Raw genomic sequence first — 111984 nt, forward strand, 5'->3', positions numbered from 1 at the left:
TTCTGCCACTGTGTTGACCAGACTGCTTCGGTCCATCTGGGTTGGACAGAGGAAAGTGTGCGGGATTCTTGCAGAAATACAGTCTGTACTGACTCATCAGCTCTTTGCTGGAGGAATGGCTTTTGAGTTTTATAGAAGATGATTAGGAGCTCACCCTTTCCAGCAAGGTCTTGAAGTGCTGCAGGGGAGGGCTAGCGTCTGTATTCTCAGTGTGTGCTAGTAAACAACAACAGGTCCTCTGGCCTCAGGCAGCAGTGAGCTTTCCAGAAAAATGTGTGCTAGAAATTACACTTACAAGTTTATTATCATTATCTCTTTCCAGTGGGAAATTTACTTTTGCTCTTTGATTCATCTTTAAAACTAACAGAGAACTAACTAGCTGAGATATAGAAATAACCAATGGGTTTAATACTAAAACTGGGAATGCCTGGAGCCCACTCTCTCAAGGCAGATGAATCCTTAGTTCTGATTACCTCATTTGGCTAATGCAATTATCCAAAAACAGCTTAAAGAAAATATTATCATCTCTTATTACATGTGCAATTTGGCACCAGCACGTACAGCTGGTTGAGATTAGTAGCCAACTTGATTAAGTATCTTGCTCAAGTGTATAACTGCTGTGTCCACAGGGGCTTGAATCCACAAGGCCAGAGCTCCAGAAACCTCACCAGTACTCCATACTACCACCAGTATTTTAAGACTCTGCTCTTGATTGTGGTACATGTATTTTTGCAAGTATCCTGACTTGATTAAAGCCCTGCCTGGAAAATTAAGTTAAGAGAAAAATCCGGCTGTGTCACATTTAAAGCTTTTCCATACCCTGAGCAAGCAGAGGTGGGGAGAGAGCTGTGAACACCGACAACTTTATATTGTACTGTAGGTGTTAACAGCGGGTTTTTTACAAGATAATCATCTCTGACCCTTAACAGACACAGACTAATAAAAGCAAAGGTTCACAGAGCTTCCTGCTGCTCGGCTTTCTTTTGGCCCCAGATTAAACCCTCTGCCAGCAGCTGTCTCTGCCACACTCAAATGCCAGAGGTGCCTCCCGGACAGACGACAGAGTGAGTGACCCAGTGACGAACTGGCACACGGTCCAGCGGGTCACCCAGTTACAAGGACCACAGGAAAACTCCAAACCGCAAACTGCAGCTGAAACGAGATGTGCAGGGAACAGAAGCCCAAATGATAGTCACAGCTGCCATTCATGATAGAACCTGTAAAACATCGATATATTGAGATGATGATATCGATCTATATTGACACATTTCTGCTACACCCTGTGGGCAGGTATTATTAACACAATAGTGATGGGAAAAATGAAGCCTCCTGAGCCATTTGAATGAGCTGTTTTATAAAAGACTCACTGAGTGGAACTCGATCTTGAAACGTGTTGCTTCTTATCTGTAATCTGTTTCACTTAATTAACATCTAAATAAACAAGCCTCTGTATCCTGTTAAGAATGTGAATGAAGGTCTGTTATGTATTGCAGACTACACAGTACATCCTGTCAAAAACACATTTTTACTGTGCTGTTTTTGACCTAACTTGGTTATTTGGAATTTTAGTGGACAATTTTGTTGATTCTAATGAGCATTTCAGTGGCGTTCACATCAATAGAATTGGTCTGTTTCATTTGTTTTAAAATGCCTGTAGGTATTTTGGGAATCAACCAATCTCTCTTTAAAAAGCAATTTGAAATTATGGAGCACAGGGAAATAATGACTGTTTTGTTAGAAAAAAAGAGGCGTAATCTGATATATATATTGATACACATGGTTTAGAAGCTTAGGGTAGTTAGTAAGCTACTGTATTTTAAAGCCTACATGCTTAATCTGTTGGAATAGTCATTAAAATGTTATTAGTACCAGGTGCAAATGAGAGGAGGAATCAAATCCCAGCAGTTAAGCACTTTGTATTTGTTACATAGTCTATATTAAAACATAAATAATTAATGTCTTTAAAAATCTAATACCAGTGGAGCTCTGTCATAATTAGCTCAATTTGTACATAAGGCATGTTTGTGGTCAGCATTCAATTATTTTACCAAAACATTTTCTGAAATGTAAAAAATACTGTGTTTGAATTTGGATTAAAAGAATATTAAGCGGCACTTCACCTAATTTATGATTTTAATGCAAATTTGACTCGTAAATATTTTCATTAAAAGAGCCATTTGCTTTTTAGGGGTAAGAGTATTATATGTATCTGTTTCTTTAGAAAAAGGGACAACTCCTCTCCCCAGGTTTGCAGCCTAAGTGTTTCTGTTGCTACCGAAACAGGGTTTGTTGTGGTTCACTAATGAGAAATGCTCAAACGTGCAATCAGCGATGTCGCAATTTTTCATAATTGTGCATTTGTCTGTAAAATTAATTCTATTGACCTTTGTTTTTAACATCAAAGTCACAAACATTGCAACCAGTTTACTCTAATGGTGTAGGAAAACATTTTTACCACAACAATACAAAATGTATCTTGCCCAAATTCATTAATTCCCATTAGTTCAGTTTGCCCTTAGTACAAAACATCATGATGTCAGTAACATTATTTTTGCATAGTTTGGTATTTAATGTGTTAAACATAAACATGGAGATATAAAAGAGCCCTGATGTAATGGTAATATTGACATTTCAACTGATTGCTTCATTTCACCCTTTGTTACATAAAATGCTGCAGTGCATTCTGTGCTGTAATGAGCACTCACTGTTGCTGACATTTAAGAGATGAACAATAACTTTTAGCAAAACCTACTGTCAAACATCTGAAATAAGAATTTAAGATGTTCTCATGTAATTTAACTTCATCAGTCTTGCAAGGTACTGTACGTATTGGGTTGTACAAGGTAAAATACAGTATCCACTCACCTTTAAGAACAATGTTTCCTGACTTTTAAAATCAGATCTAAACTGCAGCATGTGACGCTTCTTGCGTCTTGCTTCAAAAACAACAAATACTGTAAAATGAAGGGAAATTCAATCATCAGCAGCCTCAAAGCACTTGTTTGACAAAAGTGAAGTAGTGTACTGAAGATTCAAGCAGACACCAAACCCAGTCGCTGTCCTAAAGCAGCATTGATATCCTGAGGCAGCGAATGTCCAGTAGACACAGTGAGGCCGATTCACTGGTGAAAAATCACTTCAGCATGTGTGTGGGGGAAATGGTGTATATGCCATTGTTACTGTTTAGCGGACGCCCTTTTCCAAAGCAACTTGTAGTACATTTATGAAATTTGCCGTAGGTTAATAACAAGCATGAGCAGAAAGTTAATAAAATAAAAAATGCAACTTGTATAAACATAGGTCTATGTGTGAGTGTGTTAGCTGTGAATTAATGGATACAGGAACACAGAGCTGCGATTGCTAAGTTCTCAGCAGTGCTTATCTCTGTGTATTCCCAAGCGGTATCAAAAGCATTAGACTGTACCACATCCATCATTTGAATCTTAGATACATTTTTTGTATATGAATATTCTATACTGAAAATGCTATTCTGGGTGACTGAAACTGTACACTATGGGGAAACTGTCTGTAAAGTACACAAACTTAAGCAAATCACTTTCTGTTTACTTTCTATTTCTATTCACGCAAGTAGTGTTCATATGTTCATAGAGCTTCGGGCAAAAAAACTGGACCTTTGATTTGAAACACTATTTGCTTTAATTGGTTCATAAAAAGTCAAATCAGCATCAGCTTAATTTCCATAACTAATTACAGATCCAGGGTACAGCTGTTCTTTTTTTTTTTGCATGATTTGAGAGGCTGTGTTCTTTATTAAAAAAATAAACTTTCAACATTGACGTCCGATAATGGGAAGTAGATGACATGACTGTAGTTAGTGCACTTGTACCGTGAAGACAATTACTAATAATGAACAGAAATTAGAAAGGCCAGGTTAATTCTGCAGAGCATTAAAAAATAAAAAGCAGAAAACTGGGTTAATGGATAGCACTTAAAAGGCTTACGTAGGTAGGGAAATGCAACAGAGCATTGCACAGTATATAAAACTTCATAGAACAGTAAAATGTACCATTGTCAATTTTCTGCTCACGTTCAAATATATTCATCACCTGCAGCCTGGGCAATTTTGTATAATGCATAACGTTCCTCTCCCAATAGTGAAACATTTTAATGCAGCCTCTTGATCAAACCCTATAATTAAGGCAGTTGGTGTAGCCACAGGAAATTACATGGTATCCACTTTTCCATCTTTGACTGACAGTAGAAATCAAACTGACAACCATTTAATGGCAGTCGTATTTATGGACCTGAATATTTATCAAAACTTGATAAACTTGAACTAACCTGATAAAGGCACAATGCCACGATTTTCAGAATATGAGGGGTTAGCTACAAAATTAATTAGAATTTTTCCAAAATAACATTATATCTCCCCTACTCCTGGGGAAGTAATAATGCACACTCGGAGACAATTTTACTCATGGTGCTTGTTTGGTTAGCTCAATTAATTAAGAATCACATCAAGCTGTTTCTGAAAGGATTCTGTAGTGTCAGCTTCCACAACACAGTTAGGGAGCTTGATACAGATTTACACGATTATCTGTGTAAAGGAGTGTCTCCTGTCTACTTGTATCCCCAGTCCTAATAATACACGTGATCTTGAAGAAATCTTGGATGCCTTGCAAGATGTTGAAAAACACAATCAAGATCCTTGAGCCTTGACCCCCTGGAGGTGGTGGCTGAGAGGAGAATGCTGACCAAGCTCATAGCCATCATGAACAACACCTCTCATCCGCTTCACTGTTATTAGGCAGCGGAGCACTTTTATCAACAGTCTGCTCCAGCTATGGTGTTCAAGGGAATGTTTCTGCAGGTCTCTCCTCCCGGCAACTGTCAGGGTGTATAACGATGCCCTAGGCTAGGACTGTTAGCCCTTCATCTGCTCGTCTATGGACAGTATGTTGCACCATTGTACTATTTTTGGACACTCAATCTGTATATACCTATGAACATTGTGCACATATTTTGTTGTTTTTACAGTAACTATGAGCATATTTTGCACACACCAATGTATTTATTTTATATTTATTTTGTATTACTGTACCTATTTTAATTTTCGTCTATTCTGACGTCTGTTTTTGCTTGTCTTGGGCTGGGCTGCTGTAACACATCAATTTCCCTTCTTTCTTTCCCTATCTTTGTCTGTCTGGAGACAGCTCCATTGCCTTTGGAGTCTTCTGGTCAGTTTGAAAGAATGGCAAAGCCTTGGATCACTGTTAGCAAGAGATTTGCTCCTCACCCATCTCAAGTTGAAAGATTTAAATATATACAATACAGTGCCCTCCAAATGTATTGATGCCCCTGAAGAAATAGGAACAATAAAGATCATCAGAGAAAAAATAACAGGAAGGAGCACAGATGAGATGATATTTCTTCCTTTAAAAATCTAAATTGCAAAGAAAAGTTATATTTATTGGAATTGTTGTGATGCTGAAAATACAAGAATGACTTCTAATCACACTCCTGTAGTTAATATTTTGTAAATCCTCCTCTGGCAGAGATTACACTGACTAGATGCCTTCTGAAATTCTGGGACTTCAGACTCGTGAACATTCCTCCATGTAGAATTTCTTTGAGTTCTTCAAACCTTTTGGGTTCTGTTAGTGAACTGCTATCTAATTTCAGATTTATTACTTTATATATTAGATTATTTACTTTGTGTTTATTTTATTTTGTGTGCAGTTTGCCATTCCTGTAGATTTGGATGTAGCTTTGGATCATTGTCCTGATGGACAATCCAAAGAAACATGAGCATCTTGGCAGAAAAACCTGGTATTTGGCCAAAATGTCCTGGTACGTTCATGATTTCCCCTAGCCTGACAAGACCTGTAGATGCAAAACAAACCCAAAACATAATAAGCATAATGATGTTTTGAAATTGTCTTGCATCTGTGTTTTGTGGGCATGAGCGTTCTCTCAACATTGATTTGATCTTTTATAACACCAAACATAACACCAATTACCATGTCCAAAAGCTCACTTTTCATTTCATTGAATCACAAGATATTGTTTCAGTTGTCATTCAAAAAAAATATGTTTGGCAAGTTTGAGTGACATATTTTCGTAGTTCACCCTCAGAAGAGGCTTCTTATATGCAACCTAGTTATGAATGATAAATTCATGAAGGCAATGGTGATTATGAACGATAGTTTATGGCACTTTGTATCCTGAAGATGCCAGCGGGCATCTCTAACTGTAGCCATTGAATTTAGGGTCGTCTTGTGTCCTATTTCTAGGTGAGGTGTCACTATACCAGTAGCCCTAAATTTCTTCAAATAGACATCATAGGAGAAAGTAGTGGATTCAGCTTTTTATGAATTCCTTTGCAGCCACCCCACAACCAGTGGAGTTCAGTGACCATTTGCCCACAGTCATAGAGAAGCTCTCTGACCTTAACTATAATGATACTCCTACTTCTGAATGTTATCAGTTTACCGTATAACCCCCTTCTATATCCCTGGGAAACACAAAACCTTTGGATTCCTCTATATAGTGCCAGAGGCTTCTATTGCTCTTCAAAAGCGCTGACTATTATTATAGATTTGTCTTTGTTCAATTTTATTTAAAGAAATGCTTAAAGGTGTGAATAAATATGACCCTCTCGTTTTCTGGACTTCAATTACTTATTTATAATAAATATGACGTTCCATGTAATGCCATAATGATAAGACATTATTGGAATTTTTATGTGAGACATACTGTACTATTCAGTCTATAACTCATTCTGGTATATGAAGTTTTGTGTTCCTATTTCATCAGGGGTATGAATAAATCTGCACACTGTAAAGTATTGATATATTCACAAAAGATGGAGCCATGTGGTGCCTATTTATCTGATATGTTGATGTGTTCCCTTCCATAAAGCTAAGAAATGTGAAAGTAAACTTTTCATTCAAGTTACACAAAAGCATTATTTAAGTCTCCCGAAAACACTGAAGTACCTTACAAGCAGTGTTATATAAAAACATCTTCAAGGTTACAGTTTTCCAGTTCAGTGTGCTCGGGCATTTCCAGGTTTAATCTCAAAAACATTGACTCCCATCTCTTCCCTGTCTGTCTGAACTTCAGACATCTTTCACTCTCACAGCAAGGGAGCAGGGAGCTCATCACTTCACTGAACTAGAAGGATGGATGGCCTCCTCTGAGCAATAACTTTTATTGAATCCTTTTGACCGAGTTCAGCACCGCACTGCCTGTGTTAAAACAGTTCTCACTCACAGCAGTGTTTTTTTGTTGTTGACTTTCTCATTCTGTTCATGGAAATGCATTCAACCTCATTTTAGCTGGGGTGACTCCAGACTGTACAGTGTGCAGCACAGATTCCATATGACAAAGTCCCCGAAAATATTCTGCTACCTTTGGTTTTACTTTTGGTGTGTGTTCTCACTCTTTAATGTTAATCGATAAATGTTGCTGGGCCAGTGAGCTCGGGAGGATAATCTTTCAGCCCTGCAGGACACCCTCTCACTCCCCTTGGTCTTTGGTCAATAGAGAGTGGACAAATGGATTCAGATCTTTCAACTTGATTCCTGCTGTTGGTTCACGACATGTACAGGCTAATCAGTAAGCTCCCTGTGAGCACAGAGCTCAAGGAAGAATTGACTCATCTTGTGTGCTAAACAGCAAGCAGCTACAGTATCTTCCACATTTCTGTATAAGAGATGAGTTTCTCAAGCTTCCTGAATGACAAGAAACATTTAAAAGAAAGTATTGCATAGAGGACAACCTTCCAGATGAAGGTTGAAATCAGAACAGGATTTTTAAATACATTTCAAAATAAAGAGTTTGCTAAACTATAGCTAGGCATTAAAGGGGCATTTCAAGACCCTTAAATGTCTTAAAAACATTTTACAAAAGTAAAATGTACACAGTAACTTGTAAAATCTCCAATTTACACCACAAAATAGAAAAATTGAAAAACAATCCAAGTATGCGGATTGCCTTATTCTGAGATTCAGAATAAGGCAACAAAACTTCAGATGACATGATGTGGCCCTATGATATTTTAAGCATGTAGGCTTGTGAATACACCACTTTTAAACCAGTAGAAATATTGGTCTTTACTTCATGACAATTTATCTGATAAATGGAACTTATTTGTTAGTTCTGTGTGCAGATCAGGTTGGAAACTTTCTATGGTGAAAAGTCTGCTGCACGAGCCAACCTGTAACAAAGCATTCTTTCAGGACCCTATGCAGACGACACAATCCGGGGATGAGTGAGGAAAACACGGGGAAAAAAGCACGCAGGAGTCGGGAATGAAAACAGGGGGCATGTCCATGGTGCGCTGGTGTTCGGCGGAGTGAGTCCAGGGCAAACAATCCAAAACAGAGTCCAAAGGGAAATCCAAGATGAAGGCAAAAAGTCCAAAGCCGGGCGGTCCATCCGAGACGAGGACAAACAGGATTAAAAACCGGAGCGGGATCCGGTGGAGGGTCGGGGTGGAAAGGGGGGAACGGGACCAGGCGCTCGGATCCCAGACTTGGTTGGTACGGGAACCAAAGCAGAGCCCGGAACAGAGTGGGCATCTGGCTTTTAAGGTGGGCTGGAAGGAGGCTGGAACAGGGGGCAGGTGCTCAAAAACAAGTCCGAAGTGAAAGAGCCAGAGCGCCATTAAGAGGGAGGGACTACAATCGTGACACCACCAAGTCCAGTAAAAAGCGATGTTTCTGGAGAGGACTAATACCTGTTGTGTGAGTGGCCGTTGCTCTCTTGCACAAATATATTTAGCATTCTGGGCAATAGGAGACCCCTCAATCACTTCCATCTGAAGAAAGTGAGAGTTCCCTTCATTATTGTAGGCCTTTCAGGGTGTCACATCGTGGTGAGCCAGGACTCTCAATCATCAACTGCCATGGCAATGAATCACATTCCCATGCGGAACACTAATCAGTCCAATACCAGCCGACCTTGAACCAGCTGTTGCCCTGGTTAATCATTCAATCAGGGTTATTCAAACCTTTTCTGGGTTTCATTCAGCGCTCAGACATTGAGTTTGAACTATTAGCTATAGAGAACTATTAGCTCCTCAGTCTGCCTGTTCAGCCTATTCTGTATTCCTGACTTTTTGTCTTTGGATCCCCCCTTTGGCCTGACTATCTGTTACCGAACATGGTCTGGACTCCTAATACAAGCCTGTTTAACTTTTAAACTTTTAAACTCTGCCCCAGCTGCGCAAAGTGAGCTCTGCCTGTCCCACCTGCTTCATCTACCGCTCGTTCCTCAGTTGGCTCTCGGTCAGGGGTGTCCTGGGCTGGCACAGCTACACTCGGTTATTGCCCTTGTCATTGATTTATAAACTCAAATTCTTGAAAGCTTTCAACCAGAAAGCTTCTGCCACATCACGGCGGCCTGCTCAGAATTGTGGTCTGGTAAGTCTACAGTAGCTCAGACTGAGTTTCAGAACTATGATAAGCTAAGGGAAATGTGGACACAGACGGTAGATGAATTGTACGCCTAGCTTCACAAAAGCTAAAAAGGGGAAGGAGGGCAGCTTTTTGATGTTCAGAAACGCACACAGAAGCCCACAATGAGCTCCCCAGACAGACTTAAACAAGACAATATCAGAGATGAAGAATGGCACAACAATACCCATTTTTATTTACTAACAGAAAACAGGAAAGAGCTCATTTCATCTTCCATGAACAGATCACTGCAGAGCAGGATACCTGCAAATGCCAAACGTCCCATCTAATCAGCTGCTGATACACAGATTTAACTTCAGCTGAGTTCATTGTCTCGGAGCTGTTTGCAATTCTCCTTCTATTCAGCGGTATTCATATTCAAATAAAGGGACTGACCTTCCTTATTGATGTGATTATAAAAAAGGCAGAGGCTTGCAGCTTACACACATTGAAGAATGTGTTTCCATGAAGCTGATTGGTTCTTTAGAATAGAAGCTTTCTCTGTTTTATCTTGTGGAAAAACCTACTTGAAAACAGAGGTTGTGTATGACAGGACAGTGTTCAAGGTTGAATGGAAGCATGCTTGGCCTGACTCATTACTGTGTCACAGTAATGTTAAAAGCCACATTTTCTATACCACGCCATGGCATTCTATCATTATAATAATGTTTATTTTATTCTCATATGGTTGAGGGAGAGCCGGAGTCTATCCTGGAAAGCAACAGGCGCAAGACAGGATACACCCTGGACAGGATGCCAGGCCATCGCAAGGCTTAAACGGACACAGACTGTTACGGGTGGGGTTACAGAGCAGATGGAGTAGGATCCTGTGCTGGTTCAGGAGGCGAGACGGCAGCCAAAACAAAGTAGCAATCCAAAGAGTTGTCGAAAACGAGAGCCAAAAAGTCCTTTACCTTGAGAGAAAGTCCAAACGTCAGGCCAGATCATGATCCAAGAGAACGCCAAAGCAGGTAGGAAGCTCAAAAGAAAGCACAATACTGAGCAGAGTGGAACAGTTGAGCTGTGCTTAAATACTTTAATAGGGAGAGGGTGTGTCGGTGATTCAGCAAGGTGGTAGGTTAAGTAATTACTGCCTCTGTCTTTGTCTTGTTCTGGATGTCTGGGTTGTAACATTACCTCCTCCTCTAGAGGCGGCTCCTGACGACCTCGAGGGTCGTTTTGGGAAATTGCAATGGAAGTTGCTCACGAGTTGGGTTCGGCATATCTTTTTCGGGTAGCCAACCATGTTTCTCTGGTCCGTAACCTTCCCAATCCACAAGGTACTGGAGTGATCAATGAGCTCATCGGGAGTCCAAGATCTTGTTTACCATATAAGCAGGGAGACCATCAATTAGGCGGGGTGGTGGGGGTCTGCGTTGGGGTCTGCACAAAGAGGATCTATGGTAGGGTTTAAGGAGGGACACATGAAAAGTGGTGGGAATTCTTAGGATGGGTAGGAGTGCTAACTGATAAGTAACTGGGGTGATTCATGCAAAGACACAAAAAGGACCAATGTACCTTGGGGCCAACTTGTGTGAAGGTTGTTTTAGGGGAATATTGCGCATGGAGAGCCAGATGAATTAACCACATCTTAATCAAGGTGCAATCCTACGATAGCGGTCTGCGGTTTTCTTTTGTCGATCTGTTGCACGGAGTAGGGAAACCTTTGCGTTCTTCCCGAGGTTCTGAAGGTTTGTGATATATTCTTGGGTCGGGTAATTGGGTATTCAGAGGGTTTTCTGAAATGACTGTAGGTAGATATCCTTGAGCACATTGAAAGGGTGACATTCCCGGTAAATAAAGAATTATGTGCGTATTCTGCCCAAGGAAGAAGAGATACCCAATTATCGTGAGTAGAAGATGTATAAGCTCGTAAATAGGACTATAGACTTTGATTGAAACACTCAGCCTGTCCATTGAATTGTGGATGGTATCCTAAAGTTAATGATAATGAAGCACTGAGTGCCGTACAGAAGGCCTTCCAAATTTTTTTAATGAACTGGGGACCTCTATCTGAAACTATGACTCTATGTATTCCATGAAGTTGAAAGATGTGTAACACAAACAGATGAGCTAATTCTTGGGCAGATGGCAGAAATGTTTATGGGATCAAATGAGCCGATTTTGAGAAACTGTGCACAACCACCATAATTGTAGTGTAACCCTTACTTACTGGAAGATGAAGTCCACAGAGAGATGGGACCAGGGGCGATTGGGGACAGCAAGCAATTGTAGTGGTCCTGTGCTATTCATTCCGGGGGACTTGACCCTAGCACAAATGGTATAATCTTTAACACAGTCTGTAACATCCTGCTGCATAGTAGGCCACCAAATATTTCTAGAGATAAATTCCATTATACATCGTATTCCAGGATGACCCGCAAACCGGGAGTCGTGCCCCCACTGAAGAACTGAAGATCTTATTGGATCTGAGACTAACAACTTATCAGTCGGGCATTGAGGTGGAACTGGGTAGTCTGCCAAAGCACGCTTAACTTATTGTTCTATACTCCACCGTATAGCTGCAAGGAACGTGCTAGTCAGAATGATGGGATAAGGGTCCTGATTTGTCTCTGGAGGGTTATGGATATGGGATAAGGCATCTGCTTTCATATTCTTAGATCGAATGTAGGTGATGTGAAAGCGAAAGCAAGAGAAGAACAGAGCCCATCTAGCCTGGCAAGGACATAGACGTTTGGAAGACTGCAGGTAGGTAAAATTCTTGTGATCGGTGTAAATCAAAAACAGATGTTGGGCCCCCTCCAGCCAGTGCCTCCATTCCTCCAGAGCCAATTTTATGGCCAGGAGTTCTCGGTTTCCAACGTTGTAGTTAACCTTGGCAGGAGATAGCTTCTTTGAATAAAAGGCACAGGAATGTAAAACTTGTTTTTCTCCTTGATGCTGCGACAGAACTGCTCCTACCCCATGACCTGATGCATCCACCTCCACCACAAAGGATAGGGAAGGATCTGGATGTTTAAGAATTGGCGCAGTGGAGAACAGGAGTTTTAAACGTTGGAAGGCTTCCTCTGCTTGCGGGGTCTATTGGCCTTGAAGCGGTCCCTTTCTTGTTAAGGAGGTTATGGGAGCGATTACTTAGCTAAAATTCCGAATGAATCTGCGATAAAAATTAGCGAAACCTAGCAATCTTTGCACTTGTTTTAAATTCCGGGGTGTAGGCCAATCTCTGATGGCAGCTACCCTACTCTCATCCATTTGGATTCCCTCAGGAGAGACAATGTATCCTAAAAATTGAACATTTGTTACATGAAAAGTTAACATTCTTTATGTCAGTTGAGAACTTCTCTTACATGCAAAATGTGATCCTGAAAGTTCCTGAAATTTCTCAGAAAAAATTGAAATGTCATCTTAGTACACCAGTACAAATTTTTGAATGAAGTTTCAATATCATTAAAAAAAGTTTGAAAGACTGCTGGTGCATTAACTAATCCAAAGGGCATCACCAAGTATTCATAATGGTCAGGAGTGGTCATGAAAGCCATATTCCACTCATCACCCTCACGAATACGAATCAGATTGTATGCCCCCCGTAGGTCTAATTTAGTAAAGATCTTGGCCCCGTGCAAAGATTCTAAGGCTGCAGGGATGAGTGGCAACGGATATCGATTCTTAATTGTTATTGCATTAAGCCCACGGTAGTCGATACAGGGTCGCAGACTGCCATCTTTCTTTCCCACAAAGAAAAACCCTGCACACGCGGGATTCTTGGATGTAGTCCTTAAGTGCCTTAGCTTCTGTGTTAGATAGAAATTAAACACGTCCCTTTGGTGGAATATAACCAGGGAGAAAATTGATGGCACAATCGTAAGGATTGTGAGGTGGAAGAGGAAGGGCCTTATTCTTATCAAATACCTCCTTAAGTTCAAGGTACTGATGAGTTATTTATGGGTATCCAATTGGGCATATCTGTGAGGGCTATTCTCAAGGGCAGACAAAGGCAGGCTTCATGACAGTAGGGTCCCCATTTAATGATTCCTTGCCAAGACCAACAAATATGGGGATTGTGTTTCTGTAACCAGGGAAAACCAAGTATAATAGGGTGTGTAGGGGTGTCCAACAGGTAAAGTTGAATGGTCTCCATATGTATAGCTCTAATCTGTAAGACAAGAGGAACTGTTCGCCATTTTATTAGATCTGGGGAAACGGGACCGTCATCTAAGGTCTGTAACCAGAGAAATAGATTTACCTGGAGAAGCGGTATTTTCGATGCGTGCGCAATGGAGGCGTCTAAAAAGTTCCCCGCTGCCTCTGAATCAATAAACACAAGGAGCGATGAGCGCTTGCTTTCCCAATGTAGCATGGCCAGAATATATAGTCCATTAGAGGGTCGAGGTGGAGAAGAATCATCACTCGCCTGGGATTCTCTTCTGGGTAGGGACGCCTTCTCAGTAGTTGTAAAGCCGGACAATTCAACCTAAAATGACCCAGTTCTCCACAGTATAAACAACAACCCTCTCTTCGGTGCCTTTCCTTTTCTTCAGGAATGAGGCGCGTGGGAACTATTTCCATTGGTTCCCCTAGACGGGAGGCACTGTGACGGTGTGGCAGACAGGTTCAAATCGCAAAGCTCTTGCCTTTTCATTCCTGCGTTGCCAGATCCGATCCTCTAATTCAGTTACCAAAGTTATTACCTCTTCTAAGGTTTTTTTTTCAACGAGACGTTAATTAAATGATCCTTTAATTCCTCGTGCAACCATCCGGAAAAGGGATGCGAGTACTTTGTCATCCTAGTTCTTTTCTGCAGTAGCTATCCGGACTTCTATAGCGTAATCTTCTATAGCGTCGTCTACTTTGCTGGAGAGAGGAGAGACGACTGGCAAGATCTTCTCCCCCGTGGAAAGATTCAATTTCATTTGAAAGAGCTCGAATCCTGTACCTTGGGTGCCTCTCATTCCAGTAAAGGTCAGCAGAGGGATCATGAAAGCCTCTTTCTCTTGTTTAAAACTTTGTGAGCACCGTGCTAGAAAAGCTCTGCACCTAGTTGGGTTGCCATCAAAGCGGTCACTTTGCGGTCAAAGCGGTCATTTAAGCAAATTTGTGCTTAAATACTTTAATGGGGAGAGGGTGTGTCGGTAATTGAGCAAGGCAGTAGGTTAAGTAATTAGCACCTGTCTTCGTCTTGTTCTGGACATCCAGGTTGTAACGCAGAGAGTCACACACTCATCCCAGGGCTAGTTTTCTCAGAAGACAGCTAACCTACCAGTATGTCCTTGGACTTCTGTGAAGAAACTGTGAAGAAACTGAAGCACCTGGAGGAAACCAAGTGTACATAAATAACTGTGCCAGCGGCTATATCACCCTGCAACTCACAACTGGCAACCCACTGAAGCTCAGGAGGTGTGAGCCTGGCCAGTACCTGGATGGGAGACCTCCTGGGAAAAACTAAGGTTGCTGCTGGAAGAGGTGTTAGTGGGGCCAGCAGGGGGTGCTCACCCTGTGGTTTATGTAGGTCCTAATACCCCAGTAAAGTGACTGGGACACTATACTGTAAAAAGGCGTCGTCCTTCGTATGAGACGTAAAACCGAGGTCCCAGGGTGTTTATTGAAAAGTGTAGGGGTGTAACCGAGGTGTCCTGGCCAAATTTCCCATTGGCCCTTACCAATCACAGCCTCCTAATAATTCCCATCTATGAATTGGCTTCATCACTCTGTTCTCCTCCCCACTGATAGCTGATGTGTGGTGAGCATTCTGGCACACTATGGCTGCTGTCGCATCATCCAGGTGGGGGCTGCACACTGTTGGTGGTGGAGGGGAGTCCTCATTATCTGTAAAGCGCTTGAGAACTATATAAGTTTTATTATTATAAACACAACATACAACTCCATGCTCATAGTGTCCCAGTAATTGAACCCAGGCTCCCAGCACTGTGAGGTAGCAATGCTGACTACTTTGCCACCATGATACCTACTTCTACTCTTAGGCCAGACTGATTTCAAATCCTATAAATGTGACTGTCATGCACTATGTGAATATAAAAGTGGCTAAATACATCTCAAGTGAATATAATATATATTTCAATTAAACAGAAGGCTCTACATAAACTGATGGTTGGCTTGTACACACTAGGAAGCACATAAAAATCTTTCATCAATCTAGAAATATAAACTGATTTCTAATTTTAGGTAAGCAGACTATGAAGGAACACGAGAAGCAGAATTGGATACAGTAGATGTAATCAGGAGAGAATAATATTCAATATTTCATAGATATTCCGCTTGTAAGCACAAAACTATTTCATCTCAAGAGCACGTAACTCAAAGGATTAGAAAAAACTGGCCAAAATATTTTAGGAAATCATTTAAGATTTATTTCATTTAATCCGTAATTAAATTAAATTCAGTTAATGACACAAAGTACAAAATAAATGCAAACACAGAGAAAAACATTTGACAGTGATTGACTATATTCTTGAATCCATATAAATGTTGACAAAACAAAACCAAGCAGAATATTTTTAAACACGTATCAAAAATGATAATTATCATGAAACCAGAAGTTCATCTGTGCGGAAGTGAGCTTCTAGATGGAAATAACCATATTTTGTGAAAGATGAGATTGCTTTACTGTTAGAGTTCTTTGAGTATGCAACAGTAATCATTAATACAAACAGAATATATGACATGGTATATTTAGATTTTCAGAAGGCCTCTAATAATTTTTTCATAACAGATCATTATATTTCAATTCTCAGATTAGAGGTCAGTAGACATTCAAAGAAATTTATGTTTTTCAATTCATTTTAATTGATCTGTTTACTTAATAGAAAAACAGAAATCTAATTAATGAATGAATAATCAGACTGGGACAACCTGGTTAGAGGAGTACCATTCAGTTTCATATTAGGATCACTACTCTGTTAAAATTACCTATAATCTCGATTCAGGTGCAGTTCATAAAATGGTCACATTTACTGATGACACCAGAAGATCAGTGTGGCAGGTCAGTAGAGACTGCAACAATGAGACCTCGGAGTACTGTAAATAGACACACCAGGTGGTGATTATGTAATATGATTGGATAAGTGGTGAAGGGTGTTTCTACACATTCTCACACTGGTTTAATTAGGATTGTTTGGTATATAAAGGGTGTGCTCTTTCTTTCATGCTGTGAAGTGTTTTGTAGTTTTGAAAATCTTACAGCTGGGTCTTCCAGACTTTGTGTCATTTGCAATTGTTAATTTCTATTCCTGAAATGTTGCACTGAGCAAACATTGGAGCCTGTTCTCAAAATTTAGAAAAACATAAACCAAATTCAAGAGTTGGCAAGTGTTATTTTATGTAGAGCATTAGGTATAGATGGTTGAAACAAACCATGTACATAAATAAAACTCAAGTTGAACCTTAAAACAGTCTGCAGATAAGAGTATTCATTCATTAAAAGACTAAGTGAGTCTGAAAAAGCAGGTTCTGGGTTTCAGCCACTTGATAAGGACATGTCTCCTACTTCCTTTTCTTTGAGTTAAGAAGTATTCCTTGTGCTGCTTTAAATCAGTTCCCCTTTGCTGAAGAATCTATTTGTGAAAACAACTGAGGTGTTTCTTTTGATAAATTGTTTATAGCATCCAGACAATGTCTGGAAGCACTATAAAAGGCAAGCAAGATGTTAGTGTATATACTGTAGTTGTGTAGTGTTTATGTTAAGGGATGTTTTTAAAATTATATAGTACAGGGCTTCCAGACTGTGAAAAGCAAGATCTTGTACAGAAAGGTTTGAGAGATTCTAGAATAAGCTACCCCTAGCTATGCTGAAGTTAATTTTATGGTGGATTTTATCTTTTAAGAAAATGGTGGATGAGATCCTTACGTTAATTAGCTTCTGGCAACCCATAAAGCCAGTTGGTAACCTCTAGAATTCTTACGTTCTAACATGTTCTCTCCCTACCATTTAACTTGCATAATGTTCATTTTTGGTGTCTTTTTCAATACCTTAGCTCTTTTTTAATATGTTTTGTAAACCAAATTACTTTTGTCTCATACAAAAAATTTCATTGCAGACCACCAATCTCTGTTATTCTTATGTGTCCAGAATCAAAAATAGGACAGACTGGGCATCATACCTTTCTTAACTGAACAGGAGTCTGAATTGGAAATGGATTTATCACTGTCACAATTATGTTGTTTGGAGAACTACACACCTGTCCTGTGACATATCAGTTAAGTGCTTGAGTACACTGTAGAAAATCACAAAATTCTGTAAGTAAGCAATGAGCAAAACAGTTTGATTTTGTAGTCAAAGGATTACAATAAAACTAATGCAGTTTCTTAAAGGCTCTTCAGAAAATGATGCACATTTCTATGACAATGCATGTATCTTGTACCTAAAATATGATATGTATTTGTCAGGTTTATAGGTATCAGTCTTACTCTAAATTAGTTCAGTAAGAAATATTCTACAGTCATACATATTTAGAGTCTGAACGTTCTTATCATTTGTTATCGGGTACTGATGACATTAGTGATGACTTGAAAGTACAAGTGTGTGAGAAATTTTGCCAATTAATCTCATGACCAAGGATGTGTTTGATAGCTACTGAATGAAGGCAGCAGATTTAAAAACACCCACATTGGGTCTCCAATGTAAAAGCAACTGACCTGGAAAAGTGTGAATTAAAAAAAGAAACTTGTTATAAAATAACATTTTCCTTCCATACAATTCTTTCTATATCTGTTTTTCTTGCAAATTCACAAGTGGACAATTAAGGGTCCCTTCACTTTGCTTTGCTTTTACCACAGCATAGTTCGGATGTGAAGCATTGAGGAATCGTGGTAATAATATGGTAACAGATCGTGATATTAGAAAACAACTATAATCCACAGTAAATGCAGAGTGTGAAAAACGTGATAAGACTTATGTTGCAAACAACCATAGTATACTGTCATAAGAGGAAAATTCATTTAATAAACCAATTCCAGTTTCACTAACATTTCAAGTAAGACCAGACATTTCTAACATGTCCCTCTTGTTTCCTCTTCAAGTTCATAATGTAAGAAAGGAAGGGCTGAATGTTGTTTGAAAATTTATAAAGGATGTGATTTACGGTAAAAATACAGAAATAGAAAAAAGAATAAGTAAAATTGGGAATTGTTTTGTTTTTTTTGTATATGCACAAACTGTCTGTTAAGTAGGTGACTTACTTTAATTTCCCCTTTTGATTAATTATACAGTGTGTTTAGAATACATCAAAGGCATTATTTTTCAAGAGTGAGATGGTTTTTTTTCCTATCGACTGCTTTAAAAAATTGACTGCATTCCATTAGGAAGAAAAAGAGCTGCAGGCTGGACTCATTTCACTGGAATTAATCTCACAATATTTCCAATTACAACAACAGTCGAAAAATCGTTTTACTGTTTGCCTTTCAAATAGCAAATGCCTCGGCCATCTCAAACAATGTGTTAGCCTTACTTTGAGGTCGAATGAGTAGGATGCAAACTTACTGTAATAACAAAAACGCATATATTTGTAAGCACACAAACAAGAGTTCCATGCACTTTCTAAAGGTCAGTTTACCTCCTGAAGAGATGTGCACTGACATTGCAAGGAAAGTGCTTATTGTCAAGAACAGTTTATGAAACCCAGCACAGATAGCAGCAGGGTTAAATCACTCCCCTTCTGAAGCCAGGACCTTTAGAGTGAATTTCTGTGCACGCACACACAGACACACATGCACAGAAGCTGCAGTTTCAGAGAAAATGAGGTCCCGATATAAGAATGTGATGTATTCAGACACAATGTATTCCTTAATGCAGCATTCACACCACTTATATTGACTCCAGCTGGTTTTCATAAGACGTGTCTTCTCCACTCTATAGCAGCGCTGATGTGCAAAACTAAGGCCAATCAATAGCATTATAGGTAGTGAATACAAGAAGAAAATGTTCTGAAAAACCAAAACTAAAAAAAAACTACAGAAAACACTTCTGTAAACACTTCAGTGTTCATCTTGGTCCTCAGAAAAAAAAGATTTTTTACCACCACCATTTGTGTTTTTTCCTCTCATTTCTGACTTGAAGAGTCAAATCCCACATTGTACATATGTTGTGTGCTCTACTAAGCATCACCGAGAGTAAATAAAATGCAATGGATCAACATTTATTTTCTTTCCTGCTTTATGCTTATTTATCTGTTGCAGAAATTAAATATTAGGTAGTATGTTATAAAACACTATCGTCAAAGAAGTATCAGATTGTTTAATGGTGTGTTAGAGCTGTTCGTGGATGAGGTCTGTGAGGCTTTGGTCATGGTTGTCATCAGGTTGTTTATTGTGTTATTTTAGATTTTTTTACACAACCTTTCAATGGAACTAGCAGCAAAATTGTTGGTAAAATATATATCAGCAATTTAGAATGTATTAATGATATAAGAATAGGTACTGTGATATGAAAATGAGAGATCATCGAAAATATGAAATGATTGCAAATAATATATTTATCATGCTTAATATAATATCAAATAATATGTTAGTTTAAAATTTAATGTTGACGATTATATCCTTGTAATACAGCTTAAAAATAAGACTATATAGTCAAATCTGCTTTAATCTTATTCATGATCTCAAACATATGTTCTTTAAAATATACTGGAACATCAAGTGAGATCTTCACGTATAAACACAGAATAATTAAGACTACGACCAAATAGGATTTGGGATGCAAGAGGAGTCATCATTGCCATGGAGTTCAAAAGTAAAAAGAATCGATTTTGACCCATTTCATTTTTTAGTCCTGAACTATTTGGGGACCTGATCCTCATATTTAACATCCTCAAAAACCTTGACAAAGTCAACCCAGTGGACTTCTTAAAAAACAACAGTGAGGCATGAATCAGAGGGCACCAGTGGAAACTACACAGAAGGGCCTTTAAAACCAAGAACAAGAAGGATGCATTTCTTTAGGGTTGGGGGAGTATGGAACCAGCTACCCAACCATGTTGTTGAAGTCAGTATCCTGGTTTCTCTGAAGAAGCAGCTGAATTCTTCCTTGGGCCAATTATCCACTACCTACTAAACAGGCTATCTAGTCTGAAGAAAGATACAAGATGTGAAGAAGGGGTTAACTGAGTCCTTTCTGCACAAGGACTGGGCTTCTAAGTAACAGGCTAGAAGTTATGGCAGGAAAGGGGGATAAGTGATAAGGATTCCAGATGCCAGCTAGGAAACCCCCCAGGGAGGGTAACCTAAACCCCTGACCATTTGGCCAAAAGGCTGGGAACTGTCCAAATACCGTGATCTCTCGCCCCATTACCATAATAATGAGCTACGTCAGAAGCGGCAAGGAAGGGCTATATAAACTAAAAGTTTGTACCGGCACTTTGAACAATACTTCGGTTTTGCTGTTCCTTGCAGGACCAGGACTTCGGTTTTATTGTTCCTTGCATGCAATAAACTCATCTGTTTAACTTCATCTCGGGATCCAGAACTTATTCTTTCTGTTACAACAAGTCCAAAAGGCCTCCTCCAGTATGTAATCTTTCTCATGTTCCTGTATTCTAGATCCATAGAGTCCGTACCTCAGCAATTCAATACAATGTGTCTGGTGGAAGACCAGTTAAACAATCCTAGAGCACAGACTTAAAAAATATTTCAAACATTGGTTTATTCTATTTATGCCATCCTTTTCACGTTTGTAAATAATTCAAAAAGAAACAAATACACACAATTTACACATATGCTGTACAGTACGCGCACATTTGGGGATATACTTGGCAAAAAGGTGTCCAGTCAAATGACCTTCTTCCTATAAAAAGTGACTACTCCAGAACGTCTGAGAGTATGTGCCTTACGTAACGTAGATATTGTGGATTCAAAATGTTGCATAAATGGAAGATAAATGTAACAGGTCTTATTTGAGCCTTCTCTGTGGATGTAATCCCCTTGGAATAGGTTTTCAGAGTCCCTGGAAAGCCCAAGATAACACCCCTGGATGACAGGAGCTGTGCATCAGAGAGTCAGAGTAGCTGTTCCAGTGACTCATCGCAGCACGGTACCAGTTCCATCTGCAAGATAAGAAGCTGCTTCCTAGGTTTTTTTACACGTGACTTGAAAGGGATGCCTAGCTCCATCGCCAACAAGTCTCACTTCTCAGGGTCGTGCATAAGGGAGGGGAGCCATGAAGACTTCCCTAACATGATGCGGCCCTGTGGAGACTGTGGGCGTCGAAATGTACCTTTCAGACAGTTTTTTCCAGGAGAACAGCTTAGAAATAAAAAAGACTTCTGGAACTAATTCAATCATGTACTGGTTTCATGATGGAGATCATAATGCATTCTTTTTGGGTTCCTGTGATGCTGATTTACACCTTTCACTTCTGGATTTCCTGGTAAATGGTTCTAAAGAGCACTTTCAGGTGTTTTTATTTCCATCACATAACAAGAAAAAGCAAATGATCCGCAAAGAAATGTTTCTTTAAGCAATCTTTCAAACAATGTGGCTCCTCTTTCCAAAAATGCTAATAACAGGCCAATAGCCTTCTGCTAAAATCTTCTAAAATGCTTACAATTGAGCTCCACAGGCATTGCCTGGAACATCTCTGTGGTTTTTTTTCCATTATGATTGCAATCTAGCATAAAAAAGCGATCTGTTGATCTCGTATTGTTATTTAACTGTTACACTTCCATGCCTTCATGTTAAGGCATACCTGCCTTTATTTTGATATTTCATACTTTTGTCCAGTAACTAAAAATTGTGTGTCAAAACAGGGCATTTCTTCTAGAGCAGTAATTTCATTTGTTTTAAGTTCTGTTTTGTCAAAAGAATATGGGACAGAAAGTCACTTATAGAAGCATGAAACGTCTCAGCTGGCTCGAGGAACAAGGGAACTTGGCAAAACCCTTATGTAAAACACTACCAGGCTTAATTATTTTGTTTGCATCTCATTTCATCGCCTTGGCAGGCTCAGCATCAAAGAACAGAATGTAAAAGCATTAGACCAAGAAACAAGTAAGACACAGCACAACAGGAAAAAGAAGGTACAACAGGAAAAATAATGCTTCTTCTACGAGAATTAGTGGCAACTGTTTGTCCCATAAGTAGAGTGAAGTATTTTCTTTTGATGTTTTGGAGTGCTTCCCCGAAACGTAAAGATATCACCATTTGGACAGACGACATTTAATGGGCCTGAGGTGGCCTTAATCTGTGATTAGCTACAGTTTATCGATATAGCTCTACTAGTTGGAGAATAAGCCCTCTCTGATGGGTGAGAATGGTAGAGTGAAGCTGTTATATTCCTTGTTATGTTACAGAAGGACTCTCACATTTTAGTGGGCTCACTATCACTCTTCACTGTAAATTTGCTGTGTTGCTTCATAACTTGTTTTTTATTTCAGAAAGGGACACTTATATGTTAACACCAATCACTTCTGTCGCTAAGCAGTTCATTATGGCTTCATCTGTGATACAGTGCTAAGGTACAGGTTGTTAACCTGTACGTAGGATTTGAACACTTTCATTATGTCATTTTTCTTGTCAGTCACTGCTTGCCTTGGATATCCCTGTTGTAACGCTATGCAGCTCTAAGCGGGAATTTAATCACATGTGTAAAAATCTTTACAATGTGTCATTTAAAGTGTCAGCTGTTTCTTTTTCGCACTTTACTTGGTGGTAATATTCCCCAGGAAAACTTCCCTCAAGTGACACAGAACATCAGCAATCTAATCTCCTGCCAACCAGCTGTAGATGAAAACCTGGTACTAGTGCACAAAGTATGTATGAGAATCAGTTTGACTCCACATAATGATTTTGCTTTGTTGTTTTTCAGATATTGTTTTATCTGCAGTGTCTGTGACAAGTGTCTTACTATATGCAACACAAACTTCATCTTGAGCTTTTTCTTCTTGCTCTTCAGCATTTCACAGACATCTCGCTATCTGTCTCAGCCCAATAATTCAAACAGATGCATTTGCTACGTAGCAGCAATTAAATTGTAGTTCTCTTCTAACAAAACTGTAGAACTTGCTAGAATTGTAGAACTATAATGATGTGGAGGATGATAAATGCAGTTTCAGTTTCTTTGTAACTTGATTTTTTAATTTCAAAACACACTTGTTTGTCAACATCAAGCATCCCTACCACAGTATGTTATAGATTTTTTCCCTCCTGTTAATGTATATTGTAGCATCTAAATTGAAAGCTTCTTCCATTGTATAATAAAAACCCCAGCTTCAGATGGAATGAGTAATAATAAACCTTCATGACTCTCACAATCACTTTAGGACAATTAAGTGACTAAATCTCTAGTGTGGCATAGAAAGAGAACAAATTGCTTATAATAAGAAATAAGATTATAACCCAATAAGATTATAACCCAATCAAGAGCAGTATTTAAAAAGGCTCATATAGTTGTAAATAGGTTATATCTAATTTTACTGTTATGGAAAATTTAAGTTCCAAAAACAGCACTCGCAAGCAACCTTTAGCAATCTAGCGCTATTCTCTATAATTGGAAAGCGAGACAGGTTAATAAAGGTTTTTAGGCCCCTCAAGACACAAGACCAGGGATATGCAAACACACGAGGAGGTGAACAGCAAATGAGTAAATCAGTTGCAAAAAACCAAACTTGTGACTGTTTTGCATGTTGAGCACCTTGTTTCACTAATGGCTGCTGTGGTCTACTGCACACATAATTACTTATTTAACCCATTGATGCTGTTATATTATATCCATCATCTATCACTGGAAAACTAATATATATTGTATTTATCAGTTTGGGGCACATTTTTAAGAACTCAAATGACACTTTGTGTTCTTTACTAATGATTTTATTAAACATATAATTACACGTGGGGAGATAAAATTAGCTAGTGCACTCTCCACATCTCTCAGTGCGTGATCTTTGATACTTTTTTAAAAAACCACCTTTTCTGAGAACATTTCTGTTCATTTTTATTTTACTCCCGTCTCCAGCTTTAGAGTTTAGGTGATAACTGACAAGTAATCAAATGAGGTAACCAATGCAATGCAAATGAGAGAAGGTCATAGAGCTCATCTTGCTTGACTTGGCCAGTTGTCCAGAGTTAATGGGAATCTTGATAGGATCCATCTTCGTTGCCTTCTTAAATCCTAATAGTAATATATTTCAAATAGTAATTTATTTTTTCCCTTCATTGTAATGTTTTCAGTATTTTCATAGAGTGTGTTAGCCTCAGCCCGCAGTTTACTTATTCCTTACTCAAGCTGACAAAGATGTTATCACAATATTGTGCATTTCTAAAATATTGTGCAAAATTAGGTCCTTTTTAATATAGAAAAGATCCTGGAAAAACTTTCTGATTTCTCTTAACAGGTTTGAAACCATAAAATACCCCCCACTTATGGCCTGGAATGCACAGAGACATGAAGATAAGAAAGAGGATAATGTTATGTCATTTACCAAACCGCTTTATACATTACAGTGTCGTGGGATGTCGGAGCCTACCAGGCAAGCAACGAGCGCAAGGCAGAGTACACCCTGGACGGGACGCCAGTCCATCGCAGGGCAAGTGCAAGCCAATCATACATGGGGACAATTTGGAGGCCATGGCAAAACCGAGGGGGGAAATTCTGGATAACTCCCCACTCTTATCGAGAAATGCCCAGGGATCTTTAATGACCATGGAAAGTCAGAACCTCTGTTTAACATCTCATCTGAAAGACAGTACCCACTACAGTACAGTGTCCCTGCCACTATACCGGGGCATTAGGACCCACACAGGCCGCAGGGTGAGTGCCACCCAATGGTCCCACTAACACCACTTCCAGCAGAAACCATAGCTTCCCAGGAGGTCTCTCATCCAGGTACTGACCAGGCTCAACCCTGCTGAGCTTCAGGGGGTAGCCAGTTGAGAGCTGCAGGGTTATATGGCTGCTGGCACAGAGGATAATGTGTTAAACACATTTCCTTCCAACCTATAGATACACAGACATCCCAGGGCAGGCAGACCAAAGAGTTAAACTAGCTTGCATGTCTTCAGGAGGTGGGAATAAATCCTTGTGGAGAAAAAAGCAAAATCCACATGCTTTAAAAAACTATATTGAAGTGAATTAAAAAAGGAGGTTCTTCATAACCGAAAGAGTTGTTTGGGTATGGAACAAGCTATCCAGCCATGTTGTTAAAACCTTCTTTATAGAATCAGATGGATTGTGATCCTTGGACCAATTAGCTACCAACTGCCAAGTGGACTCGATTCTCCAAATGCACTAAATGAAAAAGATTATTGACAGACACTGTAAAAATGTAAGATCTGTGTAAAACCGAGTCCTGCTTCTCCTGCTTTGGAAAATATTTCTAAAGCAACACATTTTCAGTACGTAAAGGTCAGATGTTTGGTTTAAAGCCTGCTCTCGTATCCCTGATTCTTGTGTGTCACTCTCGCATTTTATTATCGGTCCACTTCACATATTTTAAAAGGCTCTTTAACAGGCACGTCACATCCATGGCCTTTTGGTTTTTTAAATGCCAATAGTGCTTAGCTCTATTTTAGAGAGGTCTCTCATTTCCATGAGAAATTAAACCGAGAATGAAGGTTCACTTCATGAAACAAGCTTGACTTGCACTGAGAAAATGGAAAGTCCAGAGGCAGTGCTTTAGAAACGTCGAAACTCACACACCAGGGGGAGATCACAAGCTTGAGGTGCTTGCCTCCTGCTCAGGTTGAGCTCTCTGTGCCCGAAGTTGAAAGACTGGATGAAAGACACATGTTTTTTTCTTTTCCTGATATTTATGCGTGACCACTAAGACAAAGAACCAGCAGTACAAACCCTTGTAATCTTTGTCCACTCAAGTCCTTTAATTCAGAGGGCAAATTAAAACCCTGACACACACAGGACAATCCAACAACAACACACAAGTTCAGCCAACTCACCATTGCTATTATTTGCTTTGACAAAAGGCTACAATAGACAAATCCTTTTTGCCTATGAATTCCATGCAGTGTTATAAGCCTTCAAACTGTTAAACCACAGAACTGGCTCACACAGGTTACTGGCTCCTATACATTCAAAATCACAGCCTCCTAAAGCAGAGAGTTGCCTTGTGCTCATTAACAAGAATGTTTTAAAGATCCGGAGATTTGCCCTCAGGTGCTGTTTTGACAGCTGCAGAGTTACTCCGAGTCCTCTCAGATCGCAGATCTGGGAAAAGAAAATAAAAAAAATTACCCATCAATCACCTCCAAAGAAAGAAAGGAGGCCTTCTAAATTGGTAAAAATGATCTGTGAACTCAGTGATTGACTTGCTGCCAAAAGACATCAACAGATTGAATAATTCTCTGTTACGTTGGGATATAGAAACCGATTCTGTGTTAAAATCTCCTGAGGCATGCTGGGAGATTCAGGAATAGACACTGCCCAGAGGTGACGTACTGAGCACGCTGTTCAATACAGAAAAATACAGTCTTCAGCTAGGTTTAGTAGGCACTGACTTGTTCTGCATGTCTAAATATGTTTAAAGGTTTTTATATAATAAAGGAGGTTTTGGGGGGATTCATTTATAAATGTCATGTCAAAAATGACTTCTTTTTTTTAGCAACAGATCAGTACCTTAGAAAAAATATATATTTCTGATATCTGTGGAGAAAATAAACGATGTAGATTAGGGCAGGGAGTTATAGAATTCAATGACATCTTGGTAAGCCTGCATTTCCCCCCTCTCTGCACCGTTTTAAACAGAGGGGGACATTTAAAGAGCCTGAAGTAAAAGTATATTTGAAAAAGAAAGTTCAGCATACAGATACAAAAGTTTTGCATTTAAATAAACAACAGATAAGAAGAGGATCCAAATTCAAGAATTTTATTTAAGGAATAAATAAGAGGTGGAAAATAGGATGAATTCCCTAACAGATACAACAAATTGGTCTCAAGGTGCTTTGTTGGGTCTGCGAAAAAGTGAAGTATCCATCTGGAAGGCTAAAGGTATGAGGTTATTGACCTCTCATGGGTTGTCATCTTAAAAATAAAAAAGTCTGATTTATACAATATCTTTTATTTATAACCTTTTCTTTCTAAATAAAACCTAGTGGCTCGCATAAAAGCTGGGATTATCTTTGCATTAGCCATTCACTTTCCTGGAGTGCTGCACAAACTGTGACATTTCTCCCAAAGAACATAGTGATTGTGGCTCAGCTCTACAGCTCGCAATGAAGCTGTAATGAAAGGGTGTACTGCTGTGTTTTCCCTTTGTGAACAATTCTTCATACTTAAAAAAACAACCTTGAAACATCTTTGAGAATCACAATACCGGTAATTAAAAATGTACCGAGCACATATCAATAACCCCTATAGAATTTCGTAATATCAATAACTGAAAAGAACTACCATTATTGCTTAAATATATATTTTTTTAAATGAGCATTATGGTCTCACTAAATAAGTGAGTGAGTAAATAAAATATTACGGTTCATTCAGAGTGGTTTTGAACTTCTCAGAAGGTGGGGGCACATTTTTTGTGTACATGGGTTTGGTCTGTTCCTGCATGATTATGGACTATATTTGTTTTTTTATTGTCAAGGACAGTATTGCTTATACAGTATTATGTATTTCATCCTTGGAAAGAGTTTGAAAATATAGTATTACAGGAATTTTAAAAAGTAAAACACAATACTTTCTTAGTATAATAACACAATGGGCATTCAATTGGTCATTAACCCTCCTCTATCTCACAGATTGATATAACTGAAAGCCCATTCTGGTCTTGAATACATCCATTCTAGTTTAAGACAAGGTCCAGTTTATTGTGTTATTCCTTGGCAGAGTAAAATCTCCTTGGCGACAATAAAGCAGCTCAGCTGGATGACTTAACACTCTGCACCTAAAACAGCAATAAGCACAGCTGGACTGAACTGCAAACCCATCATACCGCCTGACAGTTTGATAGACGTAGTGGAGTCAAGAGAGATATTGATGGGTAGAGACAGCAGATAATTGTTTTTAAGAAATGAGTCTTGTGTAGCCGTATAAAAATCCATTGAGCTCTGCTCATCAGAATACATTTCCATTTCATTATGCTCACACCTTTTGTGTTCCCATCTTTCTGAGAACAACCATGTTATTAATTGCAACGCTAAAAATCAAACAAACTCCCAGTGGAGTGAAAACAGAGCCCAAGACAACCTTTGTAAGTTTGTTTCTATTAAAAAAATAATAATAATTTCCATTGTGGACACAACTCAGCATCATCTAATGGTCAGGTGTTGCTATCTGTGATTTAGTTGCCATGCTCTAAGGCAAAGGATGATCACTTTGTACTGGAAACAAACATGAACTGTAAAACAAGGTTCTATTTACGAAGTGCATTTACAAAACAAAACAACAGAAATTAGCCCAAAACTGAAACTATGCAGTAAACACGCCACTGACAGTTCTTTCAGAATCAGAATTTTAAGAAAGCCCAAACTCTGGAATAGCACACAAATAAGACTCAATTACAGGTGCAAGCAATGACTGAGAGCTGCACCATGAGTGTCAGGTTAAAATCCCAAAGCTCTGCCCCCAGTTTCTCTTGATTGACATGTGAGAGTCCATTTTAGCCAGGGTCTGCGACTCCCCCCCTCCCCCACACATACAAAATGGTGGAACAGACAGGAGACATCAAACACACAGCCATGAGAGTCATAATGGATCTACAAAAGGTCATCCCTAAGAAATAATGGACACAACATGCAGAAAAGACACATTCAATACACAATTAAGAAATATAGCAAGGTAAATGGGAAGATGGATGGTGATGAACCTGGATGTTGATGATAGTGAGTAAACAGTGTGTGTAATGTGAAAGACCTTTTAGTAGGATGTGTACTGAAGATAAGAAGCACCCCCTCATCACACTATCTTTGGGCAGAAGTTGTCTCACATTTTGTCCTGTTGTTGAAAGTAACTCACGATCCTGCACACTTAGGCAGCTCGAAGATATGGCTTCTATGAAGCAGGCAGGTCACACAGAGATGAGTCTGATATGAAAATCATTGGCAAAACCACGCAGACGGCTTGATGTTGCCGAACTGAATCGAACACAAAAACTCAAAAGGTATCAAAACAATAAAAGGTGTCTGTGCTTATGGATTCATAAAACTACATTTTATATAAGAGCTCATGGCAAAAGAATGGATTTTCCAGGGAAAGAGTTAGATGGAATTGTCACTCCCTGCAGTGCCTTTAAAAACATTTCGTATTCTGACCACTTCTGGTCAGAAGTTTTCCTTTCTCTTAGAGATCATTGCAATTCATTGAATAAAATAATTCAGGTTCAATAGTTTTGGAGCCTGTGATCATGCCAACACCAGCATAACAAGGGTGTATCTGTGTACACAAGTACACTACACGTGCTTGAATTCACTTATGGTAGATGATGCTCTTTAGCCTTAATTGTTCGTAACAGAAAAATGACTCATGATAATGTCACATATACTGTATGTGGTTGTTGTCAGTAGGTAGTGTTTACAGCCAGCTACAAATTGTTTCATATCCCCAGTGAAAAAGTAACAAAAAACATATACAGTTTTAGAACAAGTTTTTTTAAAATTCTAATCATAAGTGTTATATCTCATTCAATTCTGAGAACTATGTGGGCCACACCACCAACTTCCTTTTAATAAAATCTGACTAAATAAACCCACAATAACATTTTGTTCTTTGGAAGCCTCTGAAACTGTGTGATGTGAGAGAGAAGCAATTATTCTGTAAGAATTACTGTAAGAATATTCAGATGGTATAATATTTATTTACCTTATTTTTCAGGCTGAAGTGTTAATCAAATCTTCCCTTCTATAGTTGTTTTTCTAAAATGTCATATTCTTAAATGGTATCTATTCTGTAGTTTTCCCTCACAATTATTATTTCTGCTTCCCAATAAATCTTGCTGTGTTCATAATTATGTTGTCTGTAACCATACCATTTTGATTAAAACAGAAAATGTGTATTTTAAACATACGAAACCTTAATCTCAACCATGGCAACTTTGAACCTCAGAGCTGAGTTATTGCATGCTACTGTGATACACAACAGTCTCACATAGATAATGGAGCAGAAGGCAAATAACTTTACAACAAGTGTAGAAGGTCTTCAGAAAAACTAGAGAATTTTTATTTTAATGTAGCTCAACTCTGAATACCACAAAAGTAATTCAGTACACAGAAAAATATCATTCTGTATTAATGTCTTTGAATCTTTGAATTCAGGATCAAACCTAAAAAATACATTAAGAACCACATTTTATCTGGAATCTCTGCTGTAGCATCCACAGAACTAATCTTCTTTAAAGAATGTGGAGAGACCCAGGGCAAATATATGAGCTCTTAATGGAGAAAAGGCCAAAAGGCTGAAATTTATTAATTCAATACTTTAATAATGGCAGACCACAAGGTTTAATTAGAAATATTTGAGTAGGCTATTTGCCGAGTTAATGCAGTGCACTTACATGAATTGTTTGCTGGTTTCATTTAGAAATTCAACGTTCTTGTACCTGCCATATTAAAAGCTCAATAAATTATTTTATTTCAACAGCTCTTCAGCTTTAAAGAGCAAAGTGCAAACATTCATTTACTTAGAACATTTCCTCTCCCAACATTAGCCTCTTGCATAATACTTGCTGTAGAGGAGTTTTTTGACTCGGTGGGTGAAATATGTATAGATAGAAACTAACCCATTTGATTTGTATTGGGCAATGGTTAGCACTGTCGTTTTGTGGTTCTGGGTGTGAATCTGGCTCTGTCTGTGTGGAGTTTGGACGTTCTCCCTCTCACGTTCATATGTGCACCCGTGCAGAAGCAAAACCAGCTCACAGAAGGACCGCCTGATACAGTGCCGTTTCCCACCTGAGTTTGTTCATCACCAGCTGATCAGCTGTTATTCCTGTGTATTCAGAAATAACTGGCAGCAAACTGAGGGGAGGCTGTGTGAAGTACTGTAGGCTGAAAGTTTTGGAAATGGCACCCCACTTGAAGTCAAGTATTTTTGACACTCAGGGTTGATTTAAAAACAAGTTAAACGTCTAAAGAATCAGTTTTAGAGCTCAGCAAGAATGAAAACCAGCAGGTACCGTGGTCCTTCAGCACCAGGACCAGGAGTCACAGCCAGTCACAGTGAATGGATGGAAATTTGTTTTGTGGGAAACACTTAAACATTGACCAATTTTAGTTTTAAAAAGATGTAAGTGCTTGTTGTTTTAGGTGTTAATACGAGTTTCTCATTATCCATTTTTTTTGTCATCCAGACAAAAAATACAAATTTTCATCAAAGTGTTAGAATATATGATAAAAGTGAAGAATTTAATCCAAATTAAGTTGCTAGAATTCAATTATTCAGTGCAATTCAGATCCTTCAGAATTTGAGCAAAAAAAGTTTGGTCTCTTTAGAATCGGGAATCAGTTAAGAACACAAGGTCATTCCCAAAAGAATGTCTTACAAAAGCAGGTTAAAGGAACTGAACCCCTTTAGTCTTGAACTGAGGAGATAATGGAGTGACCTGACGTATTTCAAATCCTAAATATATCACGAAAGTCCAAGACCCAGGGTGCTGCTTCAGGAACGACATGAAACTGTAACCTGAGGGCATACTGTATAGGACTCTTAATCTGGAGTTGTGTCTTTACAAAGGCCAAGGAGCTCCGGAACAAACGCCTCAGGCTGTAGGTGAGTCAGAACAAGTGGGATCCATTAGGAATAGCTTGACTAGTAACGAATTAAGTGGAATCAATAGCCGGCTTTTTCCACTTTTAACTTTTCTTACGGTCTAATTTCTGTTTTACAGGTGAAACAAATTCACCGTTTTCTAACTGCGTCATCCAATTCAGTGTCAAGGAGGGAGCTGGAGGCAGGGTACCCCCTGCACGGGATACCAGTCCATCACAGGGCACACACAGAGACAGACAGGCTCACAGGAGGGTCAATTTTCCTAGAAGCCAATCCCCCTACCAGTATATTTTTGGACTGTGGGAGAAAACCAGAGCACCTGGAAGAAACCCACGCAAACCTGGCAGAAATGTACAAATTCCATGCAGATCGCACCCGAGGTCTGGAACTGAACCCAGCGCTGAGAGGCAGCTAAGCCAACCATTGAGCTACCATGGTGCCCAAAAATATATATTTTTAAATATATGATTTCCACTGTCTGTACATAGATGTGTTTGTACACCAGTGTGTGTATGTTTGTGTCAGCTTGTGCAGTCATGCATTTTTTTGTGCTTTTTGTACTTTGCTGTTTTGAAATATATGGTCTTTGGGGGGGAAAAAAGTGTTTACTACATAGCAAACATCCCGCATTGATTACCATTAAACGTCACATCGTTGCTCATATGTCTTTCCTATGTGCGAACCCTGTTCTCTATCAATTATCAATTTATTTCACTGCTGCTCAATGTCTACTTTCCTTTAATTGCCTCCCCATTGCATTTGACTAGCGGCTTCAATCATTATGGACCATTATTTCAATATGATTTCATTCCCATTCCCATCACATACACTTTAGAGTGAACTATTAAACTCAGCAGTGCGGTTGATATTATGTCTATAGCAGGCTTGTTAAGATTTTAAGGTTTTTCATAGTGTTATTACTGCCCAGGGAGACACCACGTGGCAGACCAGCACTCTTTGGCTTTGAACAACACACCTTGTTTTTTAAGACTTTTAAGGTTTTTGTTTCTGTCAACGTATCAGCGTGAGTGAGACAAATCTTGGGGAGGAAGCAAATTCATGTCGCACCCCACTTTCAAAACGGTGCAACCGAAAATATTTCCCCCTCATAATGGTTCCTCTTTTGGGACTTATCGCTGTTGTAAAAAGCACAGATAACATGGCCAACAGGTGCAGCAATCCTGAATGAGCAACACAACTGACATGGCTGTTGTTTCATATCAGGAACTTCTCTGCTTAATGCTAAACAAGGGCCAAACAAAAGATGACGGTTTTGCTGAGTTTTGGGACACGTCCTTGAAACAATTTCTGAAACCAAGATTTGGTCTGTGAGCTGACCTAAATGAGCGTCTTTTTTCTGTTCTGGGTTATGACCTGTTATATCACAGGTTATCTATTAGCTTTCCAGCCAAGTCAAGAAGAAACATCCATTTCCCTCTTTAGTCCAATTAAAACTCTTTACTTATTATGGGTTAACCAAAAGACTAAAGTTTCCCACTTCAAAAAATCCATTTTAAATGTAAGAAGTGCATCTCGCCTTGAGGTGTTATCGATTTGCTACCAGAGAGGATGATGCTGCTGAAACTTCAGCTCTTAATGTTTCAGTTTTTATTTAATTGCCCTACAATGAACAGTTCATGCATCTTTACAGAGTTCATCTACAGGATTCAGCAGTCGGTTTCTTAGCTAAAGGGCCTCTTTCAAGCCTCACATTCAGCTTTTTCCATCACCTACGTTGCAGAAACATGAAAAGATGATGACACACAACACACACAGTGTAGTTTTGACTTGATGAAAGGGATTTTGCTTCATTGCTTTCAGAAGGAAAACAATGGTTGTTACAGAATCCCAGGAGAAGAATCCAGCTCCCCACTTTGCGCATTCAGAGACAGGCTAAATGAAATATGTAGTGGGTATAAGAAACAAGAACACTGAGAAATACTGCACTCAAGAGAGACTGGAGATAGAGTGCAACATTTTTTTTTTGGCATTCTTGTTAAATCCTTAATTAGTCCAAACAAACAAACCAGGCTAATTCAGAGAGTCCCAAAGTAATTAACCTTTCAGATATCTGACTTGCTGCTCAATATTTATTCATCCTGAGTGCAAGTGCACTCAGAAAAGGTTCAATGCATAGGATAATTTGGACTGTTTTGGCTGCCTGGACCACATGTACAATGTAGTTTTGAAAATGCCTTATATCGAAGTAAAATGGCTTGGATGTTTTCTGGAAAGTGATGCCTGGTGCTCTAGTCCTTGAGCTACTGTAGTAAGAACACCTTTCACTAAGTGTAAGGAGGACGCAAGTGGTAACTAAGGAGTAGTGTATTTAGGACATATTAGCACAGGCATGTCTTTGCACAGAGCATCGTGGGTGTCTGGAACAAAGTTGTTCATGTTCTCTTACGTTCTCATGTTCTGTAGTCGTTTGTCCATTTTCAATCCACGTGTCCTGGAGAGTGTCACAGCTCTGTTCTAACACAAAGCAAAAATGTAAAACATGAAAGTTCAGGTATAAGCAAATCTGAAGGCATCCAAATCTCTTCCAAAGGTATTCACTCTGTAAAATGAACTGCCAGAAATCTATGGGACATCTTGAATGATAGTGACCCAATTTGGAGGTCACTTCAAAATAGCTCTGAGGAAGAGTAGATAACAGTGCAGGGTGCTGGTGAAGACCCTATCTGGGTGTCAAAAGAATCATTGCATCCAGTAAGATCTTCTCAATTTCCGTCAAATCTGTGTAGCAGTTCCAAGGATAGTTTGAATTGTGAGAACAAAATGTCAGGCATGTGGCTGTCTTCATGTACAAAGGGAGGAAAGATACACTCAGTAGAACAATACTATTAAATTTGAAGTTAATTGTCCGAAAGGTTTTTAAACATCAAGAGATAAGTGTTGCAAATCAATACTGACAACAGAGAGACACCCTGGATTATGCAACAACCACATTTCCACAAATATTCATGTTACACGACACTTGACACAAATTTAATCTGTCAAATGAAATCTGATCTAAATTGGTATCTGGCGTGGCGTGTATTGTGTACCTAGTATGATGCTATCACATTGCCCATTGTCATAAAATCCTTACATTTTCTATAAGCTAATGACTGGCAACAGTAAGCGTTTTTAGATTTATATTTGGGAAATGGAAAAGTGATTATTAATATGACAGATGTGGGTAAATACTACAGACAGACACACTTGAAAGAAGAATGTATCTTTTCCACAACAGTTTTACATAAGAAACGATACCAATAAGAGGAGCTAATTGATTCGTCTTCAAAGAAGCCAGGGTATCAGCTTCCACAACATGGCTGGGAAGCTTGCACCATATTCCAGCCACTCTCTGTGTAAAGAAGTACCTCCTGATCTTGCATTTAAATGCACTTCCATTTAGTTTCCACTTGTTCCCTCCAGTTTGTATTGCACTGTTCATTCTGAAGAATGTGCTGGATTGACTTGGTTTGTCTTCCATAACTTTGAATACTTGCATCAGGTCCCCTCATAATCTTTTCTGTTCAAGACTGAAAAGGTGCAGTTCCTTCAGCCTGTCAGTGTAGGATATTTGCTTTAGTCTCATAATGTATCTGGAAGAGAATGATCTCCAAAGTAATCTCTTTTCTTCAACGTGCTAGACGGAATTGCACCCAATATGCTAAATTAGGTCAGTAGTGTGTTATACAATTTTAAAATAACATCCTTTGGCTTTAATTCTACACTTTTAACTATATGTTTCCTGCTCCTGTAGTGTTTACTTAGTCTTCTATTTTGGCATAAGCTGCAAATTTGACTAGTCTACTTACTGTACTATAATCAAGTTCATTTATATAGACCATATACAGTATATTTATACTGTATATACTAACAGCCCTGGTCCTAGTACTTACCCCTGTGGTACAGTACTACACTAATAACATCACCCCAGTTTGAGTTGTGCTCTCAGATTTCTACTTGTTAACCAATTCTCCATCCAGTCATCACAGGCCTTATTACATTCAGCAATGATCTCTTGGTGTCATTAGTAAATGTGACTAATTGTCTAACCACTAACACCAGAATTGAGAGCATTGATAGAAATTCAGCATTGTGGCGGTCCTAATACAGGTGCAAATGGTACTCTGTGTCTTCTGAATTTCAGCATCCACCTTTTAATGCTATGTTTTTTTTATCCAGTAATCAGTTCAATTCAAGTAAATTCAAAGATACTGTATTTGAGAATTAATCTTTTATGAGGAACTTACTGTAATAAGTCAGTTAAATACTCAAATCCTTCTAAAAATCTAAATACACCATATCATATTTTCTGTGTGAGTCCAATAATGTTGTTGCTTGTTCAAAGAACTCTAACATATTGTTTAGCCAGCACCTGTCTTTTCTAAATCCATGGTGATTATTCTCTAGTATCTGATTTCCATTTAGGTGAACTTTCCGTTTTGCTCTAATAATTGTGTCCATAACTTTACAATAGAAGCGACACTTATTCGTCTGTATTGGTTCAGTTTCCTCACATTATGATGCATAATACCAATTATGCCCTTACCAATCATGGCCACCTAATAATCCCCCTCTATGAATTGGCTTCATTACTCTGCTCTCCTCCCCACTGATAGCTGATGTGTGGTAAGCGTTCTGGCGCACTATGGCTGCCGTCGCATCATCCAGGTGGAGCTGCACACTGGTGGTGGTGGAGGGGATCCCCATTACCTGTAAAGCGCTTTGAGTGGAGTGTCCAGAAAAGCACTATATAAGTGTAAGCAATTATTATTATTATTATTATTATTATTATTATTATTATTATTATTATTAATAATACACCAGCAGTTCTCCCGTACCTGGCTATGAGCCCTGTCTTGAAGGTTGCCTGGAAGAGTTGCATCAATGGCTTCTGAATAACACCACTTGTTTACTTGAGTAAAGTTGGTAGGATAACATCAGGCCCCTGAGATTTATTAATCTTGAGTGCTGCTGTACCTGAAACCCTTCTGTTTATTCTTGGCTGATACTATCTGATCCAGCATATTGTACTTCCTCTGCCTGAGGCATGTTGTTGAGTTCTTCCTTAGTGAGCACTTGAGTGAAAGACTTGTTTAGCACATCAGCTGTTATTTCCCTCACATTGTTAGCTTCACATTATTGTCCAGGGTACTGTAAACTTTATTTCATCCTGGACAGTTCTTTTGCTGTAGTAGTACTGAAAGAACTTTTTAATTTTTCTTTTTACCTCCATTGTAATATTCCTTTTAATTGCTCTCTTGGTATTTCTAATAACATTTCTACTTGTGCTTGTAATGTATTGTACTTTTTTTAACTAGATCCTTTATAATTTATGTCCACAAAAGACCACATCCATTTTCATACTTATCCTGTCCCATTTTAATTCTTTTAAATTGTGATGACACAATATGATCACATTTCTCTGATGGGTCTTTCATATCTGTTTACCTCAGTATGTCTCATTTGTTTAACAACACAAGAGGAATTTCCTTTTCTAGGTGCTCTGACAAACTATATAATAATACCATCATCATCATTTCACTTTCTGTTGATTATTTTCACTTTCCCAGTCTATGTGAGGAAAGTTGAAGTTTCTCATAACTAATTTATCTTTTGCACATGATTATGCAGAGCTGAGCTAAAATCAGCATCTTCATTATGTGGTCTATAGCATACTTATAACTTTACATTTGGAATGATTTTTAATACGTCTGCCCCACAGAGATTCAGAGTCTCTTAAATTGCTCTAGTTTTATTTCCTGAGTCTGAATACTCTTTTTGTACGTGGTGCTACGCCACCTCCTCTTCCGTATCTCCTGTCTCTCCGGAACAGTGTGAATCTACTAATATTTCATTAATCTCGATTATTGTTTTGGCTAATTGCCTGCTTCCATGCTTTAAAATGCAATCATTAGATTACCCTTTAATGATAATCACTGCCATTGGTTTTTTATTGAATATTAGAAATTTTCAATTCTACACACTGGATGAAGATGAGACACTAACAGCATGAGACAAAACGCTGCTTTTTTTAGGAAAGGAAAATAAATCCAGTTTTTAGCTTAACCACCTTGATGAATAAGAAACACAGGGAGAACCCCGTGAGACAGCAGTCACTTTAGAAACTAACTCCTGCTGCTGTCTTCTTCGAGTATTTACCATAAGCACTCAGCATGCTTGCCAAATTGTCCACTGCCCAAATGTTAGGAATGGCTGACAGGTGATATTAATGAGGGCAGCAGAAGACTCATGGAAAATAAGCTTTTGCATGCAGACATATTGATTTGGACTCCCTATGTCTTTTGTTTTGGCCTGTCTCTGGAAGGCAGTTAAACATGCTGGTGGATTTACATTTAAATACAATTCACAGCAGACATAGAGAAGGGGAGTGTGGAGACTCATTTACAGGCGCACAGAAAATGTTACTTGACATCCAGCAGCTACCACTGTGTTTTAGTCTGACCTGCAGAATGCTTTACACAGCACTTTGCACTCTTAAGTCCAGACACAATACTTAAGGGATTTTCTTAGATCCATGGTGGAACCCTGGTACCTCACTACATGTTTTAGCTATTTCCTCTATCAACACTGTACAGACAGGAGAAAACTTCACTCTTTCTCTATGTGCTACCTGCACCTTTACTGCTGCTCCCTGGTGAGTCAGCACATCGTTTCATATGTGCAGTGATGTGAGGTTTGCTAAGATAACGGAGACTAGCGGTAAAAAATGTGTCACTTCTTGCTGAGAACAGGGCAATCTTCTCTCTGCTTGTGTGCGACTTGGAGAGACCTTAGCGTGACACATTCCCTGTGGGAGGAAAAAACAGTCCAAAGAAACCAGACATATCTGAGAAGGCGAAGGCAAAGTGAAAACAACGACAAACCATCTGATTAAACTGAAGAGTAACGAAAAATATAAGCAGTTTAATTTGCAGACTCAGTGGTAGGATCGTCTTTGTTTTTTAGCTTCGCTGGAAAAACATTGCGATGAGCAGCTTTCTCAGTTCTTTGTTTTATTTAAGAACAACACTCGGATTTCATTTAAAAACACCATTCGCAAAGTACAAACATTGCACTTGATTGTCTTGTGTTGAACAGAACCAATATGTCTCTGTAGGAGGTGAAAAGCCTTCTTCAGTATGATTTCTGTTTCATGTTCTTAGTTTTAAATGCAGAGGACACTTGAACCTTCAGATCGCCTAATATTCTTGTGAATGTTTGAGGTAAACAAGCCTTTTTATTTTTTTATTCCTATGATGTGGCAGATGGCATTTTCATGTGGCCTTCACCACCCGAAGCTCTTAATACAGTGAAAGGGCATACCGGGTTAAAAGGCTTGTGAGATAATTGCATACTACTCTTTCTACTCTATTCTAAATAACGTTTCTAATGTGAAAATAACCAAAGAGACAGAGATCCTGACAAACATGAGGTCAATTAGTTATTAGCTGTCGAATGGACTAAGTGGGATGAATGTCATTTGAAACCTTTGTCTAATTTCTTATGTTCTTAACACTAAAACATCTTAATGTTCATATTTTTTTTCAGTTTTGCTCTATCTGCATGTCTTAAAATCATAAAAGATTACATTGAAGGAGATGGCACAAATTTAAAGCACATTATACAACACAGGAGAAATAGCCCCTAGACAGAACAGTTAAATGAGAGACAAATGCAAAGTGAAAAGTTAAAATATTTAAGGCCTTTTTTATTCTTTCTTGAGTGCCAACTTGTACTATTTTTGCTGTGTGCCAGCAATTATCCATCTAGCCTGTATAACTCCAAAACTACAGAGGTCTTAAACCTTTTTTGTCATTTTCATTGTACAGCCACCCAATTTGAAATCACTCTTTTTTGTGTCTCAGTTCACAGCAACAAGTCTAGGAGTGCATGTGGAGAATGAGGAGAGCCTGTCATGCCACTCTCACCCACTCTGAGCCTTCAGAGCCACTCGTCTTGGGACAAGCTGAAAGCCCCATTATAGCAGACAGGAGCTCGTGGCCCTGAATGGTGAGGTGGTTTGTTTCTCACTGACACTGCCAGAACCACACACCAGTGACACCTGAGTCACCGAGCACAGCAGGCTCTCAAAGTGAGCACCTTCACTGCTTCAGCCACTCAGCACACCCAGTTCTTGATTTCTTCAGGCAGTGTCTGGAGATCATTTTTAAATCTGGACTCCTTGAAACAGAAAATTGTTTTAATTTAAGTAACTGGGAGGTCACTTGTAATAGCAAAGTGAAAGATGCAGAGGAGCGCTGTCAGACTAGGGCTGGAGAGATCTGCTACAGACCATATAGTCAGATAATTTTCAGATCTCTGCTTATGGAGTCAGACCTTAGGCTGGTTTCCATCATTGTAAGCAAACTAATCCACCCTGGATGGGATCCCAGTCCACCGCCAAGCCTAAACTGAGCAAAAACTGGTCCCCGTTCACAAAGCTGGGTAGCCAGGTTTAACCAAAGTACTATACCTTGCTCAAGATACAGTACAACAGCAGTGTCTGCAGCAGGGTCTTGAACCTCCCAATTATCTATGCTGCTTCCATATAGATCATACAAAAATCAATCAGTAGCAAAAGACAAAAAAACAGAACATCAAAGGCACACAGCAAGCTTTTTTTAGCAAGAGGACAGTGTAATTTGCCAGACATCAGCCTAAAAACAGGGAAGAGATGGGAAAATAGCTATCTGAGCTAGTAATTCAGAGGCTAAAATGCAACCAAACTTCGATCCTTCCAGCTCTTCAAATCTGCCTCAATCCCACTCAACTCCCCCAGCCTTTCAAACAGAGTTTTTAATGAGAGTTCAGGAAAGAGGATGGCAATTATCTCCTTCACCTAACACTATTTGTCACGTAGACGTTCTTTCCAGGCCCTATGCAGATGACACGATCCGGTTGGTAAAGACACAGTAGGAATAAAATCATGCAGGAGAGGGAACCTCGGCTGACGTCTACGCCTGGCTTTTAAGTTGGAACTAAAGAGGGGCTGGAATAAGGGACAGGTGTGGGGAATGAGGTAGAACAAGGAAGGGCTGGAGCGCCCTTAAGAGGAGGCGTAGCGATTGTGACACTATTCTAATTTGTAAGGTCACTTCATCACCCATACCGCAATAAGCCTCTCTCTTGCTCACGTGTATCTTTCTGCACCCAGCCCATGTCCACCTGGCAGCTCTCGGTCACTTCTCTCTCTGTCTGGGGGTCCTGACTGTCTTGACCTTACATCCAGGCAGGTTAAATTTCTAACCCTTAACTCCTCAGCAAAATACCTGAATGTTCTCATTGGGTGATATTATTCCTCAGAAAGTCTTGATTACACGCTAGTACACAATGTTTTGCTTGCTGAGGGCTGTTTAACCTGTCTCACTTGTTACCTGAATAGAGCATTATCCTACAGTACCTGAAAAATAACTGCAAGTCTTCAGACAGATTGTTGTGCAACACATAAGGCACAAGCCACTTTTGGTATAGTTATAATATTATTATGCTGTATAAGATGCGCTACAGGTCTATCTGCTGTTATCTTTCTGTAGGTGGAAGAGGATTAGAATGCTTTTTGATCTACTAGTTTAGCCACGTTTTGCCGTTATTTGTTTTAGTTAAATATGAGTAAAACTTAGCCAAACAGAAAGATTGAAAAACTAATAAAAACCGACAGGTCTCAGCGGAAAATATGGAACAAATTGTAACAAAACCCAACCAAAATGTCGGTCCCCTCTGAGGGCAAACGGAGCTTTGCACAAGCTCTGTTATTTGTGGAGGAATAAAACCGCCTCCCTTCACAACAGAAGCTTGAACAAATTGGAACCTGGGAGGACAAACCTCTTCGCAATGTTTAAAGTCATCCATCAGGCAGAAAAACCCACACACCACACCAACCCTTCCATGTCGGTATGATTAGATGGCATTTTCCTTCCCCGGCGCTGGGCGAAGTGAAGTTGAGGTAATTCAATTTATGAACCAGGACTGCGGGGTGCCATTTGGTCCCGCGGACATAAGTGTATCATCTTTATGTAAAGAACCGTTTGTGGGTTTAAAAAATAAAAAAATCAATGCTTCAGCAGGAAGAAGGAATTGATTTCGACCAAGAAACGGAAGAAATCGCTTGTGCATATTCTCTAGGAATTAGTACAATATTACTAGACGGAGATCTTTTCTAAAAAAATGTAAATTTAATACTAATACTAATCGTCTCAGTGTAACCACCAATATTAATAAAATGTTTGCATCACAGAGGCGTACAGCAAAGACAAGCCATAAGGGCTGCAGAACACGTTTCGCACAGGCTCTCCTGAGACCCCCCTGTCGACTGTCTTCAAGGTACTCTCAAACTTTCCATGTCTTCAAACGAAACAAAAAAAAATCCTCGCAAGTACTGTGCAGTGTATTTCGATCACTTTACGATGCTTTGGATGAGGTTACCCCCCTCCCCAAATGAATTTATATGTGAAGGAATAAATGTGTACCGTTTATTCTCCAGTGAATGTTGCGCTTGTGTAAATCATTGCAGGGAGAAATGACGGGCGAACAAGAGGCAGGTGGCTCTGGCTGTCGGCTGACGGGGGCATTTTCGGTCGCAGTTCCACTTCTTCCGACTGCCTGATTATTGACGGAAAGTACGCTGTGAACTCAATTTCTTTTTCATCTCCTCCCACCCCCATTATAGCCGAGGCCTCTGCAAATTACAGATCTAAAAATCTGTAGGTCACGCTGCAAAACAGGCTGGAAAACATTTTCAATTTCTATTTTGACAAAAGGTTTGCCGTACAAAATAGAGAATGTGAAGATGGCGGCATAAAGAGATTACTACTGTCATTTGTGTAGTTTTGCGGCATTGTAGATCCCCCCCAAAAAGCAAAATAAAAACCTAATCAATTCCAATAAAAAAACAGTTTTTCTACGACGTTAGTTCAGAGACTGTAGAGTGACTGTAGATTGTAGATCATATTTCCCTAATATAAAGCGCTTTACTTGGGGTTGTTGGGGTGCCGTACTAATTTCACAGACTGGTCACAGACTTTTTCCTTAGTCTGTACACGAAGGACATCTTCTGGTCACACCTGGTTATGTCCAAACTAAAGAGCCGCTTCTCTAACTCGACGAGAAGCCTCGCATTGATGGGACCCCGTGCTTGGCCAGTAAGGATTGCGTTTCGACTGACAGTACGAACTACTTTACAGCTCCAGCCAAAAACCTGAAAGGTGACCATGACCATCTCCCATGGTTCATCTTACCTGGCCAGGCCATTTTAAAACACGCTCTACCATAGGAACCCCTTTCTGAAGACCACTTACTGAGTTTTTACACTTCAAGATGTTTTTAATGAGAAACTGCCTTGATATTGCTTCTTGACATTGTTGGATTCACTCCACCATTACAGCAATATGGAGTCTGGAATAAACCGATGCTTTCTTTCATGAGTTGATGCTCACACGGTTCTATGAAGACGGCCTTATTTTTCATCTAGACCTGGTGTTTGATACAAGTTTGGGATAGCCAGTTTAATTCCGGATACTGACGGAACACAAAGAGTTTCTTGATCGCCGGACGTTATCTGATGATAACAATTTTACCAGTTGTTTTAGCAAATTCACGTTAACGGCCCGTGATGTTCAGCCAAAGCATGTGCAATTATTGCTTCACAGTTTCGCAAAGGAAAATTCGGATTTGCTGATTTTTTCCCCCCAGTCTATCGACATGGAACTATGATTCTGTCCATAATACGATTTGTGAAAAAGTATTGGTAGAATTATTGTGCAAGAAGATTATTCTGAGTACATGTAGTAGACTGAGCTTTGCAGATCTCTTACAGAACGTGTACAGGTTGGAGCAGTTAGGGTGGCTTACAGTATGTTAATTAAGCATTTCTCTTCTTTCCAATTTAGAGCTATTGGTACATAGTGGCCACAGGTTGGCGCTGCAATTGGAGATAAACTGAGTGTTCCTATATACAGTACATGTATAACTGCACGGAACTGATTAGCCGGCAACTTCGTGTTCGTCTATAAAAAAATCAAAGCTATAAGTTATAGTATAACTTACCAATTAATCGTAAACTACCATTCGAAATCAATCAGTTCGAGTAGAATATTAATAGGAACAAGAACAATAGCGATTAGCAGGATAGGTCAAAGTTTTGATTTAATAGCCGTAGTACAGAAAATGAAATAAATCTGAAACTGTTTACGTCAGGTGACTAACAATTATATCTTTATAATATTAATAGCTATGTGTCGGAATAAATACGGTCTAGATCCTCCTTCATTTCTGCGTAAAAGTGTGGAGAATTGGTGCGTGGAGATATCTTTCCTACAGGGGGATTCGTGTTTCATAAGACTCTCCCATTCATTCGTGTTCTGTAAGAAGATTCTGCAGAAGAAAATAAGTTCCTAACAGTAATCCGAATACGTATCCATATGTGTCCTAAGAGCTTTTTTGAAAACGTCTTTATCTAAAGAGACTTAAACAATTACTGTTTGCACAGTTTAATGAGCAACTACATGTTATGCAATACAGTGTATATACAACATATACAGTTTATTTAGTATACACATTCTGAAAACAGTATTAAAAGTTACAGATGAGATTAAAAGAAACTAATAAATAGAATCCCAAAAGTTAAACCTTGGTAATATTTATTCAGACTTCAATGTAATAATGTTACTGTAATTAGTAATATAGTGATATTTACATTCCCACACAACCTACACAATATAATTTCAGACTACCATGACACTAATTTAGCTGCTAAGCACAGAAAAAAAGAATGCAATTGTTACACTCATCCTCTGTGAAAAAACAAAAGAACTGTATATCAATGATGTCCTGTCTTCGTGTTTAACTGAGAGTTTTGAGGAGGTTCTGTATTGTTTTGCCACACAGCCTACAATATTTTTAAAGTAACCAGCCTGTGGGAAGTTTTGCATAATATTCATGGAAATGTCTTAAATTTGCCAGGGGGGTCACCTGGATATGACTGTTTTAAGGTATTGAAAAAAAAAGAGGATGAGTTTCATCACTGTGTAGTAGACCACAGTCTCCCCTCTGCCTGTCCTGGCTTTTCATGTGTGTGTCAACTGTTCATCTCCTGTTTCACAGCTCATTGTCTTCCGAGGGCTTGACCATTCTGTTTGCTGTTGACTCCAGTGTCGGTGCTGGCTGTGACTGTGCTAGATGAGACTAGTGTCTACATTGTCCTGAGGCCATGCCCACTCTATCTCCAATATTGTCTTTCCATCCTCTTTTCTCGCTTCTCGCAGATCTTCAGAAATACCTGAGCGCAGCCAAAACAAAATAAAAAAATAGAGTCAGAATGTGAAGGGGGGACAAAGAATGCTCAGTGTTTGTCACTGCAAGTAGCCTTTTGAACCTGAATGACATGTCAACAAGAGCCAGAATTCGAGAACTTGTCCTTCCCATCAGACACCTCTCCAATAGTCACGGCCAATTATCAACATCATGTGAGAGGAGAGTAAAATGTCTTGGGAGCTCACACAGTGCAAATTACAAACCATTTCTGCCTTCCCAAACATCCACGGAACAATTCTGACGTAGAACGTAAAACCTTAAGCTGAAATAAACATGTTTTTAGAAACATCAACATTGCAGACATATGCTTTCTAGTTAAATTTATGATCCTGCGTTCTTCTGTACATTTAACATTCTGAACTTGGTTTTCACAGCATTTATAAATGTAAAAGTGGGTAATAGTATAAGTGAGTAATCTCTACATCTTCTAGGAGCATCACTTTATCAACACCTCCAGAATTTGAGTCTTTTTGCTTTGCCCGTTGCTTAAATCCTTTGCCCTGATTTAGACACAGAAGCTCGATTAAGAGTGAAGGAACACCAGACGCCATGACCAGGGTTAAGGAAGGAACAGCACATGTGACAATGGCAGGGGAGCAAAACTAAGAGGGTCATGTGACCCAGGGCGTTTGTACCTTGTTTCCTGCACAGTGAATGAGCTCTTGCTTTCTAAACTCCTCTACAGTATTCAATTTGTTCTAATCTAGACGTGTCTTTCCGTATTTCTAAACAGTCCAAAAAACACAGACCCAGAATGTGAAAAAATACAAATATACACACAATTTTAAAATCCCATGAGGCAGCTCTGATCTATGCAATTAATTCTTGGAATAACAAAAGGAGAATGTGTGAAAAAGTGATACAGTGCACTAATTCTGTAGTGCCTAATCCTGGTCCTGGAGACCCCCAGAGCTGTTGGCTTTCTTCCCAGCTGAGTTCTCAGTTACATTATTGAACCCATATTTGATCTTAAAAAAGGATTTAGAGATTGAACTTATAAATTGGTTTCAGTTCTTTGGTTTGCCTTGTAGCTATTGCTTTTCGTTAATAACTCATGATGTGTTGCTTGTGAGTAGAGAAAAAAAACTTACGGAAGCTCCGATCTGGTTAAAAGACCTGATGAATGGTTGAAAGATCCCATCAAAGCTTTAAAAAAGAAGGTCAAATTGAAGAATTGTGTTGCGACTACTGATCTGTCTGGGGTTAGAAATGCAGATGACTGCTGGCCTTAATATCTGCAATGAAATTCTAGGGACCCTCATAGTTCTCTGGACCCCTGATTGTAAATCAGCAGCAGCAGACATCTATTTCCTTTAAGACCTGACAAAGGAACTGACAAAGGACATGTCTTAAGTAGAACCTGAGCATCGCCTAGGCTGCACTTACCGCAACACAGGCAAAGGAAAGTGCTGTCTTCAGCAGGCCCACAGCTGTGAAACCAGAGACCACCACAAAGGATGGCAGCACTATCACCTGGTCACACAACTCAGTGGAGTTCTCTTCCCTAGTCAAGGAAGTTGTGATCCGCTGTTGAACAGGAACAGTGGTGGACATGATGGACGTCACACACTCTGAGGAGACACCCCCCCATCACAAACAGTAATTACTGGCCTGTTACTGTAAATAAATGTTTCTTATGCCAGGAACAGGGCAAATATTTGTACCACCATGTACAACTGCAACAGCGAGGCAGGTCAGTCTCACACTATACTGTCTTTCCTCCCTGAAAGCTCTGCAATCAGTTCTGATTCACTCCTAGCTCACAGTATGAGGTACAAAGTCATTGCTGTCTGTCTGGGTCTTTCTAAGATTCTGTAACAAAACAGTGGAGTCTTCACATCTTACCTCCCCAATATCTTTCAGACTGATTACAGCCAGCCTTCGGTAGGATTGTCCGTCATTCAAGATTTTGAAGCTTGAACTATGAAGCAGTGCCTCTTGTTATATCTGTACGAAAGACCCTCATACTGTTCTCTAATCACCATTGTGTATTTGCAAAGCAGTTCAAATAGATACTCGGTCCAAAGAAGTTTTTTCCCAATATAGGAGCTGCTCTGTGGTCTTATTATATGATATTACTTACAAACCTTCCACTTTCAAAGTGATGAGTGAGTCCTGATTTCGGTGCCCCAGTACTGCGTAGAGGGAACACTGATAGATCCCTGACTCCTCAGGTTTGACACTGGGAAGGACAAGAGCTTCTCCAGGACCAAGTTTGGCCTCCTTTGCCGAGGCGTAGAGACTCACTTTGTTATTCGTCTTCCTGAGAATCCCTGTCCGGTTGCCATCAACCTGCGCCAAAGCAAACCATAGCACATATGTGATTCCATTGTCTATGTGTGTGGAGACTCGAGCACCACCTTGTAGAAGCGGGAGAAGACTACCTTCAGATTGGTCGACCCAGCCCTCACCTGAACTACCAGTGGTCAGCTCATACCATCTTTAACGTGCAAGAGACTATTCCATTTTCTATGCTGCCAAGGGCCATGGTGACACCTAAGGCACGAACAGGAAGTTAGTCTGTACACAGTGAGTGGTGGGTATGTGGAACAAGCTTCCCATCACACCGGTGATGCTGACTTGGCACGATTGTTACTTGATCTGACCCACAGCCAAATAAATAAGACCTTTTTTTAATTCTGTGTTCTGGTCTTCTCAGCAAACTACTTTGAAAGTTTAATCATATAACACAAGTCTGAAGTCTAGGAATGGGTTATTTTGCTTCTGTGGTGGAATTAATTCTATGCTCTGTACATCCCCTGTTTTTCCATTTCTCTTTAGATTTTGCACACCATCAATTTATTCTGGAGGAGAAAGAACCTCTATACTTGCCTGGGAATAAGGAAAGAGCATTAAACCAATAGGCTTTAATATCAGTGACATTCTTATTAAGCAGATGATCGGCCAGTGTACGGTAAGCTACTATCTCAGACACTATCTTCCCATTCTATGAAATAGAAGGGTGCTTTTAAAACACAGGATGTTTTTACACTGATCAAATAGCATTGGAACTAGGTAGAAATCCAGTGCACAATAGCTGTTCACACCAGGAGGCTCTGCAGTACATTAGGTTAATATTACTAGAGATAGATAGATAATACTTTATTAATCCCGTAGGGAAATTGATGTTTTATTTTTGTTTTTTTTTAGATAGATAATACTACTAGCTGGTCCATAATGGTTTGCATGTATTAAAAGCCAAGCGCAATACACAGCTTCATTGAGCTTTTCATTAATAACTTCTAATGTGCTGCTCTTGTTTATACTAGTTTTCACATTAAGTAAAAGTTGAAGAGGCCCACTAACATTATAAGCACCCGATATACAGTATACCTCTGGTAACATAATTCCATGCTAGACCACACTGAAATGTATTGATATTCTTACATACCATTTTTGGATCTGCATTCATTTTCCATTGGACTTATGATTTTTACATATGCCAGGAAACAAATTAACAAAAATATCTTGAAAAATAACTATAGCTAAGATCAACTGTGCTGTGAAAAGATCTTAGACTTTTAAGACATAGTCAGGAATTATGATAAATGCACATTATGAGCTCCACTGGTACTTTATATTATGACAAGGAGCCAGGCTATTTTCCTAGTAATTATATTCCTATTGATTGGAATCTTCAAAAATACCATGGCTAAAACTTTAATGGAAAATCTCTACAGAATCATGGTACTGCATACAAAAACAGTAAAGCCATCTAAAAAGTTATTGCTACTCATATTTGGTTCAATATAAAATGCGTTTATCATTTAGAAACAAATTGTTTTACAACCTGTGAAGCCTGTGAAATTTCAAGTTTCAAGTACCTTATACCAGTGGACAGATCGGTACTGGGTGGCTCTCTGGACAGCAGTGCAAGGCAGAGTGGCCTCTGTATTGCAATCAGCCACAACCAGATCCTGGGCTTTGCCGAATGGTCTCTGGAGCACCACAGCCACACACAGAATCGCAGCTGAAGGACACAACAGTGGAAAAAGACTTTAGGGTATTGTCATGTTTGTCATCTTGGGAGCAATATAAACACAGTGGACTCTAATCATTGCTTTCAGGCTCAATGCAGAAAATCCAATGTAATAAAATTATCCATCTGATATCAGAAAATTCTCCTCTCATAGGGGTCACGGGGACCTAGAATCTATACCAGAAGCACAGGGTGTAAAGAGGAACTAAGTGATTGCTTAGACACACACAGGCCATACAGACACATCAAATAACTGATTTATAGGTAACTGAGGGGCACAATTTAGAGATACTGTGACAGCATGTCTTTTGGTGGTGGGAAGAAACAGGAGCACCCAAGGAAAATCCAAAACCTCAACAGACCTCAACAGCTATGAGGCAGAAGCACTCACTCTCAGTCACCACCCTGCACCCGCACCTATAAATCTGCAGGTTTTTCCTATAAGAATACTTAGAATGCTTTAAAATGTGATTGCTTTTAATACCAGCTAAAGGTAAAGACTGTATAACAAGAACATTAAACATCTTCTCAATAGATATTGCTACTGTATAGGCAGCAACCATTATACCTGTGCAATTGTTTATTGAATTAAAACACTCAAGCATTGTACTTTAAAATACTGTTATAAATAGGAGATAACAAAAGTAGTTAAATATCAGAAATAGGCTGATTGGATTGATCCGTTAGTAAATTCAATAATCATAACCCTTAAATGGAAAATTATTTAGCAAAGAATATGCTCAAGAGGTTGGTTTAATTAGAGGCACCTGAGTTCTTTGCTCCCTAGCATAAACATAAACATTCAACATACAAGTTCCTCTATTTTCAAACTTACCAACACGGCATCCCAGAGGCCTACGTCCTGACCACCCAGGAAAATCCGAGACTACTACCAAGTATTATACTCTTACGTAACACCTACACAGGCCTACAATCTGCCTTCTAAACTAAACAGCATACAACCTACAGTTAAATCTCTCTCTCTCTGTAAACCTGAACGCCACAAAATAATTGGGAACGTATCTCCCTATTCTAAAATGCATTCACTCACAAGGACAGTCTCGTTTAACTGAGGGATTCGCTATACAGGAAATCAGAGGTTCCTAATAACAACAGAATGTCTCTTAACAACTTGAGTCTGGTCTTTATAATTTACCTCTTAATAATTCTCTCTTAATAATTTACCAAGAATTTAATTAACTAAGGTAAACCAAGGTAAGCCTTAGGATTGCTTCGATCAGTAATTTCTCAAGACCCCTAAAGTACATCTCAGCAACTTCTTCTTACTTTGGAGCTCCTGTGAACTGGAACTGTTGACAATAGTCAGGTGCCAACCATTGTCCCTTAGATTCTGACACCTCAATAGCCAATTTCCAATCAATGAACATGACAGTATTATAATTCACCCACTTTTCAAATGTGCTACTTATTTTACTAATTTAATTCACCACAATTAGGTTTCTTTCTAATTAGATGTGTGATACAGTACTCCCATTGATTGACAGGTAGCAGGAATGACAAGAACGTCTTTCTGGTTGGGCGCAGTTCTGAAAATCTCTCTTGTTTTAACATGTCCTAGAATTGTGGTGCTGGGTGATGATCCAGTGTAGGTGAGGTTAGGCAACTAGATTTCTGCCCTGCTTTTGTAGTTAATCGAAAAGAACGCACTGTGGTTAGGCCTTCTTCAGCCTGCCATTTCCTCTCGTCCCTTTGTGTGTGGCATTCAGGAGGTTGTTTCACTTTGCTTTACAGACGTGTCGAGTAACTGCACTAACAGTAACCGCAATGGAACCCACTTTCAATACATTGTGTAATAGATTACACAGCTTGTAATGAAGTTAGGACCCAAAACTGTTGTGTTGTGATGTTGTTTTGATGTTTCCTCTAGAAAACAATTTGTCCTGATTTTGAAGGCGCTTACCTAAACAGTGGTATGTCTGTGGAAGAAATGTAAAAGCTAACTCACCTAGGATCTTTGAAGAAATCATATTTGAGTTCTTGATTTTTAAGTCTCTTCCATGTATGTGGTTGTTTGCACCTGTGTGTTTGTGGATTCAACCAAAACTAATTGGCTGCCATAAAATCTACTGCCAAACACAGCCTTGGACACTTCTGGAATGAGATGGGGACTAACTGGTTTCTAAGATTAGTGATCAGTGTCACTTCTAAACTCTGCTTGTCTATGTCAAGTGAAAAGCTTTTCTCCTTGCCTTATAATTGTGAGACATTAAGCAATTGTCCAAGGATATGTTAAAAGTGACACTGCACGATTAAAGAGAAGCACTACATGATAAGTCCAAATTATTCAGTACACGAACTGGCAGTTCCAGTTCTGCAGGTTTACTTTTTTCATTAAGTAACTGACTTTGCCTTTTGACTTTGTAGCCTAATAATTTGATCAATTAAGTACTTAAAGGGGACAAATCAGTCAACTCCATGTAGGGGATCCTGCTGGCAATAAAATAATATGCAAAAAAACGGATCATCATGCTTTTGCAAAACTTTTATTGGAACCTTGCATGAATCCAAAACATCTGGATTTGAATTAATACACAAATATTAATGCATGCAGTTCTCAACTCAGAACTCAATAAAAAACTGAAATAACCTCCCGTTCCTCCATGCCCCTGGCATAAATGCCATCCTTCTGCACAACAGTCTGTGTCAGACCCTGCAGGTTTGGAAAACTGTAGGCATCTGTCTGTCAAATCACATTTCCTTAGCACAGGTTCTTAATATAATTTTTTGAATCTCTTTATATAGTGAAAGTACTGTATATAATGAAATTATGTAATATATTCTGTATATAATGAAATAATATAACTGAATATTTCAAATCATAAATATTTTAGCACGTCAGAAAGAAAAATTAACGAAATAAGCAGAAATAACAGAAAACATGTTCTTAGAAGGCATTAAAATTAAAAATCTCCTTTGAGAATTCAATATAGACTCATGTACATTTTGGTCCTGAAAAGATTAATTTAGTTCTGTAACCTACCGTAACTCCCAATACAATTTATATGATTTCCTATTTTTGCAGGAGTAAAAGCATTTTAAAGATGTAAAATTATTCCTGCATTTTTAAATTAAAGAGGAAGCTTCAGACTTTACCTAAACAAAAAAAACACAGAAACTGCTTCAGCAAAATTAAACTGAACAGCTTTTGGGTTTCCCTGTTTTCAATGCCACTTCTACAAATCTCAGCAATGAAATGAAACCCCCTTTTAAAATGGAAACCAGACTTAGAGACACAACTCTTCCAAGAAATAGGTTCAATTCATCATCATTTCTGTCAAGCAGAGTTCCATCAGTGACACGTGTCAGATCTAAGGGCAGTGGTGAGGTACTGAGGTTAGAGTTCTAGAATAGAAGGTTGTAGGTTCACATCCCATGTGAGAAACTCTTGTTTATCTCTGAGCAAGGTACAGTACTCCAACTGAACTTCATCAAGTAAAATATGCAGCTGTAGAACTGGGGAGAAATTAAAGTTGGTGTTTTAACGAATGGCAAAATAAAAACAAAATTGGTTTTCTTCACTGATCTCATTCAATATAAAAACTTCAAATAAAGGTGATTATCATTCCTGGGGAGTTTTAATATCTTTTCATTTAAATTTGCACTTTTGTTTCTGCAATTGTTGCCTTAATTTGAAAATGTATTTAAGCTTGCCATGAAAATGGTCTGTATGGAATATCATCATAATCTCAAAGTAATTTGTTTTTGTTTTTTTTGTAGGCCTTCAGAATTTCTGAAAAATATTATGGTGTCTGTTTAATGTTTTTATAGTATTTAAAATCTCCTGCTAGTGTCTAGTAGAAACTAAATTCAGCCTCCCTGAAGAATAAATGCTCTTTCATTAGTACTCTTTTGGTATTAAGATGCAGTTAGTTTGAGCTTGGCAACAGGCTTTTAGAAGATTGCTTCACATCTGTTAAACCAGCCTGAAAACAGAGACAGTTGAGAAAAGTGAAACCTGGGAAGTTACCTAAAATTCCACTGTTCTCCTTTTGTTTTTTGTGAGATGATTTTTTTTCTTTAAATAATAGCAAGTCGTGTTACAAAAAGGGGTTACAAAACTTGAAAATTACCACAAGGAAACCAATCGGGATATTCAATAATAATACTCCCAGAATTGTAAAGATTTTCCCGAATATAACCATGTGGTTGGTATAATTAGAGGCGCCCAAACTTATTGCTCTCCTGCACAGCTTTGGTGAAAAGAGTAACAAATCAGGCATACTGATTAAACATTAATGACACAAACTATACAGCACACAACCTAAACATACACCATTTGTTACACCATTTGCAAACAATGAATGCCTACGTCCTGACCAACCAGAAAAATTGACTGCTACCCAGACTGCTACCAAGTATTTGAATCCTATATAAGGCTTAACAAGCCAAAAAAATAGAGATAAACCTGCCTTCTGTACCAAACAGCATACAACCTAGAGTTAAATCTCTCTCTACATATATTTGGATGCTACAAAGTGATCTCCCTATTCCAAAAAAAATACATCCACTAACCAGGAGAGGACATTTTTAACCTAGGGATTCCCTATGCAGGAAATCAGAAATTTCCTAAAAAACAACAGAATGGCTAGCTCTCTTAACATGGTTCAGATATTTCACTTGAATCTGGTCTTAAAGGCCGATCAGAACAAGGAGCCCTGACACTCTTCCCTTGTGTCTTTCTGTCCTTCCTCCTGCCTTCTTCCTCTCTGTCTACTTACCTGCCTTGTTTTATCCTCTGTTCCTCAGCTGTTGATGACTCTTAATCATTTACCCAGAACTTAATTAACCAAAGTAAACCAGGCAATTCCTTTGATCAATGTGCCTCGGACCCATGTAAACACTTCAGTTCCTTTCTTGCTTTGAAGGGTCCAATAACTACAGATGCTGACAACAGCTAGATGTTTGACTAATGTCCCTAGATAATAATAATAATAATAATAATAAACTTTATTTTATATAGCGCCTTTAAAGGTGGCTTCTCAAAGCGCTTTACAGGATGACAATAACAATAAATAAGAAGACTACAACAATAAATAAGAAAATTTCACAAGACAGGACACAATTATAATTACAACAATACAACAATAACAATAGAGGAGACCGTGGAAGATGGTATTAAGAAGAGCAGAGGGGTGAAGAATGGAACCAGTTAAGTAAAGGCTTTTCTGAAGAAGAAGGTTTTAAGTCTGGATTTGAAGGAGTTTAGTGAAGGTGACTCTCTAATATCCTTGGGCAAAGAGTTCCAGAGCTTGGGGGCATAGCAGGAGAAGGCCCTGTCGCCCATACAATGTAGACAGGCTTGGGGGACAGTAAGGAGGGCAGAATTTGAAGAGCGGAGGTTGCGAGGTGGGGAGTAGGGCGATAAAAGTTCAGACAGGTATTGAGGTGCCAAGCCATGTAAAGCCTTGTAGGTGAGCATGAGGATTTTAAAGTCTACGCGGAATTTGACCGGAAGCCAGTGCAAGGACTCCAGGATAGGAGTAATGTGAACACTTGCACTAGACCTGGTCAGGATTCTGGCTGCTGAATTTTGGACATACTGCAGCTTGTTCAGAGTAGATTTAGATACCCCAGGGAGCAGAGCATTGCAGTAGTCAATTCGAGAGAATACAAATATGTTGATCAGCTTTTCAGCCACAGTTAATGATAGCATAGGGCGTAGTCTTGCGATATTTCTAAGGTGAAAAAAAGATGTTTTGACAGTATGCTGTACATGTGGGTCGAATGTTAAGCCAGAATCGAATATAACCCCAAGGTTTTTCAATTTTGATTGGAGCTCAAGTACAGAGCCATTTACAGACAGGGTTACAGGACTGGCTTTACGAAGTTGATGGGGGGTACCAATAAGCATGACTTCAGTCTTGTCACAGTTAAGATGAAGGAAGTTTTGAGTCATCCAAATTTTTATGTCAGAGATGCAATTAGATAGAATAGAGACAGCCACATCAGTGTCGGGTTTGGTATGGATGTATATTTGAGTATCGTCAGCGTAAAAATGAAAGCTGAGGCCATGTGATCTTAAAAGCTGACCAAGTGGGAACATGTAAATGCTGAAGATTCTCAAGACACCTCAAAAGCAACTTCTAAAAACTGTAACAGAAGATTTTAGTTTTTAAATATCAGCACTAAAACACAGATCCATCTGAAGCAGACTCTGTGAGGACCTGCTATTGATTACACCGTATATGTCTTCCCATTTTAAAAAACACCAAAAGGAAACTCAGACCAGCATTCTCCAAGCATGAACATGATGATCTCTGCCTGGCCTAGGTTTGATATAGGCTGGATGGTAACGAGACCTGTATCTTCAATTGAAGTTACTGATCCTATCTATAGGCACTGTCGGGCACACAGGTTGAAGAAACTGTGGTAGCTTGTGACAGGTTTAGAGGAAAATACGTACCACTTGCATGCCTAAAAAGTAAGTGCACTTTAGTGTAGTGGTTTTTCAGAAGTTTTAAAATTGCCAGGTGTTCTGTGTTTGGTATTTGAGTTGAAATTAAAATTGTAATTATTAAGAATCAGTATAAATAGCCATGAAACAGATCTTAATTAACAACAGAACAGCGAAAGAGACAACTACACTCTGCAACTACGAGGGAAGATGCCCAGAGAATGAAGTGTTCTGCTTCAACAACCAGCAGCCCAGTCTAGAGAAACCAGGGGACAGGCCAATTCAGGCTGATAGAGAGTCACCACACCTGCTCAGGCCTGTCTCCTATCTCTGACCCATCTGTGTAATTACTTTAATGATAGTAGGAAGCAATCATCTGCACATTTTGGGAAATAATGCAGGCAGGCTTACCATCTGCATGAAAACGCTCTGTATGTCCACTGGCCATTCGGGAAGATGTTGACACTTTGTACGATGATTTTACGGTTTGGGGGCCCAAGAAATTATGAGTGGAGACAGGGGTCCTCTTGGACTTGGACTGAAAATAACTAATGCTTCAGGAATCTGTTCTTCTGTTGGAAATCTTGGAAAGAGCTCAGGGCAAAACAGCCCTGAAAGTGTTGTCAAAGAAATGAGGAGGGCCGAGCCTATTCTAGGGCATTGACTATGAAACTGGTTTTAAAAAACGCGAGTAAGTAAGAATTCTGACACAAGACAGAAATAAAGCCCTACAGACAGAAATAAAACCAACTGAGAAAGAATGACACCTATCACAGCTCACAACTGAAAGGCACGGTTTACACAGCCCATACAGAGATGGACAGTTCAGAGCTGGAGTATTTGTTTAGTTTTTTAGGCTTTTTAAATACCATTTTATATTTATGATCATGTTTTGCATTCAGGTTGACATCAATGTCTGTCTTTCATGACAATTCCTCTTCCTTTTTCAGAATATGTAATGTATATTTAATTTCTAATGTTTTTGTTCTGTTACTTTGCTCATGTTTTCTATTGTAGCCAATTGGACACGTAGAAATTTCCACTTTCCACTTTCCCCAGGTAGAAAGATTGGGGTAACTAACTGATCTCTAGCAGCCAGGAAAACGTAAAATACAATATATCAAGTACAAGCTAAAGGATTCATAATACTGCATTTAAAATTGTTTTTCTTTCTTGACGTGAGAATAATACGTTGCAGGATTACATGGTAAATCGGATACTAGTGAAAACCCTTTAGGCTGTACACTTTGAATCCGTTTTTGTGAGATCAGCTGCCTCTTCACCTTAATCATTACTGTCAGTTAACGATCATTTCAGAAATATAGAATCGGTTACAGTATTATACCAAAAAAGACAGTCAAACCAGTAAAGACACAAAAACACAAACATCCAGAAAAAGAAATGTTAGGGTATGGTATTAAATAAATTGTTTTCCCAGAGTCCCGGCCAAGAATCTGAATACTTTATGACACGACAAGACTTTAAAATTGAAGTTAAACTGAAGGAAACAAATGTGTGACCAACAACACACAAAAAAAAAACTTGCCCAGATCTCGTGTGCAGAAAATACAAAAGCCCACAGTACAAAATGTGTGAAACCCGTTTTACATCTGCCCGCAAGTTGTTAACTTTATTATTAACGCTATTACGCAAACTATAACATATAATATTAACAAAGGTATTAAATCGGAATTTTCACATTGATTTTTTAGTACAAGGTATCCTAAATTTCCAATCTTTTCTCAAAGTGCCCAGACATGCAGGTATTGTAGCCCAGATACCTGGTCAAGGCGCACTTCTTTCCCAGAGACTGCAAAAGGCATCCAAAAGGCGAAAATACTCACCCCAGTAGACAAGCATACCTGCCGAGAACGTTTTCTTTTAAAAAAATACACACTAAGTGTTTGATGTGTTAAAGGGTCCCTTCTGGTTAGGTGCACTGCGATACTGCGATGAGTAAGAGAGCCCATCCTCCTGCTGACCGCAGTTTTCCTGTAAAGTTTTTTGTACCTCCTTTCGAATTTGGTATATATTACGCAACATTGTCATACAGACAAAGAGCAATGCATTACCATTTGTACCGTTAATTCTAGCACAAAATAGTTCAATGCAACTCTATCATAATAACGAAGAAACACAGTATTCAAACAGTCATATACTCCAAGTTAGTCCCTTTTATGAGGCGTATTAAATCATAATTAAATACTTGTTTTGAGTGGTCGTGCGGTCACTACCGGCTGCTGCTTAATACACTAGCATTCATAGGTTCAAATCGTACGGAATTGCTGTAGGGGTAGTTTCTAATTGCTCACAGCGCTCATTTCACTCTGAAAAGATGTCACTCCTCAAAAATGATATTTCAATAAGCAAGACTTAATAAACTAAATTACGAAGCAAGGATATTTAAATCCAAGGGTAACAGTTGGTCTGACGCTGGTCTAAGAATTCTCTCCTCTCTCACACATGATTTTAGTCTAGGCTTTGTAACTGAATTGTGACCTGACGTCGAAATAGCTAGACTTACCGAATTTAATTTAAAAAAATGCCATAGGAAACGGCCCACACTGGAAGCAGAGCGGGACCTGTGAATGCTATCTTCCGTCCCACAAACTCGATAACCTCAGCGTAACACGTTTCTTGTCTTTATTACCTGTTTTTTTTTAATTATACAAAGTAGGTGGTATAGGGGGATGTGAATTTGTCATCAACCAAAAATAAGTAACGGTGGGCGGAATAAGAAGAGTTTCTGACTTTTCAGATTTGTTCAAACAGCTGCATCTGCAAAAGCTTCGAGAATCCCTCATTCTCCGTGTCCCTCTCACAGAATCTATTTCCTCTCTTCCCCTGTTTTTCTCTGTAGTATAAAGCGCACAGGACTGGGGTTTAAGTGATGCCCATTTCCTCTTGGCGCATTTGTCTTGTCCTGTTATTTGGACTGGAGCGCAGTGGTCGCACCCCGCTGCAAATGAGACTCGCATCATTCCCGAATCCCGGCTCTTACTGAGCTGGAGAATTAATCATTCAAAGAGCAAGTCCAACATTTCCGCATCGAGAGGGGGCAACTCTGTCGCGCTGTGTCTTGCGTTCTTAGATTTTGTTTTCCGACATTTCCTAAAACCTATACAAAATTGCCATCTGCGGTTGCCTATAACTGCCCACATACTGTCCCTCTTGTTGATTATCTTGCTCTTAGAATAGGGTAACTTCCTGAGGACGGCTTTTCTGTTGAGGTTGGAGGAAAATATGACCGAGTGCAGCAAACGGACTTAGTGGCATACATTTCTGCTGACATTTAAACAGCTTCTTACTACCCATAGTTTCCCGTAAGAGGTGGTAACTTAGAAACGGCACATTCTAACCTTAGGGGAAAGATACGTCCTGTACTTTATTAATGGCGAAGAAAAACAAAAACAGAGAAAAGCAATGTTTCAAGTCAATTTTAATTTTAACCCCACAGGACTGACGCATTTACAATTCTAACACTTTATGCGAGAATCCGTTTTTTCTCTCCTTCTCACCGCTAATGTTATGGCAATTAGAAGACCTAACAGCAGCAACCATGAAACCGCATCAGCAGAGTCCGGCAACTTCAGTGCTGCTCGTCGCTGGATGTCCACTACAGGAGACTGGTGCAGAGTACAGCCTGTGACAGAGAAGAAAAAAAACATCACTAGCTTCCAGCAAGTCACTTATGTTCCGTAAGCCTCCCAGTGTGCTGTTTAATAAACTATGAGTCCAATAGCTTGCGCGACTCCTGGCTATAGGGAGCTGTTTAACACCTTCCTGGATGTGGCCCTTAATAAATCTTATAGTATAATAATGAGGAAACGTAAGAGATTATGGCCTTTTATAAATATTATGGTTTAACAATGGGGAAATGGTCAAAAACTGAAAATCAACCACAATACTCTAATGGTTTGTTCTTTTTAATAACTAATTTCTCCTGAATTTGGTCCTAATACCATGGAGCCAGCAACATATTAAGAGGTGAATAGTGCTTTCAGGGTGGAGTGTCAAATGAATGCATTCAGGTAACCTCAATCTCCCTGTGTTGTCCAGGGGTTAGAGCATTTAGCAGAACTAATCAATAATAAGCATTTCCAGGTTGGGAGAGTATTGTAAAGGAAAACCTCATTTACACAGCGTGTAATACTCACCATGCACAGATACAAGTGCATCTCCTGTCTGAATCTGCTCTCCCACTGGTGCCCAGAGCACACAGCGGTACAGACCCTCATCCTCCGCTCTAGGCAGCGGTACGACAAGTGAGGAATCGGCATCAATCTCATAGGATCGGTTTACATGGATGTAGGGTCTTGTCCAGTTGCTGAGGAGGTCTTTCAAGACCAAACCCGACAGCTGGTTTTCACCGAATACCTGGGAGAACACGAGGAAAAGAAAAACAAATGAACCAAGTCATCAAGAGCAACAAGTCCTATTTTGACTCGTGTAAGGTTACAGAAATGATCATTCAGACAAAACTGAGAGCATCATCTGTAGTTTAAGGGACAGACAACATTGATTTAAAGAAGTCTTGTTTAACTTTAACATCAGATTGCTTTTAAAAGGCAACAGCAGTTAAGGATGCAAGGCATGTCAGATGTTCTTTAGATATTGAGAAGACTTTGATTAAGGTCCTTATAAAAGATAAGCATTGAAAGTAATGCATGTCTCTGGAAATGGAGAAGGAGTGAATGCTCCGAATGGAGTAAACAGTGAAGTACCACAGGGATCTGTATTTGGCTGGCTGTTCTTACTAATTTATTTGAATACTACAGATTCTGGTCGGTAAACTCACTCAAGATTGCACGTGGCAGCAAAATAAGAAGATGATTAGAAAACACTGCAAAAGCTGCAAAGCAGATTCAAAAAGACTTTCACAATATCCAAAACTAGAAAAACAGCAGGCAGATGACATTTTATACAGGAAAGTTCAAGGTTAACACATGTAAGTAGCAAAAACAAACTGTAGATACAAAAGGGGAAACACAGATCTGGAAAAAAACTACCTAACAGATAGACATAAATTTTTTGGCAGACATTTCCATCCCCAGAGAAGCAATAAAAAGGCAAATACAATCTTAGGATACTTAAATCTATCGAATTTAAATGAAAGGATCCTGTGTTAAAATTGGTGCACCGCACTAACAAGACCTCATTTGGAATATTGTGTGTGCTTTTACTGCTCTGTAATATTGGTGATCAAAATCCTTAAGGGATCTGACACAGTCAAACCACTGGATGTCTGCTTAAACAGCAGGGAAACACAAACTAGTGACAACAAGTGGAAAGGCTGAGGAAATACATTCAGAACTGGGAGCAGAATGAATTGTGTTTAGGATTGTGAAAGTCTGGTTTTAGCTGTCCAGCTGTGATGTTGGAGACCACAAAAGGTTCAGCCACACCTGTTGGACTAACCAGATAGCCTCCTCTCATTTGTATGTTATTTTATGCCTGTACAGTTACTCAATGCTCTCTTTAATTACAGGGAGCCTTTCCTACTTCTGGGGAGCTTCTGATGAGAACCTTGGCCTCTTTGCATTTGTGAAACTCTTTTATACTCATAGCAAATATGTATTTCATCTTCTATATTGTAATAAGAGAGGACAAAAAGTCATTTGGCCCCTCTGAGTATTGCTTGATGAGTACTGTATGACGTTTGTGATATGATGGTTGGCCTCCAATGCTTTTAGATAGTGTAACATGAAAGGGTAGAATAGGAAGTGCAGAACACAAGGATTGAATGAATGCTCTTCTGCATCGACAACAACGTTTCTGCAAACAATTAATTTAGCAAACTATGACTCACAAAGCAACCCACGGGGACAAGACCTGCTAGCAAAGTTTCCAGGACCAACAGCTCACCCCCATTTACAGAAAACAGCCTAGTGATCTCTGAACAGGCTCGCAGCCCAGAAACAATCACTGTGAAGCTGCCACAAACTCCTATCTATCAGAATCCATCTGCAACCAAAGCAGTAATTCACAGACTCTACCCGGTTTTCCACTCTGGTAGACCTACAACCCACAAGTAAGATACATGTAGTTTTTACTCCTATATCTATACCGCATATCTCCAGCACTACAATATTAGTACTGAACCATACTGTAGAAGGCATTCGAATGATTGCCGAGATCTGTTAACTTGGGTCATCTCAAAATACAGCAAACGGCTACAACAACAAACGCCCTGCTGCAAGTGTTAAAGGAGGAAAATAAAGTCAACTCCTGTCACGTTAAAGTGTGAAGTACGGTAGTACGTTTTGTCTCTCAGAGCTGGGAAACCCTTGCAGTTTGTCTGTTCTGTGGGGCAGACCCAGCATGCTGCTGTGCTTACTGAGCTCAATAAAACTGAATCTGCACAAGACTGTCTAACTGTCTGCTCTGTCACGGATGCCGGGTCAGCCTCCTCTCACAAACGTCCTTAGTGCTTCCTGTCACCTAACTGAGAAATATTTACATAGATACCTCTTCATTTCCTTTAACCCTCCACTAACCAAGCTGATACATCACTAGTACACTTCAAGCTTAAATTCTAATACATTTCCCATTGAAGATGAGGAACCTCTTCATTTCACATGATGTATCTCTTCCAAAGATCTTCTGTCAGCCTGGGTGGGTAGAAAGGGAGAGAACCCAGGACCTTCGAAGTGAAGTACCTACCCTGTACCAGCTAACCCTGCGATAGTGCACTCCTTTCTGAGGCCGAGCTGTGCAGAGCAGTCTCCCTCTCTGCGGACAGTGCAGTCCTAGGGCGACGACGACTATATTCCAGCAGACGATCAGGTGGCTCAGCGTGCACAGGACTACAAGGAGAAATATTCAAATGAATAAATGATATTCTCAGCTTTCCCCTCTTAACACTACCACACCCAGCAAACCTGCCTGAGGCTCAGCCATCCAGATAAGCAGATATTCTAGACCAGAGTTTTCTTTTGGTTTTGTTTCTGTGTGGTGGGGTGGTTACCATTGCTGCCTTGCAGTGGTGGGGCCCCGGATTCAATCCTTAGGGTTTATGTTCTCCCTGGTGTGAGTGTGTCTGTGTGTGCCTAGCAACGCACTGGCGTCCCATCTAGAATGTACCCCTGCCTTGCACCTGTTGCCTGCTGGGATAGGCTCCGCCTGCCCCACGGCCCTGAATCAGAACAAGGGGTTAGAAAACGGATGGACAGATAAATATAAGAACAGAAGACTCATGAACAGCCAGAGGACACACCCAGTAAAAACATTTATCGCCCTCTGGTGGATATTGATGGAAATAAATATCCCTCCATTTGGGACACTACTAAATTGTATTGTTCCACGGTGCAGTTCTCAACAGCTGTTGTAACACGACTGTTAACTTTATAAATACATCGATTAATCTCCTGCAGTATTATTAGTAATATTGCGCAGGGCTTTTCTCTCAAGGAATGGCAAAGCTTTTAATACGGCATATAAAAAACCTCACTTGTACTTTAGAGGAGCAACTTCTGTGTAGTCTTTGTTTATTATTTAATGTATTTTACAATCATAAAAATTCTTCATCAACTGGAAGCAACCACTACCCTAATTTTCTAACAGTAAATTAACACGGGATGTCAAACCTGTAACAGTTCAACTGAACGATTACGACTGAAATACCATCCCCAAATTCTAATAACAAAAACAAAAGAATATCATTTAATATCTGGTTCTGGAGGCGCGACTACAGACATTTCAAGCTACATTTTTGTTTCTCGCCAGCAGATAGGGTTGAGTGCTACTGTAGCTCCTTGAATAATTTTACTTTCGCTTTGCGCTGTCTGTGTTAAAAGCTTATTTGGTTCGCTGTCCCTGCCTTCGTCTCAAAAGCAAATAAATAAGTGAAAAACTACTTCTATTAAAGTGCTTCCATTTGAAACTCTTCTTTTTTATATATGTGCATTTCAATGTGTTGTTTTTGACGTAAGCATTTTAAGGTGTCATTTTCCATTTCCTCCCAATTCTGACATACAAGTTAGGTGAACAGCACACGATTTCGCAACCCGGTCTTGTCGCTCACGCCAGTAACAGAAATGTCTCACCGGGTTTCATTGCGGCTGGGGCAGACTCCTTATGGACCGGACCTCGGACACAAGCCGGTGAACAGGACCCGGAACAGAACCCGACCGCAAAACTTTGCATAATCACATAGGAGCTTACTCCTACCGGCTACGGTTTAATTTTTGTCAATTTTACTTATACATCCTTTACGTGTATGTTTAAGACTGTTGCGTTGAGTTCTACAAACATGATATTTTACAGGTTTTAAATATATTTTTAAATTCCACAGTTCCGGGTTACAAAGTTTTCAACCATTTCCGGGAAATAAGGTCTGAGCCAATATCTCGCAACTTCAAATTCCCTTCGGTTTCGTGTTACAGAATAACACGCCACACATTTTAAGATGCATATTAATGTAATTAAACTTATGAAAGTGGAAAAGGCAGCTAATACCCATTTTCAAAAACGATCTCTACGTCTGACCTCGATACCCGAATGTTTTCTTAAATCTGATGGTATTTTGTCAAAGGTGCAACTGTAAGATTTAGTAAACGAAAGTGAAAGAGACAAGACGAGCATGAAGGAGTCGAATGTGAAGAGAACACAACTTTAGCCAAGTTATTATTTTCATCATTACATCGTCTAGCACGGGCGCTGAAACTCCGATTTACTGATAAATGATCGTCCAGTAGCCGAACGTGAAAATCACTGCTTATGATGTACTGGCCCTGCTCAACCTACTGAATTAGGGTGTGGTTAAAATTGAGACTACAGATCTACTTACTGTCACTTTGAAAGTAATGCAATATAAAAGAATAATTACCAACTTAAACGTCGAGATTTAGGACCGATTTGATGGTCTTATGTTAAAAACGAAACTTGACACTTTCAGCATCTATATGCAAAACCTCGTCAATTGATCACTTTAAATTCCAGCGCCTGTTATTGCAGTTACACTTTCCCAAGCTCCTCCTGAAGTTTGGTCATTGTAATCATTTAAAGAGAATGCTTGATATTCTACACTCATCCATTTAAAAGCAACTAGATATCCACGTTCTGTTTTAATCAGTAACGTTGGTGAAAACATTCCAACCCATTATAAACAACCGCGACTTCCAAGAATACCCAGATTAAAACGTTGAATGTTTGAAATATTCACACCTCGCTGAAATTTGAGACGCAACCCCCCATGTGAAAATTTAAGTAGAATAATGGATGCCCGACTTCCATTACGTCCATAGCGACTGGACGCCTCGGTGCAGTAGTCCCATTTTTACCAGCGTTTTATCGCCTCACTCTTTCGTTCTCGCAACGAGGACCTACCGCACAGCCCGAGAAGCCTTTCAAGGAATCTGCCGAGGTCCTGACTTTCCGTGTTCATTAAAATCCCCGGGGTGTTTCTCCCCTGGCCTTTACCAATCATGGCCTCCTAATAATCCCCATCTCTGAACTGGCTTCATCCCTCGTTCTCCTCCCCACTGAGAGCTGGTGTGTGGAGAGTACTGGGGCACTATGGTTGCCGTCGCATCATCAACCTGGGGCTGCACACTGGTGGTGGTGGAGGGGAGTCCCCATTACCTGTAAAGCGCTTTGAGTGGAGTGTCCAGAAAAGCACGATGTAAGTGTATTCTTATTATTATTATTAAAGTTTCAGGCTTCTTCACATGACTCAAGGCTGTTTGGAGTTTGCTCACCGTATGAGTATTGCAATGTTCTAGAGTGAGAATAACAACAAAAACAAAACAATCTGTGAAATTATGTTGGTATGAAACAAAAATCATTTAAACTGAAATGGCATTCACATCCTTTTGTCATACAAATTCAGAAAATTCAGTAAAAAAGTCCAAATATTTATTATTTATGATTGAATCAAACCAATTCAGCAGTAACTATTAGTTTACAATAATGCATGACAAATTAAAAGCTATTTTTTGAGAGCTTTAATTGCAAGTAAAATTTAAGGGAATAATGCATATTGTAAGGACAGTATGCATTGTGTCCTTAAGCTATACTTACAATCTGACCTTTCAAAAAATAGGCTTTAATTTGCCAGCATATAAATATACAACACCCAAAAAGACTGTACTGATGCATGAAAGAAAACTCACTGAAGAGGGACAAAGAGCGCAAACTACAACACAGACCTTTAGGAAGCTCACAATCTTGAGGAACACTTTTACAACTCCATTTAGGAAACCAAAAGCGTACTAAACATTTTGAATCAAGGTGTTTATCCCGATTTACCTCCAGAGTCTCATCTTGAACATCGAGGAGTTCTTGCGTTTTAGTCAACCGAACGGTTGAGACTCTCAGCCCAGCGTTTCCACCTGCAGTTTGTTGTACGCACGTCCCTGTGTGCGTCTCCAGAGGCTGGCAGCCACTACAGCCACCATCACAAAAACGCACAAGCATACTGCTCCTGTGACGCCCACCATCATGGTCAAGACCCTCTGATCCCACCCAGAGGAATGGCTTATTCTGTCTGGCTTCTGTGGGGTTATCCTTGGCTTGGGGCAGCCTAAAAAGCATAAATATGGAAAGAGAGCCGATGACGGCGAGTTTTCTACAACATTGTATCCAATTGTGGATCTGTGTAGTATCACTGTAGTGTTTAAATGAGTGGGTCTATTCAGACAACTGAGCAGCAATGTGGCTCAGTGGTTAGCACTGCGGTCTCACAGCACTGGGGCTCTGGGTTCAATTCCTGAGGTGCTATCTGTGTGGAGTCTGCATGCTCCTACCATGCTTGCATGGGTTTCCGCCAGGTTCTCTGGTTTCCTTAATTGGTTCCTGTGAAAACTGGCTCTCGTGTGAGCGTGCGCGTTTCTGTGTCTGCGTGTGCCCTGGGATGGATTAGTGTCCCATCCGGGGTGTATCCTGCCTTGCACCCATTGCTTGACAGGGTAGACTCCATCTCCCCCACGATGCCAATTTGGATGAAGCTTTCAGAAAACTGTTGGATAGAGGATAGATATTCTGACAATTATATTAAGAAAACAGGTTGGAGTGATGACGTTTGGCTACCAGAAGGGACCATGCAGAAGAACCGTTTTATCAGCAGGTGTCCAGGAAATGTTGTTATATATAGGACTTCTCTGGTGAATCCGGTCTAATGAGGATATGCCAGGAACTATCCTGTTTCTATATATTTTTTGTCAATACTCTAACTTGGCGTCTCTGACTGTGGGGCTGTTGAACCTGAACATTTCCACAATGGGCAATTGAGCCCTCCTGAACTCACCCACGGTATGGAACGTGGAGAGGCCATCTTGAATCTGGTGGCCCAGGGGGGGCCACAACGTGCAGCGATAGCTCCCACAGTCCCCCGCTGCCGAGACGGGCAGGAGGAGCGCGAGGTCTTCCCCAATCGCGTAGCTGTGGTTGGCCGAGCCGTAGAGGTACGACCTCCCAGTTTCCAGGTTCTTCAAAACCAAGCCGACGAGCCCTTCTTCTTCGACCTGTACGTGCCCAGGACAGGAACAGAACAAGCCCGCTCTTTTTTTAAAGGGGAACTGCAAGGCTATTTGTAGATTTCGGGGTTCGAAAGGATCATCATTTCAAACCACAATAAAAGCGAACTGTGCACAGTAACTCGTAAGACCTATCTTGCTTATGGTCCGACAGCCATGTCCCACCCTAGCTTTGAACCCACACCCTTCCAGTTAAGAGTCCAGAGCCCCTGACTGCTAGTACTGCGGGTAGACCAGTAGGTGGCGATCTTCATTCTGGAGCATTTCCAGACTAACACCCCAATATGGTGACCAGGGACACTTTTCTAGGAGGATGTTAAACCAAGGTCCTTACTTCTCGATTGATGACGATCAACCTATGACACTGGGGATGTTAACTCCCGGATCTGGTTATATTCCACTCAGGGTGTGCACAGTCTGACCTCCCACGTTTCTAAGAGATCTACAATATAATGGAGTTGCTGGCTGTTCTGCTATTCAGTGACAGATGAATGGGGAACCCTCTTATATATGTGAAACACTTCAGGATTCTTTGGGATGACAATTGCTTAACGGTGTTAGTTTTTCATCCTTTTCAGCCGAAAGTGTAAAAATGCCATACCTTGTACCAGCTCACTTTTCTGTAAGGTACTCCCGGCTCCACCTGGGCAGTGCATGGTAAGTGATTTAACCCATCATGGTCTGCACACACGTAAACTACCCATGTCAGATAGGACGCTGTGGGAATATTCCATTGAAAAACTATATTTTAACACGATGTAGGTCATGATTTGCAATTTAAAAAAATGATGGTAATCGCATTTTTGCCAAATGTCCACGAGTTACACTTATTACATTCCCAGATATGTTTGTGAAAATTAACAACACGTTAAAAGTTAAGGCACGGCACTAACGATTCTTTCCAGTAGATGACGCAGCATTCAATTTTTAATTTGCCTCTCGTTTCAGTCCTGCTGTTCACCGATACATAACTGGTCGGGCAGTTATTCCAGTTACCAAACGAAACGCACCGACAGTATGATCTTTATGGGAATTGAAACATCGGTGATATATAAAAACGTAAATATTGTCGTTGTAATTATGATTACAAAAAGTGGCCAGTAAGTTTAGTTAAATCAGTTGTAAACAGATCACCATAAACCCGAAGACTGCATGAGGAAGTGAGCTAATCTTGATTAAACACTGTAATATCAAAGTCTTTATTCTTATTACGTGACGATGTGTCTCCTTTTCCCCACAACAATAACCACATAATCGGCTTTAAAAATGAACTGACAGGACCATGTAGCGCAAAGACGGAAAACAGTCACCGATGGAAAAAAAAAAAACTTCGGTTTCAATTCAGGAAGTCTGTTGTTTACGTTGAAATGTGGCAACGCAATCGGTTTGCAAGCGCTGAAACCATTCGCAGCACACAGAAAGTTGATGCATTTCAAATCCTTGCTGCTCCTGCGTGCTTTACTGGAATCTCCCCTTTCCCAGGTTATTTACACTTGCACCCCTTTTCATACTGGTTCAAACTGGTTTCGTTTCTACACCCAGACTACACCCCACCCCCACTGCAAAGACCAGCGGCGTAAACAAACGGGGCAACACTCGTGCATGTGTCAAAATAATGTCACGATAAGCACGTTCACATCTACTTACTTAAATGCAACCTCATAGTTCGGTTTATGCACTTAATTCGGTGTTCGCTTTGGTCTGCACCCTCCGTTCACGGAAGAGCTGGGATGTTTTGCAAAATCTGTTTCTCTTTTGCGCACGTCACAGTCTAACTGCAATGCCGTGTCTGGCCACATTAACTCATTATCGAAACGAAACCGGGCCGACTATGCCGTACGATTATGTAAAGAAGAATAAATGTAAATTATATTTGCTGGAATTCTCGATCATGGTCACTTCCTTGTAAAAGTCTGCACATTCATTCTCGGAAAAAAATACGACGGAAATACCCATTCATTCAGGTAGCGTAAGTCTACAGTACTAGCCTGATAGTTAAATTAATTTTTGAATAGTGCATGGGGAAAAAAATCAAAGTTTAATACCTAATGCAAACGATGTAGAGAACAGAAAAGTCCAACCTTAGACCTGAGGATTGAAGATTTCCTATTCTGCACAGTGTCACAGTAACTACCACGACTTTAATTTCTTCGGCTTGTCCGTCACCCGTCCGGCATCGCACCCGGCCCCCCCTTCTTCGTGTTGCGGATGGTGAGCCCACATTTACGGGTCCCCGGAGTCCCGTAGGCTCCACGGGCTGGTCGCGGCCGAGATACGTGGATAGCCCAGCCCGGCCCGGCCACCAGGCGAACCCCAGGCCCGGCTCCAGGGGTGGGGTCCCGGGGTCCCGTGGTCCCGGGTCCGGGCAGAGTTCTCTCGGGTATTAATAATATTAATAATAGCGACGTCACGGGGCTGCAGTGTGGATTGTTCCGGCTGGCCCCTCACCTTAAACCAGTCTGCCAAAGCTAACCCTACCGGCAGCGCAGGACTCCCGACAACAGGTCAGGTGGGCCTCCAAATAAAGGTATTTTATTTGTGGAGGGGAGTCCCCATCACCTGTAAAACGTTGTAGTTGATATTATTATTATTATTATTATACCAAGACTGGGCAATCAAGCCTCTCTAGTGTCTAAAGATCGATAAAATGGAAAAGTGAACTGCGATGGATTCGTTTGGAACGTGAATCAACCCACTCTTCATTCCTTAAGGACCTAAGTTCCCATAATTAAAAAAAATCGTTCGCCAGATTAATGACTCCCAATATAAAAAAAAACTAACAACTTTACATGCCATTAGTGCTGACTGTTTGAAGATCTTGGAGAAAGGCGTCACTCACCCTCGCACCCTCATCCTAAATGAATGTCTGGGCATGTCCAGCGCATCCCCGCTGCCCCTCATCCGTTTAAAATTCCTAAAATGTGCAAAACTCAACGCAGCAGAAAACGTTCGGGTTTCCTTCAAAACGCCGCGAACTTCAGCTGCCTTCGGGGCTCTCTGAAAAGCCGGCTTGAGATGCCAGAGACCCCCACGGCGAAGTTTCCTCCATTCAAGAAGCTCCAGAAACAGATTCTCTGCTCTCTCAACTTAAAAGCATGGCGTTCAGAGGGCCGCCTTCAAAAAGAGGGCTGTGCAGAATAGTGAGTGTTCCGCCCCTCGCTGCCTAAGCTAACTTTCCTAGTTTCCAGTACCCAGCAGCGGCGACGCGCAATATTTGAAGCTTAGCTCACTGGCGGCTGTCAGGTTCTTTTAAAGGCAGTGTGTGCTTGCCATCTAGTGGAAATAAGATGAAGCCCTTCCTGCCCTGTTAACAGCAATACTGGACTAGCTTGCAGTGCCGTGACCTCTACACCTGCCGTTAGTCTGTTCACCCCAGTTGGTTTGAGCGGTTGCGTACCTACGTCCGCCAGTGAGGCTTCTGAGAGAAGACGGCAGTCTTCCCCCAATCTGCTGGATCTGCAGAGAAAGAGCGAGAAAATAATGCTCTTCTTTTGCCAGGGTGTAACTGAGAGCTTCATTAGTCCGACAGGGTGGTTTGGCGATTTATCGGTCCAGTTAAATCATAATTAAAAAAATCACCCGTTTCTTTAGATCCCTTTCATATTCTTAATTCTCAATTTCAGCTTCTTCCCTCTGGCAAACTCTTCATTTCTCACAAACGTAGATGACAGGGATACACATATTCATTTGTTCCCTTATCTATGAAAGCAATTACTACAAATAAATGGGAAGGATAAATGCAATTGTGTCAGTACAAACGGATCATGCTGTAACAAACTGTATGTGCAATATGTCATGACTATGTTATGGGAAAAGTAAAGGTTTATTCCATGCTGAAAGGAAAAGAAAAGAGGAATAAACCTTTATCTGTTCCTGACGCAGCTATCTACACGACAATGTTATTATGAATTATGTAGATGTAATGTGTAATATTTTAGGGTGTATTCAGAGATACAGAAATGCTGTGTATCCTTAAAAGGTTTTCCCTAGGGCACAATATTGTTTATTTTCTATTCATGTCCTTTGTGAAACCGAAAATAGCAAACAGTATGAAGTATTCTGAATTTCTGTTAATTATTCATGTCAAGTTCTTCCTCCTGCTAGAAATTCAAAACACCAGCACTAACTAAAGCTCTGCATAATACAAGGCAATGAAACTCAACTCAGAGAACTCAGAGAAAGTATCTAACACTGTTGCTATTACGCTTGCTGAGCATGTCAGAATGTGATATTTGAAACTTTCAACCTGAAGTAATTGATCAATTTGTAAAGTTGAAACAGCTTTCCCTAGGACAAGTGGCTTTTGTGAAAATATATTACATTTATGAAACTGAATGTCACTTTTGTCACACATTTTAAGACCTTGAAATCAGTGTTTGTTCAGCTCCTTATGCGGTATGTTTTTGTTGGACTTGGTCTTCAGTGTGAGTCTTCTTTTATCTTGTTGAACAGTGTGGTTGATATGCCGAAGTGCTTGCACACCGCAGTGAATCCAATGAATTCTTTTTCATTGTTAATTCATTTTACTGTTGTTTTCCTGTATCTGGTTTCTAATTCCCTTCTTTTCAATATTTATATCTTCCTTTGAAGGTGTGAGACCTGGATTCTTCACAGTAATTAATTCAGCCCAACCTTCATAACTGGCTTCAATCATGGAACAATTGAGTAATTTGAAAACATACATTACATTTAATATTAAAAACCTCTTAATGTTCTAGAATTCCAAGGGCAGTTATTGTTGAGAAGATCGAACCCAGTCAAGTGCATGTTGCTAGGGTTTACTAACAGTTTTAGAAATAGTTGATAGTTTTACTAATAGCACTGAACAAAGCCTCTTACTAACATTGCCATACGGTGTGGTGGCTCTGTGGCTAAGGATCTCCGCCTGTGGCTGGAAGTTTGGGCCCCTGAGCAAGGCCCTTAACCCCAACTGCTCCAGGAACCCCATATAGATGGCTCACCCTGCGCTCTGACCCCAAGCTCCTCTCCCTGTCTGTGTGTCTCATGGAGAGCAAGCTGGGGTATGCGAAAAGACCAATTCCTAATGCAAGAAATTGTATATGGCCAATGAAGTGATCTTATCTTATATTCATTATAAACCTTAATACACAAACTCTTAAATCAACAAGCAAAAGTAGTAACCACATCTAAGTTAAAGATTTAGAGACCTGTCTGGCTCTCCTGCATTCAGGTCACCATCTTTGCTCTCTCAGCCTCCCAATTCCAAATATACAGAGATAATCGGTCACATCTAAACTCTGGGGCAGGGAAATTCCCGATTTTGGATCTTGGATCTCTAAGAATTCAATTCAGTCCCCCAGCCAGTTTCTTTGCTATTACACACCTGCAGTATGGTGTCAACAGTTACAAACACCGGATTTCCAGGTTTTAATGAAAGCTGAACCAGGAGCCAGTGACTGAACCAAGAACAACAGGCTGATTATACCTTTCCTCAAGGCTGTAACTGTAGCGTTTCCTCCTCTGCAAGAACCAAGTAAAAGAATTTATATTGCATCACATTTAAAAAGAAAAAAAATAAACAAAATATCCTGAAATGACACACAATTACTTACAATGTACCCTTGATAAATAAAACACAACTGTTTATTTACACAAATAGTCTCAAATACTGGTCTTCCACATAAGAGGACAAAAATATATATACAGTAATGGTAAGGGCTCAAACATCTTCATAACTGCAGTGTATTATTAAGGATTCGCATGTTTCAAGATCTCAAAAGGGGAAAATAAAAGTTGCAAATGCATATTTACAGCCAAGTCTAAGCTTACAAGACTATTTGTTTACAAGATTCGCATCAATGGCACTAAAGGCAGAAAAATTTCAACCCTTCAAGTTCATCTTAGACGTGTCCTTCAATATTGCATTAAGTGACAGTTTGTGAAAAACAAAAACCCTGATACAAACTAAACAAATCTAGAACCGTTTCACCCTATATCACATCTGCCAGAAGAACAGTAAGGATTATTAGGAACATTTCGTTATGAGGATTCCAGACACTTTCTTCTGGTTTTAAGAGCAGATGCGACAGAAAACTTTTTTTTTAAGCACTCCGAATAATAACCCTTGTGCTGTTATTTTTCTCCTCTCTCAAAGTTAAAACTATCTACAGGATGTCCATACCGTTAACAGTGGAAGTTTAAAGCATTTTAAAGACAGTACCAGTTTTGATTTTTGTTTTAAAAAAAAGCATTTTGGTCATCTTTGTTTTTCCCAAGTAATCCAGTATTGGCTTTGGTTATGCTACTAGAGCGAATTTAAGTGACTGATGAGAGCAGCAGAGTAAAGAGGTGTGCTTTGCAACACAAAAGGATCTGACAGATGGCTTGGCTTAAGATGGCTTAGAAGAAGCTTCAGATGACAAGATAGTACTGTCGTTAAATTACTCGTCGTGGTTCAGATTTACAAGGCCAAGGTGAGGTGTGGGTGTCCGTGCCACCACATGCCTGCTGGCCATGTGGACGTTGTTTAAGGAGAGTGATCAGCGAGACTGAGATATCACAGAGGCGACCGGCTCTGTGAGACTGTGTGCTGGGCTTGGGCAGAACAGTCAAGGAGTGGACTCTCTCAGACACGAGCCTCGGATCTCTCCACTTATAAAAGCAGCGTGTTTTGAGATGGCGGGCGGCCGATGCTCATCTTTGCATGGGTCATACTGTCCCTTCTCTTCCTAGGAGCGATGATAAAGAGTTTTTTGTTCCAGGATGAGCATGTTTAGGTTTGAACTGCAGGTGGCCCTACGAGGTTTCGTTTCAATTGCACTTCGAGGGTAAGCTGCTCTGCCTCTTGTGGTCCTGATGGTTTAATTTTTTTTGCATGTTTTGACTTGTCTTGTGTGTAATCTGTGTCACAATGCACCTGGATTTGAAGGTAATGCTGTACGTCCATGCAGGTATCACTCTATTTTGTGCTAGCCCTGTAAATACACACACAGGTGTATGAGTGCTTGTGTGTATATGCATTTATTTAAATATACACACACACAAGATTTATTACCAACTGTCAAACGCATGGAATATCTGTATATCTAGGACATACAAAAAAATATACAAAAAAGAAAATTCATCCATTTACTTAGTTTGGGTTCATTGAACTTAGAAATCCACAAGCAAAACCGTTCAGAGGTGGCATTCCTGGACCTCTTCAGCAATCAACCCAGTTAAAAAGGGGTCAGAAGGCAACCGCCACTCCAGCCGGGGTCAGAGGTCAAAGGGAAGTGACATCACTGCTGGGCACCAGCTGCAGCCGGCACTGGTGTGCCCAAGGTGTTGGTGGCAGAAATGACCGGAGAGCCAGCCAGAGGACCGAGGGGAGAGGAAGTTGGCATCGCAGAAATCCCTGAAAATACATGTAGCAGGCAACAGTTAATAAAAGAAACGATGATAGTGTGTTGCATTTATTGAATGTCACTCATTCTGAAGAATGCTATAGAGGGACTGCCTTAACACACCACTGATCTGCCATACTCTCTGGAAAGGCACACAGTGTGCTGATCCACACATGCCCAATATAAGGAAAAGCAGGGAATGACTGGGATAACTATTCTTGAGTGAGGGCATTTAGGTAGTCAGAATGAACATGAAGGAAATAAGGTAATGAAGAAGAGGACCAGTACTCTATTGTGCCACAGTGCCCAGGATTCTTTCACGCCTATGAGCAGGCAGGACTTTGGTTTCATATTTATTTGAAAGAACAACAGCACAGTGTCAGGTTTCCATAATCTGCCTGAAGACTTGGAATAGTCCAGCCATACTGTTCAACCACTCCATTTCCAGCAACACTCTTGAGCCTTACATCTTTGTTACCTCTTTGGAAATGAAGGCCCTGTCTATTCAAGTCTTTTCATCAGCATGCAACATTTTCAATCATTTTCTTAACTTTTCGTTCATGTTGACATTACGTTTTCCAGAAGGATTCTTTGATGCATTATACACTACATTAAAACTGTTGTTCTTTATACAGTTATCAGAACACAAGTACAGATAACTACCAACAATCAACGTGCTTTACCAGTCAGAGTAATGGTTTAACATTAAGTACCCAGGCAACCAACTCTGATTATCCCCGAGCCTTGCCTACGAAAAGTCACAAAGCTATATGATGATTTAGAGATTTCAATGTTACTATTTCCTTATACTATGGCACACCAGTTGGATTCAAAGATCCAATGTATTTTAAGACATAAAAAAAAACCAAGGGTTCTGAACAGACATATCACCAACAAGGTTTTAAAGCTGGGCTACTGGAAGATATATCTTGGAAAGTGCCTGGATCATTTCTTATTTTAAATTGGAAAAAGGGTGCCATCTTACATGAATATTATATTATATTTTTTTAAAAGCTTCACACACAGGAAAAAAAATGGAGGTGATACTCCTTGCACATCCAGAGAGGGGACAACAGAAGAGACTTATGCTTCATCTTGGCCTGCATGGATCATGCCCCCTGCTCAGCACCCAGTGCCAGTCTGACCACACTGCCCTTGAGCCCGGAAAGGATGTGCTTCTCACCTGACATCATGTTGGCTGAGCTCACAGGTGTGTTGCCACTGGGCATGTTGGCTGACCCTCCCATTCGAGACTGGTCTTTTACAATAGGATCTGCAAAGACGAGAAGCCCACATCAGCACTCACCGGAAATCCACACCTGTCTGCTGCAAACCCCAGCAGTACGAACTAAAGTCTGTCTTGGGCTGACATGGGATCAGGCTATGAATCCGACAGAAACAAATGATTAGACATGCCACAGTCTCCTTGTTATTGGAGTCTGGAGGAATAGAAGCCTAGTTATATATTTCCTGTAATGGCCAGCACCAGCCAGAAAGCAAGGAAAGAAATATGAAATGTACATTTATCGCACGCTTGATGCTGAGATAGGAAAGCTGTACTTAATCTCTATAGCTTTCCCTTTAATAAAGCCTTTTCCTTCAAGGAAATGCCAATATATATGCCAATATGCTAAACCTGAAGCCCTTATATAAGCTGTGCTTTAAAAAGGAAGAGGTCAAAGGCAATATTTGTATTTCGACAGCAGAGGACAGCATTTGCTAAAGAAAAACATAGCTCTGTGGAGACGGCAGGACATTCACAGAAAACAGTGGTCTAACAAGACTGAAAAGATCCAAAGCAAGAAATAAGCACTTTTAAAATGTACAAAGCCCTCAACATATTCACAGCAATGAGCTGGGAGTCCTAAACGAGGACGCATGAAAGAGGTCTAAAAAAAGCTTTTAGATGGGCAGAAAAAACATTCTTTTTGAACACCGCAAAATGATGCAGCCCAACAATAACTCTGCATGATGGCTTAAAATATACTTTCTGAAATTAATTAATAATTGCTTACACTTATATAATGCTTTTCTGGACTCTCCACTCAAAGTGCTTTACAGGTAATGGGGACTTCCCTCCACCAAAAGTGTGCAGCCCCACCTGGATGATGCAACGGCACCCATAGTGCACCAGTACACTCCTCACACACCAGCTCTCAGTGGGGAGGAGAACAGAGTGATGAAACCAGTTCAGATATGGGGATTATTTGGAGGCCATGACTGGTAAGGGCCAAAGGGAAATATTTACACCCCTACTCTTTTCGAAAAACGTCCTGGGATTTTTAATGACCACAGAGAGTCAGGACCTCGGTTTTACATCTCATCCGAAGGACAGCACCTGTTTACAGTAAAGTGTCCCCGTCACTATACTGGGGCATTAGGACCCACATATACCGCAGGGTGAGCGCCCCCTGCTGGCCCCACTAACACCTCTTCCAGTAGCAACCTTAGTTTTCCCCAGGAGGTCTCCCACCCAGGTACTGACCAGGCTCACACCTGCTGAGCTTCAGTGGGCTGCCAGTTGCGAGCTGCAGGCTGATATGGCTGCCAGCTAAATTCTGAGGCATCTTTCCATTACTTTATCATAAACAATAGAACGTGAACAACCCCATAAAAATCAGAGCAGACTGCTTATTATTATAATGCTTTGCACAAGTTTCTGGCACAAAAAATACTAGAACTAACATACCCCGGCTTTGACAACGTGCAAATAAGACAGAGGCTGTAATTACACCTTTAAGGGCAGCCAGGCTGCCAAAAGGCTGGAAACCAGAATACCCAAGGTCTCGACACACGGGCCCTGGGAGGGCGCTGTGCGAAGAGGCCTGCTGGCTTACAGAAGTAAGGGTGCTCCATCGCCTCGCGAGCCGTCAGCCGCGCCTGGTGGTCGTATCTCAGCAGCTTGTCCAGGAAGTCCAGGGCCTCAGGGCTGACCAGATGCTGGTTCTCGCTGTGAACGAAGCGCTCCCATCGCTTGCGAGAGTGCCTGGGAGACAAGACAGTTCAGGCAGGGGTGAGCTTACACGGGCCACAGACTGTACATGAAAGGGAGAGCTCTGGTCTCGAGGTCCAGTCCTCCGCATTCCAAAGCCACTACAGTTTTTATTCCAACTGAACTCGCACGCTCTTGATCTGGTCGATGTTCATTCAATTTAAGGCTAACTAGGCTAAGTGCAACTCTCCCCATCCCCCAAAATGGCCGAATGTTCTCACTCAGAATTCCTACTCATCTGGAGCTTGGGTTTGAACAATTAACAATTAAAATGAAGGTATCGTGCCAACAGAGAAAAATGAGAGAGTCTGTAAGTGAAGGGAAGGTGAATCTCACATGTGTAGTTTATACTTGGAGGGTGAGTGTGCACAGAGCACTGTTCAAGGCAGAAATAAAGTCACGCTGGAGAGGCGTAATGACAGTATCAACTGACAAACCATCGGATTCACCATCACGTTCAGATCTGGGACACGATAAAATTAACGAAGTGCTACATATGAACTCAAATGATAAAACGGAGGACCAATTTGTTTTCCAGTACCCCCGAAGGCTTTTAATCCATTCAAAATAGCCCGGCTTCTCAATGATGGCACACAGTTACATATTTCAATATTAAAATTAGTTAAATATTTCATATGCTAAATGTTTCTGTTCAGGAAGAACAGAACCAGAAAACTCTTCTGTCCCCGGGGACTGGAGATGAGATTTCCAGGAAGGAAAGAAGAATTTTTCTAGGTTTCACACTGCTTCAAAACACACAGACGGTTTTGCACAGTGTTTTCACTGTGACAATTAAAAAAACCCACCTTCCTAAAATGTCATTGAACCGAGGCTCCAGTTCTATATTGTACTTGTCAATGTAATCGTAGAGGTCTTCAGTCCCCAGGACCTTAGCTATTCTCACCAGCTGTGGAGAAAAAACAAAACAAAACCATTTTTGTAGGTGGACAAAAAACACCCACCACCTTCCTTCAATGTCATTTTTCCCCGTTTTCTTCTCAGATGATGTCAAATGCTGCTGAAATCGGTTTTAGAGCTGTAAAGGTAATGACTGGGACACGAACAGGCAAAATGAGACACTACTCTGCTCCAGTTCTGTCCTAGAGGGATCATTACTGAAAAACGTACTTCCCCCTGTCCCTTCACAAATCAAGCAATTGTGCCAAAAGTCCAAAGGCAGACTGGTCGGCTAAACTGGCTTCAACGGAACTGGTCCTGCAGTGAATGCCTTGTGTCTGCTGGTTCCTGGGATAGTCTCTAGCTCTCCTGCGACCCTGAACTGTATACAGAGGTCAGAAAATGGATGGATGGATAGTTCCTAAGGAACAGGACGTGGCTTTAGATCTCTCTCTATACCCCTTCACAGGGTCTTGTTACCATGACTGTTACTGCACTCCTGTATTCAAGATTTCTTTATTTGTCATATACAACAAGTGTATTGGAATGCTTACTCGTTCAGCTGTACCCAGTAACATTAGGGAAAAAAAAATAGGCACAAATGACAAACAGACATGGACAATAAACTTAAGACAACAGACGTTATAATACAGCCAAGCCAGGACATAGTGCAAACAGTGCAGTACCTTAAAGTGCAGGTGCTAATTTGAGCTGTTTATGATGCGGACTGCTGGGGGGAAGAAACCGTGTGTGGGGGCACTTCCAAGCATACCTGGTCGTAGTTGTCGTGGCCATGGAAGAAGGGCTCCTTTCTGAAGATCATACTCGCCAGCATGCAGCCCAGACTCCACATATCCAGACTGTAGTCATACATCTGCACCAGATAAAAATATTCACCTTGACCAAAGGGCGAACACTACGTGGGCTTGGTTAATAGACCAGGAATGTTTTTTTTGCTAAAACAGTGGTTATTCGTTGAATGCCTCCAGCACAACAAGGAAAGTCTATTAACAAACCTGCAACACTATGAAAAAATCTCAATCCTCAAGTCAAAACAGAACTGTTTTGCATTCTTTCCTTAGGTGAAAGCAGGTGCCAGATTTGCATTTTAACAAGATTTAAGTTTTGCCTGTAATAAGTTATTTTTTCATTTTCTTATTGCTAAACAGGCATAAAACATGGCATGAAAAGCACAATGAACCATCACATTGCAGATGTGCAGCTATGGATGACCTTCACCAAGAAAAGTGTTCAGTTGTTTTCCTGAGCTGTACTTCATGTCAAACATCAGAAACATGGATCACATCAGAGCTGTATTTTTCTCAGCTATATTTACGAGTCAGAAGAACCAAGCAAATCTGAGCCTGTTCTAACAGCAACAACACGGTCCATCTCACCTGATAGTCTACAAGGAGCTCCGGGCCTTTGAAGTAGCGAGAGGCGACCCTCACATTGTACTCCTGCCCAGGGTGGTAGAACTCAGCCAGTCCCCAGTCGATAAGCCTCAACTGCAGAAATGCACAGATACACACCAAATGAATATCAGCCAGTCAGTGTCAAATATTTTGACAGGGTATGATCAGGACATCCATAAAAAGCTGAAAATGAAAGATGGCAGGAGAGATCCATACCAATCAGACTGCCTTCACAGATCTATTCAATAAACATCCAAAAAAGCTTTCAAGGTACTACACTCGTTTTCAAAGAGATGAACAGCTGGATTTGAAGCAGAGACCCAGTGCTAAACACTAGGGAACACAAACATTTTAGCACATGTGCATGGTACAGCTGTAAAACTATTTGTGCAGCATCTGAGCTGCAGGAAACAATTATAGTTTGGATGGTGCTTTTTACGAAAGGGGTTAGAAAGACACTGTGGGTGATTCACTTTTAAAAGACAGAAGACCAGCTGCAGGAATCTCTTGTCTGGTTTATCAGCTCTGTGTGGGAAGGAATGTGAGAATCTGAAGCACTTGGCAGGAGAGGAAATCTGAACATAACCAGGATTTCAGGTTTTATTCGCAGCAGCTAATCACAAGGAAAGCCTTTAATCGACGACACCAATTTTCTCTTGATGGCATTAACAGGAAAAACCGGACTTACCAGCAGACTAAAGGTAAAAAAATAAAAGACTGTCCACGAACTGTGGCTGCTACAAACCAAGTGCAGAGTGATTTAATAGGGCAAAATGATGGTGCCAAGAAGACGTTTTTGAACCCCAAAGTTTATTAAACTGAGTTTGGAAGGTTCCGCCCTTATAAAGATCGGAAACATCATAAGTTTGGTATTCACCATACAGGTTTGTGAAAACAAGTCATGCCACAATGTAAGGAAATCTCTAGGGACCTCAGAAACAGTTATTGATGCTCATCAGCCTTGAAAGGGTTACAAAACAATTTCTAAGGGTTTTGGGCTCCGTCAATCTACTGTCAGACAAATGGAGAAATGTCACTCTATTCAGGAGCAGATGTCCTACTAAAATCTCTCCAAGAGCAAACTGGAAATCATCAAGGAAAGAACCCCAGGGTAACATCCAAGGAATTGCAGGCTACTCTAATCTTGGCCAATGTGTCGGTTCCTGACTTAACTATCAGAAAACGACTGAACAAGAATGGAGTTCATGGAAGGAGATAACCCCTGCTCTGCAAAAAGAGCACTGCTACTCATCTGAAGTTCTCAAAGGAGCACATAGATGACCTTATGGAACAATGCTTACTGAACAGACAAGCCAAAGGTGCAGTTCTTTGGCCTCAAAGAGTAATGGTATAATCAGTGAAAAGCCAACACTGCTTTTGAAGAGAAGAACCTCATCCCACCCATGAAGCACAGTGATGGAAGTGTGAAAACAACACTGAGAAACCAACTAACATGAAGTTCTCAAAATCTATTGTCTCCATTCCCCCCCTCCCCCCAAAGGTGCAAATGAAGACACACCTTAAAAAAGTTTGTTTAGAGGAGAACGTCAAGCCATCCATGACTTGAACCAAAAGTGGATCTGGCAACCAAGACAGTGACCCTAAACATACAAGCAGATCAACAGAAGGATGGCTGCAGCAGAAGACATTCCATGTTTGTAACAGTGTTTTACAGAAGTCTGGAGCTGAAACCAACTGCAATATTGTGGCAAGACCTCAGGTGAGCTGTCCATGCAAGGCAGCTCTCAGGTGTAACAGAGCTGAAGGAGTTCTGTAAGGAGGAAGGGGCGTGAATTTCCTTCCTCAAAACCCGAGAAAGACTAATCAACAGTTACAAGAACTGAAATAATGGAGAAAATATATTCCGTCCCGCCTGAATGCCTAGTACACCTGAGCAGTTGCACCAAGGATGAAACATTATCAAACAAGAAAGAGACGGAGTTACCTTCCTGTGCTCATGGTCAATCATCACATTGTGGGGTTTGACATCCCTGTGCATGATGCCCATGCTGTGGCAATAATCCAGAGCCTGTGAAAGCAGGGAGCACTTGAACAATTACAGGAACAAAAGAAACCACTACCAACATCCTATCTGTTGCTGAGATACTGTCATGTATATTGTCATTATCACCCTGACTTGATGGACTCCTGTGAGATTCAACAGGTATTTTGATTTGCTGATAAAACTATTCTCGAGTTTTCCCAAACTCCAACCTGAACTGGAAACTGAACATTGACGCTCTGTTGAAATGACACTGGGAATTACCGGTGAGGGCTCCGAGTTCAGATCCCAGGTGGAGCAACAGATGGAAGTGGAAACAAATGGAAGTTGCCTTGCACAAAAGTGTCAACCAAATATGAACACGTTTACGGTCACCAAGATGCACAGCCAAGCAGGAGCTCTATTAAAATAGTTGGAAAGATAGTCCATCCTAACTTATCAGAAGGGATTTCAAATGACTTCTGTTAGGCTGGTCCTCAAGAGCTACATTGGACTTCTTATTCTCATTCCAATTGTGCTTTTTATATTTAAGTCTTTTTATAAGGTTATAATTTTACGAGGAATTCTCAAATTACAATCTGTATGCATTCGGGGAAATGCGTGTTAATACTTAGAATTGGTTGACATAACAAATATCACATATAAGGGGTTATGTAATCAGTGGAGTGCCACAGAGATCTGGACTAGGACCACTCCTGAGTTCATATAGTTAGTGAACTAATCATTTTTGCAGATGAGTGTTTTAGAAGTGACCAAATAACTAGTCTATTCTAAAGATTTCCTAACTGGCACCGCTAAGTTTCAAGCCTTAACAACTGGAGACAAATAGAAAACCTGCAGGGATGTGGTTCTTCAAAACTGGACTGGGTCACAGCCTTTCAGCTCTGACCCCTGACCAGACCACTGCTGAAAATCCCTAAGCTGTTTTGTGCTTAGGTTCATACAAAACATGAAGAAATGAATCTTAAATTTGAGGTCTCTTGCCAAGAAGTCAATCCCACACCTACCTTTAGGATCTCGTACATGTAGAATCTTATGTCGTAGTCCGTTAAGGTCTGATACAACTGCTGTTGGTTGACAAAAAAGAAACATGTTACTCTCACTTTGGATAAGACCAAAGGTGTTTTCCATTTTCTACAGCAACTGAGAAAATATTGGATTTCTTTTGTGACGTATTGGTATGTATTATACATGGATAGGTAAAACTGCAATGCATCTGAGAATGACAATCACAACATTTTATCGTTTAAGAGAAAATGAAGATATATTTTAACCAATCGAGTTTCAAATGAAATACCAAGCTGACATTAAAAGACAAAATCTCCTGCCCATTTGAGAATCAAGAGCAGAAAATGCTGCTCAGCTACTCTGACTTGCAGAGTGGAACAAACTATCTTGGTCGCTCTGGGCTAAAATGTCAGATCCTCATTTTGAACTAAGCTATTTGTTTCCACTCTATTTCACTGCACTCAACCCACTGCAATGCTGACAGGGTTCATACAGTACGCACAAGTCAATGAATGGAACTGTTCATCATGATATGCCTCTTTCTTAAAGAAAGATAAAAACAGGTTATTGGTCCTTTCAGCATGCACAGGTCTCTTAGCAGAATCACTGTAAACAGGAAAGTGCTCATATCCCTGTAGCGATAAAGTCTGAAAGGATAACTCAGTCCTTTAAAACACAAAGATATTGAAACTGTACTGACCCAGAAGCAATGTTTTTACAAGTTAAAAGGGGATTCATGCGATGTTCTGGGGACTGAAATAATGAATAAATAGAAACCAGTGCAGCTGTGCTTCGCCACATTTCCGCTCAGTCAAGCAAATTTATACTGAGACTTTGAATTAAATGCTAATGAACTTCTCTTCACTTTTTTATATCTACAGGAAAATGTGTTGCACCTCCTCTGAGATACATTCATCAGTTGTTTTAGTCGCTTCATTGAGCTGGAAATCTTCAAGTTTATTTTTAAAAAATGTGTAATCGCGCAGCGCAACATGTCATGGGAATTTCTGGGAGGTTCTGACAGCCAGAGACCTTTAACGAAACTGACAGACCCCAAGGGCAGGGAGGACCATGATCTTGTACTTGACATGGCAAACTCCCTTAGCAGTTTAGCAGTTTCATAATGACCCTGTCAGGAATTCATGTGTGGAGAACTAGGTTCATACCATAACGAAAACCCTAGGAGTATTCACGAGAGAAGACACAGACGAGCCTCGCTTAACTTTCAAAGGATATGATAGAAACACATTGGAAGTTAATTAAAAAAGTATTAATGTATTTAAAACTGAGAATAGGATGTACTTCTTTACCCAAAGGTTTGAGGGAGCTTGGAACAAGCCACCTAGACATGCTGTTGAAGCCGATACCCTGTTTTCTTTAAAGAAACGGATGGATTAGATCTCTAAAAATCAGTTAACTACTAACCAGGGCTGAATGGTCTCAGAACTCCTGACAGTGCTTTTATACAACTTCATGAAATACAACCTCCCTTCTCTTAAAGGCTAATCAGAACGCTGCCGAATTGTAAAGAATAAAAGATTTACCTTGAAATCTGTGTTGTTAACATGTTCAAACACCAAAGCAGGTGTCCTTGACTGAAGAAAATTAAGAGAGAAAAAGCATTATTTAAATTCTAAATGGGTAAAACTAACACATCCATAATATACAAGATCAGAGGTTCAGGATTAACCATTTTTATAATGATATGCTTAAAAAAGGCATACAATTGCAAACAATCCTTTACATGACTTTTAGGAGCTACCCTGTTAAAATGATAAATTATAGAAATTTGAAAATGCACAGTTTAATAGATTAAGGGGTGTGACCTGAGAATTCTAAGCATCTTACAGTTACTGTGACCAAAGATTGGGATAAGCTACACATACCTCAACATTGTTACTACAAATAAATGACTAATGATCTTAAAAAGCATGTGAAAAAAATAAATGCTAAGGGGTCTTAAAAAACACTCTTTCATAATTTAAATGTCAAAGGGTAGAGAACACAGGTTTCAATGCTCCATGGAACATAATTTCGAGCAACTCTAAAGTCCAATGCTGTTACAACTACTGCTACACTGCTAGTGCTATCTCACTGCAAAATCTGAATGGAAGCATAATCTTTCCATAATTCACAGCACCCCTTGAGATTGAAATCAAGGGTATTCAATCCCGGTCCTGAACAGTCACTGCATCTCCAGGTTCCAAATTGACACTTAAGCTAAACTATAATGTTACTATCTTAACAGGACCTATTCAAGTTGTTCTCATGTCTTCAGGTGCTGTTGTTTTAAAGAAGCCTAGAAAAAGCACCAGCCTTGCTGGAGACAACTAGTCTTAATGGAAACTTCAGGGCCCCAACGAAGGGCAAAACAACAGATATTTTGCTATGTTATGCACATTTCCTACTAATCATGTGCAGCTGTAACAGCATAACTCTCATCGTGTGGATGGTGAATTGTCATTAATCGCTGCGTCCAAAACCACAGATAACTGTCCTGCCCCTATGTCACTCACCACAGGGTCTTTGACGATGTCTAGGAGAGTGATTATATTGGGGCCTCCTCGCAGATTCTCCAGAATCTTAATCTCGCGCTTAATTTTCTTCTTCTTTACTGGCTGCGGAGACAGGATTTGTCAGATTAAAGACCGAAGCACGCACCGGAGCTCTCAACTGCTGTCATCAGCTGATGACAAAATAGGTTTAAGGAAACAGGGGTATTACAGTACATCCCTTTCAAAATGTTGTTTTTAACAGCTCAGACTATAAAAGCACATGTGATGCACTGGCCATTTGAAGCAGATAATGGCAAACAACCACAGAAATCCAGCAAACCACTGATCACTGCTTCAACCGAGGTTATACAAGACATCTGCAAGGTTTTATGCTAGAGAAAAGCCAGGCATGTAATAAGACATATTTTGCTCTACCTACATTCCTGAACGTGCAGAGCAAATGTTGTTAAAGACTGATACCATCAGTTACCAGACAATGTGGGTAATCCGATGGTCACTCAGATGCTAAAGCAAAGTCTAAAATGCTACTTCAATATTTATTTATAGTTCCTGGAAACTGGAAAAGAGCATGTTTCAGTGAATTGTCCACAAAGCTGTTTTTTTCTCGACATTTTTTGAGGAAAACTTTGAGAATGTTGTTTGATTTTACCTGGGATATTTGTCTTTCCTAAAAGAAGTCTTGACATTACGTTCTTCAAAAAAATTCCAAACAACTTGTAATGGCTCCAACCTGTGCTCAATCACCCATCAAAAGGTCAGTCACAAAGTACAAAAGTACGGACAGGTATACAATTATTCAGAGCTTGACACCATCTTACCTTCAGTATTTTCACAACTACTTTTTCATTATTTGTGATGTTGATTGCTTCAAAGACTTCGCTGTATTTGCCTCTGCCTAACTTCCGTACTAACTGGTAGTCGTCTTGGTTACTGCAAGAACAAAACCACACATCAGCGACATTGTTAGCTTGGTAGAACGGTTAACATTTCTTCCGGGTGAAAATAAAATCTGATCGAGTTCATAAACACTCAAACTGAAAAGCAACTTGAAAAGTTTGTCAGGTTTGTAACGCATTACAAGTTGGACAAGAAAAACGTCTTCTACATTTCCTTACAGTTCAAAGAATACTGTCACATATTTAACTTCTGCTCAGTCGGGTTCTTTGGTTTGCTGTCAATCACTGATGGCATACTTGCCCAACAGACTGCACCTGATTTTGCTATTGCTAATGTAATAACTTTCACTCTCCCGACCAAAAAGGAAGCTCTTGCTCCATTTCTGGTAAGCAGCTTGGACTTCCAAAAACAGGACAGAGCATGAACTCAAGGTGACAGATTTATTTGAAATACATGCACATAATTAAGGAATCATCATCAGGTTTGAGGACGAATACACAGACATAACTTTTTATAGATGTTGGCATTTGTAAACAGCAATAAAAATGCTACCTTTATCTGAACCTTATCCCAGTGAGCTTGAGGTCACCAGTGCAGCACAGACACTCCCAATGGAGTGAATTAACAAGGAGTTCCAAACTATCAGTGGGGAGGAGAACAGAGTAATGAAACATGTTCAGAGATGGGGATTATTAGGAGACCATGACAGGTCAAGGCCAGGGAGGAATTTGACCAGGACACCAGCGTAACACCCCTACTTTTTACAAGAACCGCCCTGGGATTTTTAACGACCACAGAGCGTCAGGACCTCGGTTTAATGTCTCATCCAAAGGATGGCACCTTTTTTTTTTTTGCAGGAGTGGCCCCGCCACTATAATGGGGCATTAGGATCCACACAGACCACAGGGTGAGCGCCCCCTACTGGTCCCACTAACATGTCTTCCAGCCATAACCTTACCTTTCCCAGCAGGAGGCTAACACCTGCTGAGCTTGTGAGATGCAGGGTGATATAGCTGACTTACCCCCACTCCACCACATGGGACTCGTAGTCCCAGTACTCGCGCGGCCGGTGTGTGTTGACATCTGTGTACACTCTGGCCCTACTCGGTACAGGTCCCGACATGTCCGACAGCTTGGCAGAGGAGGCGGGGCGCGGGGGCGGAGCCGTAGTGGGCGGAGCTCAGCTCGGTCGCTGTCCGTCTGTGGCACGCCGGGAGGGGTGGGCGGGGCCTGGCCGAGGAGGGGGCGGGGCGGTCGGCTCTTTGGTACAGCTGGGAAAGACGCACAGAGAAAACAGAAACAGAAACCTGGGTTATGGGACTTTGCCACTTAGGCCACCTGTGGCGAATCAGTTATGCCCTGCTCACCAAAAAAATGTACTCATCAGCTCTAACTCAACTATAAATAATCTGCTACTTACAGAAGTGCTCACAATGATAAAAAGCAGCTGCATTGAAGACTATCCCTTAATTCACCCCTATGGTGATTCTCTTATTCGTTAATGTTTAATCACACAGTCTGACTAAGAAATAACCACTGCATCACTGAAGAATAATTACAGATTTTTAGAGGCTGGAGCACTCCACTTAACTTCACCTAAAATTCTTAAGATTATGAAAACAATCACCTCCTGTGTTTTCTTGTTTGCTAAATACTCTATCTTGTATGCTTTTTAACCCTTTCTTTGTCCTTCAAAAACAATCAATTTTAGCACGGACTTGCAAACCACATTTTAAAATGGAGATATGTATAGTTGTAACTACCCTTATGTACTTTAGAGAGGGTTTAGGACCAAGATCTAAGTACGTCAATACTGTCAGTATTGACTATCTTTAAAAACAGGTGACTAACAGGGTTCGAACATCTGTTCGAGATACGGAACTTGTGATGACTGTTAAAAATCCAGAATTTTAATTCCTCAGACCATATGCTGAATAGATAAATCTTTAGAGACTGTTGATTTAAAGGTGACCTGCTGGGCTGAGCCTGTTGGAGGTCCCTGCCTGCTCTATATGTGAACATTACATTAAAGCCATCTATCCATTTTTTAAGAACTTTATCCAATTCAGGGTTACAGGGGGGCTAGAGCCTATCCCAGCAAGCAACAGGCACAAGGCAGGATACACCCTGGACAGGACGCCAGTCCATCGCAGAACAGACACACAAAAACACACACTCATGCCAAGAGGCAATTTTCCCAGAAGCCAATTCACCTACCAGTAGATGTTTGGACTGTGGAAGGAAACCCGAGCACCTGGAGGAAACCCATGCAAACGCAGGGAGAACATGCAAACTCTACACAGATAACACCCCAGGTTCGGAATTGAAGTTGCATCCCAGTGCTATCCAGTGCACCACGGTCTGCTCCTCTCTTACATGAACCACCAATTTCTACAGCTAGTGGACAATATATTTACTATTAACCAGGACACTTGTTAAATCCCGAGGTCATCTGGAATAAAAATCTGAATACCTTTCCACTCTTATCTGAACACATTCCTTGCTTAATGGATGCATATATTACAAGTGTCACATATCTATATAAATTTGATTTCGGGAGATTTGCAGAACTCAGGAGACCCTTGATCCAAGGTTTGCTGTAAAACATTACCGCTATCAAATCTCTCTAGAGGGTATTTATCCAAATCATTCGAGCCAACATAATTTTTAGTCTGTATTCCAAAAACAACATTTTCAAAAAGCTCAGTAATGATAGCAATGTACTTAATAAAGCTTCAATGAATCTGTGGAAAGATTAACCACCTTTGTGGCACTTAATTTCACAGATCACCTGCTAATTAGTACTGTACATAATTAAATGTTTTAATCCCTGCAATCTGAGTGACTCGGCCTCCATACCCGTTTAAAATCTTCTGAATTAACTTAATTGAACCATCAATTCACCATTTTGATTCAAGTTGATCATTAATTTTGTTACTAATTAGGCAGAAATGAATGAGAAACGAGCAAGGGCTGAGCCACCCAACAGTCACGCTATAAATAACGTATCTGTGTCGCTTTCAGACTACAGTGCAGATGGGCTTAGACAGTTCTGTTTAATCCGGTGTGTGTTCAATCGATAAGGACGAATTTGAAAGCTATAAAAACCCAAAGAGGTAAAAGTAAACAACTAGGGTTTTGTGAAGCTAAAACTGCTTTGCGTTTCTGGCCAGAGAAGAAATCCTTGCTGCCAGTTAAAATGGGATCAACCCCAATGTGTTGCTGTCATGCCCCTCTAAAAAATAAATGAGTTGTATCAAAGTGATGCATAAAGGCATATCAAGAAACAATGTCGCGGTGAAGAGCCCCTCTTTCCTCAATGGGTATTACACTTATATAGCGCTTTTCAGGACACTCCACTCAAAGCACTTTACAGGTAATGGGGATCCCCTCCACCACCAGTGTGCAGCCCCACCTGGATGATGCGACGGCAGCCATAGTGCGCCAGTACACTCTCCACACATCAGCTCTCAGTGGGGAGGAGAGCAGAGCCAGTTCATAGATGGGGATTATTAGGAGGCCGTGATTGGTAAGGGCCAATGGGAAATTTGGCCAGGACATCGGGGTTACACCCCTACTCTTTTCGTGAAACACCCTGGGATTTTTAACGACCACGGAGAGTCAGGACCTCGGTTTTACGTCTCATTCGAAGGACAGCGTCTTTTTACAGTATAGCATCCCCATCACTATACTGGGGCATTAGGACCCACATGGACCTTAGGGTGAGCGCCCCCTGCTGGCCCCACTAACACCTCTTCCAGCAGCAACCTTAGTTTTTCCCAGGTACTGACCAGGCTCACACCAGCTTAGCTTCAGTGGGGTCCCAGTTGTGAGTTGCAGAGTGACATGGCTGCTGCTGCTGCTGTAGGAAACACGTTTCCTACTTTACTAGATAGAATTGGCCTCTACTGATGTATAACCACCCAAAATCAGTTAATACGAACCAAGTGGAGTCACAAATCATTCACTTAGGTCAGGGCATATGAATATGTGAAACAGCAACTAGACAAAATGCCACAACAGCACAACTAACTAAGCAACAAAAAAATCTAGAGCACAGTCATTTACCAAAAGGTTAAGTAGCTTAATTTCATTCTTTGCTCCCAAATGAGAAGTTAGTAGTTACTCATTAAGGATTAAATTCACAGGTCACTGCATTAGAATTTTAACCTCTTGCTTACAATTAAAAACAACAATACAAGGTGATTAACACAGCTCTGGGCCAGGAATCTGGTTAGAAAAATTCAGGCTTGTCAGTTTCATCTCCCTGATCTCGGCTAAGACCACACCCATGACAAAAATACGCAAATCTCATCAGTAATTCTTCAGATACCAAGGTTGATAAACCACAGTGTTGCATCAGTTTCATGTTAAGCTGGCGGTTTTTTAGACCTTTTTCATGTAACATGAAACAAAGTTCATGGCAATCTAAGAAAAGCTTGTATTAAGAGACAAAAGCCTAAAGCTTACACAATTTTAAGATCTGCTCCAATCCTCAAAAGCTCCTCATCCGAGCGTGAGAGATCCTCAACACACCGTCATCAGTCTGAGCTGCTGGCGTTGGGGTCTGGCCCTCGTTAGGCAAAGAGCAGCTCTAATTAAATTGAACGCTGCTCAATGTCACAGCGACCCTCAACGGAGCCTTGCTCAACACCGACCGCAAACCGGTTCTCGTTTTCCAAGACTCTAAAAAGCTAGACCTGGGGGAAAGAGTTACACTACACCAGAGAAGGCTTAAATACGTTCATGCCTGCTGAAAAAAAAAACCCTTTGACAAAGAAACCTACAGTAGATTTATCCGATCACAGACCTATTTTTATTAATTTGGCTGGTGCTTTTATCTCAACCGACTTATCTGACCGACCCAGTCAGCACGAGGTCAGTGGCTCAAGGGCACAGCAGTGACACTCCCTAAACCCACAAACGGAACCTGCAACTGTCCAGTCCAGGGCCCCTAACCACTCCTCCGCAGGCTGGGCCTTGCAGATGTACAGACACCTGCACTGACATCAGCTCGCACTGTCTACAGTGTTTCTGCGAGACAGGAGCTTGGGTGCTGGGGACCAGGAGCAAACAGAACCAGACTGCAGCCAGTAAGAACCAGGACCCACTTTTAAAGCAGTACATGCCTGTTCCACACCCTTTCCCATTTTTCTTTACCTTTACAAACTTAGCAAGACGAATGTCAAACACAACGTTATGCCACCCAACAGCCAACAGGTCTCAAGACCGTCAGCTGTATGTCACAAGACAATCCAATGCAGTTTCCTCTGATTCAGTATTCAATAAAAAAAAAGACACGGAATCAAGTTACAGGACACAGTTAATAAATGTACTGGCTAAATCAATATCCACAGTGGTTCAGCTCACATTTTATTTAAAAAATGCCTATAGCCATTTTCCAGTTTTAATGTACTCGGAGGAAATGACAGGTATTTTCATCCCACTTAATTTGTGGAGTAAGTTTTTACTCAATCGCATGCTTCACTCATCACATGCCAGGTATCTGCTTTCCCATCTGCTTTTCTGCAGGCCAATAAGGGCCTTCTTATTCTCCAGCTGAATCAAATCCCTGTCAACAGCAGTCCACTGGATCACTGGGACCTGCTGAAACTCAATGGCAGCTCCTGACGCCATGAGGTGAAACCGGAAGAGGGCATCTTCATTTTTTACCTCCGCAAAGAGGGGGAATCACGAAAGCCAGGTTTGCAATGCCCAACAACCCCCTGATCGTCTTCTGCAGCTCAGGCGAGAGGGTGCCAACACTGACCTGCAGGTAAGAAAAGTATGCAGTGGGGGAGGCGGGCCATTATAACAACCCCTTATATGACAGAAGCGGAGAATGTGGCCAGTTCTAAAGAGCAGCCTTTGTACAGTCGGGTTACATGGTGCAAAACTGCTCATCTGCTGCACGTGTCCTGTAAATTGGCAGAGAGACAGCAAAAGCTGAAGGATTGTGGGTTACTTGTTTTAGTTTCCGATTACGAATATGTGGTTATGGGTGGCACGGTGACGCAGTTGTAAATCAATCATTTCCTGACCACGTCTTTCAATTCAGAGTCACGTGGGACTATCCTGGCCAGCAACAGGCGCAAGGCAAGATACACCCTGGAAGGGACGCTCGTCAATCGCAGGGCACACACAGACACTCACGCCTAGGGTTAATTTCCCAGTATGTTTTTTGGACGATGAGAGGAAAGGCACACAAAGACAGAGAGAACATACAAACTCCACGCAGATAGCGCACCAGGTCTGGAATTGAAATCTGTGTCCTAGCACTGCAAGGCAGCAATGCTCACCACTGTACAAATGTGCCGGCCCCCCAATAGAAATGTCCTTTTGCAAAAAAAAAATACTTCCAATATCTATTAGATTACAAACATTTCCAGGTAATTATATCTGGTCACTTTCTCCCTTAACGAAATTGTACCAAACAATTCTTCTCACACAATCTTGGATCATCACTCCAAGAAATAAAGACTTGTGTCACTTTGGAGCTTGTGCAGTTTTGTTAGGGACCTCTCCTTCAGAGATACAGATATGATTTCTCATACGATTGATAAAGGTACAAGGATGGGAGAATGATAGACGCCCAAGCTTGATGAAACATTGAAATTCTTCAGTTCCTGACCCCTACAAGGCATTAAAGGCACAGACAGGTGGTAATTACCTGCAGGAAGTGAGGAATGACATGGGAATGCAATACCAGAAACCATTTCCTGCCGTCACAACGAACAGCCACAGGAAAAGGTGAACACCTATTTGAACTATACCTAATCTGACTGAAAACCGGTCGCGAAACAGCAGCGGCTCCAGGTGAAATTAATTTGAAAAGTGCAGCTATTTCTCTCACCAGATTCCAGAGATACCTCTGTCATACCTGTCATCTCATTGCTGTTCGTTAACCTGTGAGGCTGCCTAGCGTGAATCAGTTTGATAAACTTCGAACCACAAATAACAAAGCACTGTGTAACATTCACTTCTATGAAATTAGTTGTTAAAATATTGATCACTATTACCAGGACCCAGTAATATCAGTATCTTTGTCACAGACTTATTAAAAGAACAACAAGACGCATTCAAGATGTTCAACTTAAAGCTAGGTGTTTGGATTTTAGGGATTAAAGATGGCACAGAACCACGCCCAGGATCAGGTACAAATTTAGGACTAGTACAGCCAAACTAAGAGAAACGTGATCAATCTCCTAGCCTGAGGAACAGAGAGTGAGCCTGTCTTACAATAATGTTTTAAGTGTTGTATGAAAATGTCCACTAAGTTTGTCCTGTAAATTTCCATAAATGCTCAGTTAATTGCATCTGCTTTGGCAACCCTGTAATTAATCGGTCATGCCAATAAAGCTCTTTGAATGGGAATCTGAAAAGCATGCATGGTTCTATTTTTAAAGATATAATAGTAAGGGGTCTACAAGCACAAAATGAAATGGAAGGAAACTGCTTGGGCCCAAAGAAAGGAACAGATGGTTACCAAAGTCTGGCTGTCCTTCTTTGGAGAAGACAGTTTGCTTGGCTTGGGTCCGGAGAAGCACTGAATGCAAGCGCTACAATGAATCGCCATAAATAAGGACGACTGAGGCTCAGTTTTAAAGAAGAAAGGATGCAAAAAATCGAGGCGGTAGTGCAAAAACAAGAGTCACAGTTTGCCGGGCCACATCTAGATAATATTTCAGTCTTGTCTCACAGAAAAAAAGAAACAATTTAGGCTTAAATGATAAACCTAACCAATGAATTAAGAGAATCAACAGATTTTATATTATACCTTGATCAGAATTATATTTGATCAAGATCATAGATTTAGCTGAGCATTGTTAAATCGATTTTTGCTTTAACAATAAATAAATTAAATGCCGGCCGTGTGTTTAAGCTCTGTATTTAGAGATTGCATTTAACACTGAGCGTTTATTCCGAACAAAGCGCCTTTACAAACGTTTTCCAGCGCTTATTCAGGCAATAAACCAGCTGGAGCATAAATATTGATTCTTCTGGTAGGCATATAACACCTTCGGTTAAGGCACTATTTTTTGCAGACGGAAATTGTCCCAGCAGTGCGCTATATACCCCCGTGCACTCATCTCACCCCCCATCTTTATCGATTTCAGGGGAAGCCTATCTGCTCCTGACCGTCCTGTTGCGAAAGAGTTAATTTTATATGTATTTTTTTTTCTCTCTTACACACAGAGACATCCATCCATATACCGGATCGGTGAGGTGTGTGAGCAGGCTGGGTTTAATGGTGTGCCTTTCCTAGACCCGTCATTGTGAGGCTTGTCACTACTTCTCCCCCGCCGCTACCGGGTGCGCCCCCAGCCGCATCTCGACAAGCCCGGACCCGAGCGACAGGTCTGTACCTCTGCTTTAATTTCTCCGCGGCACTTCGCTCCAGCGGGGGCTGCGAGTCCTCTCCCTCTCGCCGGAATCGCCAAAGATGATATTTCTGCTGTATCAGAGACAATATGGCCGGACCACACTCTCGCAGCCACAGGAAGCACGGCGAGGCAGCCAGGAAGCGGAAATGGAAGAACGAGTGCGGAGGAAAAAACGCATCGACTCAACACCATCGAGTCTGAGAGCAGTGAGCGGCCGTACTAGAGCGCCCAGTGCGCACTGGAGATGAAACAGCTTCCAGCCCAGAAAACACTTGTAAACATTCAATAATACATAAATCATCGACTTCTTTCGTGTCGGATGCTGCACTGCAGCTACTAGGAGCTCTAGGCCCTTAGCCCTTAGCCAAACATCAGGCGATGGATATTTAAAAGTTGGTGACTTGTTGCAAGTTTGGGATAGACCAGTGGTTCTTAATCGTGTTTCGGGTGAACCTCCTGTGCCCTCTTCGTTAATTGATTTCAGTTTTCGATTTTGATCACATTTTAAAATTTTGCTTTCAGCTTTTCTCCACACTAACTGTGGGAGCGTCTAATACAGTGTCACTCCAATGAGGGAGGGTTCGTCATCAATCCAGTTTCTAACCGCTTTATCCAATACAGAGTTGAATCTGTTTAGTCAGAAATAACGGCAAACACATTCAAGAGAGGCTGCGTAAAGTCCTGTATGCTGAAGCTCTTGGGAACAGAAGAAACACACCTAAACAAGCCAGGCCCCTGTTTTTTTGTTCTAAACCTGATCATAATTAAATACCTAATTATTTGGCTGACAAATTAAACTGTATTTTTTCAGAAATCACTTTGTCTTAATGAGTAGCCAGTTGAAATGTATTTCTACCATCAAAAGGACGCTGGCCCCAAGGGTTCTCAGTATATGTAGAACAGAGTTCTACTTCAAATTTACACAAGCAAGTGATGTAGAGTACTAGAATATCTTTATTGTTAGAAATTAAAACAACCGTTAGTCTGTCATGAAAATGATATCTTCTGTATGAAAGTTTCCAGAAAAGACCATGCTGGCTTTTTAAATGATACACTCCATTCATTGATGATGGCAAAAGTAACAACAGCTCCTTGCATTTATGTAGGCTTTTCAACTGAAGGCATTTTTTTTATCTAGGAGGCAACCCGCTTCCTTCACTACTGTGTAGCGCAGCCATTAAGCACCAGCAGTCTTGCAATATAGCTGATCAGCTAAAGATCAATCATCATTTGAATGAAGGAGGAACTTAAGGGACCTTACGAATTTAAGGCTGTGCAAGCTGAGTATGGAATTTAACCAGGACATCGGGGTTATCACCCCTTCTCATACGAATAGTGCCAGAGTGTCGCTAATGGACTATTAATGTCTCATCCAAAGGACAGCACTTCCTGCCAGCCCTGGTATATTGGTTTGGTCCACACATATCACATACAACAGTATCCTGGATGTCCTTAGAAATCTCCCATCCCAATACTAGCTAGGCTCAGCCTTGCACAGCTTTTGAGATCTGATGAGACCAGATGGAATCTGGAGAACTGTAACACTGCATTCACTGCATTCACTGTAACAGTCAATGCAATGCCTCTAGACAATCTAATGCTAAAAAGTGGGATGTTCCTGTTTCTCGGGCTGGAGAAAAAAAACTTTTTTTTTTGTTTAAAAACATCCCACATTCTTTTCTCCTAGCTTACCAGCCACAGGTTTATAAGGGTGCGGCGCTGTTTCCTGTAACAGCCTCTTGTGCTACAACAAATCCTGGACACATTGAAGCCATGTGGTTGAAATGTTATATCTCCAGCCCATTCATGAGTGTATTGGAGATCAGTTTTGCGGTTCATTGCTCCATACATGCAGGAGATGGCGCCGTTGCGCATGAATACTGATTTATGTGTATCACTCCAGCAGCAAGATACTTTTCCCCAAGCATTTGTTTTCTACAGGTAAAAGCTACCATGCTCCTGTTGTATTTTACGGGAGAAGTTTTGAGAATTCCATAGGGGTTATCGGTGTTTCCATATTCGATTATAGTGTCTCATATTATTAGTCTGGTCAAGCTGTGTGGCCACACTGTGAGCATCACCAAATAGCCCTCACACTTTCTTAAAAAATGTCTCATCCTCTGTATATGATCCAGACTGAAAACCCACAATAGGTCAATGAGTCCTCCACTGGTGATGCATTCAAATCAATTTTTGACCAGATGTGAACAAACAATCCCAAATGCTTGGGCTTAAAATATTATTGCCCAGTGGTCCCCAGACCTGTTCTCATTCCACTCCTTCTGGCCTTCAGTTTATCATTATACAAGAGCTAAACTATCATGAGGATCTAGAAGATGTTAAGGGTCTTGATTTGTAACTGGAAGGTTGTGGTTTTAAAACTGCCATTGTGCAAGATACTGTATTCAGATTGCTTCAGTAAAATTCCCAGCTTTATAAATGGGTGTATTTTGTTTTGACAAAAGCATCAACCCTATAAATTATTATTCATAGTAATAGACTAATTAATGCAGTTTTACCCATAAATAGTTTGATTAAACCATTGAAAGAAGGAACAAAATGATAAGAAACCTTTAAGTTTCCTGGACTAGTGTAGGAGATCCCTGAACTATGCCGTGTTTCTAGAAAGAGATTAATCATTTTGCCAGACACAAAAAAGAAGGAAGCCATTTCAAGAGATCCGGAACTAATCACCCCAGCCTATGTTTCAGAGGGATTTTAATTCCCTGCGTACCTCAAGGTGGAAACCATTGATCTTTTTTATGACAAGGCACCTGTGATACTTCCCCTCTGGTTTTAAGTAAATGTTTAGGCACTAAAACTGTCTCATACATCTTGTTAAACATCATTTTGCAAGAGAAACAGCTCTGTACCCTAGAAAACCTAAACACCTGTTTCTTATCATGGTTCTGCCTTTATGGATAACTAGGTCATTCCACAGTTCTGTAATTCATACACTCCTCTTGTCTCCAGACATAAATGAAATCAAGGCTGCATAAAATCAAAGAGTTGAGCAATCGGAGAATTCGTTTGATAAATAGTTCAGTAAAAACAAAAATGAAAAAGAAAATATATCAAATTAATATTATATAAGGTAAATATTGTATTTAAGATATCTGTGTTTTTTATTTCCTTCTGATTTGAACTCATAAGTGAACCGATCCATCAGTCTATTATCCAGAGTTGCTTCATCTAATAGAGTGGTGCAGCATAGGTAAACAAATCATTTGCTTAATAAGAGCTTTTTAATTGATTTCAGCTCTTCAACAACAGGAGATTTCATTTTACTAATGCAATATGGATGCCCTTTCCTTAGGTTGTATTTATATCTGAGATGAAAGGAGCAGCCCACTGTATCTGCTTTAGATTTCAATTAAGCTTAATCATCTTGCAAAAACGTGTTTATGTTTAATGTGCGTTTGCCGATCCTATTCTGGGGTGATCCACACATTATATCTGGGGGGTTGGGAATGAGATTAATCAGGAGTATGATTGGATTGCTTACATTGTATTTTTTCACCATGACTAGACTTATGAAGTACAGTATATTTGTGGTATTTTGATTTGGGTAATTGAATGTACCCGAGCTTTACTTACAATGCATACAAATACCAATACATATCACATTTCAAGGAAACTGTACAACAGTTAAACGTGTCATTATATAAATATTAGAAGGATTTAATCATTTAAATAGATCCATGGTCTTATGGGGCAGTGACCAGTAGTGTGAGCTTTAAGTTCTGTGCAGAAACAGTTTAATAACTGCAGACAATGATGGGGCTTCTTTCTCTTATAGACAGTCAACACACCATCCAGGAGCTCGAGTCGGGGTGCAGAACTGATGAGGCTGCAGTTTCTCGTGGGTCTTCCTGTTGTTTTTCAGCAAATGGACCGAGCCATTGTCTCTACTGTACTGTCTCCTCCTGTCTCCCCTGTGGACGGATGGGTTTATTAATAGGGGGGTGAGCACATGGAAAGGGAAAGAGGCCTTTGGCCTGACCAGCTGGGCTGCACAATGCTTCCATAACCAGCAACAAACAAGTTAGGGAGCCCCGGGGGCCAAGGGAGAAGGAAGAGCAGACACAAAGCAAGTAGGATACCGCACTTGTGCATTATGCTGATCAGGGCAGCCCTCGAAGTGGATGGCTGTCATTCATGGTTCCTGTTAATTTACGTTTAGTAATGCAAAGGTGTCAAAAGAAAACTGGACTAATTCAAGTGCATCAACACATTAATTTCCCAACTTTCATCTTGTCTACCCTTTCAGTGTCCTCCTATAACCTTTTTGGGTTCTTGTTCAATGCTTAAATGGCTGCATTTCTCGTACTACAGTTGCTGTTGCTGGTTTACTTTTGAACGGTTTTCTGTAGCTCCCAATGTGGGGCTTAGCAATACAATTGCCACAAGTCGAATTCAGATGAGACGCTTATTACTGGAGCCTCTCTGTGTGTTTATGGAGAAGAAATCAATCGGAAGTCTGAGAATGAATCAAATGAGAATGATTTCTGTTTGTCCACTTGGTGTGCATAGGAATTTTCTGGAACTCGTCTTTAAGTCATCTTTGCAGTGGATCTATAACACAGTGTGAGATATTCTCTGTACATTTCCGGCACAGTGGTAAGGAGGAGCTTGCATGGTTTTTACCAGGGCTGTGCTTGAACGTGTTGCACCATAGCTCCCTCATTAGCACCAAATTCACAAGCACCAGGGGACTCCACAGCCCGAGCAGAAGGTGCTGGAATCTCACACTTCTGGGGTTGACCGCCATCTGCGCGAACTACAGAGAGCTTAAGCCCCCTTAAAAATGACCTCATGTTGAGTTTGAGTCCTCAGCAGAGGAGCCCGCTCTGCTGCACTGCACTGTACTGGAGATCCCAAAGGTTGTTAGCGTGCCCAGATGTTTTTGTCCTGCGCGGACTTCATGTTTCTGTCAGCGAGGTTGTTCATTGTGCACTCTGGGCCCTTGATTGAGGATATCCTCCCAGCGATTGCTCCTGGTGTTGAAATGCAATGCCAGCAGTGCCGAGCCCTGCAGCTGGGAGATTTTCCCATGTGAAAATCAGTGCGCAGCTGCAGTGAAAGTGAAGTCTTATCGGCCCCATCAGGGATGAGTGCCATCGAAAACACTATTAAACACTGACACAGACTGTGATTACGACCGAAGGAGTAGTTTAATACCGTTTTCCTGTTACTTTTAGGATTGCATTTGCTGCATGCACAGTGATATGTGTCGTTGGTGGATGATTTTGTTGTGCTATATCTACGGTATTGTCCCGGATGTCATCAATAACTAGTTAATGTGGGGTGAAACCCCCCCCCAGAAGAATTTTCAGGTGGCCCGGATGTGGAGAGGGGAAGCCAATACAGATCAGTGCAGAAGCAAAACCAGCCTTTAGTTAAAGCACAACACCTAGCACACACCAGAGAAGACTCAAACCCTGCAGTGTGGATAGTCTGCTCTCTAGAATTGTGTAAGACACAAGTACAGAGAATGATGACATGCATGAAAGCTGACTCGAAGCTGGATAGTAGTTCTGCTGTGCTGAATTGGCTTTTTTAGCATGGAAAAAATGGGTAAATTACTGTACTACGATATGATGAGAGTCCCACTGAAAATCTACTCTGGAGACCGGTACAGAGAAATATTTCCTGGCACTTTTTGCCTCAAGCAGTGCTGATGATAATCCCTGTTTCCTTTACCATAACAAACTAGCAAAGAAGGTGAAGGAGGTGCAAATTGTTCGGGAAGTTCTTACAACATACTTTAGTTTTCCCCAAAATTAAATCATTTTGTTCTCTTTCCTTCACACAAGATCTCAACATTTAGCCCACTTGATTTAACAAACCTAAATAAACAAGACAGCAGAGACTGTGACCCTGTTCTAAGTGACTCTGTAGCATCATAATTCCTTATATTTATATTTTCATCTCATAGGATCTTTGCATATACATGGGGATTAGGGACCCAACTTCACCCACCACTAAAATGCAGCTTGCGCCTAGGAGATTCTTGGCAGTGATTTTGCACTGGCAATCCTACTACAAAGCCAGACAGATGGAGAAGTGAGAAATTTAAGTAAATCCTTAGTTTATTATTCATGATTAAGGAAACCCAGAATGGACGTCAGCCTCAACACCAGAATTAACCACAATTTTTATGAATGGTGTTGTGGGAGCTTTAATGATCTTTAAATGAATTGAATGTAGTTAGGATCTTACCTGGAGGAAGAGACCTCCTATGGTCACATGTGTCTGGTCACCATACTGCAGCACTGGTTTGGAAACTGTGGGTCCGAAGGATGGGCGCCACCTACTGGTCTGCCAACACGCCTTCCAGCAGCAACCTCAGAGGTCAAAAGGATACATTGGGAACTGACAGTGCACAAGCACAGGGATGCTTTTTTTTATCTGCATAGCAACTTACAACGGGTAACTTTTTATCTTTCCTTTAAGTGAAAACAGGAAAGCTCTGGAGGAATGTATTTCTCTATCGCACGGTGGCCAGCTCTGGCCCTGGAGAGCAGTGCTGCAGCAGGTTATATAGATCATCCTCTGATCACCTCTTTCTAAAGATGTGGAGCAATGTCTCAACTAGGAGAACAGTTCTGTAAGGTACGTACTGTAGCTTCTGAAACCCTTTAAAACTAAAACACTCTTAACTGCCAACCTCCGAGTTTCAAAGCTGTCCACTGAACAAATTACCTGATAAATTAGTCAAAAATGCATCTTTCACAAGCTGTCATTAAGAGACAGTTAAACATGACCTGTAAAACCCAGTGAACTGTGATTGGTGCAGGACCCTCTGCCTTAGTGCTTTAGTCTCAGACAAATATTCCCCAGAGAGACTGTTTTCACACTCCCACATGACATTTAATGTATTTTCTTTTCCTTAATTTTGGAATATTCTTTGTTTTCAAAATTTAAGATTATGGGGTAATCTGAAGAATTATCGTGCTCTACTTTGAAATCTGTCGCCAGGCTATTCAAAGATGTTAATTGTTAATGATTTGCTGTTCATTGCTGTGGGCTTCAGATCCAGTTTAGCGACTTGAAGAATTATTTTCCCATACAGCAAGTCAAATGATACCTACTGGTACCAGGGATAGGCTTTGCACTGCCTTCAAACAGTTTCCAGGCTTTGCTCTTTCCACAGTTTCTTTGATCAGGTTGCTTTTCCTCTGAGCTCCCCTCCCCCTGCTTTTCAAATTGTGTATTTGTTAGAATTCACTCAGTTCTTGTAAGGCTTTGAAAAAAGAAAAAAAAACAAAGTATTGCTTTTTTCAGGTATCGTCTTTTTCACACAAGAGAAGAAAAAGGACACACTTTTTCTTGGGATAAGACGGAAAACAGGAGTGCTTGTAGATGAACACCTGTAACTCCCACCACCCCTGGCCTGAACATTTGTTAATGTGTTTGGGTAAAAGCGGCTGCAAATTACCCCAAAGAAATAGAACGAGGAGCTCTTGTGCTTAAGCTGAGGGCTTCAACCTTCCCCACCTGAGTGTTCCTCAGGCCAGGTCAGTAGTTTTTTACTTAATAAAGTGAAATCACCCTTCAGTTTTATCCTTCAGGGTCCCTGGAGGTGAAGGTTGAGGCGCAAAACAACGACCTACTGTACGCTTCAGCCAGCGCTGTAGTAACGGGACAAGGCCTTCTGATGTCATTTGTAAGGTGTTACGCAACCAGCTCCTGGCTCCGCTCTTGGCTTGGCACTTTTGACACTCATCAGATATGCTGTGATAGTTGAGGAGGAGTAATAATTGAAGTGGCCCGGGAACCTATTTCCGCTATAAGGCTTGAGAGGACACAATTATTCTATTCGGTGTGGGAGTGCTGTGTATTTTGTTGCGCCGGAGTGAGAAGGACGTAGAGGGAGCGTGTTCAACGTTCTCAGGCCTTGTTCGGAGGCGAGCTCCCCCCTGACCCCGGCACCCTTTTCCTCGAGGTGGAAAGTAAATAGCCCTTATTAAACGAGCGAATCAGTAATTAGGCCCGAATTGATGCTCCCTTAACGAGTGCCGTTTCCAGTCCGCAGGGCCGCTTGCGCACGCAGTCCCCGGCCGTGTCATTGTTTTATTGTTTGCGCAGGGAAACATCATCTCGAAATTAACCCGCTTTTCACCTCTCCCTGCGCGCCCCGCCCGGTTCCTGAAGCCCCGGCGCAGAGCAGGGCGCGAGCCAGGACCGCGGGCCGGTCCAGCTCGCCGAGGATGGCTTGCATTGTCTGCTATTCCTTCTCAGGGAACCGACGGCTTCCCCTCGGCCTTTTGCAAAAACAATGGCTCCTGTGTGTATGTGTGTGTGTGTGTGAGCGTTCCTCTGTCCCCCATCCGGACCCCCGTTCTCCCGCCTGCCTTGTCTGGTGGCCAGAAGAGGTTTGTCTTCCATGGAAAAGGGGTCATAAAAAAATCGGATGCAGCGGATCCAAGCCTCTCTCTTTGAGAGTGCCAGAGTGCGTGTCTGATAGCCATTAATATTCCTGACATGTGCAAGCTGAGCAGGGGCCGTCTCCCCTGTCACTGGCCGTCTGAAATATGGCACAATAGTGTTTATTTCCAGCCGAGAGCCGTGGAGAGGATGTTATTAAAATATTACCCCGCGCACACAGTTGTTCCAAGAAGCTCTTTAGCGAGCCTGCTGTGGCGAAAACCGTCTGGAAGCCTGCGTGCTGCTGGGAATTCAAGAGCGCTCCTCAGAACTCAGTAAAGACATTTCACTTCTCAGTCATTCTTTTTTTTTTTTTTCCTGGTGAACCCTTTTCTTTTCACTCATTTTCTTCGCTCCTCAGCGGTTTGGGCACAAGTTCAATCCGGCCGGGTGTTACCTAGTTCGGACTCTTACAGACGGAGAAGGTACTGTTGCGCTCTCTCTGGATAGCCCACCCTGAAACCAAATAATGACTCTCAAAAGGGTTTTTAACTTAGAGTATAGCGAGGATGATTTTCTGTTGGCTTGATGGAGATTAAATGACTAAGGATCATATTAATTGTGTTTAGAGCCCTGCCATTTTCAAAAGAGTATTCAAAATACAATGAAACAGTTTTCTGTACAGCTGCATATACTGTAGGTCAGCGTCAGGCTGAGGTGCCAGTCTGCTCTGTGTGCCTGCTGCTCTGTGCTCTGTGCTGCGTTAACCTGAGCATTATAGCTCTGTCAGGACTGATTGTTGTATTCAGGAAGGGGATATGCCAGGACTGTATCATTGCTGCTGCTGCTGCTGAAACTACCATTTGTCATGATGACTAAGTATTCCAGTAAAAAATAAATCCTGAAAAGACTTCCTAAACTGTGCAGGGGAATCGCTTGAGCATTGCACACACAGATTGTGTAATACACACACACAGACAAGCCTTGAATCATTTTCTTTCCTCCAGTTTGCAAAAAAACCCACTCTCCTCAGTTTTCTCCCTCTCTTTGATTTATTTAGTATTATTTGCATTCATTTTGAGCAGCAAATTCCACAGAGTACTATCGGACAGGACCACATAACAGGTTACAGATCACGTAAAAAAATCAACAACACTAAGAATATGTTCTCGTAAAACAATTGTGTTAAAACAAAGAAAATACCTCCTATACCACTGTTCTTGATATAAAACAGTACTTAAAATACCACCACGTAATACAATGTAACATGGAAGAGCAAATAATACAATTACTATTCACAAGAGTCAGTTTCATTAATAAATTATTTTAAGGTCAATTCAAGGGCATCCAGTTTGTGGCTTTGCAGTGCATTTAAAATCTGGAGCTTGCCCAGAGTTTTCTATGGTCGTGGGACCACTTCACAATCCCCGAGACCTTATCTTTATGAAATAGAAGCTCCCAGGAGCTCGAACGTTTTAAGAAGTCGAGATTCTGGTCTTTAAGGGGTTACAGTACGTGGAAAGCTCAAACTGCTCTTGCTCAAGCTTCAACTGTTTCGACAGCTGCAGCAAAACAGACAACACAGTAAATGATCAGTGTCATTTGGTGACAACAAGATAATGTCACCAAATGACATTTTGGTGTCCGTTAGCACCAAGCTTTCCTGGGAATTCCTTCCCTTACACAACCAGCGTTTCGAGTCCTTCCCACTTTCAGGAGGGATTTTTGAAGGACACAAAGAGCGTTTTACACATCCAGGAGACAGTGGCTCTCCTCTATAGAGCAGTGACACCCCATAACTATTTAACACTGTGAGTAAGCAATAGCCTATTGTAAATACATCATTCAAAGTGAGGGATCCAGGTAGTTATGAACCAGAGCAGTGGAAGTGACTTTTAAATCCTATGCTCCAGAATATTTTCTGACTTGGTTACTCATAGTGAGCCCTAAAAGGGCCACATCATGTATACAATTGTTGCCTATATTCTGGTCACAAATCAAGCAAGAGGCAAATTGCAATTCTACCGACGTTTTCTGATTGCTCACGATCCCCTCTCTTGTAGATAAATATGAAGCTAAAAACACTGGAACGTCAAGCTCCTTGCTTCAAAAATGACTTTTGCACAAATCGGAAAGAACCAGGCTTGATACTTAATCGTTTGCCGCACAGCGCCAGGAAAATAAGGCCGAGTGTTACGACATTTCACACTCGTGGAAGTCAGATTGCATTCCTGTGGAGTGTAGGGAATTAACAGGGTTGAGAATGAGGTCAGAAGCCTGAAACATTGCAACTAGCTTCTGTGGAATAAACAGCCAAAACTAACCAGAATTTGGACAAAAGTATCACGTGTGCTTCTTTATATATTCGTTCTTATTCATTGGCATTACTGACGGCCACTGACCATAGGACTGGGACACTCAAGACACTCAAGAGCACCATTGCAAGAAGAGTCACAGCCATGTTCGAGAACACATTTTGATGACGTCATGTGATCAAGAGAAAAAGTCAAAATACATGCAGGAGGTAAGGAGAAATCAGATTTCAAATCCTCTGTGTGGAATTTGAATGGACCTGAAACGACAAACGCATTGATGGAACTGCCCTTGTTGTTATCCAAAAATGTTCCCTGCTTTTCAACTGAGTTTTTTCTTACACGAGAGAGCACACATTCAGGCTATTTTTCACTTGAAGGTGTCAGTCTGTGAGGCGATGGAAATGTGTTCCAGCTCCACTGGACCCCCTGCTGCAAGTCTTCCTGTTGGAAATCTCTCCGGGAAGACAGAGAAGCTCGTTTCCGAGGTAAAAAAATAATAATAACAATAATAAAAACAGTGTGGCTGCCCCCTGAGCAGGTACATCCTCGCCAGTCCAAAATAAAGCTTACAGACATGTATGATGTTTATGAAGATTTATTTTGTGGCGCTTGACTTTTTTTTTTCCAGGGGTTTCCTTTCACTTCCTCCTGTCTGTGTCAGCTGCTGGACAAAATTAGAAGAGAAAACACACACACACACAAGGGGCTGCTTTTCCCCCGGACCTGTTTGGAATGCTCATTTTTCTCGGCTCAGGAATTAAATTTAGGAGTTCTACATCTGGGTCCCAGTGCCGGATGATGTCAAGCCTGGCACTGACCCAAAACTAGCCGCACAGAGAGTGTCTCCGTGGGGTAGGCCGCGCATGTTTTTCCTTCCTGTGCCTCTGTGACATCTTCCTGCCGGAGGGAGCCTCTGGGAGCCATTAGAGGGGGCCTCAGCCTGTTTAGTGGGTTCCAGCAAGTCCTAATTAGGCCAGCCTTGACAGAACACATGGAGAGGCAAGAGAAGAGCCACACAGGCATACAGCCTGCACTGTTTACACGCGCATAATGGACTTTCCATATATCTTTCAGTGATTTCCAGTCCGGTCGTCAGCCGACAGTTGAAGCTAGCCCAGACAGCAGCACATGTACATGTCTGGAAGGCTGGACCCCTTGCAAAATAAGTTCATTTCCGAGGTACAACTGAGGGACAGGCCCATGTGAGGCCTGGGTAACTAGGCAACCTCAAACAAGCCGAAACAACAGAAGACACCTTCTATCTTCTTTTTCCCTCTTGGATTTTGCAACATTTGAATAGCACTTGCAAAAAAACCAACACTATGTCTGGCACGCAACATTTTATGGAAGTTTCAGTTGGACGTTTGAAAAACTTAGTTCGTTACTGCATGTTTTTCACTAGCATCTTGCATCCTTCCACCACAACAGATCAACATTTTGATAGAGCTCCTGCTGTTTAACTTCTCCTGGCACATCCAAGTGCCACAGCAGCATCAGAACCTCTGGAACTGCTAAACCTATATTATCTAGGGGAAACCTGAGCAACCTATTGGCTCTTCGTTGTGAAGTAGAGAGAAACTGGGCTTGGCACATGAAGAGAGTGCCAAGCAGGGCTGTGACCGCCATTAGTATCCATCCGAGTAGGCAAGCACTTCACAATAAATGACACCTGAAGAAGGCGCCACAGCCGAAACGTTGTGTTTCCTTTCTTCTCTTTTCAGCATGGAATAAACCCGTTACCTGTTCCTTTGCAGCCTACGCATGCTGATGCAGCTCCCCCACCTGAACTACTTTTACAATTAATGTTGAGTATGATGAACTGAACTATTAACAAAGGCCCTTCAGGTGCTGAGAGTCAGTTTCAGGAGGTCAACTTCAGTGACCAGAGAGGAATTCTAAGTAAGGCTATCTGGGGAGAATATACAGGTTGAAGAACGATACCCTTGTGACATGCTTTAAAGAGATGTAAACGGCCAATACTTGAATTGCTCTCTCTTGGCGTTTCATTCATAGGTTGAGTTTAGATTCCGACAGGAGAGCCCAAGTAAAGCTGATTTATTCTGAAACCTAATGAACTTTGCTCATACGGTGCTACTAAGCAGCCTCCCAGAATTGTATTGGAATTACAGGTCTTTTTTCCCATGGGATGACAGCACCTTAAACGAACAATCAAAATGCATCCTTGTTTGCATTCATTATACTGTTGAATGATTTTGAACATATTTTTACCAAATGGAAACTGAAGCAATGTTATGGACTACTACTCCTTGTCTATTTCAATGTGCCAGTTACTGCAGTGCACGCTGTGAGCTATCTTTTTCAGGGATACAAAATGATTTGGAATTATGTACAATTAGAAGAAGGCTGAAGAAGGCTTCAGAGCCGAAATGTTGTGTTTTCTCTCTTCTCTTTTCAGCATGGAATAAGCCTATTACTTTTTTCCTTTTTTCCTACTATGTACAATTAGTACTCTTTTTTTTATAAAAGCAATAGTGTCTAACCTCCTTTCTTAGAAATTCTAATTGATTTATAAAAGATGACTCAGGACCTCAGTCTACTAACAGATAGTAAAATTCTGGCATTTAACTTGTACACCTCCACCAGCTCAGATTAGACCCCCTAATTCTTCACTTGTCTCTCATAACTTAATTCTAAATTTAATTTATATTTCTGTTCTGGTTTTTAGGCATTACAGTTTAATTTGAGGGTTTATCCAAAGAATACAGTCCAAAAATGTATAATTACTCTTATAAAAATATTAATCTTGCAAAAATGAATTCCTGTTAATAGTCAGTGTGCTGCAGCTGTACAGTATATCATGATTCTGCATATACTGTACTTCAACAAGTTTGCAGGGAATTTCCAGCATATGGATCATGCTTTTAACATGACTGCACTGCAATATACTATACTTTATTGTTTTTTACCTTGCCATACAACAGTATACATTCATTAAGAGAGTCTTCTGTCTACTACTTAAAAATACCCATTGCTGGATAACGTGAGTGGATCAGAAATGCATCTTATTTGAACAATAATGCTCTCATTTCCAGTGGCTTCTGTCTTGGTTAAACAATGAAGAAGCCCGATTCAGCTCGTCTTTCCCTGCCTGGCAGTATTCTCCTGCCCTGCCCCTCCTCCTCTCCGGTCCTGTGATTTACACCTCTGACATTCCAACAGCTGCAGCCGGGTCCAGGCACAGGGTGCTGGGTAATGTTTGCTGTGACTAATCGATACCAGACTTCAATAAAGCCACCGTGAGATTCGCAAAAACACAGCAGTGACACCAGAAACCCGCCGACCCCATTCTCTGCGGCTTCTCGGACTTCACAAACAATTTCTTGGCAGGGCTTTAGGAAACAGCGAAAGAGAAAAAAAAAACTAATGAGAGGGCACTAGCGCCAGGGTCCGACCTCTCCAAAGTAAACACACTGCTTTTCTGTCCCCATGAATTCCGGATGGGAGAATCGCCACCTTATTATTGGCACAGGGCTGTTTTCATGTTACCTGCTTAACCCTTCAAATGCCACTGCCAAGCATTTGTTTGCTTGTAAGGGCATTCAAGTCCATACATTTTCTGAAAATTCATTTAATAAAGAAGTCAATATTTAAATAGACTAGTTTTTGAATGAAAGATGTTCATTAGAGCTCTGTATATTATCGTTTGTAGCAGTGTGTCTGTACGATCTCGATTCATCTCTTTCCAGAGGAATGTTTTTTTCATCCCACAGGTTTCTTGCAGCCTTGTCTATCACATTTAAATATCTCATATAGCGTCATTGTGCGCTCAGTGAGAGTGGAACCCACTCAGGACACATCATGTGGAGCTTTCCATACAATTGTCAGCAAAAAAAAACAGGCAGACACGAGTGTTATCTTTTCACCAACAGGATGAAAATTTCTTCCGTTTCTGACCTGCAGTGATACTGATTCAGCCAGTCCAGCTGGCATTGCAGTTCTGAAAGAACTTTCAAGGGGAATTCAAACCACAGCTTGCTCAAAATGACCGAGTTCATTAGGGAGATATAAAACAATGCTGCTGGATTTCCTTCAGTTCCAACAACCTTTTTTTTTTTTTTTAAGCTGTACAGAGGTTCAGGTGAGAATTCATTCCACAGGGCTGGAAATAACCCATAAGCTCAGTGTCAAAACTTATGTTGACGTAGTCAGTCCTGACCTACAATACTCGCCTCTTTGGCATTAATGTGCTGGGCTGATCCCAAAGGAAGATGATGCAATTAGATAGAGGCTTTGGGATGCAGACTGCAAACCTCCAGGGAAGTATGCAGAGCCACCATGAACTTGTGCCGTTCCGTGACCTATACAAGGAGTCTGTAGTATTTCTGCTCCCAAGGTTACATCCACTGGACATAGCTATTATCGAAAGTCCCAAAGGCAGGGAGAGTCAGTGTGCCACCCAGACAGACAACCATTAGCTGAAGTCCCAGACCTGCGGAACAGCAAGAAAAGAAAATTCCTACAGAGTTTCTTCTCACCACCATTACGCTTTTACACTGAGAAGGGCTCACTCCCCATGGGACTCAGAAAATTTCTATTAACCTTCCTCCCTCTCCAGCACTTTGTTCATTTATTTTTAAAATTCCTCTTTTCCCACAAAAAAAAGCCGAGTGTGTCCAACTCAAAAGCCTGGCGTTCCACAAATATCCAGATCCATCAGAAAGCAAAGAAACTTAAAGAGCAAGTTCCCAGTCTCTCATCAATTTTGACAGCTCAAACCAGACCCGTTTCCTCAGTTCACAATTTCAGGCAAAACATAAGATAAGAGAAGGACAAGGAGAGTCTTGTTGTTTCAGTGATGATTGTCTGCAGAAAGACAACCTTCTGGGCATATGCTGTGGTTCTGTAGCTTATCGTGGGATGGACATCGCCATTGCCTCAAGAGTTATCTCAAGTGCAATTTAATGGATGGTATGCAGTTCATTCTCTCGGAGGTCTGATAGAGGAAGTGCATGAAAGCCTAACTAAATCATGTAGCAGGAATATATGCTTTTCCTACACTGAGCATGTGTTCTGTCCTGTAGATCGTTTGGCACTTCTCTCCCATATTCTAAGCAACAAACAATTTCTGCGATTTAGAGTGGTACTTCTGTAATTGAGATCTATATTTAAAAATGATCTGTATTTAAAATGTGCATATCCAACATACCTTTGATAGCTTTTACCTGGTGCCCTGAAAAGGTGCCTTTGAGTTCTGTGCTTGTGGGCTCTTTTTCGTTGAGAGCAAACTGACCTCACCAGAACGTCAAGCCTCTGATCTATCCTGCAGCCCGAGAGTCTTCACAGTTATCCCTGCAAAGGCAGAGCACAGCTTTGGGAATGATGGTGATCTAAAGTAGGCAATCAAATCTAACTACATGTCTCTAGGAGGGTGGGAGGGAAATGGAGTACACACTGAAAACCCACACAAATAAGGGTGGGACATGCAAACTCCACACAGACAGGTGCTCAAGGCAATCAGAGTCAGTGCCCTGGAACTGTGAGGTGGCAGCTTTAACTGTCACACTGCCCTGCATGCCCAATACTCCATACTCGTGATAATACTGGTGGGTCAAATAACACACACACAGTAGATTGCATTACAGGGAATTATTCATTTTAAGGTTAACACCTGAGTAAAATAGGGTCCTTAAGTCTAACAACTGATTTCTTGTGTTCTATTGACGTGTTGAAGTAAAAAAGAGCAAATGGGTTGATCCAGCAAAATACCCTGCATGGTATTGTACATGGCAGAAGTGCGTAAAAGCAATAGTAACGTAGCATCAACTGTTAAGGTCCAGTAAATTAAAAGGTGAGCTGCTTAAATCTTACGTATGCCCCCTCACATCAAATCAAAAGTTTATCAAATCAAAGTTTATTTATGAAATGCACAACAATACAGCGTGCAGCAGTAGTTGCTGGCAATGAAATGTCTTTAACATCTCCTCCCCTGTTGCCTCGGTTGCTGCTCCAAATAAAAAGAGGATCTCTTCTGATCACAGAGAGTAGCTATTCTTAAAAAGTGGGCATTTGCAGCTTCCATTGTCATGACTGCCTAGCAACTCGAAGTACAGCACCTACAGCCGTGCGTCCTTAAGTATCTGTTTTTCCCCCACTGACGCATATTCAGTGCCATGTTTTCGCCATTTCGTTTGATATCAGAGGTTCCTGTTATTCCGTGACTTGCCAAGTACCTGGGAGTGTCTCGCTCATAAAAGGCACTATATTGGAATCAAAGGCGGGCGTAGTAGCTGTCCCGTCACGACACAGTGGTGCTCTGGTCTTCCTGGTACCTATTCCTCTGTGGTTCCTGGCATGGGTCCCGTGACTCGGAGCCTTTGATCTCGAAATATCTGGAACAGAACAATCCCAGGGCTGAGACACGCACTCTGCCCACGAGATGTGTCAGTAGCGCCTTGGCTTTCCTGTTTTTCCCTTTCTTGTGCTCGGTGCCCTATATGGAAGAAAAGCGTGCATTCCTCACATAACCTTAAGGAGTTCCTGCGTCTTCCTAAAGGATACCCCCCCACCCCACCCCATACAAACACGTTTGTATGAGGGCTTCCCATTGACTCTCATTCTATTTTTACTCACAATTCTATACAGTACGGCACTAAAATGAAACTCCA

At 40.7% G+C, this 111984-nt stretch overlaps 3 protein-coding genes across 4 annotated transcripts; all 3 read right to left on the reverse strand.

The window, feature by feature from the left end:
• Window positions 1-44509: 44509 nt before the first annotated feature.
• On the reverse strand, window positions 44510-57838 carry LOC148648074 (uncharacterized). Its single transcript, XM_088607531.1, has 5 exons — window positions 57587-57838; window positions 49173-49318; window positions 47436-47640; window positions 46735-46919; window positions 44510-45313 (listed from the first exon to the last, which is right to left on the reverse strand). Exons 1-5 carry the CDS (start codon window positions 57600-57602, stop codon window positions 45254-45256), a joined length of 612 nt encoding a protein of 203 aa, XP_088463657.1. The 5' UTR covers window positions 57603-57838; the 3' UTR covers window positions 44510-45253.
• Window positions 57839-59164: 1326 nt separating this feature from the next.
• Window positions 59165-69045, reverse strand: LOC148648075 (uncharacterized). The gene is made up of 8 exons (XM_088607533.1): window positions 68864-69045; window positions 67818-67933; window positions 66988-67204; window positions 65991-66264; window positions 65070-65334; window positions 62406-62548; window positions 59900-60119; window positions 59165-59385 (listed from the first exon to the last, which is right to left on the reverse strand). The coding sequence occupies exons 1-4, from the start codon at window positions 68877-68879 to the stop codon at window positions 66056-66058; spliced, it is 558 nt and encodes a 185-aa protein (XP_088463659.1). The 5' UTR covers window positions 68880-69045; the 3' UTR covers window positions 59165-59385; window positions 59900-60119; window positions 62406-62548; window positions 65070-65334; window positions 65991-66055.
• Window positions 69046-72802: 3757 nt separating this feature from the next.
• csnk2a4 (casein kinase 2, alpha 4 polypeptide) lies at window positions 72803-94817 on the reverse strand. 2 transcript variants are annotated; one of them, XM_088607689.1, is made up of 14 exons: window positions 94656-94817; window positions 91963-92059; window positions 87312-87560; window positions 86211-86322; window positions 85393-85494; window positions 84421-84471; window positions 82876-82935; window positions 81812-81895; window positions 79849-79959; window positions 79224-79325; window positions 78361-78461; window positions 77400-77548; window positions 75746-75835; window positions 72803-74573 (listed from the first exon to the last, which is right to left on the reverse strand). In XM_088607689.1, the coding sequence occupies exons 3-14, from the start codon at window positions 87410-87412 to the stop codon at window positions 74458-74460; spliced, it is 1179 nt and encodes a 392-aa protein (XP_088463815.1). In that variant the 5' UTR covers window positions 87413-87560; window positions 91963-92059; window positions 94656-94817; the 3' UTR covers window positions 72803-74457. The 2 variants fall into 2 exon arrangements, with proteins under 2 accessions (XP_088463815.1, XP_088463814.1); XM_088607688.1 differs by lacking the exon at window positions 91963-92059.
• Window positions 94818-111984: the final 17167 nt, after the last annotated feature.

Source organism: Lepisosteus platostomus, chromosome 15, assembly GCF_059453375.1.
Source record: "Lepisosteus platostomus isolate fLepPlt1 chromosome 15, fLepPlt1.hap1, whole genome shotgun sequence".
Lineage (NCBI taxonomy): Eukaryota > Metazoa > Chordata > Actinopteri > Semionotiformes > Lepisosteidae > Lepisosteus > Lepisosteus platostomus.

Coding starts and splice junctions, on each gene's coding strand:
- LOC148648074 (XM_088607531.1), bottom strand. Junction 47,641..49,172: donor GATCTGTCCACTGGTATAAG/GTACTTGAAACT, acceptor GCTTTGGCGCAG/GTTGATGGCAACCGGACAGG. Junction 46,920..47,435: donor CATCACTTTGAAAGTGGAAG/GTTTGTAAGTAA, acceptor GTGTCTCCTCAG/AGTGTGTGACGTCCATCATG.
- LOC148648075 (XM_088607533.1), bottom strand. Junction 67,205..67,817: donor GAAAAGTGAGCTGGTACAAG/GTATGGCATTTT, acceptor GGGCACGTACAG/GTCGAAGAAGAAGGGCTCGT. Junction 66,265..66,987: donor CTCCACGTTCCATACCGTGG/GTGAGTTCAGGA, acceptor TATGCTTTTTAG/GCTGCCCCAAGCCAAGGATA.
- csnk2a4 (XM_088607688.1), bottom strand. CDS start 87,412: ATGTCGGGACCTGTACCGAGTAGGGCCAGAGTGTACACAGATGTCAAC. Junction 81,896..82,875: donor ACATGTACGAGATCCTAAAG/GTAGGTGTGGGA, acceptor CTGCTTTCACAG/GCTCTGGATTATTGCCACAG. Junction 78,462..79,223: donor GCCACGACAACTACGACCAG/GTATGCTTGGAA, acceptor TTTTCTCCACAG/CTGGTGAGAATAGCTAAGGT.